The sequence below is a fragment of the Lipophrys pholis genome (assembly GCF_963383615.2).
Source record: "Lipophrys pholis genome assembly, chromosome: 8".
Taxonomy (NCBI): Eukaryota; Metazoa; Chordata; class Actinopteri; order Blenniiformes; family Blenniidae; genus Lipophrys; species Lipophrys pholis.
The window spans coordinates 26,386,683-26,509,780 of NC_137630.1; the positions used below are offsets into that span (position 1 = coordinate 26,386,683).

A 123,098-nucleotide genomic window follows, 5' to 3' on the forward strand; every position below is an offset into this window, starting at 1 on the left:
GATCATGCCTGGGCAAAGGTAATACAGATTGAAATGAAATACGATTTTATGCCAAACAATACTTGCATTTGACATGCGTGCATTGTATTGGTTTCCATGGGTTTCTAGTTTATCTACTGGAGGTGACAGTTAATTTGGGTTCAGCCTCAAAATGTGCATTGCGTCGCTCATTCTGCCAACTTTTATCTCAATTTTAAATGTAGGATTTATTCTGGAGCTGCCGGAGTCACACTGTGCTTTCTCTGAGCAGATACAGTGGAGGTTTTACAAGTAATGTGTTACTCAGGAGAATTGAAAGACAGTGTCACATGAAAATGTTTGATACGCATGTATAAATTGCTCCTATGTTACTAAAAAATAGGATTATTTAACATTAGAAATTATTTGATTACTTCCAGACATTTTTATTTTTATTTGGCCATCAACAAGGTTTAGTGAAGATTTACTGCCTATTGGCAATGAGGCTTCTTTTCATATGACTTTTGAAAGGATTCATTTTCAATGTATATTCTGTGACGTGACCCTCTCAGAAAAAAAGTCTTTATTATAGTAAACATTCGCATATTGAAAGAAGCTGAAGGAGTAAGCTGTTCCTACAAGTACTTGTTTGGCTGAGATCTCCTCCTCCTTCTAATCCTCCCTGTGAATTTTTCGGACATGAGTGGTGTGTGTTAATGTTGTTCCTGTCAATGTGTGATCAGACCCCCGGTCACTGCCAAGTCCCGGTCTGGCCCGCTTCGCCTTCTGGCCCCCCGACTACAGTCGGCCATCTTTGCTTCACAGTTTCACATTCGCAGTATCTCATCGTCCTCGGTGTTTTCCGCCACTTTACCGAAGGATGTAGCACCAAAACAGGAAGCTGAGTGTCCGCTCCGACCTCGGGTCGCCACAGTCATTTACGTAATGGCTTTATACAACACGTTTGTTTGTCAGTTTAAAACACAAGGCTCATGACATATATGAGTTTTTAAAGGGAAGTCTTTAATTGCAGGCTGCAGAGAGCAAACAATCCCACAATAGCCAAGCTTTATTTTGGCCTGTCATTGAGTTACACATGCAATTACTGACTTTTTTCTATTTTCGACATCTTAAGTCATCTACTACAAGTGACATTTTGTCATCATGACCTACAATGAAGGAAATAAAGTTACCAAATGGTTTGAACAGTGATCTATTTTCTAAAGAGCCATAATAGATTTGATATCGAGTTCAGAAATGTTTTTCTTTTCTCCCCTGTCTCATGCTGCAATTTTCACACTCATGTTCTTGAAAGAGTTTGTTCTGTTCAAGAAGAGCAGTGTTAGATTTACAAGCAGACTCTACCGAGGAGTGAAATACAATTAAAAATATAGGCTCGTTTTGTTTTCCGTTTTTTTGTTTTTAACCTATTAATATCACCCAGCTCAGGCATGATGACAACTCTGATTGCAAAGTATGTATTATTTCTCATAAATATCACTTGAAACTATCAAAACTTCATTAGAAACAAGAGAAAATGAAGCTTCAACAAGCGACGCCACAAAGGAAAAAGCCCAACAAAAGCTGCTGATGTTGATTTTCAATGATTTGGTTGTGTGATTGAAACTTTCTCTGCAGATTCACTAGAGAAAAGACTCACTCAGTGGACCAGCAACTTGCCTTTGAGCCTTGCCTTGCAAATTCCTAGTGTCTCTCTATTCTCTGCAGTCAAACATGACTGATTCTGCTTCTAATTATCCGTGAGGGGGTTTTGAAACAGCCCGAGTGGGCTCGTGTTTATTTCAGGGACCTGAGAGTTTCCTCTCTCTGCACTTTGCAGATGATGTGCTTGTCGTAGCCTCATCAGAGCTCAAACCTCAGCATGAGCTGGGGCTGTTTCCAACCGAGTACGCAGTGGCTACCAACAGTTTGGAGGTTTTCCAGGCAACTGCGATGAGACCCTTGTTGCAGGCCTGGAGATATTCTAAATCTCAGCTGGCGTGGGATTGCCTCTGGGGGCCGTAGCGCCCCCTGGAAAGAGCGACATCTGGGAAACCTCGCTCAGACTGTTGCAACGGTCACGGAAACTTGAAGAAACACAATACTGTGCAGAGTTAATGACATTTTCTGTTTTATGCACATATCTGATCACATCACAGTTCATCCTGCAGCTTTAAGTGATGCAAAACACATCCAGGGCTGTAAAACAAAACAAAAAAACCCAACAATCTCAAGATAATTTAGTGTGAAGATCAGCAGTTTCCCCACTAACAAAGATCAGCCTTGACAGCTGAGCACATTTAGAAATACTGCTCATTCGCAAGTTAACAAATTAATATTATTTCAAAGACAGAGAATCGTCCATTCATATGTTTACTCTTTGTAAAATGTCCCCCAAAATAACTGTTTCTACAAACTCACCCTAACAACATGACCGTGAGATTTCCTACGATATCTCAGCTCAGGTCTCAGTGTTGTGTTGTGTCCGCTTTTTTGTTAAAAGAGCAATGTTTTCTTTTGGTTTGGCCAAATTAGAGCCTCTTGCTGGCCTCCGGACCCCTGGTTCATAAGGGTGATTTGGAGTTTTCAGTCAATCAATACATAATGAAACCTCAAGGACATTTAAAAGTGCTCGACGAATAACATTTAGAATGACTGATAAACAGTGTTGCCACAGTTACCTTAAAAAAGTCATCTGATTACTGATTACTGATTCCTAGTTACTCCTTTAAAAAGTAATTTAGTTAATCTACTGATTACTTGTTTTTAAAAATAATTAAGTTAGAGTACAAGTAACGTTTTGGTTACTTTCAGCAGTTGCCAACAACACCACCCACATTTATATATGTGGTTATTTGCACTACCTGCTCTATGCAACCTTTTAATTGCCCGCCGGGGACAAATAAAGTCTTTTATTGATCGATTGACTGAAAAAAGAGGTGGCTGATTGCAATGTTAAGGTTTATTGATGACGTTAGTGTGTTCCCTTCCTTTTGTGTTACCCGAACGCACCGTTAGAGCGAGTTGGCCTGTGATTGGTTGAGAGTGGAGAAGGGGGCGGGCCAAGTGAGCGTACAGACTGCATGCACGCTCTGCGTGTGTCTGTGTCCATTTGGCGGAGCAGCCGGGTTCTGTTTAATAATAAAGCAGCTTTGCGGACAAGAAACTTGTCCTGCGGGACGCTGCATCAGTAACGCACAGTGACTTGGAGAAGTAACTTTAATCTGATTACTGGTTTGGAAATAGTAACGCGTTAGATTAAGATGGTCATAACAGAGTAAGGCGTTACTAAATAACGCATTACCGGCATCACTGCTGATGAACAAATGCCAGTGACTCAAGGAAAGAGACTCTTGAATGTAATTGTTCCACACTCTATATCTAGATTTAGGCAGAACTTGATTGTGGTTTTAATCAGTTATGTCAGACGATGTTTGTTCATTCTGTTTCCCCCTCAGTTCGAACCGCTTTTAGCCTGAGACACTTTTGAGCGGAATCCAACCCTGGAGATAATCCTAAAATGAACAGAGCTAAATATTTAATAACGTGACACATTCTTTGTTCACGTTGATTGATTTAAAACTGTGATCTTAATCTGACCAGCCAAAACATTTCAACCACTGACAAGCGGGTTCAAAAAGACTCATTGTCTCTGTATCAAAGCTCCTGTTTAGTGGAAGATCAGGCAGCAGATGAACACTTGTCTCCAGAATTGATGTGTTATGAAAAGGTAAAATGGACAAGCGTCTACACTGCAGCTCTTCTGGGATGAACTCAGTCTGCGGTGGTCCAAAGAAGAAAAAGCTGTGAACTGGCCACAGTGTCAGGGATAATTGATGCACGTGATTCCATAGAGACATCGGGAGGCTCTGAAGTGAACCGCTTTGTCTCATATCAATCAAACCTGTATGAACGAGTGCAGATCAAATCAAATCAGAGCAAATTACTACAGATTGTGGGTGAAAAGATGAAGAAAACAGCTCAAGGAAGCAGAAGGGGTTGATTTCTTCTTTCATGGTCTCACCCACACTGCTGCTATTTTCGACTGCCTATCTCCTGCTCCTTTCACTTGACATGCATCGGAGTTGACTTCTTCCATTTACATTCAAGAAAACATGGAAAGAGAGAACCTCGTCAACCCCATCAGAGGGAGAGAGGGAGAGACGGACGGACGGGAAGACAGTCGGAGCACAGGAAATGTTTGAAAGCACAGGAAACAGCGCTAAAAAGTATTTCCATCATTAGACCCCACACCACCATCATCCAACATCACTCACTGTCCTCCCCACGCACACACTAAAACATTTATACTGCCATGCCTGTCTGCTGATGGTTCTGCCTGTGAATTATTTACAAATGGAAATGCAGGAACAATCTAATTGAAGAGAAGGGAACTCCATTGGAGACGAAACTCTATTTTTCCTCATAAGATAAATGTTTTCCGGTTGATGCGGTCAGACTCTGCTCCCGATGCCGGTATCGTCTGGCTTTCTCAGGGATTGACATCTGCAGCTGACGGCAATTACCCCAACGTTAATGACTCCTGCTCCGTCAGTTACATATCAGAGAGCTATATTTAAACCTGTACTTTCCGTAGACTGTTTCTTTTATCCGCACCAAGCAGAGGATTACAGTAAACATCTGGATAATAAGCTGAAGTGCTCCATAAAGGAAAATACAGGAGACGTATTGATTTTAGTTTTTTACGCTTTTGTTGGTGACTTCTGCAATCTGAAGATGAGTGTGCAAGCTTTCTATCGTCCTTGTAAAAAGGCATTTCTCCAGTCAAGATGGCCGTCTGTTTATCGTCACATCTCTTCCTTGATTCATTCTCTTGACGTCAATAAGCGTTTTAAGTCACAAAGTCACAGAAAGTTGAATGAACAGTTTGAATACATGGCTGCCGTGCTTCCACTTCACCCATTGATTAGTAAATATTCATTGCGCGTAGCTTCTCGTCTAAAGTCGGATGCAGTCGCAGACCTGGTAGACATGTGGTTGGCAGTTTCTCCCAGTGGGTGTCACATTTACTCGTGCTGCAGGACTGACAGGCCCAGAGACCTCGGCTCACCCACGTCCCACCCGGAGTGAGGAAGCACATTTCATCAACTCGAGGAGCAGGAAGCACGAATGGTGGGGGAGTTATTTCTCTGCATGTAATCCGTCTTATTCATTGATAACACTTATTTTAGGGTGGATTACCCGGGAGTATGAATCAGAATAGAATTTACTGTCATTGTTTTGGGAAAAGCAGCTCCAACTGGCAGTGAAAAAAAACAAAACACGCACGCACGATGGTGTAGTGCAGCACTTACAGCTTAATATCATAATATAATAATCCTCATTTTTGCATTGTTGTGGCGTTGAGCGAAAGTTCTGAAAATGGTGGTGAAAAGTATTTCACAATTCGCATCAAAAATTACTACAATCTCAACAAAGGCAGATTTTATTGATACTGTCTCTTGGAAAACTCAGTAAAATGCCCAAAAAAAAAAAAAAGAAAAAGAAAACTCCTATGACTGCTGCATTTTGCATCCTTTTGCATTCATGCTTTTACAATCTCATCCTGACAAACTGTTAAAAAGTCCATGGTTTCTTTGCAATTTTTCAAATTTGCTTGGTGGTTTCCTGGGTTGGATTGGAGCCAGGTTTGGCCCACGGGCCTTATGCTTGTAGTGTTTCGTGCTTTTGCCTGACAGTGAAGATATCTCTGGTTCACATCTTGGCTTTTCTGTGTGGACTTTCCATGGTCTTCATGTGTGTTTGTGCTTTTTCTCACGGTACTCGGGTGCTGTCCAGGGTCTAGGGGTCTGTTTTCATGCATGGGCAAACTATTGGGATTGTAGCTTCCTGCAAAGACTTTTCTTCAAGTTTTGTTTGCATTATATGGGAAGTTTTGAATAAGGGAGCAACACGTCAGTTCATGGCTTTGCTTTTTATTTTATGTTGATTTTGGTTACTTGGTACTGTGGAAGTGCTTGAGGAAGCAGATCATCGGCCTCTTTTTCTTTCTCAATCATATTTGCTCATTCACCAATTTCTGTCTGATCATATTCTTGCAACAACAAAGAGTCAATCCGTCCAACTTTTCTCACTTTGACTCTTTGAGTGCCCGGCCACTATGTGAGCCATTCAAAGAAATAGTAGTAATGAAAGGAAAAAACAAAAAACATCCCCAGACTAAAGCATCATCATTTCTGTCATGGTGGAAAGAATTGACATAAATGCCACAGTGGGCCGGAGATAATTTCTAGCAGCAGTCTCTGGAAAATATTTGCTTTCATAGTTCACATGGCAAAGAAAATTGATTCACACTTTACAGTTTAAAATAAAATAAAATAAAAAAATAAATTAAAAAATCATGTGATAAAACATTTGGAGGCAGATATACAGACCGACTCGTGCAAACATCCTCGTTTTGAGCGAAACCAAAGTTGCTTACATCACAATCCAGATCAAGAGAGAGAGAGAGAGAAAAAAATGAAAAGCAATTTGCACACTCTGCAGGATAAATATTGGCTGGGGACATCACTGTTGTGTGTCTGATGATGAGATTCCCTGTACGAAGCAGAAAAATTCTCACACTTACAGTGTATGGCACGTGTGCACAGTCACACACGCGCACACACACACACACACACACACACACACACACACACACACACACACACACACACACACACACACACACACACACACACACATGGAGCTCTCCTTCCTTTGAAGTGCTGCATCACTGGGCTGTAATGGAATTCTATACCTGACTGCTGAGTGGAGGCTTTGGTGCAGGATGGATGGAGGAATGGGTGGATGGAGAGAGGAATAAGATGAGCGGTCGGTGGAAAGGTGGGAAAAAATTGATCGGAGGAAATTGGTGGACTGTTTTTTTGTTGAGTTCATATGTTTGAAAGATCGTGCCCTGAGCTTCGACAAGAGTTTTTTTTTTTTTTTTTTTTCTCATGTGTGTGTGTGTGACTGTGTCAGTGTGATTGTGCATGTGACTGTTTCTTGGGCGATGACATCGATATTATGTGAGACATGCAGACGTGCAAAGGTTCTGCCTTTTCTATTACCTGTTTTCAAAACCCCACCTTGCTTACGACTTCAGAAAGGCTCTCTTGACGGGGAGGATGTGACTCTTCGCCACAACTCCTTCCCTGCCTCCTCCTCAGCACACATTCTGGCAGGGGACAAGAGCGTACTGTAAATTACCTTTTTGATTCATCCCCTTTAATTATGTAAATAGACTTCATTATCTGCACCAACGCTAAAGTGTTGTGGAACATATTCATTAGGCTGCATGTGGAGCCACCAGGGTGTTCACTGAGGGGCGTTCAACTTTTCACTTATACAGTACATTCAACAAGGTGTGCATGTCTGAGCGGTGTGCAGGTATTCACAGGAAAACTCTCAGTGGATCCTCCCAGATTGTGACATATTTAGCAGCACCAAAGGTACACAGGTTATGTGGGTGGAGCATATTTATGATTCAAACTGTAGAGAGATGTGCGCTTGGAGAAGATTATTGATCTCCGCTTACACTTCTTTTAACAATGTTGTTGGATCAGGAGGAGAGACAGTCTCTCATCAACCATGTGTTGGAGGGAGATATTACGGACATGAATTTAAAGAATGTCCCTCTGGGATTGACCAAGTATTTTGTATTTCCATATGGGCTTTTTGTGTCGCTCACAGGCTCTAGAAAAACAATGGAATGCATGTCCATCATCTCACAAAGGACATTTAGTTTAATACCATTTGAAAAGATTCAAAAACTTTTCATTAACTTGTTTTAAAGAGCAATTTATAGTGTTTTTAGTTTTCAGTGATTATGGATCCATCATCCATCCATCCATCCATCCATCCATCCATCCATCCATGGATAGATAACTAAGAACTCGAGGTCTGAAGTAGTTGCTAAGTTGAAAATAAAAAAAACAATCCAATATTTAATCTGTTGCCTGTCAATGTTGGTCTTCGTTACTCCAAAGAGACAACATAAGATCCAAGAGAAATATTGTTTTCTGTCTACCAACATTGTTGTTTGTTTGTTTGTAGGTGAAGTTGGAATTACTTTGGTAATTGCTGCAATCCTTGGCATTCTCCCTTTTCTCAGTCTTTGTGTGCATGTTACTGTTGCATGTAACTGTTGCTTCTCAAACATATCAATGATATGTACATGATGAAGGAGACTGTGCTGGCACCGGCTAAAGACAAGTATCGAATAGGTGACAAAGTTCCTTCAAGTCCCGTTTATAGGTTTCTGTATGGATAATAATGCTCACTTCCCCATATATGGTTTCCATCAGCAGTAAGACCCCAATTCTCTAAGTAAGGCGCATCTTCATTCTTAACCCCCAGGTGTAGGGGTCTCACGACAATAGCAACTTCCTACTATCTTAGAACTAACATAAGACTCCAAAACCATCAATACTACAGCTGGGATTTCTTCTTTTTTTTTTTTGAAATAATTGTAGAGGTTATTTTATTCAACATCTTTGTCTCACTGTTTTAGACAATAAATAGTGTGTGACCTGAATGTATGAAACTTCTCCTTATGTTGTAACTCCTATAGGTTATGAAAAGGTCCATTCTTCCCTCCTTTCACAGCCCGCCTCAGGTAACACTGCTGAGCGCTGACCAAAGTCTCCCTCTGCGTCTGTTTGTGGCTCTAAATGCCTCACTCTTTGTCGACGATGATCATATTAGTGTTTGCTTTTGCCCTGAGCCAGTGTTTGTTGCTTTTGCTCAGCCGGAGGAATCCAGCCGACAGACTTAATACTCGATAAATCCTTTGCATTCAGCAGTTTCTCCTTCTGTAGCAGACGTGTATACATCCCCGTGCTGATCAGTCCTTAGAAGTTCCAAATCAACAGTTTGTGTAGCGGTGTGATCAGGATTCATTTGCTTGCTTGTGACACGACATAAACCAGCTGCTCTCCCGGGGACTGTGGAAGTAAACACTGTTATTCGCCAGGAAATCAGTTTATAAATAACATATTCTTCCTATATTTTTCATAATGGAGTAACGTGTTACTCGGTGGAAAGAGACTGAGTCATATTGCACAGAATGGCTCAGAATTACTCGGCTGATAAATGAAATAGTTTTCATGAACGTGAGTGTAAACACAACAAGGCTACGGCGGTCACAGCACACACCATGACCACATTGTCCTCCAGACTCTTTAGTCTTTTACAGTTCAGTTCAGTTTCTTGCTCAAGGTCTCTTCGATATGTGGGGAATAGAACCTGCCACCTTCCAATCGAGGGACGACCGCTCTACCATCCGAACCACAGCCGCCACGAATTTAAAGGAACAAAATTAGGCTTTGTATTAACAGACAATGTTTGTTTACATATAATTTAGTCTTTATGTGTTCATTCTCGTTGTTCACTCATTATCGGGCTCACTTTATCTAGGCAGGAGCTTCTGTGCTCTGTGCATTCAGACGGCCTTGTGGAGCCATGACATCCTATCACACGTACACTCAGCTCGCCCCGTGACAAACACAGGAGGCTTCTTTGCTTGTTTGGAGCAGAAAGTCTCCTGAGTCTCCGGCACAAACTGTATGTGACTGTAATTATGCAAAAGAGGTCATTAACTTAATACACAGCATCTGTAAACAACAGCACAAAGACACACTTTCCTTGCTGCTTCCCTTTCTTTCTCCTCTCTCGCTCGGTTTCTCTGCCTCCGATTCTCTATCCATTACTTCTCTCCCCCTCTCCTGTCTCTAAATTTAACACTGTGGTCCCTGAGTCTTGGTGATGAGCGTCTGAATTTTGAGAGGAGCGTCTGAAGTCGAGAGAGGAAAACATCCGCACCATCTCAACAGCCAAATAAACAGCTGATGGCGCAGTGAGGGAGCTGAATGGGTTTAATGAGTAGACTGTAGCAGCGTGACCCAGATCTGGTTTCTAGACTGTCACTAAGCTGCCTGCAAAAAAACCCAACTGACAATAACAATCATCAACAACAAGTTTCATTAATTGCAGTGGCGACACTCGTGGTCTCCATTCTGAGATCGACCCAAACAAACACACTCCCCTGTGTGTGCCGAGTGTGTGAGCGAGATATCTTTCTCAATCGTCGTCTCTGTTTCCCCCCTAATCCCCTCTACTTCTCCTCATCCCTCTATCTCCTCCATGTTCTGTAATGCTCTTACTCGAACTTGGCATCATCCCTCCCTCACATCCTCGGTGCTCCACGCTAAATGTCAACAACTGAATATTCATCACAATGCTGATCTCCCTCCCCTCTGTCTCCGCAAATCTCATCCCAGACGGGGAATTTTTTATTCTGTCTGCGCGTGTCTCTCCCTCCACAGACTGATTAGCAGCAGATTTGAATATTACCAATTACCAATATTAGAATAGTAATTTCCAGCGATATTCTGCTTCTCCACCCTCACAGCAATTCAAAGAGATGAGAGAGCAGGGAGCTTCCTCCCTGTTTACCAAATGCCAAACAGATTTTCTGTGAAAACGCATCCCATTTGAACAGTCTCAGTTTTGTGTGCCGTATTCTTTCTCTAGAAATATTGTAAAATGATCAGGAGGAAGGAAATGGTGGGTAAATGTTGAGATAAAGATCTTTAGTTCACGCTGGAATGAATAGGACTCAGACTACAGCCGGACGCCCACCTCTCCTGAGCCCATCATGGTTGTACAGTAACATCGTCATTTACTACTTAAGCTTACACGGCAAAACAACACCCAGCGGGGGAATCTGTGTAGTGCTGAGCTCCTGAAGACAAACTGTCTGCCAGAGCTAAACTGAGAATGCCGCTCCACAAATAGATTTGAAACGATGACCAGCCGGTTTTCTCTGAGTCAACCTGCTAACTGAGACCTCTGGTTTAAACTCCTGAAATATCCCAAAGGATCCTTCTGCTGGTCTTTACTGGGGGATTATTATCAATTCAAGTGAGGTTCTACCATTAAACTTCATTTTTTTTAAATCACTCAATGATAAAGCAGAGGTGGTGGTGGGTGTTAAGGTGTTGATAGTTTGTATGTTTGTTAATGTGCTGTATATGTTGATTCCAACCCCCTTTCGTATAAATGGACCCCCAAAACACAACAAACGTTTTCTGTTTTCACTTGAATACGTCATGTAAGTCTGTTCAACATGAATCTTAATGGTGTTAAATTTATATTAAAAAAAGTTTTGGGGAATAAATCTCATAAGAACCAGGATGGCTCAGATTACACTTTCCCTCGGTTCGAGTACAACCTTTGAAAAAAATCCTCACAAGTCACTGTTATGAGCCAATCCTGTATGTTTGATATATTTCAGAATATTTCTAACCTACTGCAACAAAAGCGCCTGAAAACGGAAAACATAAAGTGCACCCAGCCTTCACTGACATTCGCTAGCTGCAACTTTTCCCGCGATGATGTCCTTGAAATGTGAACGATATAAATTCTGATACACTAAGACAGTTTTCTTATTTGCAAACACTTGTGAAAGAGAATGTGAAAACAATTTGCCCCTATTCATGTGTTTTTCTTCGCGTAATTCACGTGAACACACACAGGTCAGCTCAGGTAAAGTGGAAACCTAGAAACAGCTGACACCATGACAGTCGCAGCAGCCTCTCTTTCCATTTTTTTTTTTTTTGGTTGTTTTGGTTCTGAGTCGGCAGCTAAATACATTTTGGTGTAAATGGATCCGGTTGCTGAGTTTATCAGACTGTTGCCCTTTCATATTGACACCAGCACTGCTGTGCAGACTGAGCTGCCACACTGAAAGAGGCTGCACACCTTTCCTTCACCTATGTTAACAGCTCTCATGACAAAATGATGGGAGAGAGGCTGCGGAACCTTCAACTGGAAAGATATCCATGCTGGACTAAAAATCTGAACTCTGGCCTTCACAGACTGGATGAATCATCGGTCCTAATGATGCACTTCAGATTTGTGGAGAGCAAAGTGGTTTGTTTGTTTGTTTGTTTGTTTGTTTGTGATGGTGGAGATAAACTCTGCGTGTCGTGTTTGTTGCTTTGTGCTGATCTCTGTCAGGGTGACGGGGTCCTGACTCCTCAACATGAGGCAAAACAGGCGAATATGTGCAAACTGTGGGAGAGTCTGCAGAGAGACGACTTTAATATTTTAGTTTTTTTCAGCCTTTCGTTTGTTTCCCTTCAAATCAATTGTGATTACATTTCTAAAGAGCCCTGTTACTTGTAGAAGATGATATCTCACTTCCACCCCACTTCCCCGGAGACTGAAATGTGATCTCGAAGTGACAAACGATTCTAATTCTGATTGATTGTGAATTGCTTGAACTCTGCAGGTGCTAGCGAGCCAATTTCAATGCCGTGCAATGCGGCAATTCTTTTCCAGCGAGAAGTTGATTCGCCAGCTGCACGCTGACTTCCTCTCCGAAAATTATCCCAAATTCACTTTTGGTGGATAATTTGTTGAGAAATTTCAGTCACAGTCACCATGTTGACTAATGGCTTCCAGAGAGAGGTGCTTCCTGCAGGTGGGGGAAGGCTCCAGTCTCAATAATCCAGATCCCTAGGCTGGCTGTGCGAAGCTGTGTTTCTATGTCTCCGCAGACAGAATGTGCCAACAGAGAGCTAGTTAGATGTCATGGGAATAAATAAAACAAGGCCACATTGGCATATAAGCACTTGCTCACACACACACACACTGAGACATATTTTGCGCAGCCAGTATAGATGAGAGGTCATCTTATCTGTGTGAGTCATCAGCGCAGCCTTAATCACTGTGACTCATATTCAACACTCATTCAGGAGGGACTCGTGAGGAATAGAAAGGAAGTACATAGCTCCTTTCACGGCTCCCGTGGCATGGATGACACAGTTGGGGTTGGGGTTATCTGTCTCGGTGTGTGTGTGTGAGTGTGTGTGTGTGTGTGTGTGTGTGTGAGTGTGCGTGTGCGTGTGAGTGTGAGTGTGGATATCAGCAAGTGTGGCTGAGAAAAGTGACAAGTTGAGGCCGCCATGTAAAGAACCCTTTGGGCTTAGGCCGCTTATCAGTCCCACACATGCACTCTTTCTTTCTTTCTTGCATGCCATCCACCTTGCTCACAATGAAACACACACACACACACACACACACACACACACACACACACACACACACACACACACACACACACACACACACACACACACACACACACACACACACACACACACACACACACACACACACATTCAGCTGAATCATATGACACGCTGATCTATTGAGTTCATCTGTAACCTGCTCCGATCGGCTCCGTTCTGCGAGTCTCACCACAGAAGCCATATTATTTTTAGGCCATCACTTCCCACGAGCGTCACAGGACTCTCCCTTCATTATTTCTGCCTTTCTATCCCCCTCGCTTCACTCACCATTCTGTCATGTCTTCATCTAAGACCCTGTTTACACGACAACGTTTTTAAGTCAAAACGCAAAACTTTGGTTTGTGTTTAGGTGGTCGGAGTCACTGAAAACGCCATTTTGAAAACGGCTCCCAAAGTGGAACTTTTAGATTATGATGTATATAATAAGTAATAAACAGTGATGCGTCTTCACTTGAAACGTTGTCATGGAAACGACAGAGACTGCATGCATGCACAGCACACCAACATGGCGTTGCATTGAATGGCGGTAAATACTGAAGATATCTGAGGAATTGTGCACAGCTCATTGAAAAACTGTAAGATAAGACGTAGCTGGTGTGCATCACCTTTTCACCTTTCGATGTGTGAAGGTAAAGTTTCAGTTGTGTGCGAGACTTATCCACCAGTGTCTGCTGTCCATAATCACACATTCCTCCTCGCGCTTTAAGCCCTTTTCACGTCGTGTCTTTGTCAGCTGTTAATATTAAATAGCCAATCAGAGACATAGTTTTTACTGTATTCACCTGAATATTCGTTTGAACATATAAATCAAGGTCTCTTCACCTTGTCTCTCCCACATGTATGAATTATCTTCAGAACCGTAAAGATTACTGGAACACTTTGTGACGGGGTCATTTACCAAAACATCTGCATTTAAGCCTGTAAATCACTCCTGTGAATACCTTCCTAATCCCTCTGCTGACGCCGCGTCACCACGGTGAGCTGTAATAGCACATCTCGAGCGAAACAAGCAGGAGCTTAAAGGTGTCATGTAGCAAAAATAAAGAAAGAAATCAGCTTCATTGTGTTTTGTGCTTATAAAGCGGGATTAGATGCTTTATAAAAACAGCAGGATCAGTCCACAGTAAAAGGTGCACAACTCAAACGCTCCAACCTTCAAACCAGCAGGTTTTTTTTTTTTTTTTTTAATGCTACAATGTGAGGTCACAAAATCATGCTTGTGTTTATTCGTTCACGCAGAATGAAACAAACATGCCGGCATGGGCGTGAGGTCTTCAATGAAGAGGCCCAGTTTGCATTATTAGTGCACATTTTAAAATGACACAAAAACAGCCACGAAAAACACAGAATGACAACAGGTGTAAATCACAGAATCCCTCAAATTTGTGTAAACTGTCACATGCTTAATTGTGTTCAGTGTAACAGGATCATCCTCACATTTAATATATGTAATATATATAGATATCTATATTACAAAGGCTGATTTATGTTTTTATGTTTCACAGCTGACGCTGTGCTGTAAACAGCAGACAGCAACACTGCTGGCACATGATGCATTGTAATTGAAATGAATCGCTGCTTCTTCATCTTTGTCATCTATGTCATGTTAGGCACGGACGTTTTATTCACTTAATGACACGTCTGTCTTTGTATCTTTTTTTTTTTTTTTTAAAAATCGGTTTTCAAAAATATGATAAATATGTGTTATACATTCTTGTAAATACAACAGAGTTTGCATTGTGAAGTTTATGAAGTTCATCTGAGGTTGCTAATCGGTATCAGTGCATCCTTAGAAAATGGTGAATATTAATACAACAGCTTCAGCGACTCGTGTCTCTTCTGTTGGTGAGTAAAGAAAGACAGATGCTCTGAGGATTCAGTGATTGTAATTGCATTTCTTATTTTCCAATAGTATCGGTTCGTATTTTATTGCGTAACACTTCACGCCCATCACTGATCCCCATCAGGATTTCTTGAAGGTTATTCCTCCATCGACCAACTTAAAAACCATTTGTTCAACTAATAGAAGTTTTTGTCTCAGCTGTGGCTGTTTTTTTCTAGTTTTTTTTTTTTTTTTAGAAATAGACACTTATAAATCAGGTCAGTCGTTCTGCACGCCGGCCCTGGAGCCCCACTTACCTGCACATTTTAGATATTGGAGCAGGGAAGCATCTACAACCTTCAGGTCAGTGGGTCTCCCAGGACCTCCGCTGAGAAACCACATGGGCGAAACAGTCCCGCTAAGCTTTTTTATGACCGTTATAAACATAGACACACAGTTCAGCATGTTTATGAATGCTATTCAGCCCGCGATGCGTCACCTTCTCGTAATCATCGTCCTTGCCGTGATGTATCAGCGCCGGGTAGCTTATATCATCGTTGGGCCGGCTGGAGCATCTGTTCTGGCATCTGTTGTTAGCAGCAAGCATTTCATCGCCACTGCTAACCAGTAAGCTCACTGACTAATCTCACTGTCATCTGGATATTCGGAGGATGGCTCACAGATGATGAGATTAATACTTTGCGGCGGATCGGAATTGTCCAACAGCTACGGGGAGAGTGGCGGAGCTGCACCTGATGCCTGGCCTCAGAAGTGAGGCGGTATTAGATGTGCCGGGGAGGAACTCCAACGAGCCTCACATGATTGGATTCACACGCAGAAACACCTTGCGAGCAGCTAACAGGAATACTCAAGAATTGAAGCTGTCATATTCTGATGTCAAAGCGCTTTTACACGTTTCCCTGTGTGTAATTATAGCCGTCTGTTCCCTGCTTCCTTCCTCGCCTCGTGTGTGTGTGTGTGTGTGTGTGTGTGTGTGTGTGTGTGTGTGTGTGTGTGTGTGTGTGTGTGTGTGTGTGTGTGTGTGTGTGTGTGTGTGTGTGTGTGTGTGTGTGTGTGTGTGTGTGTGTGTGTGTGTGTGTGTGTGCGTGTATGAGAATCTTCATGTGGGTTTATTCTCTGTAATCTTTTAATTACATGTACTAACAACGCGTTCAAGCTCACAGAGAGACCACCAGGCCACACACACACACACACACACACACACACACACACACACACACACACACACACACACACACAAGCATAGTGACCCTGAGAGAATCCACTGGGAGATTAGCCAAATCAGAAAAGAGTTTTAGAGAAAGGCAGCTTTAATGCAACACAACACAGATGTGTGTGTGTGTGTGTGTGTGTGTGTGTGTGTGTGTGTGTGTGTGTGTGTGTGTGTGTGTGTGTGTGTGTGTGTGTGCTGCAAACCTGATGATGGCGATGAAACAAGAAGGCTCAGCCTGTCCATTGCTTAATACACACATGAGCGCACACACACACACACACACACACACACACACACACACACACACACACACACACACACACACACACACACACACACACACACACACCCACCCACACACACACTATCCTTCCTTTGAACTGCTCAATTTAAACCTCCATCAACGTCGTGCTCTAATACTTATTATGACAGTACTTGACTCTTCTGAGTCGAGACTAAGTAGTTTCTCATCGACTTGTCAAACCTGATGATTTTAAACAGATAGAAGGGGAGAGGAATGGTGGTAAAAGTGGCAGGACTTAAGGTCTGACTGAGATCATGGATACGTGTGTGTGTTGAATTGCAGCCTCTGGTTACGCTGCCGTAATAGTTTGATGTTGATGAATTGTCGTCTGACTGAAGCTGTGTTCCTGCTTCATGTTTCACCCAATGCGAGGAAATTTGTTCAGACAAGGATCCGTATTTTTTGAACGTGTTGTGACCAATTTGAAAACTCATAGGAATGTCTGACTCCTTTTGTTCAAGCGACAGGAAGCGGATTATCCATCACATTTATTTGTAGATTCTTTTTTTTTTATTATTTCAACTCCAAACTTTGACGTTCATAGAATTCATCCTGCCCATGAAAGTATAGGAGCCAATTATCCTTAATCTTTCAATTTAACAGTTTTCTTCTCTCTCTTTTTTTCGAAATGCCTCAAGGACTCAGTCCTCATTTTTACCGATCCAAACGTCAGTTTTAGGAAAAGAAAAGAAAAAACAATAATTCATTTCTACACGAAATAGAATACTTCTTCAAGGAACCTTTTAATTCTGTCTAAGGTATGTTCTGACTTTTGGTTTTGTTATGACGTGTTGAGGTTTTGTGGTTTAATATATTTTTTTTTTTATATAGCTACTGCAAATTTGTTTCAGTTGTTGTTCTGATTATAAACACATTTAAGTTAAGGGGCCACAATTTCATCTTGAAATAGTGCTATAATAACCTTTAAATTACTTCAAAAAGTTATTTTTTTTGTTGTGGTGCAGAGTGATGAAAACTCTCTATATTTTTGCAAAACCAACAATCACTACCAAAAATGTCAAAAATTTAAATTTTAATGAATCCTTCTGGTGCAAAATACAGTGAAATGTCAGGAAATCTTCTCATATAACTGTTGTATTATGTATTATTTCTACAAACTGACCCTGACTGCATGGCTTTGAGGCTACTGCTAGTTTGCTTGACAAGGGGAAAAATATAATCATAACAATAATGGTCTCAGTTGTTGAGTTGTGAACGCTACTCTTTAGAAATCAGTAAAAAAAAAAAAATGTCAATAATTTGTATGAAATTTGCACATTTGCTTGGCAGTTCGTTGGGCCGGATTGGAGCCTCTTGCGGGCCAGTTTTGTCCCGAGGCCCTTATGTTTGACACCCCTGTTATATATCTTGAGATGAAGTCAGAACCAAATACAAAGGCTCCATCCTGTGTATCTTTGCCTAGTGAATACAACTGCAGTAACAGGCCCATATTGTATGATAATATAATTCATTCAAGTGTTACACACAACCTCAGATGATGGTTCGCTTTAACTTCCGTGCGGCGCTAAACACCCAGATTGAAGCACTGATTTTGTTGGATGCCGCCTGCATAACACTCTGCAGCCGCAACAGAACAACACATGTGGGTGCCTCCAGGTTGCCATGGCAATGCACGCACTTCGACTTTATAGATAACAGAGAAATCCCAGTCGTGAACTGAGTATTGGAGGCGAATGAGCCTTTGACAGCCCGAACTGGAACGACGGAGGTGAACGGCCCGGCTGGAAACAGTTTATCACTGTCCTCAGCCGCATCAGTAAAATGTGTGCAAGTAAGAAAACAAAGTGCCAGTTCCCAATCAGTGCAGAAAAATTGATTGAGGTTCATAAAACATCGCAAAATCCAACCATAATACATTGCATTAAATCTCATTTACTCACTCAGTTTTTATTCCTGAGTCCCGGAGCTTCACTTTGAATACAAATATGTTCTCTTTTCTCACCAGATTCACAAACAAACAGGATTTGTTGCAGGTCCATGAGGCTGAAATTACACTGCAAGTCTTGATGCTCAGATCTGATTTCTTGCCTAAATCGTATTTTTTATTTTAAATTTTTTTACCGTGCAATGACACTTATTTCATCAATTATACTTGCCTACAGCGTTAGAAACATTGCACATACATACTTGTAGTTTTTACAAACTTCAGACTAACTTTGAATCAAGAGCTGACACCAAAACCACAAAAAATGGACAATGACATTATGACATATGTTTCATTCTCAGTGCCTGAGAAGTTCACCAAACATCCTCAGGATTTTTTGGGCAGAGAAGGAGGAAAAGGGCCGTAATCGCAGTTTATGCACATGATAGTGCTGGCAGGACGTACCATGAATGAAATCCTGAGACTTCATGTTGGAACTTAGAATTTGGACTTTATTAATGTGAAGTCAAATGCATCATCATCACATCGTCACCGGCGTCCCACAGCTGCCGCTACAATTATTTCCTCCTCTCCCCAAAGACGGAGAAGTCACGTGACCTCCTCAACTGACCACCGCATTGGCACATATCCAATACATATTTGATTTATTCCCACATATGAACAAGGCCTGTGTCTGATCTCAAAATATCTGAATGCATGTGTCTTTCTCCTGCCTACATTGTCCCAAAAGCATTTGAAATTGAGTCACAATACACTGAGTGTGAATGCACCCTAAGAGACGTCACAAAGCTCAACATCACAGGTCATACTTCTCTTTACGATAACTTGCTGAGTGATGAGTTGTCAGTCACGTATCAGAGACGACGCCCGGAGGAGAGGAGGCCTTCCACGCGTTCCTGTCGTTGAGCGTTGAGAGTGACGTTTGCAGCAGGAAATAACCATGATTAAATTATTGTATAAAGTTAACAGCAAAGTAATTACCAGTTATTGATGGCGCCTCCTGGCGCCAACACAATTAACACCAGTAGTTACAAATTCATGATTTTGAGTTTCCTGTTACTTCGGGGTTTTTGGCAGAAAATTAATTCACTCTGCTGTTCTCAACGTTGCTAAGAGCCCCATGCATCCATTATGGAACAATGTGGTGCATCAGAATATCACACATTAGTATAGAGTATAATAAGCAGCAGGTCCTGACCTGGATAACATCCTCACGCTGAATTTACAGAAAAGACAGATTTCCACCCACTCGGAGGATGGGTACAGAAATAGGTGATGTGACGCTCGGTTCCACGTCATATATTTCTCTACCCTTCCTCTCTTGGATCAACATTCAGTGTTTCCCGTTAATTGAAGAGAGCACAGCAGCCAACAGGAGTGTCATTGTGATGTGGGGTGGAAAAAAAAAAAAACCCCACCAAAAATAAAACTGTGCCTTAAAAGTGAACAGATTAGAGAGACAGTGGAGCAGGTTGAAACATGTGCAAATGATGTTGGTGATTGAGCTGCAAGGCAGGGCGAGAAGAGCAAACTCCTTAGAGAAGACACACTGATGGGGCTGGAAACAGCAGGTGCAACAGTAGAAAGGGCAAAAGATCCATTGTGGCGATTCCTGAAAGGAGCAGGTGAAAGATGAAGACGATCCACACTGCGTCTTGCAATGGCGCTCGGACAAAGCATGGTTGGTTACCACTTATGTCGTCCTCCTGTCTTCCGTCCATGTGAGCATGCACGTATCCACTTCACTGGACTGTTTGCAGGCACATCATTAGTCTTGAAGGAAAAGTTTCACTGAGCTTATACACACGTTGAAGACAGCTAACAGAAAACGATGGAATAGTTATTGTACACGAACGGCAGTAATCCCACTCATATCTTCCAGTATTTCTCGTCTCTTTTTTGGGGGGAGGAAATGAACATTTCCAAGTCATGAAAACAGTTAATAATGCTGTTAATACAACACCTGTGCAAGACTGAATTTGTAGGGTTCAAACCCTGCTGTGGTCACATTCAAGGGGTCATATGAAGGTTTTCCAACAGTAATATTTGTCCCCATACCTGGGAAGAGAAGAAGTCTGTCCTCTCTTTCCCTGGCTTGTTTCAATTTTTAAAAAGTGTGTTGCTCCAATGAACGGATCAGAAATCAAACCCTATATAGTGTCATCAGGAGTTTAGCCAATCCCAATCAAGGTAGGCCCTCCCTTTGACTCCTCCCACAATTAGGCAGCTCTGCTCTGGCACACGGCACCACGAGAGGAAGTACTTCCTCCTTTTCCCAAGATGGGCATGTGTGAGCGGAGCCAGTCCAGCTCACACGGACACAGCAGATTCTGAATGCAGCTGATATGATCCAATATTTAAATGGAGGAAAATCAAGGAAAAGCTGGATTTGGGGCAATAAATTTTGAATACAATGTTGTTGGACCAACAAGACCCATGTGAAAGTGTTGGGAAGCTGGATAATATGACCCATTTAATCTCTAAATTGGGTCTTTTCATACATATGTTCAGGATATGACTTCAGCAAAAGGACAAGTAGATAGATTTGGACTTAAAAGGGGCTTTAAAAGAGGTTTATTACGTGTTCAGGCATTTTCCACAGTTTTGATTGTGCTTTCTCCGGTAGATGGAAATCCTGCCAGATACTTAGTAACATAGTTTATTCCACAGCTTTTTCCAGACTGGCTCAGCAAACCACGGTCGTAGTAAATAGTTGTGCGAGTATAGAGGGTAGAGTAGAGGGTCATGACTCCCAGTCCATATTCTCCTGGAACTTGGTTTTGTTGTTAAGAGTCACATGTAATTGTACTCCAACTTTGTTGTCCTCGTATTCGCCATTGTTATTCTTTATTGTTTTCTGTGTGCATGTGTGTGTGGCTTCTTCAAAAAAAATAAACCAACTTGTGGCCTCGCATGCTAACTACATAATTTCTGCCATTTCTAATTAAAATGACATTATTTTCAAAACGTAACTGTGGAAATAGAAAACTTTAACTTGAAATTTTAAAAAAATGTCTTCACATTTATTACTGGACACAAAGTCTTTATGATTTCTTAATGTGGGGTCTATCTGTTGTGGATGTGCTTATATTTATAGCTCTAAACAATCAACTTTCTTCTCGAGAGCCTGCAACACTTCAATATTCCCAATAGGATGGGGGCAAAAAAAACTTCAAAAGGCTAAATCACACCGAAGTTTTCAACTTTCTTTTCAAAGGTTTTATTCATTTCATATAATACTGACACATGTACTCAATAGCGGTTAACAGGCGTTTTAAAAACACAGATATTAAAACCATTAGAGCGTCAATTTATTTTTAACCCAGTTGATTTCATGGACCTTTTTTTCTTCTTTTTTTTTCCTGTTTTTTTTGTTTGTTTGTTTTTTACACATTTACATGTTTCAATATACCATAACAACTACTCAGTATTAGTCTAACTTTTTCCCGGAAGGATTTTTGTCCTTTGTCTAAAAAGAAAGAAAAATTAAATGAACAAAAAAACAAAAAAAAAATGGACAACTGTCTCTGCATTTAAAAAAAATGGCATGTGGTAAGCCACAAAATATTCAGGGTAAAATATTCTCATGAAGTTGAACTCTGAAGAATCAAAACATTTTGACAGCGTTGAGTGTGTCATATGTGGCACAATAAAATTTAAAGGAGTCGTCAGTCTACATCAGACAGCTCTGGATCCACTCTTTCTTTTAATACAGGATAACTCACTCCAGTCCAGATTCCACCCATTTCCCAGAATGCATATGGAACACAACTCAGCCATAGAAGAGAGATGAAGAATATAGATTGTTGTAAAGAAGATCGTTGTTTTTTTTTTCTTTTCTTTAACGGCATCTAATCATGTGCTGTTTACGTCGTAGTTCATTCTGTTATCGATCGTAGTAGCGTTAAAGGATAGAGGGAGATGCAGTCCTCTCATATAAAGGACCAAGGACACTCAGTTGTGTTTAAAGTGACGGCCAATGGTGTCAGAGTCCTCTCTCTTCAGCCGGCATCTCGGAGACACACGTCCTCGGAAAAATGAAACAAATACTGATTCCTCGTAGAAGTCCGTCTGAGTGTGTTTCCTCTCAACTCGATAGGTCCATTGTGCTGTGTGAGTATTTCCACTTCCATCCCTCGCTCTTCGCCTTGAGATGAGCGGGACTATCGGGTCACCTAAAAGAGAGAGAGAGAGCAAGACAGAGAGAGAGAGAGAAGAAGAAGAAGAAGAAGAAGTGGGTCAAAACTCACTTAACAACAGTTCACCCAAAAAGTTTGAAAATAGCCTGAAACAGTAAAGGTCACAGAGACGAGCCGGAGCCGGAGCTGGTACTCCATGTCAATGGAAAGGTTTTAAATAATGCAGGGCTTGTGCAGATGCCGGCTGCTTTTTTGGGGGGAAATAATGGGAAGGGATTCGTATTGGTGGAGCCCTGACAACATGGCTGGCGTGGTCTGCGTCCTCCTCTGGCAAGACTCTAAACAAGATGCAGCTCCAATCGTGGCAGCGAGCCCACAGTACCTCACTTTCAGCACCTGGCTCACGGCCATGTCATTTGCTCTATTTGTCGAGATGGCTGCTCTAATCACATGCTCTCTTTATCTCATCTATCCATCTATTCCATTTTCTTTGCTCGGGCACTCACTTTTGGTTTATTCCAAGCTATTAGGAGGCATTTTCGACCACCCGGCAACCAAACTGACACAAATTGCAGAATAACTGCGAGTGCTGGGGCGTGTAATAGAGGAGACCCTCACTGTTATTCTGCGTGCTTTTCTCTCTCTCAGTTAGCCCGGCGGTTTCCACCTCGGAGACCCAAAACACTCTGTCCCTCATGCATTTCCTCTTCGGGGAGTTCCTCTTTTGTCCGACACAGGTGCCCGCTAACAAAGTGTGAAGGCCGGCGGTCACCTGGAGAGCAGTGTTACCTCCAGCGCTGGCAGCTGGATCTGCTCTACTGTATCTGCTCTTGATGGCTCCAGGCCACCCTTCCTGGGCACATTCCCACCGCCTTCAGGCATTTACTCCTGCGCCTGATCAAAGAGTCTGCAGGCGTTTGTTGTCACGCCAGTTCACTGTGCGCGTGCACGGCTGCCTCTCCGGGCCTGCTTCGCTTTAAGGTGCAAAGTCCCTTTAGGTGTTCACGCCCCCCTCTGCCTATTCAAATATGCCTGTAGGTGCCCGTGTCTGTGCCCAATTAGAGAGCGGATTTAAGTACTTAGATCTCAATTTAAAAAGCACACAAGAAATGCTGGAGTGTCATTTCTATGGAGCTTTCTCACAAAGTGCCACATTTTCCACTTCTTTTTATTTCTAAAAAGTTGTCATGGTCTAAACTAGTGGCTATATGGCTTTAAAGCAGGTGTCCCTTCTAGATTTTAAGTTATGTAAAAGTCATCTTTGTTTTTTTTCCACTTACCCTTTAATAAACTTCTATAATGAATTAAACACACAGTGTTTGTTTTGATTCATTGTTTCCATCTAAAGGAGCAGTGTATAATATTTTGCCTATAGCCACTTTTAAGACTTGCAAATTGCCTCATCTGTTTGGTGTGATTTACATGAGCTGCACAGGCAGTGAAATAGAGCTGTTTGTTTGTTAATGCGTGTGTGTCAGACTTTGAGTGTATCTGAGCGAATGCCCATACAGTTGCCTTTGCAGTCTCCGACAGCTCAGTGGTTTGGCAGCCACGTTCATGTCTGTCTATTCATCCATATGATATTATTTGGCATTGATCGAGCTGTCTTCCTTCCCCTCCCTCTCTCCACCCTCTGCCCTCCTCCTCTCCTCTGCTTCCAGCCAAAGGATGGAGGGGAGGCTCGAGACTGCCAAATCCGTTCTGCGTGTGTGTGTGTGTGTGTGTGTGTGTGTGTGTGTGTGTGTGTGTGTGTGTGTGTGTGTGTGTGTGTGTGTGTGTGTGTGTGTGTGTGTGTGTGTGTGTGTGTGCGTGTGCGTGTGCGTGTGCGTGTGTGTGTGTGTGTTCTTCCTTGTCAGCTGACCGGTTCCAGAATGTTTGTTTCCAAGTGTTTTCCTTTATCTCCCTATCACCTCTGCTTTCAGCATTTCCCCTCTCCACTTTCTACTTATTTGTTCTTTCTCTCGCTCTCTCTCGCTCTCTCTCGCTCTCTCTCTCTCTCTTCACTCTTCCTTTCTGCTGCTCCACACGTCTCTCGCTCTCCCTCTCTCTCTTCCTCTCATCCCACTTCTCTCTCCCTCTCTCCATCGTCAATTTCAATTTACGAGCGGGTCTTAATGGGACTATAAGAGAACGTTCGATGATATTGATCTGGATGCCTGTGCATCTTGACCTCAGCGAACAACACCAGAGGAGACAAAAAAAAAAAAAAAAAAAATCGCTCTTTTCATCATCAGGCGAACACACCAGCTCACACTTTCATATTGCATAGGCACACAAACACACGCACCCACAAAGCACACACAGATCATTGATCAAAGACCTGAATGCAAGAGACAGCAAATATTTGCGCTCTTCTAAACTACGACACAGTTGATGTGATCGAGTCACGCCTGGTTAAAATCGGCCGGCTTTGATCACGTTCAGGAAATTATACATGCGCGCTTTGGAGCCGATAAATCTAAATTCATGAGATCAGATACAGGAAGCAACTTCCGAATGACATTTCCGAATGACATATCCAGAAACTACATCATCCTCATATCTGATCGACCCGTATGTGCCTCTTTCTGCAATTATGCCTGCTACACACTCCAAGAGCACTCATTTTCTTGTTGTCTCTTTGTGTCTCTTCATTTTCCTTTCATAGCTTATACGGCAAAATATCCATCCACCCCTCGTCCTTACAAACTTTCTCCAGCTTGGAGATGTGCAAGCCGGATTAAATCCCAGCTGCCATAACATTATGACCACCGACTGGAAAAATGACACTGGTTATCTCATCATCAGTGTCAAAGGAACAGCAGAGGATTGACAATACATTCATGGCTTTCCACGACTTATAGATGCACAGGCTGACCTGTCTTGGTCCGACGAGCTTCCATAGCTCAAACTGCTGCAGTTTTTGCCAGTTCTGATATAAAGGCGTCAGAATGAACAGCGCTGTTTGTTATGTTTGGGAGAAAAGAGAAGGCCCACAAAATATTGAGCAAATGGTCAGAATGTTATGGCTGATGGCATGGACTTGTCTATTAGTGCCTTCTAATTGTGTGGGTGGTTTTTTATCGTGCCGTCATTATCTTTCTGGCACGAGCGATACCATTTTGGAGAGTTTCTTTTTCAACCAATTTCAGTTTGAAGAGGTATCATTTCAAAGTAATACAGTGAGAAGAACATTGAAATGTTTCCTCCAAAACATTAGATAAAAAAGTACAATTTTCTGTCTTCACCAGCTGCCTGACAAAATTTCAAGCTTGAGCTGGCGGAGCACAGAAGTGTTTCAGGGTGAGAATAAGAGGAGGGGGTGTTGAAGAGAAAAGAAAGACTTGAGGGGATGCAGTCCACTTTGCGAGGTGAGAGGTGAGCGGAGGAAAAAGAAGGAAGGAATTCTTAATCGTGCCGGCGAGCAGGAGACGGGCTGCGAGTGTTTTAGAAAGAGGCAGGCTTGGAAACAAGAGAGCGTCTTAAGCTTTTCTTATCCCTCTCTTTCACCCAAGGAGACTCTCTCTCACTCTCTTTCACTCTCTCTCTCTCACTCTCTCTCTCTCTCTCGCTCTCTCTCTCCTATAACCACGCCCTCAATCAATTATTTAGGCAGAAAACAAAGGTCTGCACCCGGCCATGAATAATGGAAGGTGAGACGGCAGAGAGAAGGATGGAGGTTAGAAACAGAAGTGTACAGTGACGAGGAGACAATTTTCCTCCAATGACAGACAGCCAGGAAGCTGCTCAGGTTGAATCACTGAAGAAAAGCCAACAGGTGCAGGAAACAAAGTACATACTGTACATCCGCATCGCGCATCATACCCACGAAGACCCAGATAATCTGGCAGCGCATGAAATGCAATACAGGGAAATAGAGTACTAACCTTTGGCTACTTCCTGAGACCGACTACCTATACAAGTACTTATTAAATGCCGTTAAGCCTAATTTATACTCCATATGCAAATGATATGCGAAGCCTTAAAGGCTGCAGAATACAACTACGTACTGTAGACTGTTGAGCTTGCTGTGTGCCGCCACACGCTCTGGCTCGCTGTTAAAGAGTGTATCATTCATACTTCAATCATGCTTAGCATGAAGCATCGCTGGTGCGTGAGCCCCGAAACTCTTTGGCATGTAGCATGTAGCATGTAGCACGACTCGGAGTAAAATTCTGCTGGATCCACTGAGCAGTTAAACTGAAACTCTGCTATAAAAGTCTCTCGTGAATAAGTTAACTGGCTTTCTCCTCCTCTTGATATTTTGTCAGAACATAATTCACAGTCTGCCTCACTTTCGTCATTCTCATTAATATTAAAGAATCTCCAAACTCTCACATCGCTCATCCGCTTGTCTACCTGTGGGTGACGGATGGCGTCACGTAATACTCGCCGGGTTGTACCAAGGATCTTTAACGAGTGCGAGTAGCCGGTGCAGTATTGGACCCGGTACCCGATACTTACATTGGTATCGGTGCATCCCAACAGAGGAGTATTATGAGAATATTCTTTACTAAACACGGCCGGTTCTTTTTCAATCAGACGGCTCCCCCAGTGAAGCAGTGAGAGTGAGGGGAATTGTAAAGTGTGTATTTGTTTTCTTATTCTTGGTCCTATTTTTTCTTTCTTCAGAGCTTGTTTGATGTTACATCTAAAAAAGAAGCAAAGCGAGTGAAAAAAAAAATGGAAAAGCGATATTGGGTGAGGAGATTAAAAAAAAGAAGTAGGAGAGAGGACGAGCGGTGGTATGGAAAAGAAAGGAGTATACTCTGACATGATAGAGGTGGAAATAGGTCGCTCGGTGGTGGGTTGGATCGTGTGTGTGCATGCTCGTATGGTTTAAAGAGATAACTGTGTGTGTGTGTGTGTGTGTGTGTGTGTGTGTGTGTGTGTGTGTGTGTGTGTGTGTGTGTGTGTGTGTGTGTGTGTGTGTGTGTGTGTGTGTGTGTGTGTGTGTGTGTGTGTGTGTGTGTGTGTGTGTGTGTGTGTGTGTGTGTGTGTGTGTGTGAGAGAGAGAGAGAGAAACAGTGCGGGTAGAACGAGTGCACACCCACCTTGGTGGTCTTGACTTTGTTGCCTGTGCTGCAGCTCCATCCTGTGAGGTCTGGGAGAACCTTGCACTCCTCACCTTCCATACACGGCTGCATCTGACACCACCACTTCTGGGCTACGATGGAGGCTGGAACAGGAGGGAGCGAATGTTTAGTCTGCTGGAGATGTGACCCGGTGTGTGTTGTGGGTGTGTGCTTTCAAGTGTTTTTCCAGACTGCACATTTGTGAAAAGTGACACAGAGGCTTCCTTCAGACTTTCACACGGACAAAGAGTTTCCAGAAAAGTGCGTTTCCGTCCGGTATGTGAATAATAAAAGTGTGGTACATTAAGATGAACGAGGAGGAAATCGGTGCCATTAACCATCAAGTAGAGGCGGCTGCAGGAAGATTTTACATCTAAAATAACACCAGTCGAAGCCTCAAATGAACAGAAACACAGAGTCTGCCCCAGCGGAGAGCCCTAATCTCCCCAACAAAGGTTTGATGTTTTTCTCTCCCACAGTTTTTTGTCTCCACACTTGGCTGGGAGCATTAGTGGATGTTTAAGACACTTGCTTCGCGTAGGTCATGATTAATTCATTCGCAAAAGTCTGCTTCCACTGCACTTGGCTGCATTTCGCTTTTGTCAATACACTAGTTTGACTGCTTCAGCCGTAAGAAAGCTCAGGTTTTTTTTGTTTTGCATAATTAGAAAGTTCGCCTAAAAGCAGGTTGATGCAAATGCCCTGCCTAGATAGAGTTCTTGATATGGAGAATGTAAATTTGCCTGCAACATAATTGTGATGACCTCTTGGTAAAAAGAAAAACATGAATGATTTATCATTTTTGGAACACAAGCAAAGTGTGAAGCACTTTACAGCATCAACGTCTCTCACAGCTCTTCTCTTTTAGACCAGTGTTTCTTAAAAACATGTGTAAATGTACTTTAGACTTTCTCCAAACGTTTATCAAAGCATTTAAATTAATGATCAGTCATTCCCAATTTCTAAATGCGAGGTTAACAAATTATATTTTACAATGAACTTTGCTATTTTAAACCTTTAATAGGCGAGTTGACAATGAAAATGATAGAATACATCATTACATAGGTGTCGCTTGTGTAGAATTTCACAGAATTTGCCAGAAATTTCCAATCTCTCCTGGCTCTGCAGACGGTATGAAGACATGTGGACGTTGTGTTTTGGTCCCTATCTTTGCCAAACATCTCCTCCTCCCAGTCTGGGTACCAGTGCAACAGATTGATGCATTTAATTTGAAGTTATGACAAATGGTGACACCATATTTGATCATATGCACTGCGCAGATAAAACCACTGCTTATGACAGCAAGACAATTTCTCATAGATGCTCAAGGCTTCTCGTAAATCATCGCTCGGGCACTTTTCTGCAGATAAGACATAAAGTATAGGAAGTATTATTAGGGTTATATAACCTTTGGCAGAAATGTATGTCAGTTTGAGAAGAAAAAGAAATGGAGGCTTTAAATCTGGAGATGTGTAGGAGTAGCTTAAACCAGCACGAAGGTCCTGACATTTATCCTGAATATCGAGTATTTCAACAAAACTATCAGAAAGTTGAATTTCCGTCAGATCCTCAAAATAAAAATGCAACAACTCAAATCTGTAATGAATAAACTGTAAGTGAAAGAATAAAAACTTTCAGTTCACAGGGTCCCTGCATGTAATCATATCTCTGGTATTCCATAAATGTACTGACGCATTTTAAACAGTTCATTTTAAAAGCCAGTTTCGTTGTGTTATTGGTATCCGTTTACACGACAACAGTGCTTGGAGTGAATGAAAATGGAACTTTTCGAAAACGCGCCAACCGTGGAAACGAAGAAACGAAAATCCCAAAATTTTCACCCAAAACGTTGTCGTATAAAATCACAGGCGTTAATAAATGAGACTCTGGTGACTCTTGTTGACCTTGTTTCGACCAAATTACTGAGCGTATTCGGCTAAAAGATGCAAACAGCTGAGAGTCATGTGTCTGATCTTAAGCGACCCGAAGCATTTCTTTTTAAAGTGCAAAATTTGTTTTATTGTGTAACACTGTATAATCTGAATACTCGGCTCAATTTAATTACACTTGTATATTGACGTGTTTACTGATTACCTTTCAGCACACCGAAAAATAAAGTTAAGCTCTGTTAAGAGATTTTTTTTCCTTATTTTTTATTTTTTTTTTAAAGAAATGCAGATTTTTACTGTACGTGTAGGATTTGTGAGCACTGGAGTCGTGAGAATTTAATCAGCACGTAACAGATCGTTTATATTTTCAATTCAGAAAGGGCAAGATACGCTTGAGACGGCTGCGGATGTTGCAATCTCTCAGGATTTGTGGAACACATAAAATGAGATTAAAAGGAAAAAAAAAATAAAAAAAATGCAATGATGAAAAGTCTTTGGCAAACATCACAGAGGAAATAGACTTATGACGAACAAGACGGCGATTAAATATCAAAGAAAAAAGTTGGGAGGGGAAAAAAAAAAAGAAAGAAAAAAAAGGAACTGTTGCCACCGTGAAAGCTGAGTGGATTTGTGGACGTATGAAAAATGTCTTTCCTTCAATTGTTGCTGTGAAGACGGGGCGCTTGCAGCAGTCAGTTAGCAGGTAGTTAGAGGCTCAGCGTGTCAGTATTAAAGCAAGTGTCACTCCGGGTTCTTAACTCAACACAGTCATCATTGACATTATCCCTCTGGGATTAGTGATACTTTCTGAGAGGCAATCTTCTTAAACAGTCCAACTTTGCAACACTGAGAAAGCTGTCCTGTGCAGCTGGATAGTTTCCATCATTACAACTCGAACACAGATCATCAAGTCCACTTTCATCACGCTGCTGGTGGTGGTGGTGGTGGTGGTGGTGGTGGTGGGGGGGTGGGGGTCCTGACACTACCACTACAACTTCCACGGCATTCGTTCCTCGGCTGTTTGGATAGTTTAAGCTACAACAGGGGTACATTTTGTGGCATCAACTCAGAATGTTTTTGTCCCGATTTTTTAAAGTGCTTCTCTTTCAACAAGTAAAGCAGTTTAAGCTCGATCTAATAAGTGGTTGCACAATCAAAAACGAACATAAACGTTCCTTATCCGTAGGACAACGCAACTTTTCAAAAATGCTCCGTAGCAACGGGGAAATCTGAATTTCTCTGAAACGTTGCTGCTGGGGTTCAATTTGCTTTAATTTTCCTCCAAATCCACATTTTATTTGCTCGCGGAGGCTCAGTGCTCCGTTCAATCACTGCACATTGAACTCAAGCAGATCAATGCAGAAGCGATACTGTTTCAAGCAATTATTCTTGTGCAAACAGCCTAAAGCAGACAAAAAAAAACCTCATTTAAATGCTCCTGTTTGCACATTATGTCACTCATGGTTGTTTCCTCAGCAAATCACCCACCAGAAGAATCAATTGAAAGTGCATCTATTTGCAAAGATCTTTGCGAAATATTTTACATGTTTTAAGCGGAGCTGTGATTGTTCAGAGCTGTGATTGTGTGTGGCCGATTGTATTTATTTGTGTTGGTGATGGACTCGCGATATATCCAGGACGTGTCCTGCCCTTTGCCAGATGTCTGCTGGAGATAGACTCTGTCTGCTCTCCTGACCCCGAGCCTGCATGAAGCGGGCACAGAAGATGACCAGATGGATGGATGTTCTCACACAGAACAATCCGGACACAAACCAGACAGGAAACACAAACAAAGCCTTATAGATGGCAGATCTGTGATTTTATCATGCAAAGATTTGGCGCGCAGAGATTTTTGAAATGTTCGAGATGGAAAATTCATTCATGTTTTAAAGCTCGGAAACATTTGGTCCTAAAAGAAATCTACTCTTCATTTGGTGCCAACACAGAAGCTCCAGAAAGGCTTTCAGCAGATTATCATATTTACTATCCGGGATCTTTACGCACATCTTTTTTATTTCTGTTGCATTGACCAGTGGTTCATTCAGAAAGAAACAGAACCAAGTCCAACAGACAGGCACACACATTGACATCCACCTTCACAGGTATTGGTAATTTATGGTCAACAGTTAAGCTCATACGCGTGTTTTTGGACTGTGAGTCCCGGTAGAAACCCGGGAGAACATGCAAACTCCCCACAGAAAGGCCTGGCTGATAACTGAACCCAGACCTTCTCTCCATGAGACCAGAGTGCAAAATAATAATATAAAACCAAGTGAAGTACAGGACATGCTGAGGATCTTTGCTGGGAGTCTAAATACAGATTAGGAAAAGCATGAAGAGGCTTTACATTGTTTTATTGATTGAAATCATGTTTTAGTTCAGGAAGCTCTGGCCTTGGTAGACAGAGTTCAAACCAGTGAGTCATTATACTTGCTTGCATATTGTGAGTGAAGTTACTTGTATAAAAACCTTTCCTTTCCGTGTTCCTGAGCGCCGGATGCTCAGAGAACGGGCTGTTATCAAACCTTACTGCTGTTGACTCACTGAAACTGGAATTTTTAGCAACAGATGTTGGTTGTGATGTTTCCAATCTTTATATCGGTTTCCAGCCCGGCTGACCCCGTGCAGCTTCAGAAAATATCTTTAAAATAGAGGGGTTTCTTTGTAAAAAAAAAAAAAAAAAAGATCTTTTGTACCTGAGCCTCACAAACGTACACTGGGTTTTGCAATCCTAGTGAAAAGCTTTCTGTTGGTAAACGGCAGTACCAGAGCAGTCATCAAGGTTTGAGCGTAACGGAGATTCTTGCTCATTACCCGCCTTCTTCTATACGGTTCACTGCTTCCTTTTGTTACCAAACAGTCTCTGGGCTGCTGCTAATGCAGTGTAAATGTCAGGGAACAAGGTACACCTCGCGATGAATATTTCCTCCATAATCTGAAGAGTTGAACTTTGTTATCATATCAGGAAAACTGTAAAGAGAGCCAACCATAAAAAAACCATAAGAGCCTTTTATAGCACTGCGTCAGCCAGTGGGAACCTGCACATATGCAACGAGCGCACGTACCATCAACACAGGAGGGCATCGCTCGAGTGGTGCCGGCAACCTGTCCAGGGAAGCAGGAGCATTTGACGGTCTGAGATCTCTCCTCGATCTTGTTCTTATTGCAGCAGCGATGGGCAGCGATCACCTCACATGTTCCTGCCTTCACATGCACTGTGGAAACAAAGAGAGACACGGTCCATGTTGAGAACACAGAGGCTTGTCGTATTCATCAAAACGCGCGATCTCGAGCTGCGGTCACCTGTGTTTTTGAATAAACAGAAAATAATATTTTTTTTTTAAAAACAGTTTACCTTTTTTGAGTTTTAATTCCCAAAGTAAATTTTCTTGTGTGATTGTAAATTTAGTATCTTTTAGTTGACAAAACAATATACTTTAAGATGCATCTTGTATATTTGTCCTCATTTTCTGACGTTTTGAAAATCCTCAAACCGAAATGAATCACCAGATTCACAACAATTTGCTGTCAGAACTGGGGAGGAAAAAAGTTATACAATTAACGAAAAGTGTCCAAATTTAGGAAATGTTAAGTCTTTTTACTTTTGTTTCAGGCACTCACAAGCGTTCAAGAACGGCACTTACTTTTCAAACAAAAAAGAAAATTACTATTTTAATCATCAATAGTTAGACTATTTTCATTTTTGCCTTTGTTAATTTTTATATTCCTGGTTCTTAGATGGATTCATTTGCAGTACAGGCATCCTCTGTTATAATAGACTGAGTCTGTTTTGGTGGTGTACCATCGATTTTCCAATATAGAAAATTACGACAAAAAACATTTTGTATGAATGAATTTCTTCCTTTATTCAAACCAAACAAATGTAATTGTTAAGAAGGAAACAAAATATCTAAAAGGCAATAATAAAACATCATTTTTGAAGCCTTAATGTTAAAAAAAAATCGTTCAATACAAGGACAGATAAACCATTTTAATGTGATAAGTTCCATTTCAGGCTTAGAAATTGCGACTGATGTTGCAGATTTAAGTTAATTTTCCATCGAAACCATTCTGCAGTGGCGCTCACTGATAACTTCTACACAGAGCAAACACCTGACAATCACCTCCATGTGGAGCGACAATTATGAGGACGTCAGCTCACTGTGTGCCTGATCCAAAAACAAACACCGTTTTTTTTATTATACTCTAAATAACCAATCAAGGTTTCAACATTGACCGAATCAATGTGGGCAAAAAATGGCAACACGGACAAGAATCAACTGAATGAAGCTAACGGAGGATTTGGCTGTTATTGGACAACCGTGAGCAATAAACAGTTGTAGGATGCATTTAAATTGATCATATTAGTCAACAAAGCCACACAAGTAAAAAAAATAAATAAATAAACACACTGTCTTTGCTCTCAGGCACTCGCACAGATACCAAATATGTAACACGTCTTGAAATCCTAATTTTCTCTGCATATCTCATGAGCAGCGGCTTCTATTTCTGCTTGCAGGATATGTAGGGAAAATATACAGCAATGTACCCCATGTTCGGGAGGAAGCAGCTCCACAGATAGCGAGGAAGCGGCGGTATTTGACGAAGAGGGTTTTTTTGTTTGTTCTGGGTTGCACTTCTTTGGCTGCAGCACTAATGAATGGTAGACGTCGAAGGGCCCTTCACTCCCTCTATAGCTACCACTCTGTGTGCAAATATATACGTGCACTTTTCAATCAGGCAGCCGTGTGGTTAATTAACAGCAAGTCCACCCCGAGCACAGAAGTCTCTTGAGTCAGCCGATGGAAAGGGAACAAAGAAACCCCTTTACATTTGAAGATTTGTGATGTAGAGACATGGCTCCTTTCATACCAGCCTTTCATCAAGTACATGAAAATGTCAAGGACAAATAATAAGCTTTGTCAGTAACTCTGTATGTGTTTGTGTGTTCCTGTGTACATACAGTAAGCAGTGTATACTATCTCATGTACAGGTGTGCTCCACTTTGCATGCAGGTGTGCTTATGTGGACCAAATCATGTAGACTGCACATGCAGTCCTTTGTATGTGAAAGTCAGAGTCTGCCATGTGTGTCATTTGACTTTTCAAACATTTGTTGGAAGTTACTGTTATTTCCATTACAAAGCGTCCGCCCGCGACACAACAAAGGGCGCGCAGTGCATGGCAATGAAAACTAAAGCAGAAAACAATGACTCTGCTCTGTCTAAAGAGTAGTTAAAAGCGAGGCGAGCTGAACTGAAAGACCCAGTGTGAATACATTAAGCAGACTTACAAAGATTTTTCTTTTTTTTTTTAAGTTCCTAATTTGTGCTGTTAATGAGGAAAAAAAAAAAAAAGACAAAGCGGCAATCCGGTAAAGCCCAGTGCAATTAATATCTCTATGTAAAGCACACTGATAGCTCAACGAGCGTGTGTGTGTGTGTGTGTGTGTGTGTGTGTGTGTGTGTGTGTGTGTGTGTGTGTGTGTGTGTGTGTGTGTGTGTGTGTGTGTGTGTCACTCAATCCCTCTTTCTGACTCTCCCTCTTTGTCCCACTGCTCGTGAGGCCAGAGGACAGTGATACAGGCTGATTGATCTGTCCATCTGGCTGTCCATCAAACCAACACTTTGATCCGAGAAACGATGTCCCGGCGGCTCCAGAACAGATTGGGGAAAAAAAAAAAAAGAAACTTTCCACATGCAAGAAATTTTTTTCCAGCTATTTTCACCTGATCACTTGTAGATGCTCGGTTTTGACAGCCTCAGGTGAAAATGTTGAATTTCTTAGAGTACTGTGCTTACTGGCGACAGTGCTGACAAATTAATGGACGTTATTGTTCTACGGAGGACAAACCTTACAGACCGTGGCGATCCCTTCACCTTTCCCTCTGTTGATACTCTCAGATCACCACGGGGTTACAGTCCATTTTGGTCATGACACAATCTTCACTCAATCCCTGACCACAGATTGCATCACGTTTGGGCGACAAGACCTCGGTGTTCACGTCACTCAGTAATGACATAGTTTGTCCTGGTCCATTTACTCTCTCTATATATATGGGACATGAAAGATGACTTAAATTACAGCAGGTTCTGATAAACTACACTTAACACCACTGCTTGTTGTGTATGTTGATCAAAAAGGGGCATTGCAGTTTATTTTGAAGTGATTTTTTTTTTTACTTTATTTATACAAGTAATCTAGTTGAGATAAAAAAAATTGAAGTGATACACATAACAGCAGTAAACAGTACATACATTGCCAAACAGATTAGAATGAAGTACAAGGACATGTATAAGAAACTGCAGTGATATGATGTTTGAAGTATTCATTATTTAAAAAAAGAGACATTGATAACAATAATATGCACCTTCAGATGTTGTCGGGGACTTTTTCAGTCTCACATTGAAATCACCCGGGAATCAAATTGAACCAGTTCAGGTTGGTGGTTGAGTTTGTGACCCGTATTTTTTAAGTGATATGCATCCAAAAATATTCACATTGCTTCACTTTTTCTACATTTTGTTATTTGAAAATGAATTAAATAGATTTTTTGACAAAATTCGAGCCCAAGAGAACGTGTAAACGTTTCTTTTTTTTCTTAAATATTTGTTTGCAAATATATAAGTTGTTTTTTTAAAGAAATCACATGCACACAGGTATTCACAGCCTTTGCAATGAAGTCCTGAATTGATCTCAGGTGCTTCTCGTTTCCACTAATCATCCTCGAGGTGTTTCAACAGCTTCACTGGAGTCCACCAGTGGTGGATTCAGTTGATTGGTTGATTTCGAAAGACACACCGTCTATATAAAGCGCCACAGCCGACAGCGCATGTCAGAGCAAAGCATGAATTCGGTGAACTGGCTGTAAACGTCTAAGACAGGATTGTCTTCAGACAAAAATCTGGTGAAGGGTCCAAATAAAATTTCTGCTGCTGAGAAGGTCTCAATGACCACAGTGACCTTCATTATCTGTAAAGGGAAGAAGAGCTGGCCAAACTGAGTGACCAGGAGAGAAGGGATTTAGTCAAGGAGGTGACCATGAAGTCAATGGTCACTCTGTCAGAGGTCCTGTGTGGAGGAGAACCTTCAAGAATCCAATCGAACGTCTCTGAAGGGATCTGAAAATAAGTGCACTGACGTCTCCACCCGCTCCGGAGGGGCTACAAGGAGGAATGGGCCAAAATGTCTGAAGATGGGTCTTGTGGCATCACTTTCAAAAAGACAAAGTATTGAGCAAAGACTGAATTCTTATGTGATTTATTGGTTCTATTTTTCATAACATTTGCAACCATTACCCCCAAAAGTTCATGTCATCATTACAAGGTGTTCTACTGAAGAGTGAGGAAAAATAGAACAGAACAATGTATATCGGAGGTAAAGAAAAAAATATCCTCATACACTTGGAGAAAAGTGGAAAGGTCTCCTCTGGTCCATCCCTCATTTACCCGTTGATGCCGAAATAATCACATTAAATCTCATAATTGTGACTATATAGGGTTGCTTACTGCTTATGGACGTCTGGTTTTACACAGGATTTCCTTGTTTGATAATAATCCATTTTATAAGCACCCCGGTATCAGTGCCTATGTCGCTCGTACGCTGTAAGAAGTCAGTGAGGAGCGACTGGGAGCTGCAGGCTGCAGTGTCTCTTCAAAGTCCTGATACTGATGAAAACTGCACTGTTTATGAGCTGAAGCATCGTTTCACCAGTTCATCAAACTGCCTGCAATGCATTTTGTAGAAGCAGTGACATGCCCTGGATGTGGATGGACCAGAGGAGACGGATGTTTTTAGTCCATGAGGTTTTTTATTTATTTATTTTTCCTTTTCTTTTAACCTCTATATTTTTTTTTCTTTAGTGCCCTAATACTCTTCCATGGTATTCTGTGTAGAATCTTGAGGGGAGAAAAATGAATTGAATCCATATTGCAAAAGGGGAAAGTGAAGCACTGTGAACAGAGCTTGCTACTTGACCAATGTAAAACGCAATGCAGGGGAAACATGTTGAGCCCAGCCAGGGTCCGGCCAAGCGGAAGGACCCTGGCTGGGCTCAAAGACCATCATGACATGCTCATGAATCCCCCGCTTTAGAACCAAGGTCAAGGTATGCGGTCAGCTTTAGGCCCTGTCCGAGCCAAACTGATCTTTTTCTCTCTGACTTTCTCCCAAAAGATTCTTTCCACACGTCAGTTGGAACACAGCTCAACACGATGCCGAAGGGCATGTAGTACATATGCCAGGCCTTTAGGGGCACTGTGACTCATCAAATACCCCATCTAACATTGTCTAATGATTCTTTACATCCAGTTAAAGATTGATAATGGCCATATCTTTGGGTTTCACTTGGTTTTCCCCCACAGTCCAAGAACACTATTCGGGATAACGAGTGACTGAATTGCCAGTCGATGTAAATGTGAGTGTTGTGATCCTAAAGTTGGATCAAGCAGTATGAAAGGTCATAATGGTTGTTGAATTTTAATCCACTGCAGTCTTGTAACTGTCTGAGGTGGTTTCCATTACACTGCCAGCCTCACTTGGGCAGCTGCAATGCCAGTCTCCGAATGTCTTTTCATCCAATTTAGGTTTGAAAAAGAAGGATCATTTCAAAGTGACATAGTGAGACGGAATGGAATTGTTTCTTGGAAAACATTAGCTCAAACCACAATTTAATTTAATGAGCAGCCTGACAAAAACCCAAGCTGGGGCCGGAAAAGCAAAGACGTCTTTCAAGGTGGGGATAACCAGGGAGGCTGGAGGAGGAGATTCCTCCATTAGATCAGATTCTCTTTCACACTGAGTGGGTGTCAAGGATAATGTGTGTGTGTGTGTGTGTGTGTGGGGGGGGGGGGGGGGGGGTTGTTGTTTTTACCTGGGCATAGATTTTTCCCCAGAATTCACATCTGAGGAGGTTTGATGGTTTGGGCAATGTTCTGCTGGGGAACATTGGAATATGTGGATGTTACTATGACACGTGTCGCCTAACGAAGTATTGTTGTAGACCAGGGCTCCTGTAGCGGCTCCCTGGGGCTTTCACAAATTATTTCAATAAGCATTTTATGTTATTTTCATTCTATGTACAGAAGAATCATTTTTAAAAGGACTCTCAACTCTTGGCGAAAAAGGCAAAAGAATAAAAAGGTGCTAAAATCACAAGAATTGAGAAACTGCTAAAACTGTTGAAGAGAAAAACAATTAAAAAAAATTCTGAAAGGAAAAATAGCTTACAATTGCAAAAAAAGAAATGTAAATCTGCTTTTAAAAAAAGAGCCAAAATGGTTAAAACAACTAAAATGTAAAAATTGTCTCAAATGCTGGAAAAAAAATCGATTACAAAACAGCTGAAAATGTAATTAAACACTTGCCATCCTAAATCATTATAGAAGGCTCATAAATGTAACACAAGACAGTTTTTACGCATTTATCAAATCGCTCTCTCAAATGTTATAAATCGTGTTAACCTGATTTTAAAGGTTAGACATGCTCCAGTTAAATATGCTTTACCAATCAAACAGCTATTTTGACGATGAAGGTTGCAGGCCATGTCCACACGTTCATGAAACGGCATTTTCCGAAGAAAAATGGTGGACAAAAATGTTTTGAAGAACCATAAAACCAATTGTTCTCACAAACTGGGCAGAAAAGCAGCCATAGATGATTGGAATCTCCACTTCATTGGGACTCGTGCTTGTATCTTCCCTCCACAGACAAAACATATTCATGTGTTTTAATCAAATGTAAACATGCTATTTAATCATAACTGAACTTTTGTCTGCTCAGGGCTGTAAACCTAGAGAGAGAGTAAATACTTTAACCCCCCCCCCCACAGGCCCGCACGCAGCCTTCCTGGCTCATTTCTAGGCTCGGCACCTGCAGGAGTAATCGACTCAGCATTAGTGGAGTGGCTGCACACTGAGCCCAGCAGGGGAAGAAGAGTAACGAGGAGGCAGCGATGAGGTTTTTACAAGACGAATGTAAAAGTTCATTGAGGTTTGATTACAAGTATAAATGTTAATAGCTGACGGTTCTTTTCTTTCATTATGGGGACACACAATATATATATAAGTGCTTAAGTTCTCTGGCTAAGTGATCATTTCGGCACTACTTGATGCTCGGGTCGTCTTGCAGATTTTATCAGTCCTCTTATTTTCCGTTATATCTTTCTTACTTTAAAGTGCTACTTTACTTTAGTTGATTTGATCACTTTTAAACCATTATTGCCGCCAGGTGGCTGTGTCAGGTTTACAATCACTGTGTACTGTAGTTACCAAGACAACAAAACAAATTCAATGGCAGCAGAACAGTGGAGCCGCTCTGACCAGAACTGTTTGTTAAAATGTATTTGATTGCAGCTTTATTTATTTTACAAGCGGCAGACAATAGTTGTCATCCTGTCTAGAGTCTGGCTATGGCTCAAACTCGATGTGTCTGATCATGTTAAAAGTTACATTTCAAATCACTCTCATTTTGGATGAGAAAGCCACACGTTCGTGTGCAGAATATTTCATTGAAGCGCCTCAAGAGCTTTTGGTGTATACGCTTCACACGCCCTTTGCAGCAACATAGTGGAGTACTCCTTGACAAAACCTGCGTTTCTAATTGCCTTTTGTAGTCGCGCATGTACCAGCAGCAGGATGCGGTAATGTGAGGTCGGGAGGGATTTGGTTTGAGAGTCAAAAAGTAGATAGGACAAAGACGGGGAACACGGGGCATAATGTTTGCTTTTTTCCTCTGCTGACAGGGAGTCTGACTTTGAGAGGAAATAGACTGGGAGCAAGGGCGAGTTCTCATGTGCTTGAGCTTCATTCAGTAGCTGCAGCTGGATTGTGCAGCATTGCTGTAAATAGATTAATATACACCTGTTTCACAGTCAGCAGAGGCTGTTAGGTAGACCGCAACAAAATCCTTTATCATTCTGTATATGAATGAAGTGGAAGATTTTTAAGCTCCTTCAATCATAATTGTTGTTAATGAGCACAGGACAAAAGGTCCAGTCCACGCCTTTTACCACCCACATGCGTGCAGAGGACAATACCCAATAAACAACCAATGGGAGGACATGGACATTCGTGTGGACAGACGACCAAGTTGGGTTGTAATCAAATCTCGACTATAAAACAACCAAGTCCCAGGAAAATCTGGACTTGGAGGCCGACGTTGTTATTGTACATCTACTCGCGTGTGTGCAGAAGAACGATCCTCTACGGCCACGGTGTGCATGTCACAGTCTTTCCACCGTCTGCACTGTGATGGAGCCCGAACGTTTTCAGAAAGTTGTTGTTTCTTCCGATATCCAATCGCAGATGTTTTCCAACTGTGTTGGTCGAAGACATGCAGACATTTTTGTTAATTACAAACATAATGGTGTTTATTCAGTAGTGTGATTACCACTTTAATTAGGCCTACCACTGACAGATAAATCTAAAACATGAGGAAATAAACTGTTTTATTTAGCCAATCAATGAGCATGTACGCATATTCAAAGCTTGATCTTAAACATCTTTTATACTTGACAGTGATGCTTATTTAACACGTAGCAGATAGCAACTAAAACCAACAACTTGGCAAAACATTGTGCACCCACCCTTCATAAAGGGAACGCCCCTAAAAGCCCCCAGCTTTTATAGACGTTCTGACCCTGTCGTTCAGCCATCACCATTTGTTTCCAGTTTAAGTCACTCAAATCTTTTTATGTTTGCTGTTTTTCCTGCTTCTAAAGCATCTGACTGACTATTCAGTTGCTGCCTAATACATCCCATCCCCTGACAGGTGCCATTGTAACGAGATAACAGTGTTATTCACTGCACCTGTCAGTGGTTTTAACATTGTGTCTGATTGGTGTGCGCTCACTGTTCAGCGTCTGCTCTTCAGCCTCGGTAATACAGCCGACGGTGTCAACACTTTGAGGCTGTGTTGTGCCAAGATATTAATAATTACCAGTCTGGCAGATAGTCTGAGGCCCCCCTGCCTGACTCACTAATAAACTGTGATAAATACTCGGCTAAATTAGATATTATTCAGCACATGATGTGCACACACACTCACAAATATAGATGTGAAATACACCAGGAAGTTGTGCCTCTCGTCAAAAAAAAATAGAAGTAAACATTTAAAATTGTTGCTGTGTCGAGAGATATTAAAATTCAGGGTGGACTGCCACTGCATCTGTGTGTGTGTGTGTGTGTGTGTGTGTGTGTGTGTGTGTGTGTGTGTGTGTGTGTGTGTGTGTGTGTGTGTGTGTGTGTGTGTGTGTGTGTGTGTGTGTGTGTGTGTGTGTGTGTGTGTGTGTGTGTGTGTGTGTGTGTGTGTGTGTGTGTGTGTGTGTGTGTGTGTGTGTGTGTGTGTGTGTGTGTGTGTGTGTGTGTGTGTGTGTGTGTGTGTGTGTGTGCGTATTATGAAACCCACCCAGTTCCGTCTAACTGAGACTGGATCTCGTTCATAAATGGCACCCACCTTTCTTTTTCACACTTTCTCCATTTCTGTTCTCCTCCCTCCTCTTCCTTCTTCATGTATCTCACCTCATCCTGCTGCTCTTTCATAACCCCCCCACCCCCACCCCAGTCTCTCAGTCACTCCCAAACTCCATTCCTTCTCTTCTCTTCTCTTCTCCTCTTCTCTTCGCTCAGCACAGTGAACTCAGCATGGTGGCAAACTATTATCCTCAATCACAGGCCCTAAATCAGCAAATTATTTACACTCTCTATAATGTGTTCTCAATCTCCCGCCCGTTTCCCTCCCTGTTGATGTGTGTGTCTGCCCCTCTAAGCCTCCTCCCATCCTTCTCTCTCCCTCCCCGGCACGAGGACTTGTTATCCCTGCCTCTCTTAACACAGCAGTGGCTGTTAACCCCGTTCACGGAGGATGACGTGCAGCTGACAGACGAACAGATGGACAGATTGCTCCGACTGGAAGAACCGGGAGAAGCAGGATGTGGGTGCATGTGCATAGTTCTGCTCATATATAGAGCCCCGAGTATAGCTGTCCAGGTCCCAGCAGGGGGCTTCTTTTGAATGTCATTCCTACTGCTGGGGGTCTCGCTCTCTTTTTCTCTCTCTCTCTCTGTTACAAGACGTAAAAGCCATTAAAGCCATAAGGAAACAAATGTTGGGGCTGTAGTTGATTCTGTGTTCTGTATTTACATATTTCCCCGGGTTGTTGGTGCAGGAAAAAAAAAAAAAACTCCACTGAAGCTGCACACTGTGTCACTGTTGTGGGGAAAGAATGGCATAAAAAAAATGAGAGAAAATCTTTATTGAATGCAGGAATAAAAAAAAGTACAGCTGCGTGCAGGATGACTCATCAGACATTTATCCCCTTTTGCAGTCAGAGAAAATAATGGAAAAATACTCTTCATTGGAGATCAGGAGATAAATAATCAATTATCCCATAGATCTTATCTTAATATACTTCCACTTAAACGATGGCCCATGTCATAATGAACAACTGATCGCTGACAGCATGAAATGACAATAAAAGTGGTTCATTTACACTCACCAGCTACTTGATTTGGTACACTTCGCCTGCGTAAAGTGGGTTAGGACAACCGCTTCTTCGACCAACCAATTGACATACGAGAGAGGAGCAGTATATTAGTGATATCTCTGGATAAAAGGCAACACACGGGTGAACAACAGCCTTTAAAATGCACGGAAAGTCAATTTTAGGTGTTCTATAGATATAGAATGGAAGGAAATTGGAGAAAAGATCAATAAAAAGCTATAAGAAAAAAAAGAATAAATTCACTGAAACGCAAAGCCATCGACCCCCGGTTGTGCTGCACCACCTGCCACGTCCATACTTGAAAAGATCTTAGGCTCATTTTTTGTGTTCATTTTCCCAGTGCAGTCTGAATTAATATCATCGCCAGCGAAACTCTATTCTGCTAACTAACAGCAGCAGCCTTCAACTATGTAAATGTCCTCAAGAGTTAAGCCCTGCCTGTTTCTGAGAATGTGCATATGTGAATTCTTGCGATGTGATATTCTGCTCTGAACATGCATGGAGCCTATCGAGGACTCTCAGCTCCGACTTTAGCTTCTTCGCCATTGTGCTGAAATTGAAACAGACTGGAGAATATGGAAGCTGACACTTTCTGTGTGTCGAGGCCCCTGCAGCAGCAGGTCTGGCGCATCAGTTGGTCGTGGCGGAGTAGTTGGAGTCAAAATCGCAGCTCCTGTGACGCCGCGTCACAAATTTATCAGCCGTGACGAAGAAAACAGCTCCAACAGTAATCCATTGATGTACGAAGCACATTTATAAATGTGACTGGCAGTCCTCTAAGAAAGCGTTTCAAAGCGTTGTCGTGGAAGCCACGTCCACGTGTTCTGAAGGCCCCAAATCAGATCCAGGTCCATTTTCTTGTCGCGTGCTGTGCAGCGACTCTTAAAAGTGAATGTATTTTTTGGATTTCCGGTCATTGGAGCAGCACCTTAACCAGGGTTTGCGCAGAGCCTCCAGTTTCCAACTGTTTAAGTCACTAGCGATCATAGCTGCCAATTTGCAGTCATCCTGTGCACAAGTACAGCACCACGAGGGTTTGCTGGCAAAGCAGCTGCAGGAGCAGGCAATCCCTCACCTGGTGTAATTAATGTACCGTCATGATGAATGAACAAAGCGGCTCCACAAATGTCCCCCCGGTTTTGTTTTGTTTTGTAGGCAGTTACACGTTAAGGTTTGAGAATACAAATCGGATTCTTTTTTAAATTTGATTATAATTATTATTAGCATTTGGATCAGCCCGAAATGAGTGTCCATAGCTCATATGGATGCTCTATATATATATATCTTATATCTAATTTGCATAAATATTAAAAGATTTGTGTAAGGGCCACAGTGTTCTGTTCTGTTCTGTTCTGTTCACAAAGAACATATTTTGAAATGGGAAATGAGCTCAGAATGCGCGCCAACTTAATTAGATTACCATGTACATTTCTGGGTGCATGTGTGTGTGCCCATCAGAGCATGTACGTCCCTGCATTTGTGTTAATAATTAGATTACATTGGCCTCTGAGATGGCACCATTTGTTCTGAATCATAAACACAGAGCAAATTAAAATTCTGTTTAAGAGCCTGCCAAGAAAATTAGCATGGAGAGAAAGGAGGCACGCACACTCGACCACCACTGTCTTTCCTCTCCTCCACCCTGTTTTTTATTCTCCACCACGTCTGAAAGCCTCCTGCACGTCTCCAGCTCCAGCCCACGTCGCTTCTCATCTACTGACTCACCCTCACTTTGCGAACGGAGAAGATCATGAGTGATACATAACCAATGTATTAGCTAAATAGTTCCTCTGAGAATAAGGTGAAGGAATTACAGATTTTATTTTCTTTATCACTGTCTGTGCTGCTTCTCTCCGTGTTGATGATACGTGGACTGATATCAATGGCTAACACCAGGAGACTCTGACCCCTACCAGACACTCATGTTCCTTCTTTATTGTGATAACCCTGAATATCAGTCGGTGAAAAACCCGAGATGAGCGGGAATGAGAAGAAAAATGTTGTTTTTCTGCTTTTCTACAAACCACGACTGAATGCAACATGTGGATGCTTTAAATTCTTTTCTCAGGTGTGTCAGAAAACACTGTATGTCGGTCACGGTCAGAGCAAAATTAACAACTGAAGTGCAAATACAAAATGAATGTAGATCAAAATATGTGAATAGATTCTAGTTTACTTTGACACTTGACTTTTGAGCATTTTATTTGTCAATTCAATTTAATGTTATTGGGTTTTTGTTTTTTTGAAGTGGGTACATTTTCACTTGACTCTTTGAATGAAGGGTATTTCTGTTTACATTTTATTAATGGGATAGAAATGAAAATCATCAGGCATTTCATTCATTTTGCACAGTTAAAAATAAATCCTTATATCTCTGCAACATTATTTTGGTGATTTGAATCTAGAGTTTTTTGTTTTTGTTTTTTTTAAACTCTGCAAAAAAGCACCCCAAAATTTTGTTTCATTTAAAAAAATACATATTCTTAGTCTAATTTTGTACTGTTGAAACCTCATTGTTATTTAGCCCATTTTAGCACACAGTAATGTGTGAGAGATAAAGAAATATTTTCCCTTTGAGAATAGATGATCTCTTTTTCTGAAATAGTTTTAAAAATGTGGTTTCATCAATATGAAAGTAAATCAGCAGGGATCAGATCAGGTGGAGCCTGTGGATTTCTGCACAAATGACTCGTGTATCGTCACTATTGAAGGAACTCTTGCAGGATATCTTCTCCAACACGCGACTGCACAACTAACCGTTTACTCCAACTTCAACAAAGCAAGGTTTTCATTCTGCACCATTTTATTTGTAATACGTCCCACAACCGGCCACCATTCTTGTGAATGACTGGGATTTATGCAAAGCCAATGAAATAACCTTGCAGAGCATCGTTTTGTTGTTACAACAAGCCATGACTTAAATGAGAGCGAGCGATCGGAGGCAGCAAGCGAAATGAAAACGAGCAGACGAGCTTTAGGAGATATACATCTCATTATGTTTTTTTCCCTTGGCCTTACATGGAGCTCTTCTAAGTGGAAAATATTTCCTACTAACCAGACTTTAATTTAATCCTGCTTAAAAACATTTATTAAAATGCAAATTTACAAACAAAGTGAGTTAGGTCCATTTTCCACTCAGGCTGCCTGGAGAATAGGTTTGAACTAATTACTGAACAAATGTTACCAGTGACCAACGGTTCGAATCGTCATTTATTAAACCATAGAGCAAGAGCTGTTGATTAATTTTTTTATTTTTAATGTGTTAAAACGAGGCAAAAATTTCAATATTCTCAAATCAAGGCCGAATACAACAAATGAACAACAGCAGGGGTGCATGGGTCAAAGATGAGGCCTATGGCCCGAGCTGGGATATTGGTGATGCTGCCCTGAAAGATGGTTGCGACCAAATTCACCTCAAAGCCACCGTGTCAGGGTGTCAGCTTTAGGCGCATTTTGTTTTTGTGTGCATGTAACTGTATTTTGCACCAGATGGTTTCTTTAAAATTGGGTTTATATTGAGATTGTTGTCATTTTTGGTAGTAATTGTTTGGCTTTTGTGAAAATATAGACATTTTCATCATGTATACTCTCTGCAACAACAAAGAAAAACTTTAAAGTTTAAATTCAAAGGTTATTATGGCACTATTTACCAGTTTGCCCCTCTCAAGAGGAAATTGGGCTGTATGTGGGCCCCTGATATAAAGCTGTATAGCTAGAAGGCTCTGTCACTTCAACATGTGCCATTTGTTATAAAGACAGATACTAGAGATCAATCCCAACAGAATGTCAATAAATAACCTTAAAAAAGACGTTATGGAAGTCAATCCGATATAAAAGCATCACCCTGGAAAAATTATAGACAAATGGAGACTTTGCAGGCTGAGGTTTGAGAACACGCCGTCCTCGCGCACAGCATCCCTGAATGGGTGAGTGAGTGAGTGAGTGAGTGACCACAATTGGAAAGTGTTTGCTCACAGTGGCAGCTCCCGCTCGCGATGTGACAAAAATAAAAAAGTAGAGGAGAGAGGACAAAACGCTGAGCTCTGGCTCATAGATTTGAAAGGAGGAAAAACAAAAAACTGTGGGCGTCTGCGCAGAGGGGATCATCCCTGTCGGAAAATATGCCATAAATCATCCAACCGGTTTAGACACACTCAATCAGCCTGCACCGACAAGTGCACCGAAAAAAAAAAACGAGGCGGAAGGAAACTCTGCACATCATCGCCGGCTCGTCCTCTGATCACACATGCTCCTCCTCACAGTTTCCTCTCTTTTACCTTAACGAAGACCCGCCCCCACCCCCACCCCCAAACCTCTGCACTAATCATGCTCACTGATGTGTCCCCCGGACCGGGCCTCCCGTCCTCCATCACTGATTTCTATGCACTTTTAACGCAGCTGAGACGAGGGAATTATCTCTCCACACCAGCAGCATCACCACCGTCCTGCTAAATCACACAAGCTATTAGTTCATGGGATGCATGGCGTGTCCTGACATATTAGCCCCCGCCGGCCCCCCGGCTGCCACCACAAACACCACCAGCACTGCTGCCACTGCCGCTGCACCCGCCGCCACCCCACAGCACACGATTTGTACTAATTTGTGCTGCAGGCGAGATATTAGGGCGGTGACTTGGGTATAAATTGTTAATATGTTCAGATGTATTAACGCAGCATTACCACTCAGCCGTTAACCCGGGGCAGCGCGCGCATGCGTGTGTGTGTGTATGAGGCCGTCAGACCCGGTGTTAATTGTTCACTGCTCACTAATGTTGACTTATCACAGACCCTCTGGGATTTTCCAGGTTTCTTTACTCATCTATATCTCATCTATACATGGAGCTCACTCGTTCCCCTCCCTTCTCTTGTCTCTGAAAGCCACTGCAGCGTTTTGCATCATTTGTTTGTTGTTATTTGGAATCTTGGATCCATGTGAGATTATAATCCTATCTCTTCTTTCTTCTCTGTCGTTCACTCGTTCATATACAGTATATGTGTCAATCTGGAAGACGCAGACCAACAATGATTGTATTCAATCCAAATGCCTCCTCTTCCTCCTCCTCCTTGTTTTCTCGTTTGTCACTCAGTAAACGAAGGGCAGCGATCTATCGCACGGCCGCCATGTTGATGAGGATTTCATTCTGTCTGAATTCCCTCGCTGTCAGAGGAATAAGGACGGACACTCGTAAATGTCAAGCTCTGCGTATTTCACGTTAACGGGTCGCGGCGCGTTCGCGTGCACGTGCGTGAGTTATGATTGTTGTTTAGATGGCTCCGTTGTAGCCGCGTCGTTTTGCAGATCAAGATAAATTGCCAGGTTTCAGCCTGTTTACTTTCTGCGAGAGACTGGACAGGCCGATATGTTGCAGTGCACGCCGCCATTCAACTCGCTGTGCACAACGCAGCCGTCACCTGCACACGCAGTCGACCCAACATTGGATCACATCTGGATAGTTTTCAAGTAAAAAGTTTCAAATGAGTGGGGGGGGGGGGGGGGGGGATTTGTATTTATCAACGGCATTCATATGGAAGTGGATGTTAACTGATAACACAGTGGTCAAAATCCTGTTTATGTGATGTTAGTTTCTCATTAGTTGTTAAATGACACAAAATTCAAATGGCAAAAAAAAGCATTCTAAAAAACACCTTATGTGTCTCCATGTCAGTGAGTGCATTTTAAAGTTATTGAACAACGTTTTTTAGTTTTCCAACTATAAAACAAAATGCATCACTGTCCTCACCAGGTTCTCGGTAAACAAAAAGGAAAGCATGTCTCTCCTGCAACCCTGGAATAATGTCAATTTTTTCTGATTAATTCCACTGAAAACAAAACGAAACAAAAAAATGCACGACTAAGCAAACCGCAGTTCTTACTGATTCAGCACCGGATGAATCAATATGATCTTTGAGCAAATTTGATGATGCAACATTTAAGTTTATTTTGTATTGCTTAAAGTCATTCAAACAATTTAAAAAAAAAATCAAAATTATACATTTTAAAGCTTTTATACTTTATGACCTTCTTTGTGTTTTATTAGCTATGTTCACTGTGTTGCCAAGAAATCTATATATCGGTATACGTATTAATGTATTTTAAATATGCTGCAGTTGTGTGATGGTTTGCCTTCTATCTTCGAAGGAAGAAGGTTCGATTCTGGGAGTAGAGTCGGTTTGCATGTTCTCTCCGCGCACGCTCAAGCTTCCTGCAAAGACATGTATGTTTGGTTAATTGAACAGAAAAGTGTTGGCCATGTCCGACAGGTACACCAGACCCGGGCGTCATGAGGCCCTCAGAGTGTCACTGGGGAATCTTCAAACAAACCAAAACTTGGTTATGTCTACCAATTGTTACGTCCCAAAATTTTTGTTCCACAGTGCGGAAAAAAAAGAGATTAAAAAAATTAAGTATTTACTTACTTATTTTGGAAAAATCTAATCATGACTTCTGGACGAAGACGAGGAAAGAAAAAGTTAAGCAGAGCAACAGTGGCTCATAAGAATGGTGTAAAGAAAAATAGCTTTTTTTAATCAAGATATAATTGTTATACTTATTAATTCTTATACTTGTGTCTCGGCCCTCAACAGTAGTGTTAATTTCTCATGTGGTCCTTTGGGGAAAATTAGTTTCCCACTCCGAGGGTACACTGTCGGCATGTTAACGTTATTGAAACCTTCATCTTAAGGACTGTAAACTATATAACTATATATAACAGACTGATCTACCTTAATGGTGTTAAAATATATTTCCCAGGTGAAGATTTTTTTCCCTTCATATTATAAAGACCTCTATTGGTCATTGAACGCTGACAGGTGACCTGATGAGCTGTATGATTGGTGCACCAAGCTCATCTCTTCCTAAAGCCTCGTTCTTGTTGTGTCAGCACTTTTCTCTCTAACTGCATCATCAGGACAGATCATTACATCCTTCCACTCCTTCCCTCTCTCGCCCCTCTCCGTCTTTCATCCCATCCCTCACAAACAAATGAAAGGGAAACCCTGGTGTGTCGGAGGATGGCTGGCAGCAGAGCCAGAGGTGGAAAGATGAGTAGAGAGAGGGAGCGAGGAGGAGGAGGGGGGGTTGGAGGCAAAGAGGAGAAATGAGAAGAGAAGGTGGAGAGGAGTAAAAGAGTATCCTGCTCTGACTATAAATGGTGTGAAGGGGAGAGGAGAGTTTGTGTTGGAGGGGGTGATTAGTCTCTGTTAGGGCTCCATGAGAGGGAGAGTGAAAAACCACCAAAGTCGAACTATTAGTGCAATGAAAGTGAAGCTCCGAGTCGGTCCGCTGAAACTTTCACCCTCATACTGGAAACAATGAGTCTAGACGGGCGGCTACCACAAGCTCGGTGCCATTTCGTACAGTCTCCTGAACTGTGCAGCTGCGAGTGGAAGAATTGTGTTATTGACATTACACAATATGAGACTTTAATCATCAAATATCATTACAATTACACTGCATGGTTCATTTCATCATCAGCAGTTACAAAGAAAAAAAAATCAATTTCTTCTCTATGTCTTTGGATGATACACTGGGCCTGATTTTCATAAGATTATGTATAAAGTGCCAGTTGCACGCTCACGCTTACAGATTGCAGGTTTTTCCGTGTGATCAACTCAGAGTAATACTGACATCACATGGGAAGACGGATCGTCAAACGAGTGGTTAGCGTGCATTACTGCCTGCTCGCCATGAAGAGATTGGATGCAGCGCCGAACCTCCGCATGCACAAAATGAAATGTGATACCATGGTGATAAACGTGTAATGGAGGGAGTTATGTAGCATGTTAGAGCATTAATATAGAGTTGATCTGTCACAAAGTCAAAGCGGCAGGGAAAAAGAAAAGCAACAGAGGAGATTCAGAAATACCTTAAACAAGGAACGACCAGGAAATTCTGTCATGACGTCGGCAGACAAAAGTCATGGTGGGCCAGAAGGAAAAATGCCTCTTAACCACAGAAACAGCAGCGTCTATGCCGAGTGGTTTTCAGACAATGTGAATCATTGTATTTTATGAATGAAGGCACACCCTTTATCGATTGTGTATATCTGTGTAAACGCCTGCCGAAACTCTTTATCATGTAGCATGTAGCACGGCTCGGAGAAAAATCCTGCTGGATCCACTGAGCAGTTAAACTAATGACTTTAACTGGATAAAGTCATAAAGAAGGTGGATGGATTTATGGCTATATATGTTTTTGTATTCCTCCTCCCCAACACCAATATGTCAAGAGTTAGAACGTTCTCTTCTTTGCTAGTAAAGGTACAAATGCACGGGTACCAACATGGCAAAGAGCACTTAGCAAACAGGAGACCAACAGTGAAATAAGACACTGAAAGCCAAGGGTGGGGAAAAGAATGAAAGAAAAAAAAAAAACATGAACATACTTCATATGTTTAGTCTTTTGCTTTCAGATGTGGGAGGCTGTCCAGAAATGTTTCCATAAAAGGTACTTGAAATCATAAAGTCTTGCGTCATTGCTGCTAAAATCTCAACAATTCTTATCATCTGGCCATCATAAGAAAAACAGGTGTATCTTCCTTGTGATTAGCCAGCCCGGTGAACATCCACAGTCTGTTCACACTCGTGCTGTGTGATGGAGTCTCCCTTTTTTTTTTAAAAAAGTGTGCGGGGATTTATTAACACCCCCTCTATCTCTTTTGCAGTTGGTAGTATTGCTGTGAAATACCTTCGTCCCAGCAGACAGTTCTGGCTCGGCGTCTCGAGAATGACATTAACAGCTACTGTCTTCCATTTAGGTGAGGTAGTTTCAGCCTCCTGGTGCTGTGCCTGCTGGCGCGCTGTCACACTGTTATGGCTTACCGCCGCACTTGATGGAAGGCGGCCATCGTTAACTAAACTGGTTTCACCGCTGCTTTTCTTGCTATGACAAGTGGAAATACCCACCATGAGAACAACAGCAGCGCAAGTTGGGCCCCTCCTAAGAGTTTGGTGACGTGTAATTATCAGTAGCGGTCCAGTTAGCCGGAGTAATTGAAAACACATGTGCGTGTAAGCTGTAAACCTATTATAAGCTCTCCCTGGTGTTTTCACTTTTCACTTCCGCCTAATTGGACTGTTTTTTTGTTGTTGTTTAAGGGGATGCACACTTACTTTGCGCTCTTGCTTCACAGCGAGAGAATCTTGGTCCGAGTACGGGCTTTGGTTCACAGTATCAATGCTTAAAAGTTGCATGCATTGGTTTGCTCATGGTTTTTTCTCAAAATAAAGAAAAAAAGTAGGGATATACCGATACTAGTATCTGGTCCAATACTGCATGGAGTAAGTTGTACACTTTATAACGGCGAGCTGGAGCATGTGTGTGCATAGCACACAGCGAGCTCTGTTCCGCGGTCTACAGTATGGAATAGGCAGGGTGTAGATAGACGCTAGGCACTGCTCTCTTCATACCGTAGGCTGCAAGGCTGTTGGAGGTGAGCGTATTGTCGACACAGAGGCTGTGCATAGCCTTCGCCTATTGTTTGTGTATGGAGTATGACTTAATGATATTTAATGAGTACTTATATCAGTACTTGGTATCGTCATGTAGTTAAAGCTTAGTACTTGGTCTTGAAAAAGTGATATTGGTTCATCTCTAAAGGGGGGGGGGGGGGGTGTCATCAGTAACTGTGTTTGCATCCTGCTTTTGCCCCATTATAGGCTAAGGCCCCGTTTCCATGACAACGTTTTATGTCACAACACCAAATGTGTTAAAAAAAAAAAGTTGAGCATTTCCACTGCAGCAGCGGACACACTGACAACGATGCCGTTGATATGCCGGGCCACGGGGGGGCGCTGTTGCTTGTTTTTGTAATGAAACCACACATCCATGTGTGCAGAGAACAATACGCTATAAACATGGAACCAAATCGAGAGAACCCGATATTCGTATGGACAGATGATGAATTGGATGCCATCAGGGGTGAGTCTCAACTATAAAACTACCGATATTGACTAGAACACTAAAAAACAGATCACGAGTCATAACACTACAGGGGCCGCCATGTTTGTTTACTAGCACATGAGCAGAAGGAACTATTTACCATGGGGGTGGGGGGGGTTGTACATTCGTAGTAACAGGGCTTCGTCACCGCTGGCAGTCTCTGCAGGGGGGGAATCACGGCCGTGAAAGAAACGCTACAAAAACTTCATGAATGCAGTGGATCTGTACACTGGTGTGGTATAAAAGGACGGAATGGTGAAGAAAATTTTGCGAATACACTTCGCTGTCGTTTAGATTACCATGTAATGATGGTGTATACGGAGAGATATCTCCAGGACTGTCTGGACGGGATGAAATGTTAAGATTAAAAACAGAAGTCCAATTAGCAGAATAACTGCGCGTACCTTTAAAACAGTGACAGTTCTTTTTATTTGGCTGTCACAGCCCCACAAACGAAAGACATTTACCTTTTTTATTTGCTTATTTAATTTTTTTTTCCGTTAAAGGAAATAACTGCAAAGTTGTTGCAACACAGCAAATATTCTGTATTTGCTTCAGGCAGCTTGTATAATTCACTTCAAACCCACCGGGAGAGATATTAAAGAAGTGAGTTGTGGAGTTTTGTTTTGAAAAAAAGAAGAAGAAAAAAAAACACTTTAACATTGTTTGTTTGATGCACTTTTCACTGTTTTCTTCAGTTTTATTAACAACAGCGTTCGTGGATTTTTGGTCGGACTTCAAGGAAACTGTTGTGTATATATTTACATAAAGCATGTTTGTTCTCGGCTCCCTCGGCCAAGTCTTATTTACACTCATCACATCTCACAAGGTCAGTGTGGACGATGTGTAGCTATTAGTGGCGCTGTGTAATCATAGCACTGTTTTTTTTTTTTTTTTTTAAATGTTGTAATTAAATTGCCGTAAACACAATTGCTTAATTAACAAATTAGAATATTAATTATTCAAACAGCCATTTTTAGAATTAATTGGATTACCCTGACTTTTCCCTGCTAATATTCCTGTGTCGAATTTGTAACCTAACAATAGAGAGTCCTCCTCGTTCGGGAGAATCGTATCACATGCTGGAGATACAGGATGAGATCAAACTAAACTTAAGTGTTATTCACTTCAGATTGAACTGAGTAAATTATGTGAGCGGTGGTTAAATCGTAAAATGAGGTGAGGCTGTGAACAGCCGCCGGAGATCAAGCGAGCAAAAATATGACTTTCGACCCTCCTGGATGCCACCTCGTACAGTTTAAAGCAACCCAGCCAAGCTTAAAATGACTGAAACCTTTAGCATCATGACCCCGGTGTAATTTCTGATGTCTGTCTCAAGCACACACTGTCTGGTATTGATTCTCACAGTGAGCACCGTATGCACAAAAGTACTTTAAGAACACACACACAGAAGATGTCAGAAGTAAAAGGAGGCCTCGCTATTTCTGGGACATTCTCTCACAGATGAAAGATAGAAGAATTTATATTAATCTGACCCAAAATAAGCATAACGCACTCAGTGAGGGATTGAGTGATTTGTGCTTTAATGCAGCCCACGGAGTATTTACAGTGGTGTTCTGCAAGGATTAGTTGTGTGAGAGGATTTAGGAAGCTGCATTACTGCTGTTTTATTTAACTCACAACAGCAAAAGACTAAAAGAAAAAAAAGAAAAGCCTCTTAAACACATTTAGGCTACATGAGAGGCCAGCCCAGATAGTTAGACAAACCCCATGTTTGTGTGCTCTTTAAAGACCTTTGGCAGGGAAGGATGTGCTAGACTCTCTCACACACACACACAAACACACACGTTCAGACATACCCGACTTTCTGTGCTTAGTCTATAATCTTGTAATCTGATGAAAGTTGTCCTGCGCAGCATATGCTGTGCATGAAAACACTGTGTCATGTTGGTTAAGGCGATGATGATGGCGAGAGTGAAGCATATGCAGATACCGTCGGGATCATCAGAGTGGGAAACTCACCGAGAGAGCAGAGGATTAATGCAAAAAGACTGAGAGAGGGGCTGAGGGAGAGGGGGCGAGAGAGGGAGACCGTGAATGACAGAGAATGAGAAAGATGCAGAGAGATGCAGAGGCAGCACATAACCCAGCCCCCCCCCCCCACCACCACCCTCCTCTCTCTTCCTCTCTACCACACACTCTTTCCTTGCATCAGCATTGATCACAGGACATCAGTAAAGTAAAGAGCAGCCCATCCATCAGTGCGCGGCCGTGAAGACGCCGTTACGAATACTGAAGCCGCTCTCGCAGCAGCACAATCCCGCGCGTGGCGTTTACTACGTCATCATCTTAACAAGCAACGCGGAGCCACTCTTAATCCAGGAGAGTCCTCTGCACATGAGATTGTTACCGATTCTTTAGTATCCCTGTTGATTTGCAGAGGTTTGGAAAACATCACGGAGAGAATCTAAAACGGGATGCAATCATTGATTTGCAGTTCTCAGAAATCCATAACTTACTCACAATTAAACACCAGAAGGTGGAACATTTTGCAATTCCAATATCGTTTCAGGAAATTTGTTGGGCTCTTTCTTTTTAGGTACATTGTCGTCCTTTTCCGCGGTAGGATTTCAGCCCTGCTTTCTATTCGTGAAAGCACTGGACTGCAAGCACTTCAGTTTATCACCTGGAATCTTCTACTGTGGGGCTGTGCTGCTGTGATAAATAACAGCTTTGGCCCCCACATCGAGAAACTATGCAAGGCCTAAGAAGGAAACTTTCTGTGAATTCCAGCGTGTCTTGCTGTGAAGCCTCACACAGTTCTGCAGCCAGGGACTGTAGGTGTCCCTACATCATGAGACCACCAGGGGCGTTCTTTAGATCGTATCAAGTCGTGAGTTCGCTCAGATTATTAGGATTTTCTAGACAGATGTTTAAATGTGTCAAAATTGAAATGAATTTCTAGAATTCTAGAAGTTCTTCTGACCATAATATGAACTATCCTGCTATATTTTGAGTTCCAGCTACATGTGGCCAAATGTTGTATTTCCTTTTTAAAGATGTATATAGTTTATTAAATATCCACTGTGAGTTGCGAAGCACATGGTGAACTGAGGCATCATATTGTTGATATTGCACTTTTATTTAGATTTCAGGTTTGTGGTGTCGTAAAAGGATAGTTCGTTAAAATTAACTTCCTAATGAATCGTTTGTTTTTGTTTTAGTGCAACAGACAGTTAAAGTTCTAGTTATTTGTATATTATCTTATTATTTAAAGGACGGGCCCTCTTGATATCTAATTGCACTGTATGTGGATTCTGAAGTAACGCGAGTCCTACGTCCAGTGGTTTCCAGCACGATATCATATTGATAATAAAGTTGTGCCTGTCTACCCAAACATCCTTTGACCTTGTCTCTTTTAATCAGAGATTCCTCCAGATTATCTGAATTGTTTTAAATCATTTACTACAGATGGCAGGATTGTCTGTTTTCACCATTTTCATGTTGAAGGAATTTTTACAAGCAGATTTTTAGATCATTGAATCTTTACTTGAGAGATTTTGTGCCTCTTTTAAGATGATCCTCCAGCTGTTTTTACTCAATACAACTTACTTTTCCCATCTTTATTCGCACCTGTTCCATGTTCTTGTAATGTGTTACTGCAATTTTGTTCAAAATGAGATGATCATTTTCATAAAATTGTGAAAATGTCTTGCTCCCAATTTTTGGCATATGTTTGAATAAAAATGTTCTAACAATGTGAGAATCACACACACACACACACACACACACACACACACACACACACACACACACACACACACACACACACACACACACACACACACACACACACACACACACACATATATACTTGTCAATTTTGTCCATTTCAGCGCAAACAATCTTTGACCTGAATTAACCTTTCTATTTCATACATTTTTCCAGCATGGTTGGATTTTATTCCCAACAGTGATCATCCATTATCTCCGCATGAATCCGATTGAAGCTCTGCTGTCTGCTTTTAATGGATTGCTTTGGAAAATGTAAGTATAAACCTGTGTCTCTACATTTTGTCCCAACATATATGAAGCTCTTTCTTATAGAGGATAAGTATGTTACATCCATTATTCACATAGCTTCAAGCGTGCCAGCCCCACGGGGAAAACTCTAAAAAAGAGGTTATTCTCCTTTAGATCCAGCCAACAGGAGACAAGCAACAAGCAAGGAAAGTGTACACATGTACCGTAACTAAAGAGGCTCGAGATGAAAAAGGCTGCAGCTGGGTTATGATAGCCACTATAACAGCGTTAATCTGTCCAGCTCATTCTCTGAACATGTAGCAGAGGAAAAACAAAGGCTTTGGAAAGGAAGCAAAAGGCAGGATGTTACCTTTTGAACCATTCGGATATTTGATACTTTCAGGAAAGGCAGGAATTCATCCAAACACCTGGTCATTTACTGAATCTCCTGAGAGGGGAAAACAGAAACATGGAGACTGAAGGGGAGGGGAACCGGGAAAACAGACCCCAAGGAGGAAGGGCAAAATGCTTTGAAGTGCTCAGATCATGGCTGTTGCAAATTAAAGAGAAATAACACTTATTTTTCATGAGGACTATTTGAACAATCTCTCAACGGAATATCCAGGAGGGTGCCGTGTTAATCGAAGAATCTGAATAAATGAGTGGAGAAACTTACTGAATACAGATTCTGTTTCTTCACAGGTGCACAGCGTGACACAGCCGGGCAATTAATGTCCAGCGATGCCTTGTAGCACGTATGGAAATGCTGGCGCAGTTCATCCTGATTTTGTCTCAACTTGGAGTGAAGAGAAGATCTGAGTGACTTCCTAAGAGGGTTCATCGCCGGGGCAGCGATACCCGGAACTTCAGAAACAAAGACTGAGCCACTGGCTGTTACGAGACGAAACGATGTCTAAAGGGACGTCGGAAGGACGGCAGTAAACAGAGATGGAAGCTGCTGTTGGCTGCACGTTTGTTTTCTTATTGGAATATTGTATATTAATCTTCAGAGGCACTTTTGTTTGGGTGTAGCTCAGATGACTGGCCAAGCAGATTTCTCACTCGGAAGATGCAGTGCCTCTGTTCTGTACGTGTGGCATTTTGTGAACATGGATTGGGTCATTTTTGCCACATTATTTATCCTATGACTAATATCTAGACTTTCATTTGTAAGTCATGGAAGGTTCAGAAATGGTTTGATTGGTATAAAGATGGTGATAGTTATATGTTTTGCAGTTTTTTAAGGCTTCAGCACCAAGCTCTTGTTCTCTTTAACCATTATCACGACGCCAAATAAGACTAAATGTTTGGTCAGAATCCTGTTCACCCTACAAAGCACTTTTGTTATGCTTAACATTGATTTTCCCATTAAATATTGAACTTTTCATAGGAGTTCCCATTTGGTCGTTTTGAGGTGCCTCTTGTTTATCCATGGTGCCTTTTTCCCCAAAGTATCACTGAGAGGACTTGAAGTCAAGCACAAAAAGCTGATCCCTGTAAAAAAAAAGTTGCATATTCATGTCGGCTGGATATATATGTGTAGTGTCTCTTATAGGCTCTCTGTCTCTTATATTAAAATTTGAAGATATCATAATAAAGCATCAAAAACAATGGAAGTGGCATGTTGAGGCTGAAAATATACCTCTCTGTACTTCTATTATTCCAACAAAATGTGAAGGGATTAATTGGAGGTTAATGCTATGATACACAGAATTAATATACTGAGGATCAATAAGTCAATGGGCAAAATTACATTTTTCCAGCCAATCCCTGTTGCAATTATCAAAATCTGTTATAAATTCTGCCCTGTACCTCTAAATGTTCTCCATACTGTGATTTATGTAGAACATACTGAAATGGGATAATTCAAAGTTTTGTGTATGCAGCACTGGATGACTCAAGAACTTTCAGGCCCTAAAGTAAACTCCTCTGGCCACCCTTGACTCTAATAAAAGGAAGTAGTTTGTATTAGTTATACATATTTCAGTGCATCTCTCCTCTCTTGCCAGGAGCTCGGTTGAAACGGCGATACCCATCTCAATGTCACTTTCATGTAAAATGAAGCCAAAAAGAACTGCAGACACAGAATTGGAAATTCAAATGCATGTGTCTCCAAGACTGTGTTGCCTATGAATACCAAAGACGAGCATTGTACAAACACATAAGAACAAAAGCGCTGTGCCACCCACCAGGCAAATACCTCTGGAGGACAAATTGGAAATTGAATCATAAACTATAAAGAGCCAAGGTTGAGTTCAGCTGCGGAAGAAAAGAGAGACGAGATGGAGGTGGAGAGGAGAAAAGAAAGAACGGCTGCATTAAATAAAAGTTCACTTTTTCTCTCCTGCCCCTGCAGAAATTCACGCTGAGCTACCTGATTGAAATTTCCTGGTTTAATAGCTGTGAAATAAAGCAAAAGTTGGGAAGAGGAAGAAAGGGAGCATTTGAAACAGAGGGCAAAAGAGAGGAAAGGAGGATCCGCTGGGGAGAGGGAGACTTGGAAACTCAAAGACTAGCAGACACATCGGGCCTAATGGAAGGAGAATTACTTTATGACTTGTAAAAACTGCAATCAAGGCCACTCATTACTGTTTTAATAGTATCTCCTTGTTCTCTCGCCAAACTTTGTGTGTAATCTGCCCTCGGGTCTTTCTCGTAAAGGAGATTTGGATTTCAATGAGATTCCCTGAATGGAGGAAGCTTGAGTAACCGTGAATACAGCGGATTAACCAGATGTGGAGAGTCAATAGATTCTTTGCTTCTGCTTCAGTAATCGCACCGATGTACCAGACTAGTTCCATGTAAGGTGGCCAGCGAGCTAACGGGTAACGATTTGCACTAATGAACACATCGAGATGCCCCGATGAGCCAATCTCCCTTGTGCAGCCACAGAAAACTCTCCATTTACAACAATTAACACGAACACTCAGTTCCACAGCGAGCACAGCAACCAGACAAGTACTGTACATTTATTCTGGGTATTGCTTCTGTGGCCCAGCTCAACCTGATAGAACAAAAACAAGGAAACAGATCAGTTAGTAACTAAAGGAGAAACGCTCTGGGCCTGAGGGGCTTTCACACTGGTTTGGCAGCCTTAAAACATTCACACATATATTCACACACGTCAGCTGCTGCCATGCAAGGTGTTGGCCCACGTCTATGGAGCAACGTTAGCTTTAGCGTCTCCACTGAGGACATTTGGACATATGAACGGACGGAGCATGTAGTTGGAAATTGAGACACCTGAGCCATGGGACACGCTTTGAAATTCTCCAGATGCGTTTCAGGTACAATGTAGTATCATCACTTCTCTGTGGCTTATCCTCGGAGGTTAATACCGTCCTGTCGAAGACCATATCTGTTGGGTCACAATGTTTTCTGTGTGTGCAGAAAGCTTTCGAGAGCTCAGGGTCGGACAGTCTGGAAATCTGGTACTTCTTTTCTTTCATGAGCTGAATAGATCACCTGTACTTCCCTTTTAACAGGTTTTTGTTTTTGTTTCTTGCTCGTCCGAGTCCTGGAGGCTTGTTAATGCCAGTCTTAGGCCCTGTTTATTAGTGAAAATGGAAAATGTTTACAGCGTATCGTTCTCTGTGTCTGTGTGGTTTTATTATAAAGACAAACAGCACCCACTAGTGGCCCAACATGGAAACTACTTCATATTCAGCGTTTCTTCAGTTTCCATGTAAACTGACATAGTTTTCAACACATTACTGTGTAAATGTGAATTTTTTCTGAAACGAAAACACAAAAATTGTGCGTTTGCAATGAAATGTTGTGTAAACCGGGCCTAAGTTTCCCTTATCCGCACTAACACTTCAGTCTTCTCGTCAAGCCCAATCTTCAGCCCAGAGTGATCAGTGAACATTAATCTAAGGACCCACAGTGATGCAGCTTCCACACGTCCATCGAAAGCCCAAATTTCCATCCATTCTTCTTCTACAACACTTTAGCCAACTTAGGGTGGTGGCGCACTGGAGCCAACCCCACCTCACTATTGATGAAACCAGCAACCGGACTAAACACAAACGCGACTGGGACTCGAACCGTGGCCTTTGTCGCTGTGTGCTAATTTCGAAGTCCCTTGTACAGCTTTATTGTGCACTTTACTCTTTGAAGTGTGAACACAAAACAGAATTATTTTGAAATCGGTGTCAGAATTCTGTTTACTGCGGTCAAGTGTTCTGATCTATAATTTTACTTGGAGAAGAAATACGTGTGCATTTTCTTGGGTTAAATCGTATAACTACTAAATATTTAAATGAGTTCTGGTGTGAATAAGTGACCTCAGATTTAATACGGATTCATATTTTCATAATTGCTGATCCAAGCAAGTTGCACACATTTTCCGATAAATAGAATGACCGCCTTATAAAGTTCAAACATAACATATACACAACATATGGCTGCTGCTTGGCAACCCAATCACGGCCTCATGGTCCACTTGTGTTTATGTGTCTTCCAGCACAGGCCATGAATCATGCTGCCTCCTGGCAGAGTGCGTCTTGTCGTCCGCCATCACCTTTCTACTTTTGCAGATATTCATTTCCTGCACTTTATGGAAAACAACAGCTCCGAACAGGCTGCCCCCTTGGTTGAAAGCCCATTCGGCTTGTGATCTTCATGTTTAATATTTCAACAAACAGGCTGTTTGTATGACATTAGAAATGAATTTATCTTCCTCACGTGCCCTGGATGTGTGATGGAGTCGCGTCCGAGTCTGAATAAATGTGAGAGATTAACCTGTGATAGATGACAAAAGGCCAGAGTGCCTGTAGCCAGTTATCAGATACACCCCGGGCACATTAATAACATCATGGTTAAAACAACACATGAATTACCAAGGACAGACTGATTGGTGAAGGTGAATATATGCAAATTCAGTTACTTGGAATTTGTCAACAACACAAACTGAAGTACGACAAAGCAGGAAGAAAAAAGGAGCCAGAGGCTATATAACACGCATAATGATGAACAAATGGACAGATCATAAATAACACATTTTACACTGCTGTATGGAAATGTGAGCCAGTCTTCCGAGGGATTCAGGATGAGAAAATTTCATGTAACTGCAATTTAATAAGTGTGAAACTTCACAAAGGCTCATAAATGCTAATTTTAACACTATTCATTACCGAGATGGAGCCCGACCTGTAACTAAAATTGTTAGTCTATGATTAATACATTGGCCGTAAATAAACCAAAATGCAGGTTAATGTCAGCAGCTGCTCTGTGAGATATTGATATTCAAAATGAGTGATGACAGGAGGGAATTAAAGGTTCTCCCCGTCTGCCGCCTTCCACCGCTGGAAATTTCAGGTGAGGTGTGGAGCAGGATTCAAATAATATAACATTATTACATTCCCCACAAAAAAAAAATTCTCTTTGGCTGAATTTTGGTTCATTTTGTCAAAAAGAAGAGAAGCTCAAGATGCAAATAAAAAAGAAAACACGAGGAATACTCAATCAGCTTTACAGACGTGTAATACAAAATGTTAATTAACACATTACTGACAGGTATTTTATTATCGGTTGTTACAAGAAGACTTTATTATCTTCATTAAAATCAAATTAAAATGTGATTATTGAATATTGGAGAAGGGGGAGGATTAAATAACATTTACTTCTTCTTAACACTTTTCAGACATGTGGAACTGGATATTTGTTTTATTTTGTATATTTATGTATGTCTATATCGGTGTGTGTGCGTTGGATATAGATTTATTTATCGTATGTGTATATGTATATATGCATGAAATATATATTTACTCGGGATTTATATATCTATGTGTGTATATAGGTATAGCTGTACAGAGGAAAATGCATATGGGTGTAAATAGTTTCCTTTTGTAAGTATCTGTGTTTTGTGTATATTTTGACATGTCTAGAATGAATCAATAATTGAATATAATAAATATACTTGCTGTGATATGAGCGTGTTAATCACTATAAGGGTGAATCATCCTGCTGCCTTGTTGCAGTATGTAGGTGAGCAGTCCTCTGCAGATGTACAGTAGGTGGTACCTCGTGACAAACGAGACTCGCAAGAGACTCCACGCTGTCACAAGCCTTCTTCTGAGTGATCAAACCCAGCTCCCCGTGTGATGTGATCAGATCCCTCTCTGAACTGAGCCCCGCGCGCATGTTCCACTTTGTTCGGATACATATGTCACATTACCGATGCTCTCAATGCCATTTTACTAGAACTTTGCCGCTCGCGCTGAAGTTCTCATCTCCCATCGTGCCATTCACGCAGTGTGGAGTGTTCGCGCTGGTGTTGAGAAAGCACCTGGTCCACTTGTCTATGTGAGTAGCTTATTGTGAGTATAGGCAGGGATGATCGTCACGGTGTCAAAAGGCAACACCTACTCAGTTTTCGTCGAGCTCGGTTGTTTTGTTCATTGTTTAAAAACGCAGCAGTGATACTGTGTGTGTATTACAAAGAGGATAACAGCATGAAGAGTTTCTTATTCATGTCTGACACGAAACAACATACTGTATGAAAGTGTGTGTGTGTGTGTGTGTGTGTGTGTACGCGAGCGTGTGGCCCATTGTAAATGCACACGGATGCAGGCGCTCATTCACATGCCGCGCAAAGTGAACTTGTGTTGCTTTGAAATGTCAAAGTGCCGCGAACCGACGAAAAGTCGAGTAGCCAGGAGGGAGGAGATTTTTTATGTCTGCAGTAAAAGGAAGAAAACGCCTCCTCTGCAACACAAAAAGGAGCCATTACAGTACAAGCTGTAAAATTGCAACAAACTCAATGGCAATAAGTTATGACTTTAATAATCTGTCTCTGAAGCAGTTGTTAGTTTCATTATTTGTTCTGTCTGTGTTTGTGTTACACGGTGCAACGTAAACAATCTCCCCGTCTCTCCACCAGTGAATTAAAAGCGGAAGAAGATGCTGGGATTTTTGTGAGCATGAAAAAAAAAAAAAAAAAACAACATTCACATTTGTAATTTTCAGCTTGAATTTTTCACAAGCCATATGGAGCCATGTTGTAAGACCGAGCGTAGAGTGCAGCATTACTGTGGGGCAGCCACTAAGGAGGACAGACAGTCTGTCTCCGCACATCACATTAGAGAGCCACTTTGACCGTGCACGCATGTAGATGCGCGCTTCGCGTGTTTGTGTGGGACTCACTGCAAGCCTGCGTGTGCTTGCTTGCCTGACTGAATGCACACGTCCCGATGCTTGTGTAAGGGCGCTTCAGCATTCGCGTCTGAGCCCAATATCTCTTAGTCCTCACGTCTCTATTTCCCCCCATCTTGGCAGGTCCGATGCCTTTCAGAGTAACTTAAGTTCTTAGTAGCCTCTAATCAGTGGCGATGTATGGAGATTGCGGCCTATAGACTGAGAATCAATGACTCGACAGTGTGTGGTGAAGTGATCAGCATAATCGCTGTTCTGCTTTACTTCAAAATCCAAGCCAAGCTGTTTCTCCAAGACTGTTGGCAAAGCCGCTGAGACGTTTCACCGAGGCCTCGTACTTTGTCTGAAAATAAGATCTCATTGTAGGAGATGTGTGGAGTGTTACAGCGCTGCGGAGTAGGTTTAAGGCCTGTGATTTTCACACATTTCTGGAGTGATGTGTATAATAAAGCATGTGAATAAGCAAAGAAGACAGGCGGGATGGATGGTTTAGCAGATGGAGAGACACCAGTGGCAAAAGAGAAGCATCTTTTTCTATTCTGTCTTGAGAGATAAAAATCTGGAGGAGAAAAGAGGAACAGAAGCCATGAAGGCACACACATGCACACACACTTACACATGCATATGCTGAGACTTCTGTCACTTTCCATTCCCCGTAAATTCCCCGCGGTCGCCATTACTAGCTTCAGATCTTGTGGCAATAGTGATCGACATTCACACGCTGAGCGCAGAGTTTCTGCAGTCGATGGCACAACTTGGAGTTATCATTTCTGTCAAGGCTTCGGCTGCAAATCAATTGAAATGAATGAAGAGGATGTAAAGGAAGAGCTTAGTAATTCCTAACTTCACAATCAAATCAGTTTGGAACCGGTTCACTAATAAGACTGCAACAAATGTATTTTTATTTAATTGTCATTGCAATCGTGACTGATTACTCTTTGTTTAGAGCCAAAATTAGCCACCATGTCCCAGATGCAGGCACAGCATGCACCAAGGGATTATTTTCGGTCAGAGAAAATAAGTTGGAAGGCAGTTTCCAGAAATTTGTCGTTAGAGGTGTGGTCCTATTTTCTTTCTTTATTTGACGTGAGTGGAACTGGACTGCAGGAGGCTGTTATCAGTTTCCTGAAGAAACTGGAAGAAAATGACCAATACTTGTGTTTAAAAGTGATTAAAGGCTAAACAGTAGACGCATAACAGGGAGCCCGCTTCTTGAGTGAGTCATTTCTCAAAAATGAACTTGAATCAAATCATACATCTGAAGAAAGAGATAATATATTCAACAAAATGCCAGAACTATCACATGTATTAAATTAATACTAACACTACTGCCTGCTTGAATAAAAGTCAGTTAAGTCCGTGTACTTCTTGGTACTTTTTGAAATGTCACAGCTAAATTTAGCAGTACTGTTGTTGAACTCTAAACTCAAATTACTAATCATGGTAAATGTGATGAAGCTAAATACCAACAATCAAATTAAGCTGGCATATACAGTATGAGGGTGCCTCTGTGGATGTGTGTGTGTGAGACAGCGCGTGAGTTGAATGAGTAACAACATCAACCTTGAAGTGACCTAAGGGATTGTATTCAATAATGATCTGATTACTCGTCTTTTTTTTTTTCCATCTCAGACAACCTGCAAATGGATAATCCTGTACCTCCCTGATTACAAGTTACTCTACAATCAATCATCCATTAACAGGATGCATGCACATGCAATTATGCACATGCCAACACACACATGCACATAATTACTGCCTCTATTTCAGAGAAAATGCAATAAGGAGCCTGAAACCTAATTTGCAGTTCTAAGGAAGCCATACTTCATTTCTCGTGACTTTGATATTTATACCTCAGACTGGCTGTTTTCGGTTCTTTTATTGTTTTGTGCACACCTCAGCACTCTTATTGAAAGCCCGCTGAAGCACCGCGGTGAAAGTGCGTCTCCATCCGCTCCCCGTGCCTTTTTATCACCCCTCCATTTATGAAAATGTTTGCCCTTGCCTTGTCAAAAAATCTCTGTGTGAGAAGAGGAGATAATGTCTGGCAGCCAGACAACAACAGCCGAGTCAATCTTGCACACAAACACACAGTAAACACACACACACATACAAAGTTGCGGTTGTAGTTACTCACGTTGCACCAAGGACATACGTTTTCTGTGCATACACAAAGAACCTTGTTGTGTCCAAGAATAGATGAGGAAACTTTCAGTTTCTGCACAGAAGGTCAGAGGACTGGTAGATCTCTATCTGATGTTCTCAAGGAAATCCTCAAACTCGTCGATCACTTTCCATTTCAGTCATCCTCTAATGTAACATCTGTGCCGGACAGATGCTGAGATACACAATACACCGACTGCAGTATAAATATCTCCGGCGTCAGTGACGCTAGACGCGCGGTAACAAGACAACCGGTTCAGATGAAGGGCAGCTGGTGCACGCCACTTATCTCGACATGAAAGCCAAAGGCAGAGCTGAGCTTTTTCGAGCCATCACTGCATATCATATTTAGTTAAAACACAAAGTCCACTATCATCACTTCTTTCTTTAGTCTGCGGGCAGTTTTGTCATTGTCAATTACTCATTTAACTCAGATAAGTTTTGGGAGCACGTTAGTCACAAGTCCGAAAATAGGTTTTTCTGGATAAATTATTGTGGCTGTAATGCAGAGAAACCCTCCGTGGTGCATCTAAAGGGAGGGTGGGTCTTCTTCATACTTAATTGTAGGATCTTCTAATAGCTGGTGAAAAATGGTAGTAAATGGATCCTGTCAATATAACGTGTAAGTGAAGAAAGCACTTTCAGTCATCCATTACGATGTGAAATGACAAAAATCCATCTGCAAAGTTGAAATCGTCGAGTTTCTGTGGCACTAAACCATAAATATCCGGCAAATATACAAGTGTTTGCATGTAGCTGAGCAGCACGACTTCAGATGTGTGAAAATCTCTCGTTCACACGCTGTGCTGCTCATTAAAACCACCCAGAGGCGTCGCACGCAGGTGATCACTGCCAGCCGGAGATACCTTCACTCCAGAAACGAAGTGAAAAGAAGCGAGAGGCCTCTGGGCTCAGTCATTCTCCTGACTCAGCCACTTGGCCCACATGGGAAGGATATCACACGACGAGGGATTTCTAATCCACAAAGCTCACTGCTCACTGTCTGTGCTGTAACCCTCAGGCATCTTTGTGAGTCGCCCCACCCTGGTGGGACTGCAAAGTCACAAAAGCCCCTGAACTCAGAAGACCTTTCTTGTTGGATTACTCGTGTCCCCTTTTTCTTTTATTAAAGAACTTTTTTTCGTGTGTTCATCCTGGCAACCTGCCTCTGTGGTCTCATATTTCATTGTGAATCCGACCTCTGCATTCCCCCGGGTGGCACATGCTCTATTCACTTTGACTTTACAACATGTGAAACGAAATTGGCTGCAGAGGCAGCGGTCTGCGGCGGCGCTCCACAATGGCTGCAATGCCGTGCATGGTGTAAACAGACAACGAGCGGCTAATAGGAACGGGCACTCGTACGTCCACCTACCTGTGTGGCTGCGGTGTGCATGTGTGAGGGAGGCCAGGCAGAGGGACAGAAGTAGACTCCACACACCTACTCCACAAATGCATGGACCCCGTTCCCGCATTCTGTCAGTGAGAAACACATAGCTCATGTTAGACATCAGGAACAAAAGAAAATCAACTGATATATTATCAATGAAAGAGATTGACGTTCCTGGTTGAAGCAGAAACGTCATCAATACCCTAACTTGTTCTGCTCTATTCATTTAATTCAACATTACACACTTATTTACTGAAGTATTGACTCGAGCGACGTTGTGCTCTCATGTCCAGCTCCTCTGGGTTCTAATGGTGATGACGGTTCATGTCTGAAAGCTGCTTTAACAGCATGTCGGCCTTTGTGTTGCCAGTGCAGCACTTGAGGAGGGATTGCCATTGAATGGTTGTGGTCATTTGGTGGCAATTTGGCTTTTCTGTCGAGAATTTGTCACATTGAGAGAAATCAAACCGTCATTTTTCCTCAGTGGCTTAATTCTCAACTCACAAAAATAGTGTTTTCTTTCTTATTGGTCGAAACTGGTTATAAAACCGAATTATTGCATCAGTATAACTAATATATAATAAATGAAGGTCCGTGTTACTGGATCATACGTTCAACCACCAAGTGATCAGTGACAAAGTTTTCCTTTAAAGTCTGTAAAAAAAAACAAACATGCATCGGTTCACATAAAAAGCTAATATTAAAAAATAAAATAAAAACACGTCTTCCAAGAGGATTTCATGTTGATGTCATTCGGTGGATAATGCAAACAATGAGCGAGCATTTAAAAAGCAGAATGTGTCTCTGTCAACACACGGGCAAGTGTTTACACTGAAAGGAAGGGATGCATCTGATTAAAGCACTTTGTATTCAGGACACCAAGTGGGACGGAAACTTCCAGACAGACAAACTGTGTCTGTGTTTGTGCACTTGTGTGAATAAATAACTGCGAGTGAGCGGAGTAAGCTTTAATCAATGAGATCAACATTACAGCTGCGGTTTACTTTTTACATGAGCGGATTACATATAGCATTACATAAAGTAAAAAAAAAAACTCGACTTACAAGTTGTGTAGATGTAGATTTTATTGTGCTGTTGTTCATAGTGCAGCATCTAAACCATGCACATAGACAGAAATTGTTTTATTATTGCTTTACATGTTTCAATGAGGACGCTTTTGCAAAGTTCCGATGAACGTGCGTTTGTTTTGTACTCCGCAGCCTCCTTCTCATTTTATTGCTGCGGGAAAAGCAAGTGACAGTTTTAACAATGAATCTTGGAACTAACTGAAAGTGCTATGAAGCAGCTGTGCCGAACATTCACTCACTCCGAAAGGAAAAAGTTAATTTAGGTGAAGTCACTCTCTGAATGTTGTTTATGATGGTGTTTAGCCTTCATAGTCAACGGAGACAACGATGGGTGGAAAGGATTCCGGCGAACTTCTTTTGGACAGACCTGTGATGACGCAAGTAAAAACAAAACAAACTTTCCAGGTTTACGTGAGAGTCTGGGCAGATCAACTCAGTGCAGATGCGATTATGCACACACCTGGTTGGATCTGATCTGGTACGACCCGATGTGTGTGTGTGTGTGTGTGTGTGTGTGTGTATGCACGTGAATGGTTTTCCTATGAGGAAGTGTGTGTTAAGCCCTGGCTTGAGTTCTGAGCTTGGTGTGTGAGTCATCTGGTTATGCAGCCAGGCATTTCTAGAAGCTGGAAAAGAAAGCTGCAAAGCCAGACGGGCTGAGCCAAGGCATTCTGTGGTTAGAGGGCAACACACACACACGCACACACACACACACACACCTCTTGATTGTCACTTTCTCTCTCTTCTCCCCCCTCCTCTTCCCGCCCTCACCTTTTGCTCTGCTAGTAGTAAATAATTAGGAAACAAAGAAGAGATGCTGTCTGCTTCCTCTCCAGCTTATTTAGGCACACAGCAGTGTTTGTGATGATGCAGTGCCACTTCATTATGGCTGGTTGTTTGGTCTGTCTGCTGCAGAATGAGTGGGCGTGTGATATAGAAATGGATTCAGATAGGGGCGGTAAAAAGAGAGAGAGAGAGATCGAAAGAAAGACGAGTGGAGACTGTGTGTGGGTGTGTGTGTGTGTGTGTGTGTGTGTGTGTGTGTGTGTGTGTGTGTGTGTGTGTGTTGTGACTGCTCAGGAACAAGGGGTCCTGATCAATAGTATCTAAACAGCTTGACTCTCCATCAGTATCAAACTCAGCAGCCGATGGTGACTCACACAACATTTTACAAGCACGCACGCACATCTGCAATAAACATACCAAATACAGCCACTATTTTGCACTAACAAACCCGCAAAGTGTGCCTCCGCGTTTGAGAAATTTAGTGAAATTTTCCGAACCGGCTGCATGTGAACGGCTCCAGCATTTGCATTTTCACTTGTTTACATGTGGATTTCTGTGTCGCACACTCATGCGCACGTGTTTCCAGTCCATGCCACACTTCCTAAACTCCTCTGATCATACCCACCATTATGTCTGCCGCTACAAAAGCAGCGTCGGATCTCATAACCCTGGATGATGTAGCTTTCATTAACTGAACACAGAGGAGCTGAAGAGAAAGGAAGAGCAAGAGGAGAAAAAAAAAGAAAAGAAAAAAAGATAGAGTTGGAGAAAGAGTGGTGGTCTCCGATGAGTTGCGCAGTCTGTTCCATCCCTTTAATTAGTCCCATTGGAATGCCCTCCCGGCTGCACGCGGCTGATCAGTTTCCCCTCCATATCTCCACTCTCTTTGTGTGTGTGTGTGTGTGTGTGTGTGTGTGTGTGTGTGTGTGTGTGTGTGTGTGTGTGTGTGTGTGTGTGTGTGTGTGTGTGTGTGTGTGTGTGTGTGTGTGTGTGTGTGTGTGTGTGTGTGTGTGCATCTTAGCTAAAGCTGGACAGACATCTCACGGGCATATGAGCTCTGCTTGAGCTCCCCATGGTCGAGGAGAAAAATATAGTGGAAATGCATTAATATTCGAGGAGTTTTCATTCTGTGAGATACACACGGTTTGGAAAATAGAATGCCTGCACTCTCCTAATCAGTGACTGGAGCCTTTTAAAACACACTGCATAGTGTGTTTGTGTCTGGACTACAATTTTTGTGCACATACATACAAGTATTCTTTTTGTCCAGCTTTTGTCCCATCCGTTCATTTACAGTCACACAGCAATACTGACAGCTGCTATATCAGGTGCACCCACAGTACTGGAAGAAATTTTTGTGTTTTTTTAAAAGACGATTTGACAATTGTCCGACACATTATTATTTAATGCTTTCGCAGCTATTTTGGCTCTCTTTGAAAGCAGAGCAGAAATGTCTTCTGGAATATTTTCCACTGACTTCCTGTGCTGACCTGCAGGCTTAAAAGCCTGCAGAAATGGTGTTGAACTGGACGCTCACACAACTAGAATAGGCAAACGTATCGGCATTGGAGCAAATACATCTGAATTTGGCCAGAATAAATAAATAAATAAATGCATTACCAAAGAATATTTGTCACAAAGTCAAATCTGCAGGCAAACCCCCCCCCCCCCCCCCCCCCCCAAGAGCAATCATTAAGTTCCTACAAATAAAAGCTGTGGCGAGCCAGCCAAGATGAGCAGCTGATGTACGTTTCATAATCAGAAGGATTAAATACAGATGGAAACATAAACAATGCAAATGTTTGAGATGTAAAATACAGAGCTTGTTGTGAATGAATCTATCAGCATATTCTCCTGGAAACCTTTGTAGATCAGATCCTCACGGAGTAACATTTTAAATTATGGGAATTAAAGTTTTAATAAAAGGATGACAGATTTGTTTTTATAAATGCAAATCAAACACCGTTATCGAGCTCATAATGAGCTAGCATTTGTATTGTATTTATGCAACTGATAACAATGATACAAGCATGCAGCGATTCTTGAAGATCAATCAGACAACAAGAAAGAACGAAAAGCCTCTCAGCCTCATCCAATTGTAAAATAAATGAATAAATAAATAAATGTGTGTGACATATCAATTTTCACAGAAATCCCTCACTTCACTCTCCGACTCGCTTTTTATTCTGTCTCTCTTTGTTGTCAGTTTTCATGACAGAAAACACAAAATTAACTGTCCAATCAAATTATTTCCTGTTCGTCTGTGTGGCTTCATGTTTAGTTCACTGATTGTTAACCGAACTGAACCAGACTACAGTGTCACATCATGTCCTTGTGTTTTGAGGTGACATAGTGTTATGATCAGTGAAGAATCTGCACCAATTTGTGGTGACGTCTGTGATCCTGATCAGCTGCTCAGTGTTTTGTTCTTTCTTTCTGTGTTTGAACATGTGTTTGACTTCCCTGCTTTCCACAAAGTTAACCAGCTCTCTATGACGTTGGAACAATACGAGATACGGATCTGATTCATCCTGTGAACTCAGCAGCGAGATGACTGGCTCATTCTTGTGTGGAGCGACGCGGTGGCGAAGGTCGCCGGGATGCTCACTGCCACCCGCCGCACTATTCAAAGTTACAATATCAAAAGAAAATGAAAGATATTGTCTGATACTGTCAAGAGGAACGGAAAAGGACGCAGAGACGATAGAAAGGATGAACGGTAAGAAGAGGAGGTGCAGAGCAAAAGAAAGAAATGCAAGGGTGAAGAGGAGAAGAAAAGTGTAACAAGAGGGATGAGAGCAATAGAAGCTTTTTTTGATTGCATGAATATTGTTCACATGAATGCTCTGCAATTAATGGATTCTCAAGAAAACACCCATTCATCAGTTTGATCCAGGCAAGTTGGATTAGCTTGACTGCACAGTCAATCCATTACTGAGGGCATTTTTAAATTTTTTGTTTGGGTGCATGTAGTTATATTTTTGGGGGAATAGTTGTAATATTCATTGCTCACTCAACAACAACTCAAGTGAAAACACATTGTTTTTGTTTCACAAAGGCTTTGTGTTTACACGACATTGGGAAAATGACGTCCATTTACAAGGGAACGGCAGAAATGTTGTAGTTTCCATGTTGGACCACTAGTGGGTGCTGTTGTTTGCATGCAGCGAGCAAAATACTCTAAACAATAACAACAATGGTGAGTACACGGACGTTCGTATGGACAGACCACGAAGACTGCTGTTCCAAGTGACTCTCAACTATGAGAGTACCAAGGCCCAGGAGAACATAGAGTCATGACACTCTGGAGGCCGCCATTCTTGTTATTGTCCATCTACTGAGCATGTGCAGACAAAGACCGACCGTTTTCAGAAAGTTGTGTTTTCCCCCGTTTAAACTGAGACGGAGCCAGAGGATTTTCATAAAGTTCCACCTTGTGAGTCATTTTCAAAAAGTTGCAGTTTCAGGCTCTGAGCAGCGTTGTCGTGTAAACGGACACCCAAAACGCAACAAACAGTTTTGCATTTTTCATGAAAACGTTGCGTAGACGGGGACCTGAGTCAAGAATACCTTCACAAAGCTGACAATAAGTCAAATTTAAGGCCAATCAGCACAAATATTTCATACCGTGATGTTAGGAGCAGATGTTACAACGTGAGTTTAAAGTTGGATGTGTAGATTCGCTACATTTCTGCAACTCTATATCACCTCCAGAAACACTAAAATATGAAACATGGTAATTACGAAATAATATCTGAGCTTCAGCCCCCTCTCTTCCTCTGTCTGTTTTATACAATTAAATGTACCTAAAATCCCTCTCTGTTTCACAATGAGGACAGGATCATTACCACCGGGTAATATTGAATCAAATCCTTTATTTAACATTTATTACAAAATCACTTTCCCGCTGGTATGACTAGTTTTCATGCGAAATATTCACAGGCGAGTATTTTGCGGATTCGACTTTACTCCTCACATTCCCACTGTGCAAAGGTCCTAACGTATATACTTCTGTTTTTAAGTAGAGTTTAATCATCCATATCCATTCGTCTTGTGCAAGGTCACAGAGGGGGGGGACGAGGCTTACTGCAGCTCACACTGAGTGAGACAAACATACATAACGAGTTGTGCCGCACAGAAGAGACTGTGAAGGTCAAATCCTCTGGTAACTTGAATCACACGGAAGAAAAATAAGCCATGAAAAGCTGCAGGTGTGCGTCTGTCGCCTGTACTTTATTCCTCCACTGCTACCAAAAAACGTGCGGCGGTCGAGCTCGCGCGGAAGAAGAAGAGATTAAAGTGGATAGGACGATGATTTGTCAGAGGAAATTTGTGTATTCTTGTGAGTTAATGGAAGGGCTTGTTTTGTAGCCACAGTTAGGACTGCGAGGACTCTCCAAACCTAATTGCAACCTCCAGCGATTTCAGCTTGATTAGGCCTCCCCGATCCCGCCAGGAGCACGTGTGTGTGTGTGTGTGTGTGTGTGTGTGTGTGTGTGTGTGTGTGTGTGTGTGTGTGTGTGTGTGTGTGTGTGTGTGTGTGTGTGTGTGTGTGTGTGTGTGTGTGTGTGTGTGTGTGTGTGTGTGTGTGGGTGTGTGTACCCACACATTGTGTATCACATGTGTGTTTCATTAATCAAATCCACACTTTGGCCTTTGTGGATAAATTTACTCCATGTGACCTGCAGAGAAAGCCAGTAGCTCTAAATTAAGCCTCCAATTTAACCAGCATTGTGGAAACTTCACATTAACAATGTGAGTGCGTGAAACGAGGGAGGGAAGACGGGAGCGGGATGCTCTCGGATGATTTTTCTCCTACGTTCCTCAGCCTTCTCACTTCCTCTCGAGTTTAGCAGGCGCCATGCGACTCCGGCAGAGTGCACATCACAGTCTTGACATTCCCATCTCTCAGATCAGCTTTTGCCTGCTGCTGCTGCCGCTACATGTGTGTCCCCCAACACATCCCTGAAGCTTGATTTCACCTCGGGGTGTCACACTCCATCCGTCTCCCTGCTCTCCGGGTCCTTTGGCTCGTGTCTCCGTCTGCCGCTCGCTCGCCGTTGCTAACCTGGAGAGCTCGCTCCACCGCGAGGTACAGTCCTGATGTCGCTACTAATCCATCGTCCACGCACAACACGGCCACCCCTTAAAACATCCGCGGGTCAAGCAGGCGCAAACACGCATGGAAACAGCACCCAGCTGCAGTGTGTGTGTGTGTGTGTGTGTGTGTGTGTGCTGACAGTGCAGATCCAGGTAGTAAAGGCGGTTATGTTGTCTGAGCTTCTCTATCAGCCACTAGTCCAACAGCATCAGACAGTAAAAGAAGGGAATTGCCAGCCCCTCACCTACAGGCGTGAGCTCCTCCATCACTGTAAGCTGGCTTAAGACTGCAAAAATAACATCAAAGTCACCCCCTCTGTTGAAGACGCAGCGCACCACTTTCATATTTATCTATCACAATTTGACTACACTTCAATTTTCTGCAAGGTTCTTGGGCAATAACAGTTAAAAAAAACAAAAAAAAAACACTTTGAACTAAATAAACAAATGCAAAGCAGGGATCTCTTGAAGCTTTGGAATTGAGGAAATATATTAAAAGCAGAAATGCAAATGGTCTCCGCTGTGTGTTCCCTCAACGCGAGGAGAAAGTCGGCGTGGGGGAAACACTGTCGGAAGAAGTAATCCAGTGGGAGGAAATGGCTCCTTTAATTCAATTTCATACTTTTTTTGTCACCTCTTGGTTTTGGATTACGACTCCAGATGAGCAAAGCAGATATCAGTCCAACGCTTTATGCGGGAGTGTGGTCGGTTTCCCGCATCATATGAACAACATTTAGCATTTCACACACACACTTTCACTCCAAAATGAGGCAGCTCGGTAAGAGTCTGATCAAAGAGTAAAAACAATCAGGCAACACTGAGCCTCAGATACTTCAGGATAAGTATACCTGCAGGGCTGCAACAATACTGGAGGCTTAGAACGGATGCAGCTATTTACTTGTTTTTAGACTCACTGACAGCAGAAGAATGCAGCTTCTACTTTTCCACATCACTTTAATGGGAGTGTGATTTCATCCGTCTGTTTCCCAGACAGACAGGTAAGAGCAACCGGCAGTAAAAGCACTTGCTCTCTCTACCTTCCACGTCTTTTCCTCTCTCTATCTCTCCTCCAGCTCTCCTCTCTCTTCCTCCCAACTTAATTTTTCAACACACTGTGGTTTTCAGAAGGCCAGAGCCTTTTCTTTTCTTCACCGCCTTCAAGCTGTTAGATTTAGTCTTGGACTAAAAATTCCTGGTATATTCCTCACTCTCTCTTATTTCTACCCTATCTATCTATTTAGGCGCCGTTTACACAACATTTCAAGTAAACGCGCATCGCTTTTGCGTCTTCGTTTCAGTAAAGCTTCTTGTTTACACTGCAACATTTTGAAAACGATGTCGGTTTACATGGAAACGGCAGAAACGCTGAAAACGATGACGTTTTCATGTTGAGCCCGCCGTCGTTGTTGTTGTTGTCCATCTACTGAGCATGTGAAAAATAACTATTTACTATGGCCGTGGTGCGCATGTGCACTATCAGCATTTGAGAAAAGTTGCGTTTTGGACTGTCTACATGTGGACCGTTTAGAGAAAATGACATTTCCCCCATTTTCCATGGAGACTGACTTGGGCGGATTTTCAAAACATTCCAGCTGTTTCCAAAGAGTTATCTTTTCTGTGGCTCTGAGCACCATTGTCATGGAAATCGACACCCAAAATGCAACAAATGGTTTCCGTTTTCACAGGGATGGAAACTGTGAAACTGAAGTTAGTATTACCGAGGGTTTTTGTATTTACGAAACCATGACCATCATGACCTGAGGAGGAAATTTATCACTGCGGATTCAAATTTGAAGCATAAGGCTGTGAGTAGCACACACACACACACACACGCACGCGTGCATCTCTTTGTGCAGTGTTATTTTTGCAGCCCATTCATAGATACAATCCATTCCCTTGTCTATTAAAAAAATTCTTGATCTTATCCAAATTATAACTTTGGTCCTAAACCTGCATTTTAACCCTGAACTATGTAGATGCAAGTTTAGCCACATTCTGTGTGTAGCCAGTTTCTATACCCCACAAGAAAGTCATATACGTGCAGTCACATAATAGTGTTGCAATGACACGCAAACTCCAAATTCAAAACCTGCAATTAAGGAAAACACACATATGATAATATTTATGTAAATAATCAATGACAATGAATCTTTGTTTATGGTTTAAAAAAAAAAGAGCTTTGAGCAGTTTGGAACCTTAAAACTGTTCAATTTGGGACATAAAATGCTTATCGAATTGGTGTGTGTCAGGGGACGACAGTGTCGGAGATAAGGTGAGAACAAACCACCAGGTGAAAGTATCTATGACTTTATCCGTTTTATTGGAGTATCTATTAAATAGGCTGTGATGTGTTCTGATCAACACGGAAACTGCAATCACAAACTTTTGCCTCAGTTTAATCCCTGAAGTGGACAAATCACATGTTTTAATGGTCATTGTCACACCACCTCCTCCTCCTCCTTCTCCTCCTCCTCCTCCTCCTCCTCCTCGACTTCTCCGTGTATGACAACAGGACGTCTCACTGACTGGCTTCAGTCCTCTCTGGTCTCATTCTGTAACTCTCCTAAACTCCCTCAGTTCAGACCTATTTCTCTGCCCTAAATGCATAATTTTGTAAATGAAGCATCTGCTTGGGTGGTCCCCGAAGGCCCGTGTGCATCAGGCCGAGGCTGACACACACATGAATTCACACCATCACTCAAAAATACTTTGAGCAAGAGTCCCCTGGAAAACATGACGGCGACGTGTCAGAGGAGATCGAACGTCATGCTGAATGTTAATCTGGTAAATAAGCAGTTTGGTTGCACATTGGCAGAAGCATGAAGTGATAAAAAGTGATAACAGATGCTGCTAACAGTTTAGGCGATGAATCATGGTGAGGAAGAGGTGGGTTGCTGTGTCAACCGGAACAGATCTGTATTTAGGATTCTCTGATTTCGGACAGGGCCGTTATCAGGAGCACGTTTGTTCAGTTCAAGTCCGGTACCGGACAAATAAACTGGGAGCTTGCAGAATAAATAAGCTGCAAATGCTGCTGACAAAAAACAAAGACAAAGTTGTCAATATTTATCTGCACAAAGACACCCAGCAGGAAGTCACTGTTTCTATAGTAACAAGACTCTTGGAGGTCGGGGATAAAAGCTGGAAGTTTTATTCATTAAAATTAGGGTGAAAATATGGAGACAGAAAACTTGTTCTGAGGCAGGGGGCGCACGGCCATTATAGATCGGCTCATCATCATATGCTCCCCTCAATAATCCTCCTTGATAATGCACTACTGCAGTACATATCAAATATTAAAAAGAAACAAAAATAACTTAATAAATTGGCTCTATCATCAGTAATTCAGGATGATTAATGTCTGTTTGTGACTTGCAAGTTGTCTTATTGATCCCATTTTGTTTTTATTGGTGTCTCACGGTGAGCCTGCGCAGTCATCTACTGTATACGAGTCAATGCTAGTGATTAAAATGTATTCTCACACAGTCGAGGCAAACGAAGCAAACATAACGAGAGTCCTTCTCTCCTTTTGTCTCGCCTCCCCGGTGACTTCTTCAGGTTCTAATCACAGTCTAGTGCACATAACTTCTGCATAATGTTTTCATACAGGTTGCTGTGATTTGGTGTGTGGGTGTGTGTGTGTGTGTGTGTGTGTGTGTGTGTGTGTGTGTGTGTGTGTGTGTGTGTGTGTGTGTGTGTGTGTGTGTGTGTGTGTGTGTGTGTGTGTGTGTGTGTGTGTGTGTGTGTGTGTGTGTGATACCACCAGCAGCACAGTAGTAATGGTGTATAACCAGATAAGGTCAGCACGAGAGCCTTGTGGTGGAAGGGAAACTCTCTGGACACACACAGAGTCTCAAACTTATGAATGAATGAATGAATGAATGAATGAATGAATGAATGAATGAATGAATGAATGAATGAAACCCAGACATAAACATCTACCCCACCGATCTGAATCCCTCTCCCCATCCTCCTTCTCTCATATTCTCTTGAAGCCCATTATATTGTCTGTTTTCTTCCATCCAACCCTCTGTCCCTGCTCATCTGCTCCCTCCACTCTTCATCCCTCCTCTCCCTCCCTCTCGCCGTCTCTTTGTCTTATGCTGATATTGTTGGAGGTCAGTCGACACCCCGAGGAAGAGGGCTGATGAATGGATCCATGATCGCTGGCTGTAATTACAGTGTCGGATGAACTGTTAGCTGCCCAATGCGTGCAGGGGTGTATGTGTGTGTGTGTGTGTGTGTGTGTGTGTGTGTGTGTGTGTGTGTGTGTGTGTGTGTGTGTGTGTGTGTGTGTGTGTGTGTGTGTGTGTGTGTGTGTGTGTGTGTGTGTGTGTGTGTGTGTGTGTGTGTGTGTGTGCCTCTCTAATGTGCTAGTCAGCTCCCCACAGATGCAGTTGCCTTATCAGCATCCACAACAACAGATGGACTCCAGTTACACACACATGTACTCACATGCACGTCTCACGTGTCATTCCTCACAATCTGAACTGTAACCGAATAGGTATTTCTGTGCAAGAGTATGATGTTTTTTTTTTGTTTTTTTTTAAATGACGCCATTTCTGCATCGACTCTTATGAGAAACAAGCCGTTTATGTAACTAAACATTTAACCACAATCCTCGCTTTTTATAGCAAAATTCCACTCAGCAGGCGTCTCTTCATGCTGCCAGATGTGAGATGCACGCACACACACACACACACACACACGCACACACACTCACACACACAACTCTCATCACAGGTTGCTTTTTTTGCCAGCAGATCAGGGTGAGCTATTGACTCCTGCACACATCCCTCCATCAAACATGATAATGGAGACGGGGAGTCACTGGGGCCGGCGGATTGGCAGCTGGGCTGGCAGGAATCGGAGTCAGACAGACGCACAAACAAAGAGTGGAGGCCTTTCTGCCCGGTGAAATCATGTTTCTTTTTGTTGAGCCTTGCACGTGGAAACAGTCTAACAAGTCATTCAATCTACGCTGAGTGTTTATTATACAACAGCGGCCTTATAAGTGACCAACGGCTCGCTCATTCCTGCATCTTCTATCATACAGAAGGTTTTTGAAAGAAGAAGCCGACTTCTACGTCACACAGTTTCTTCCTAGTCTTCTGTTCCCTGCTGTTCCCTTCATGTTTCTTGTGCAGAGGCTTTTAAAGAGGGAGGCGGACCACGGTGGGGAGCTCAGACGCTTATCGTTGAAAAGACAGATCAGAGCTACAGTAGAAATGTTGAATATGACAGATTTTCTTTTTTTTTTTCATTCTACCTGATTCAGAATCTGATGTCGATATCAAAACAAGCTTTTTTTGTGCCTTTTAAACCCCTGAAGGTATGTTGACTGCATTTCTAGACTTGATTTGATTGTCTGCAGGTATGGAGGAGGAATGATTAGCTGTCCTACTTTACTATAACAATGTCTCAATAAGATGGGCTGACCTTGAGGAACTAACTGTAGACATTAGACTTTAGACTCAGCTTTATTTAACTTAAACAAAAGAAAGTCGTACCTATTTTCAAAGTTTGAAAAAATGTGAGTCAGAGATTTGTAATTTGAAACCCTTAGTGCGGGGGTGTCAAACATAAGGCCCGTGGGCCATAATCAGCCCGCAAAGAGCTCCATTCCAGCCAAACCAAGGGGATTTCAAAGAAAACATTGGACTTTTTTTGTTCAAACACATTTCGTGAACACAAAACAGTGAGACCCAAGCTGAGATATCGGTGATGCTGTTATCAAACTCGCCTCAAAGCCTGTCAGTGGGAATTTGCAAAAAAAAAAAAGAAATCATAATGTAAACATCATAAGAGAAGTTTTTGGGACATTTCAATGTATTTGGCAACATTAAGTATCCCTACAATTTGCTTTAAGTTGAGATTGTAGTAATCTTTAGTAGTAATTGTTTTGCATTTAAAAATGTTTATATATATATATATATATATATATATATATATATATATATATATATACACACGACAAAGAAAACATTTTAGGTTTAAATGTAAAGATTATTATTATTTTACCAGTCCGCTCAACATGGAATTGGGCTGCATGAGGCTCCTGAACTAAAATATGTTTGACACCCCTGCTTTAGTGTGCTTTCGGTCCTTTTTGCCATTTCCTTTTTAAAAAAAAAAAAAGGAAAAAAATCGTTTTTGTAATAAGAGCTAGGTCATAACATTTCTTTTTGGAAGTAATTTTCCTTTCAGTGAATGCCTCCTTGCTATAGTAAAGTGAATTTTAAACATGCCACATCACGCCACATCTCGCAGAAGGTTGTCACACTCCCAAACATCCATGCAGATACTGGAAACTTTCAAGGACACATGAGTTGCACGTTTAGTCTCATCAGAATTCCTGCAATACTTCTGCCACATACAAGGATGGAACAGTTTTAAAAATTCAGACACTATTTAAAACAACTCTGAACCAGTGAATGGACATCCACATTAATCTCAATTTAATCTGCAAACAAAGGAGACGACCAGGAATGATGAACATTTGTATCATGTCTCGACACAAAACTCGACTTTGCATCGACGAGGACCAACTACCAATGCCAGCTCGTTTTTTTTAATTAGAAAACTTCGAATGTGTACTTGGATTACTTCATAGGTTTGTCCTGCATGCTTCTCTAGTCATTTTTCCTGGCTGTACTTTCAAACCTCATTCGTCTATTTATGAGTTTGGTTTCCTCGTTCTTTATTTGTTAAACTGATCCGTATCAGTGAAGCACCCCACATGAGCACATTATCTGATTAATTCTATTTTCTTCGCTTAATTGTTAACCGTGCCTTTGTTGCTGAGTGCCATATTTGTCGGATGTGGGTGTTTGAAAAAACCAAACAAACAAACTGAACGGTAAACCAAAGAAATGCATGTCATCTACATGATGAGCTGCCTGAAAGGGAGCCACTGGGTGTTATTTGGGGGCAGATTTGTTGTGGGTTTATCAGTACAAGCAATCAACTTTGCACTGCTGCATTTTAAGAAAACAAAAACCCTGCCAATGCTTGATCAGAAGGAACAATACACAGAATAGTCGGCGTTAAATTGATTCTTCATTTGAGTTTTCAACACCCTGTTAACCAGGGCAGATGAGCCCGCGCAATCACTCTGAGCCGGGTAAATAATTCAGAATGCTTGGCCTAATGCACTTGTGAAGTTTTAACACACACACACACACACACACACACACACACACACACACACACACACACACACACACACACACACACACACACACACACACACACACACACACACACACACACACACACACACGTCAAACACGCAGTTTCCATGGATGCGATATATATGCGCCAGAAAACTTAGTCAAGGCTTAGCGGCTAATAATATTCAGAGCTACATGCAGAGGAAGAGAAGCACAGATACTCTTTCCTGTCACACGTGTGCATGTGCATCGAGTGCATGTCTGAACGAGTTTGTGTGTGTGTGTGTGTGTGTGTGGGGGGGGGGGGGGGGGGGGTATGTTTGTGCACGTCTAGTTGATATTCCAGGATGGCTTGTGAGTGTGGTTTCCCACAATTCTTATCAGAGTTGTGATCACAGGAATCCGGTCTTCTCAAATGAAACACCCCCCCCCCCCCCCACACACACACACACACAGGCGCACACATACGCAGTCGCCCCTCATGTTTCTCCATCAGTAATTCTCTTTCTTGAGTCTAATTCAATCTTCAAGCCATAGCACAACACCAAAAGACGCTCGGCCAAGAACATGAATGCAATTTGGTGCAATCGAAGGTGAGTGTGTCTGTCTTATGAATATATAAGACTTTTTCCCAGGAAGTCCTGCCCAGAACCAGCAGAGTGAAATTTGCCTGGGGATGGCTAAAACAATTGCTGGCTTCGAAAAATTGAAAACAAAGAAAGAGAGAGCAGCAGCAAATGCAAAGCACCAGGGAGGAAGAGACATGTAATATTCAGTGGGGAAAGAGGTCGACATTTTGAGGATTGGTGGTGGGCTAAGAGAAAGTTGGGGGGGAAAAAAAAAAAAAAAAAGGAAAATGGCTGCCAGGCCAGTCTTGAGTCAGTTTCATCATTGAGATGGAAAAAACGGACACACTCGCTTTTATCAAGAAACGATCTAATTGACAAGCCAGTGATGAAGTAAGTCAAAGTACATAAGCTGTGTACTCGCATTAAAGCAGTGCAGCTCGTCTCCAGCCGTGTGGCAGATCTGCATGCTGATATGCTGAGGAACTCATCGCACGGGGCGGTTCACGCAGAGGTAAGACAGTGGCAAGAAAAATAGTCGGATACAAGGAATTCTGTTCAAAACCTGGCTCCGCTTCATTCTGGGAAACATGTCCTAGTTTTACACACACACACACACACACACACACACACACACACACACACACACACACACACACACACACACACACACACACACACACACACACACACACACACACACACACACACACACACACACACACACGCACACACGCACAGACAAACATTGCTATGCTGCTAATGAACAGGCTGCTTTCCCACATGGGATTTCCTCTATATGGTTTTTTTTTTTTCAATACCTTTACCTCTCTCACTTCTTTCTTTCCTCCTGCATTCCCAAGACAGATTCTCTCCTCCAGGGTCTATACGCTTGACGTGTGTCACTCTTACATGCAAAGACGGGCTAACACACACACACACACACACACACACACACACACACACACACACACACACACACACCCCAAAGGAGCCTACCCAGTGACATGCCATATTTGCAATCCTGTCCTGACCCTTGTTGAAATTTCAGCACAAACCACATATTTAACCCTTAAAGACATGCAATGCTTTGGAATCCAGCATTTCAGCCGCCCCATGAGTAACGCCAGCTTTACACAACAACGTTTTCAAGTGAATTTTTCTTCAATTAAAAAGTCGTTTTTACTTGAAACGTTGTTGTGTAACCAGGGCCTAAGTAAAACCCCAAGTGAAGTGTGTTATCTGTTTTGATGCCCACTCATGGGTAGACACTAACACAGTTGATCTCATGCATTTACGGGTCAATACATTGGCTGGTATTACTTTACTTGTGAACTGAATCTAAATAAAACCAAAGAAAATTGACCAAAATGTGTTGCGTTTCTCTAATGGCCTAAGAAGATGATAATATTGTCAGTGTATAAACAGATTTTGAGGATACAGACCACACACACACACACACTAATGAAAACATTAGCAGGAGTCAACACAACACATGTTGTGAGTGACTGCCCCGTCACCTTTGCATCTGTAAATTAGACGAACAAATAAATCTATAATTCTCCAACATCACAGGCAATTTGCAATGCGTCAGCCCTGATCCGTAATATATTCATGTTATTCATCTTCACGCCTGCCATACACAACCCCTCTTATTCAAATACTTGCTTTCACATCCTTTTAATCAAATTTGCATGGATTAATTTTCAGAATGTTTAAGGCATTGAGACTCGCCTCGCCTATAGATAGCTCGGCAATCCTTTTGAAGACTGCAAGATTCAGTTGCATCATAGTTTCACATTGTATGGTGTGATATGTGTGGTAATTGAAGCAACTAGTTATTTCTCATCTTTTGTTGTAGGTCACAGTAAATGTTTCATCAAAGACTCATAGCTACAAGCCTTAATGTCAAACAGCTCCACATTTCTAAAGCAGACTTCAAACAGTTCATTTTTAGTCAATCACATAAGCTGTTTCACTCGGAGGCGGAAGATGGCGGTTTGTTCCAGCCAGGTCGTGCACCACAGAAAATTATCTGGAGCGCGCAGATGGGTTTTACTGAAATAGAGGAAATACAGAAAGAGAAATGGGACGAGGGAAGGAATCACTATCACTGATGCAAGCTAACAGAGAATACAAGGTGAAAACATGGCCGTACAAAACCCTCCGCTTATTGTAGAGACTCCCCAAAGAGGCGGATGTACAGAAGTAAGTTTGTTTAAAACTCGCTTGATGCTCCTAATATAACATGATCAATAACATGATCTATGTCTGGATCTGCAAATGATGGGGCGCTTTGGACAGGTTTCCGCGACAACGTTTTGAAGTGGTACACAAAACGTTTGCGGTGCTTGGAACCACTGAAAATGCAACTTTTTGAAAACAGTCGCTACGTTGTGTAAACCCGGGAAAACACAACTTTCTGGAAATGTCGGGCTCCATCTCAGTGAAGACGGCGGAAAACACTGCTACCGCTGCTGTGCACCACATTCCAGTAGATGGACAATAACAACAATGGCGACCTCCAGAGGGGAATGACTCCCAGTCCATGTTCTCCGGGGACTTGGTAGTTTTATAGTCAGTCACCACAATGACAATCCAACTTGGTCATCTGTTCATACTAATGTTTGTGTACTCCCGTTGTTAATTGTTCTCCGCATGTGTGTCTGTGTGGTTTTATCACCACAGCAAACAACAGCACCCACTAGAGGCCCTACATGAAAACTACATCGTTTCTGCTGTTGCTGCCGTCTTAACGCGAAACTTTGCTGAAACTTGAGTTTGTACTTGAAAGGTTGTCACATAAATGGGGCATTAAAGACTTGCATTATGAAACTTTCACGTCACTTCCTGTCTTATTTTAGACGAAGACACTGTGCACATGCTGTCATAACGTTCTGGAGAAAATATGTTTTAGCCAAGTGAAACAGCCAGAAAGAGGGTTAACATTCTGATCTTGTGATGTGTTTCAGACGCAGTGGTGTAGTGGTTGGCACTCTCATTGAGAGGGTCCACTGTTCAAGTCTCTGTTTGGAGGATTTATGTGTGGAGAGGTTGTGAATGTGTGGGTTTCCTCCAGTGGCGATTGGTGACTTGAAATTTTCTTCAGGTTGCACCCGGCCTTTGATTATAGTCAGCGGTGATTGGCTCCAGCATCCCGAGACAATACATTGGACAAAGTGGAGTAGAACACTGATGGACGGAGGTGTTTCTGAGGTCACTGTGTATTTGAACATGAAGTAGATTTAGATTAAATTGAAAAACAATGTGAGATTACAGCAATTTTGACCACTTGTCTTTTTTAACTCGACTTTCAATGTGAGAATGAGACCGACATATGGACAGATAAGCCTTTCACCAATGATGGTTGCCAGCAGGACGCCACGAGCACTCAATGGTCATGTTGAATTATTTAAAGCAAAAACAAAGGACAGGGAGTGGACCGGCTGTTTGTTCCACACATTCACATCTCATTCACATTGATTTGTGGCTGATGATTGGTCGACTGAATGTGCTGCTGTGTTCCCACCACTTGGCCAACCAAGGTCACTGGTTAGAGCCACATTTACATCAGCATGTGCTCACTCAGCAGCCAGAAAAAGCCCGACCCACGGCAAAGCAGCTACGGTAAACACAACGATCTTCAAAAATATCACGGAGAGTCTTGCATTTTCACATTTTACCACCGTCAATTTCAAATGTGTGTTGATCACAAGCAGTTTTCATTTGCTTTCAGTTTGATTGGTTCAACTCGATCGACACCATATGTGTTGTGTTTGTGCGACGTTGCCCAAGCAGTTGCATTAAACAACAAGCACCTAAAGCAATTCCCCGTGGTGCCAGTAAATGATAGTGTTGCATTTGCCCCCTCACTGGTTTTTACTATCGAGCAGCTGTAGTTGGCTGTAGGGTGCTATCTCAGAGACGAGGCTCCATCAAAAGCAACGGCGGACAAACAATTAAGTGATCACTGAGAAGAAGAATTGCGAGAACAGTCTGTTATTGAGCCATCAAAACAATGATTACAATAACACAGCATAGTGGATGCAGCTTGTACACAGCTCGAGGAAAAGTTTCACAGGCTTGCATATGTGGGCGGGTTCACATTTAAAGCTGAATCTAGATTTTCAGGAGTATATCACACATTCACAAGCATACGGATTAACAGCACACACATACAGTCATTGAAAACTTCAAATCACCTGATTTTCCCTGATTACAGACTTACAGAGTGATGTTTAATGTGTGGGTACACACACACACACACACACACACACACACACACACACACACACACACACACACACACACACACACACACACACACACACACACACACACACTCTCTAACAGGGCCAGTGTCCCACCACCCCTGGTAGCATATTTCCAAAATAAACAGCATCAGCCCTGTCAACACAGAAATCTCTTACTGTGCAAGCAAGAGGTGCGCACACACACACACACACACACACACACACACACACACACACACACACACACACACACACACACACACACACACACACACACACACACACACACACACACACACACACCTGGTTGTCACACCTACACAAAGATAAATTCACAGTCTCTATAAACACATCTGGCAATCAGAGATGTGTGGAGCCTCACAGCGGGGAGGAGAGGATCAGTGGGGTATTGATATTACGCCTCTCGTTTTTTTCTTCCGCTGTCTCACACATGCTCACTGCTCCTCCGACAGAGACGCAGACCGTTTCTGACGTGTGATTTCCTGGCAGCCATTGTCTTCCTGCCTCTTAATCCGAGCTGTAGGAGGTGTGCGGCTGACATGTGGGACCGGCGTACGGGATCCTCTCATAACTGACCTTTAACACGGCCAGACCAGAGCAGGCAAAGGTCTGCTGCTCCTCGGCAACGAGATCGAGACGGGAACGGAGAAAGAGACTTTTCCGAATAAAAAAAAGAAAAATCTATTAGCGACAAAGAGAACTAGGTTCCCTCCTCTTGCTTTTCAAGATCACTCATTCAGATTACTTTTCCTTTTCAAAGAAGCTTTGTGCCCATGAGACGACCACATCAGCAGAAGCTGAAAATGGCACGACACAGGCACATTCACGGAACTATTCTCCGCGTTGCACTCTTGAATCGACATTCATAAACACACAATGGGGTTCTCATTGGGCTAAATGGGTTGCTCTACTTTCACAATACATTACGTGCTTGCATCAGTGTGAAAGCACAGTATCTCTCTTATTCACCCTCGGAGTGGACAGCGCTGCGGCGTGTGTGAGTGTTGGAAGAAGAGGAATATAGAAGAAACTATAGCTTCCACAGTAAAAAAATAAAGTTTAATAGATGAAACAACACTGAAGTAGAAAGAAAGTCACTTTTTTTTACTTATTTGGTATGCACATGAATAATTTTTTTTTTTTTTTTAAGAAATTCTCCAGCCAATATGTTTGTACCAGTGTATGCAAATAAGTTAAAGAATGCAAAACAGCTTGAAACATGATTCCACAAACTTTCTGTTCATTTGCTGCTCGGTTGGTACCACATGTACAGTCACAGATGTTTTTGGTTGATTAGCCACCTTTTGTGATTTACAGTGATGTCGATCCTTGTGTACAGTCGCTACCCAAAGGAAATAAAATAACGTGTAGGATTACATTCAGCATGTCCTTGAATTCACATTGAACAGCTTAATAACTGCACTGAGGAACCAGATGTTGAAGAGAAAAAACGTAACCAAAGGGACAAATTCAACCTAATATTATAGTGAGATGTCGAAACAGAACAAGACAGAGCAATAACTGGAACCCCAGCAGAAGCAACATGAGAAAAATGAAAGCAATAACTGATCAATTAAAAAGTGAGAGAAAAGCGGAGTCCTATTAGCAAAAGCATTTGTATTGTGCATTCAAAGAAAATAATTCCAACATGTACATTATGTCCTACTTTAAACAACCAATTAACCCATGTTTTCTTTCTTGCTATTTTATATTTGTGCACCGATGAGCCAGTGGTATAATACAACTCTACATCCATTCAAGATATTGATGGACCTCTTGAGGAAAATCCCTTCAAATACATACACTCTTCCTCAATTTACTTATTTTTGGGGAGTTTTAAAGCTCAAAGGCGTTGTGTACTGTGTTCTCCAAGATCTTCACCACACCAGTACTCTTAGTGAAGATTGATTTCATTGGATTTTAATGACGAAAAGACGAAAGTAAACATGCGTTGTTGCGGGTCTTTGGAGAGTCTGCCGTACAGATAAAACAGGACAAAGTCATGAAGCTCTTGTAGTTTGGATTAAAAGAGCAAATCTTGTGGAAAAAGTAGTTTTGTACCTTTAACGGCGAGTGACGCTGCAGACATGTCGCACTTCAACCCAGGCAAAGAAAAAAAAAAAACCCAAACCCTAATGCACTCCTATTTTTGTACTTAAAAAAAAAAAACTGTGCAGTACTGTAACAGACGAATGACCCTATTATTATGGGATGTAATTAGTTTTGGTGATGTAGCTCTGGAGATGGTAATTGTGACACTTTTTATAGATAAATAGGTGCAATATATATAATAGGTTAATCTAATCACCCCCATGGACAAAAAAAAATAAAACAATCCTCTGTTTGTGCAGCTTGTCTATCAGTCACGCAGCGACTCTCCTGTCAGGCCATCGGAGGCAACAGAAATTATTTTCTCTGGCAGCTGTTTGCATTTTTCAGTCTATCATTTTTGTCTTTCTGAGCTCGTCATTGTCTGTGACAGCGATGATTCTGGGCCGCTTGACAGATGATTCATTCAGACTGTTTGTCTGCGGAATAGACAGCGAAATACATCACCTTCTTAAACTCTTGTATCTTAAACTGGTCTGAGGCAACACTTGAAGCTGAAATACACTCTGTAAACAGCCATGAAGCAACCAGGCTACAAACAACCCATTAATGCAAAGCTCAGCGCTGGAGACACATGAAATCAAATATTCATTTTAAATGTAAAATGTGTTACTATGCACAGACACTACATAACCATAACTCTTTCAAAAGATCTTCTTGAAATGTAGTAGAGCCTTATATTCTGGCATAAAATGCTTTTTCAATAAGCTAAAGAAGTAATTTTTTAATGAGGAGAGTTCTCGTCCACTTTTCATCCACCTCTATGCTTAAAGTTTTTATACTGACAATGAATGGGGTTTTTTTCAGTTTCAATGCTTCAAGTCTCAAATCTACAATAAACAGCGAAGGGAAATGAATGACTGGAGAGTAGAGGGTGGAAAAACAGGATTTCAAGATATTGAAAATCTCTTCTCCATTTCTGTGCAGATGGATTAAACATTTAGAGAAATGAAAGTGTTAGGCAACAGTGGGGCTGAAACGGGACAGATCTCAGTCAGTAAAGGTTGGATACTGGCACAACATCATGGTGAGAGTATATAATTGGACATCAATTCTAAACGACCTTCCACATCTCCAAAGTTCTCCCTGGCTGAAAGAAACGGAGGGCAGGGTGAGCCTGGACCCGCCGCCCATCCCTCTGACAACTGCCACATAGGTCATCCATCCAGCCATGGGCGCCACGTCTGTCAGGGCCAGGGTGAGCCGGGGAGCCGGTCACCAAGCAGTTTAATCTCCAACAGATCCCGACCACCTGGCTCCACTGGCGTCACACCAAGCCCCAGAGCGCTGCAATCTGCCAGCTCCCACTGTCACATGGCACAGGGTTCAACAGGAAGCTTGGATGGATGGATGGATGGATGGATGGGTGGACGGACTACACTTGTTCACATGCCTCTCAATTTTTTAAAGCTTCTTTCCAACACATCCTCTCCCGCTGATCATCTCTGCTGTGTGCCGAGTTCAGTTTGCATCTATGGGTGGCCCGCAGGCTATACTGCCGCATCGTAGTGTGTGAATACATGAATGTTTGCCTCAAGGGGAGGATTTGCTCTTGGGTCTTTGATTACAAACTCACAGTCAGGCTTGGTTTTTTTTTTGTGGTTTTTTTCAAATTACGCACTTTGTAGATTACCCCACAGCAATATAGCATGCAGCTTGAAGTCCAATCCCACATCTGTCGGATGAAGGTTCGGCGTTTCGACGCGGCCGCCCTCGTCTTTGTTGTTTAACTGTGTTCCACAGTCATTATATGCCTCTGAAATGGATAGAGTGGTAACTGTTATGATGCTCCAGATGCAGGCTGAAGATTTCTCTGTTTTATATAGGATGGTAAAGAAGAAAGTCCCTGCCCTCATGTAACTGGATGCATTGAATTATTAAATTGCAAAAATAAAAAACCGACCAGTGTTCAGTGACAAGTTCTGGAAGCGGCAGCTTTGCTTCCCTATCCTCCAAATCTTCCCTTCAGCACGTTATTGGCCTTTGTGCTATAGGAGTGTCACAGTTTTAAGCCTTGATATGATATTTGAATTATAAAAAGATACTTTTTGTGATTTCACAGCAGGAAAAGTAAGTCAAGTCAAAGACATAGAAAAATCGGACTTTTGAAAATTTAGTGAGAAATAAATAACCTGCACACGGCGCTGAAATGTTTCTGTGGGTTCATGAATAGAAAAGCCTGCAATACAGAACAGGTACATACACTCCAAGTTCTAAATGAAAGTAACCAACTTGAATTGATAAGTGTTCCGTCTGAACAGTCTTTCTGTTACATAAACCAATCAGGCATAACACTGTGACACTTTTCAGCCCAAATCAAACTTTAAATGAACATTGAACTGATTCATGAAGCCATGTTGCGTACAGAAAGTCATCTGCTGGATCGGACCACTCATGTCACCTTCTGCTCCATCTGTGAGTCTGTAAATCTTGTCCTCTCATGACCCGCTTTGCTTGTCTAGATACTGAAGACAGAGGACCAGAAATATCCCACATGAGTTTTGAAGATGCTCTGATCCAGTCATTATTCAATCAAAACTCTTGTCAAACTGTTCTAAACTCTCAAAAGTGCCACTACATTTGATTTGATTTTCATTCATTTGTTTATTTGGACGGGACAGTACATATAAATGACCAAGCAATCTCTTCAATTTCCATTCATTGTACCACATAAAACCATATAAAAGATGACAAACATTTAAAAACATGTACAAACAACCTGGTAAAACAAAGGCGAAGATGACAAAATAATTCTTCCTAAAAACCTAGCATAAAGTGTAAATATTAAACAACTCACCCAGTAGTGTGACATAGCTAAAGTGTCTGTTTGTTTTTGTTTTTTTATATTTTAAATTGCATGATTTTCCTAGTGATCACAAGTTTGGTGGTTAACCAGCGATGTCTTGTACTGTTTTGTTTTTTTTAAACCGACAAAGGTGGCGTTTTCTCGAAAAGCTGGAGATATAGTATTCCAGTTTGAGCAACCTTTAACTGATAAACTGTGAAATTAAACTCTTTTGCCTATTCATCCCTGGTGACCCGGTAAAAGGAGCAGGGCGGACTTACAGTGTGACATACATACCGTTGTTTCTTTTATGCTTTTCACGCTTTTTCGCTTCACCTGTGAGTGGTCATATTGTTCAGGCTCATCAGTGTACTGTGCAATATAAAAATGTGCCGCAGCTGCTCCTACTAAACAAAATTCAAGTAGTTCATTACCTCACAATTAATTTACGATTGCAGCACTGGAAAAAACTGATGGTGTGTTTGGTTTCTAAAAAAAAAAAATTCAAAAGAGTTTTCTATCATTTCATCATTCAAACAGAAAAAAATAGCCCTCAGGCCATTGATTGCAGAGCTTCGATAATATATCATAATAACTAGCATGAGTGTTAATTTTACTGCATAAAGTTTTAATATTTTTGACTGCTCTTCTCTCGGTTGCTTAAAAATTGAAAGCTCTTCTCGCTCTGTGCCCCATGACTCAGCATTCACACAGACTCAGTTGTGTGAATGCCTTGGCTGTAGGCACGGTCCGAGATAGTTCAAGAAGTAACACTGTACGCACTCAGGGAAAAACAGATAGCGTGAATTAATCAAACAGACTAACGTCTGCTGGTTTGCTGTGGGAGTCGCCGTCATACGTCACCTGATCGAGGCCCTCGTCACGCCACCTCGTCTGAGTAGCGATTAATCACCCCCGGGTTTTATGAATCACGCTTGCTAAAGCACAGAGAGTGAGAAGATTTTCTCTTAGGTCTTGGAGGGAACGTGAGCAGACGCTGGCACCCAGCGCTCATTCACAATGCCAACAAAACCGCATCTTCAGGAGGATGTATCACCTCGCAGCCAAGCGAATGGAGAGCGCGTGTTTGTGCAGGCTGCACTCATCCCACATTCGGAATAAACAGCAGGGCAGTCAAAGAAATGGAGACGCCAGATTAAAATAGATGAGTGTAAGACAAGAAAAGAAGACAAAAGGCGCAAAGTCATGTGGAGAGGAAAGACAGACGGAAAGAGACAGAGGAGTGGTTAGTAGGTGGGGACCTTGAAAAGATTTTGTTCTCTGAACACGGAGGGTTAGCGAGGCGGCACTTGGCAGTTGGTTCAAAGCAACCAACTCTAAATCAATCTTTTACAGCTTGTCCAAACACACACACACACACAGACGAGGAAGAGGACAAACGCACAAGCGCAAAACAATGCCGACAACAACAGAGACTCCGTACTGTTTCAGACCTGCATTGTTAACAAAAACAAAAAGGTTTTCACTTCTTATGCATGATCTGGCTTGATACAGAGAGTGAGTGTGTTTCTGAAAGTGTGTGTGGTCACTGCTGTGTTTCTTTAATGAGCTCGGTTTACACACTCCGTTAATTGGCTGGCACAGAAAGCAAAGGACTGTCGACGATCTACAGACTTGTCTACACACACACACACACACACACACACACACACACACACACACACACATCTCCATTTCACTGTGCTGATTTATTCATGTATTAGTTAGTTTGTTCCACTAGGTTCACTTGCAGGCTGCTGTAGTAATTGCCACTATATTCCCTGCATTGATTTGTACCGTTGCCTGCGATGCTGCATGTGAATGCACACATGCACAGTCACCGGTTCTGCCCGAAATCACATCTTCCTTGAGAAAAACACTGAGAGAAAGTTTTATCCTCAGGCAAAATGGATAAATGGAGGAATAAAATGACTATTTCTCCATAACATGCATTGTGTTCTGTAACAAAGAGACAGGTGAGAGGACAAGAAGTGCAAGCTTTGTAATTAAAGTGTCTCGGGAAGGAGGAGGGGAGGAGGCGAGCTTTCCTTCAGCTCATTCCTCATCACACCGGCTGTAAAAATAGTATCAACCTCACAGTCCCAGGCAGCGTTCTGTCTGCTTGCAGCTCAGGGCTTGTTTCTGGTGAGCAATATGAGGTACAGTGACGAGATTCTGCTGTTGCTGCACAACAAATGCAGGCAGCATCGGTCCGTAAAGGCATTCTGCTGGAGCCCAGTGTGATAGCGCTTTCAGACTGGACTGTGTGAGAGAGCCATGCTAAACATGATTACAGTGTGTGTGTGTGTGTGTGTGTGTGTGTGTGTGTGTGTGTGTGTGTGTGTGTGTGTGTGTGTGTGTGTGTGTGTGTGTGTGTGGGCAGGCAGGACAGGAGGTCTGCAGGGAGAGATAACTGCTCAAATCTGTCTTCTCCTTCTCACTCACGCCCTTCTGCTCAGACCTCTAAAAGCTTACCCCTAGGCCTACCCTGCGTGCACACACACACACACACTCACTCAGTCACACACACACACACACACACACACACACACTCACTCACTCAGTCACACACATACACACACAGGATAGCCCACATCAACCATGTCCCCAACTCCCATTTCAGTTGAAGTTAATTTGATAGAGACAAGAAAAAGGAGGGTTGGAGACAGAGCGCATTATAACACTGCTCCGTCCCATCAGGGTTAACATCTATAAATGAGGTGCGAGTTTGCACGTGCATGCTCGTGCAGCATATGCACAAATATGCTCGTCTGCACTTGCAAGCTTACACGGATTCAGAGAGTGGGAGAGAGAGAGAGAAAGAGAGACCAAGTTGGAGGGGAGTTGCTAAATATTTAAACAGGATTCGTAAATTGAATTAGGCCGAGCCCAGAAAGAGGCTAAACTTCCACAAAATACCAACAAAAGCCTCAAATCTCATGCACTCTGCAGGTAATCTAAACGCTATAAACACTTTCTTCTAAATCTCTATCTCTAATCTGTTGTTCGTGTTCTACCTTTCAGGAATCTTTTTTTTTTTTTTTTTTTTTTTTTTCCAGCAGTTGCTCTTCCTTTGCAGTGACCTCTTGCACTCGCCTCCTTTCTTTCTCCCCTGTGAACAAACAAGTCCTTGTCAGATGGACTTTCAGCGCACGGTGCCTCACCGCATTATCTCTTCTTCCTCACACACCTCGGGGAGGGAAGGGTGCGGGTGTAAGGATCATGCTATGCCAAGGAGAGTTTTAAGGCTTACGGCAGCTGAACCACACCACCGCCGCCTTCGTCAGGCAACCGGAGGGCAGCACTGTCACCGCCGTGTGGGTTCGCCGTGAGACTCCAGGAGTCATGCGCGCAGAGGAAGGTGACATGATTGCGATCTGATGAATTCATGTCACCCGTTCTAAATGGGTTACCGCGACCTCTCTGAGAAGCCTCCCGCAGCGTGGACGGCTTACAGCCTGATCAGCACCACGGACAGCTCCTCACTGTAAGCGGCGCGGTCCGATTACACGGGACAGCGGTTCTCAACGAGTGGTCCCAGGGTCTGCGCTGGGCCTCATTAGAGTCGTCACTGCACTGGTTACCTGTTGCTTTCAGAATCGATTCTACGACGTCGAGCCTTGCTTGCAAAGCTCCGGGAGGCTGAGTCCTTTGTTAAATAGCAGAGCTTTTAATTCCCTTTGTTCCTTCCTGTTCCCGGAGACCCTCTGATGTGTCATTGCTGGTTGGTATAAGGTCGAGATTTGTTCCACGAGGGTGATAAAGCTTTTACAATTACAATTGTTAGACTGTGAAGTAACCTGCTCGGGGATATCAAGGTACTATCGTTAAATAACCACCCACCTTTTTCACTCTGTAACTTTAATTACAAGTGCGTCATGTCTTCCTATTAATGTTATTTTATTGTACACAATGTGACTACCAGATATATATACTTTTTTTTTTAATTGTACCAGAATTGATCCATCGGTAGCAGCAGAGCAGTGCTCAGGGGGAAGCCCACACAGACATGGGGAGAACATGCAAACTCCACACAGAAAGGCCCCGGGTGATATTTGAACCTTCTTACTGTGAGCCAAGGGCAGTAACCACTCCTACACCATATGGTCAACTACCATATTTTCAAGACTACATGTGTTTATAGCCCACGATTAGCCTTCTTTCTTTTTACATTGTCTTAAGCAGCTTATCTGCTTTTCTCTCGTTACATTTTAAGTTTATGCGCTGCTGTGTTTTTTGGTGACATTGTTCTTGCACTGTCAGTTAAATACGACAGAAATGGTGGCTTCTATGACTGTTGTTTTACAGTGACATCTAGTGGTCTCAGATGGTATAAACCAATATTTTTTGACACGTAATTCCAACTTACAGTCTGTAAAATGTGCTAGTCAAATAAAAACCCAGTCCTATTTTTTCTGAATTATTGAAAACCGATCTAAACAAGTTGTGCGACACCTATCAGGAAAGACCATACAACCACTGTGACAGAGTAAGTGAATAACATCAATCCTCTATTTATCAATGCACCTGTTACTGGGTGCGACATATTAAATAGCAAGGGAACTTTTTGACTGCAAAGTTTATGAGTGAGAAGCAGGACAAACAGGCAAACATGAGAATTTAAGCAAGCGAGACAAGTCCAGTTCTTTCGTGTGTCGCTGATCTGAAGCCGTTCGCATCCAAATCATTTATGCATGCAGGTCCCTCAATGGGGCCTCAACAGGTATGCAATGCCTCATCATTATAACACACAATTTCTTTTATGAACAGTCGTTCATAATTCCATGTCTGATCAGTGTGTATTAGATCGTATCTGGCACTGTGGTGCACAATGTAGATGGTGAAACGTTACCTCACGACTGCAGTTTCGATTGAAGGAAATTCAAGACAGATGAGTGACATTCAATCTAACAGGAATGGAGAACATAACAAGTACTGCCTGGGTGTTACATTACACATCCATGATGATGAAGTGTCACTAATAAACACTTATGCTCCCAACTTTGACTCGCTGACTTAATCACTGCAGCAATCTTTTACTTTTTTTTTTTTGGTGAAAAACCAAACGGTTCGTGATCCGTGTCCGTACCTCCGAGCTGCAGGGATTTCCAACGCTACAATGCACTTGGGCTGTTAAAATTTGTAAAATTATACAAATTTAATAGATTTAATCAGCGGAACTCAACCATTTGCATTGTGCGTTCTTACAACTGTGTAGCCGAAGCGCTTTCACACATTCAGAAATTATTTACAGCTTCGGTAAAGAGAGAGTTCTCACCCTTCAATTAAAAGCCAGATTTACACGACCACGTTGTCGAGTGAAAATGCTAAACTTTTGTTGCGTTTTGGGGGTCTGTTTAGACGACAACCGTGGTCAAAGCCCCTGAAAACCAAACGCTCAGGCTCCGTCTGTGTGTAGACGGTGGAAATGCTGCAATTGGTCACCGTAGCTGTAGTAAATAGTTCTTCTGCCCAGGCCTGGGTCGATGGACATTAACAACATTGACGCCAGTCGTATCGTGACAACATTCCAACTTTGTCATCTGTCCAAACGAATATTAATTTCTCAATGTTTATAGCTCATTGTTGTCTGCATGTGTGTGTGGTTTCGTTATTAAAACAACCAACGGCACCTACTAGTGGCCCAACATGCACACCACATCTTTTTTAGTGGTTCTGCAGTTTCCATTGTTTTCAAAATGTTTAAACGGATCAAAAAGATCCAAAAAGATCAAACTATCTGATTGTAAAGAAAAACCTTGGAAAGGTCGCCAGACAATTTTACAGACAGTACAAACCATTTTAAAACTACCAAATCATTTTTTTTTCTAATCGTTTGAGGAAAGTGGATTACCTGGAAAACATGCAGACTCCACATAGAGTCCAACCTTGACTCGACTGACTAAACCGAGGAGGATCTGTGGTGATCCTTTTTGCGATGCCTTTGGTCAGTTAATTTCAACAGATTTTTTCTTCCACGTCCTTCTCTGGAGAACCTTAGAAATAATAACGCCGGCTTAATCGAAAGAGTGTCTTCTATGGATCAAACCCAAAGCATTTCAATTTAAGATAAGAGCAGGGAACATATTGACTAAAATAATTGACAATGTAACTCCTTGTGACTGAGAGCCCTGAAGCCATCGGCATCGCAAATTAAGCCCCTCTTTGTGCCCTTCGCTGCCACAGCTGCAGCCCTGGAGAGGACACAAGGCCCACTCAGCCTCATCGCATAAAGGCAAACGGAATGCTAATAAAGTTGGATTCAATCAAATTGAAAGCAGTCTTTTGGTAATTCATGGCTTTAAAATTAGAATTCTTGTTCTGCATTCAGAGCCTCTCTCTGTCTCTCCCACACAGCGCGACTCTTATCCTGGCTCGACCTGAAAGAAAGTTGTGTTCCACGCTGACAGATGGATGCGTGTCGCATAGTTTGACCAAATCTTAGGGAAGGGGGGGGGGGGACACTTAATAACACAAGGATTTAATATTTTCAAGTGGTCGTGAGTGAAATCTCATCTTCTTACAGTAACGTTATCTTGATGTTCCTTTTTTTTTTTGGAAGATAAAGTGTTCTTGAAGTCTTTTTTTTTTTTTTTTCCTCTTGCACCATTTGTCGATTAAGTCTTGTTCTCTGCTGGCGCTGACACGTATATCTGTCTGCTCGGCCTTGCGGGCTATCGCTAAGTCCTACAATGCAACAAGTCCCTGCGATGAACAACTGTGCTTCCTGGCAGCAGATAGAGGAGCATTGTTTAGATCTATCCACCAAATGTTCTTGTTTTTTTTTTTTTTCAGATTTGTTTGTCTGTTTGCTGAAAAATCCAGCTCCGTTTGTTTCAGATTCAATTCTCACATAAACACATTCTATCCATATATATCTTAGTTTAATTGAATTGATGCTTGAATACTTGCGCACAGGCCACGTGTTATTTCCCACATGTGTAGGGACATACAGTACATCCTCTCCTGGTTGTGCCCTCAGAGTGCTGTTGCTAATAGCAGTGTCACGATATTAGTCATATTAGGAGGGGATTAGTAAGAAAAACCATCTTAAGGATGTGATCCGTGGAAGGGTTGCCAGATCCTGCTTGTATTACTGTCAGCCGCGTCTCACGCACACATTGGGAGCCGAGCATCCCTGCCTGCTTTCCTCAATGGGGATCTGTGGGCGAAACATGACACACTGAAGCGCACCACCTACTGCAAGCCCATTCCCTTCTTCCACACAAGTCTTTTATCTCATCTATTGAAGTGCTGGGGTGAAACATGTCTGGTAGGAAAACAGAAAGGGTGCAGCCGGGCTGAAGGGAACAGATTAGAAGAAGCAATCCTACGCCGTCAAACTTCTTAACAAGGTGTTCGCTTTTACCAAGAGCTGGAAGTCACACACTTCTGTGCGACTTCAGTACGCGACTTCCAGTATAGGATGCATCTCGAAATACAACGTATTATAGATATCAACTTATTTACAGTTGTAAATGGAAAATGGTTTTTTTTACGCCAATGGTGACAAAACTCTGGGATCGATGTCTCGCCCAGGAACCCTTTGACACTTGGACTTGATGAGCTGGGGGCTCGAACCGTCATCCCTGGAATTGGAAAACCACTCGCTCTTCCAACTGAGCCACAAATGTTTGAGAAAGCCAACTGAGTGTGTCTCCCTGCAAGGCTGATTTCAACAAGATGCTTGAATGAACGCATTAAAAAAAAAACATTTTAAATCTGAAAACAATGCACGGACTCGATGAAGAAGGGAGACGTGCTCTCAAACCAGAAAACATACTGAATGTGAATGTGGTCTTTACCCAAAAGAACTAAAAATGTACAAGTGAAATGTTTTTAAATTAAAAAGGAATTAAATCAAATCCATATTACCATGCTTTACCTGTATTTGTACTTAAGGGAGGAACGGCTGCAGTTTGGCCGACTTTATTAACATTTGGTTGTTGTATTGTAGCAGGACACTGTCCTTCTGGAGAATCCTTCTCTGCAACTTATATACAGAATAAACAAGCCGATGGCTTGTAAATACAAAGACAACAGTCCTCGCCCTGAGCTTCACACACACACACTCTGTTATTTTGGAGCTCGGTTAATAATTGCCAACCACTGGTTTATCAGTGGGCATAAAAGTATAAAAGTGGGTTTGTTTGTGCATGCATCTTTCTCCGTCACCTCCGTCATCTCCTTCATCTCTTATCATTAGTGCGCCGCTCACACAGACCACCGCCACCCACAAACTGTGCTAATTACTGTAGTGTATGTGTCCCGGCCCAAACATACCAGTCCACACTATATAAAGCTTCATACTGAAGTCATAATTGCATAATTAGACATAATTGCATGTGCTGTGGGCTTGCCTGACAACCTAATGAGGCAGCTGTAAAATCGCTTGTGGTTCCACTTATAAGAACATAATCAAAGACTGCAAGATAAAAGTGCAAACACAGATACACGCGGGCAGCCGCTAGGACAGGCCCTAGCACAGGCAAAAACAATAAAGTTGAAACCATTAAAAGAAAGATTAGATGAGTGAGTGAGTTTAATGCTCTCATTATACTCCCGCAACAGTGGCTCACTTCATCAAGTGACAGAGCGTCAACGTGACTTCTGTGTCGCAGCCTGGAGGACAACATCTTCTGCCCACCTTCACTTTCCCCCGCTCAATCACCGCAGGACTGACCAAACACGCCTCAGGAGGGCGGAGACGGGACACACAAACAAAACACCGGCAACACAAGGTGAGGCCTAATTTGCAGGCCTTAATGACCGCCGTGATTGTTGATGAGGGAAGCTGCCGGAGGGCTGCAATGTGCGCTTTCGCTCTGACTCCTGGCTAACGTCTCCTCTTTGCCATCAGCCGTAATGAGTCAGCCCCCGACACTGCCAAAGCTGCACTGTCTGCGTTGGTCCGTTTATAATGGCCGCTGAAAGTAATACCACCTCCCAGCCCACACGCTGGCGGAGAGGCCTGTCACCGCAAACTCATTAGCGGGAGCTATCGCCGCGACAAAATCAACAAATCAAATTGCTTCTTTAATAACTTTGCAACGTGTCAACGGCTTGGGTACTTTTATTTTAACCGGAGTTCACCTGCAGGCCTTGAATTTGCCATAAAATGCTGCAGCACCATCCACCGCTACCTATTGTTTCTGAGAAATAGCTAATTATCTGTGAATGTGCACAACAATCAAAAGAAAACACATCTTTACACCATCGAACGGGGGGGAAAAACTGCCGGTTTCCTTTGTTGTGTAAAGCACATTCAACAGAATTATTAAAAACACATACAAGAGAATAATTGTGCTGCTTCTGTTTTGAGCAAAGACGTGCCATCAGAGGAGGCAGATTTAATGTTCATGGACAGTTTTATTATGTGCCTACCCTCCACATAAGTGGTAATGCACTTCATGCATGTCAGACTTATCAAATGATCTACAAACCACTCAGGATTGCAATGCGGCAGGCATGCAAAATAACACATTATTTGCAAAAATGTAAAATAGCACATTATTGAATTAGCATGTTGCCTTCATGAATACAGTGTACCAGACCCAGCATAACACTGGGAGGAGTTTATGCTGATAGATGCACGATGTGCAATGTGCTTTTCCACGTTTGTTAATGTTTGTTGGCGATTGTGTCTGTTTCTAATGCATTTTGAAGAGATGCAAGGTCCAGTTTGCACAACAATGTTTTCCAAAACCTCTATTGTGTTTTGGGTGTCAGTTTAAGTGCACTCGGAGTCACTGAACCGCAACTTTTTGAAAACGGCTCCAAAAGGTGGAATTTTAAAGTAAATAGTTCTTCTACTTATACACTGTTGTACTCCTTCTCAGACCATACAATCTTTCCTGAATCTTTTCTGTTGCTCTTCTTTTTCCTCACAGCTTTGACTGGTGACAGTACATCTCTGATATTGCTGAGGGTTTTTTTGGGGCCAAATTCTGATTTATTTTCTGCAACACTCTGATAACTTCCTGCACCAGCACATCCAACTTCATGAAATCACATTTTATTTTGAGCTCTTGAGGGCTCAGCGCTCCATCCAGTAATAAATGAACCCAAAAACAAAACGGTTTCCAGCGTATAAACTCGGGCGAAACAGCGATTTTCAAAACTCTTGTTTGCACCTGATGAAACGAATAGTGTTATTTTTAGTAGAGAGTGAAACGCATGCAAACTCAGAGCACAATCTATTTGCATGAGCCATGAATGTACATGCTTTCTGCAGGATCTTAGTAAATCAGGCCCTATTTTTTTGATGGGATTAAACATTAGACACAACACTGATCTGAAAAATGGATTGAACACGTGAATAAATCAACATGGGACATAATGACAACAAACTGAAAATGCACAAAGGACCTCAGATATGTGCAGTCTTTCTCTGAGCCATAGAGGTTCCTTGGCAAAGCATGAAGAACTCTGATACAAGATTTGAAAACCAGCCAACAGGTATTGTGCAAGCTGGATATCAAAAGGTAAATTTAAGCTGCTTTATTGGTTTCAGGTGATGCCGAAAAAGTCAGCAAACCTCAGCACAGTTGTGCGTTCTGTCCTCCTGGTTTGATATCTGAGCTGCGTCACTGAATCTATACATCAACACTGGGGGGTTTTTTTCTTCAGTTTTTCATCCCTCATACTCTGAGACGCTGAGCTCTTTTGGAATTTAATATCGACTGTGTTGCCTTATTTCTACGACTGAAAGACAAACAGTGAGTGCAGTTTCTGGCTCTCGTGGTTACTGTTATGGTTTATCCACAAAAAATGAATAAAATAAAAACCAGTGTGTAATCTGATCATCTTTGTACCAGTTGTACGGATTTGGAAAAAAAATTAAATTAACTGTTCGGCACATGTATGAATATATTTCTGTCCAACTGGTCCCAGAATAAACAAAGTCCTTAATAATAGACGTCACTACACGATGACATGCTCATAATAATAATCTTCTATGTTTTGTGCGCGCAGACTTAACTCACTGCCCTCCGACTCTCTGTGTCATAGTCTGAGACACAATCATGCACTGATGTACTCAAGTGGATTAAAACAGTCATGTGTCCCCTTTCGCTTAGAAAAAAAAAAAGAGAAAGCAATTGAAAGAGTGAGTGAGCCCAGAGATTGGTGGAGAGAGAGAGAGAGAGAGAGAGAGAGAGAGAGAGAGAGAGAGAGAGAGAGAGAGAGAGAGAGAGAGATGGCTATTAACAGTGTAAATGAAGGGAAACATGTAATGACAGGACCCCAGAGTCACTGATGAGGGTGATGGATGGTTTTCAGCTCAGATACATGGCAGTTCATCACTCACCTCAGACATAAACACCCACACTTTTCCTCACACACTTCCCCACACTTGCGTCTGTCCCTTATTAACCTTCTATCTTCTCTATTGTTTCGTAAGTGTAGCGCTGGCATCGAAACCATGTACACAGCAACAGAAGGCACCGCACAGCATTCCTCCTAGTCGACGCTCTGGTCAGTGAAATACGAACGTCACTGGCCCTCAGTAACATTATCTACTTTTTCCCATTTTCAGTAAAACTGAGAAAACATCTAACTGGCTCCAAATGACCCAATAAAAGGTTTTTGTTTTTGTGATCATATCTGCCTACTGATCGCTTTACATGTTAGTGTACAAAAGAAGCGTCTCCATAGGAATTGTATGGATGCAACCACCAAATGTTTCTTTGTTATGAATAACAACATTATTCAGGCAAATACCTGATACTGGTATGGGTTAGAGTGTACGAAGTGTACGCTGCCTTCACCCACAGTCAGGTGGGATCGGCTCCCAATAAAGTAATTGCAGTTTTTTTTGTTTTTTTTGTAATCTTGTCTTTATGACAGCTTGGAATGGCTTTTTTTTTTATCAAAATGCCAAAGAGACAAAGCACTAGTTTGGGATAATAAACTGTTTGCTTTAGACCCTGTTTACAGGACAACGTTTCAAGTGAAAATGCTTTGTTTTTGCATTTTTGTTTCAGAAAAGTTTCACGTCAAATTTTACAGGTGACTTTCAATTATAAAACTAGAGAGTCATGCCACTCTGCAGGCTGCCGTTGTTGTTAATGTCCATCTACTCAACTATTTACTACGATTGCGGTCAGCATGTTCATATCAGTGTTTCCGCCATTTACACAGACACAGCATTTTCATAAAGTTGCATTTCCCCCATTTAGACAAAGTAAGAGTGTTTTCGAAAAGTTCCACCTTGAAAGCTCTTTCCAAAAAGTTCCGTTTTCAGTGGCTCCGGACCCAAAAACTGCACGAGAAGACGAAGAGAAACAGCAGCTCGACTAATGTTTTTACTGTAATTTCATCAGAGCTATGAGTACACATGTATTACTGTTGAATGCAGTGGCAGCCGCCCCATGTTATTCCCGATACACTTGTTAATTAATTAGATTTTTTTTTTTTTCAAATTATGGATCAATTTCCTCGCAAATCCTTTAATTTGACATTTTGGTCTGATAACTGATCCTAATGACTCACTTAAGCTGGCATTCATTTCCCCCGCATTAATCAGACGAAAAATAATCAATTTACTTTCTTTCTTTTCTTTTTTTCCTTCCTGATTAATTGTTTTCTACGCTGCACGTTGACCCAAACAGCGGTGGAAAAATAAGCTCCATGTTTTCTCCCCTTGAAGCGCCGCTGCTCTTCCTCCAGCCTTCACCTGCCCTCGCTCTGCGGTGGAGGGAAGCGGCGTGGGGCCGAGAGGTGCTGGGTAAACACCGGTTCTGCAAAGTGCTTTTTCCCAGGCTGTGTATACCTGGGTAATAGAGGCAGTAATGGAGTTTGTTCAGGCTAAGGTAATCCTGGAGCTGTGCGCGCAGCATCCTGCCCCGCCGTGTTCTCCGTGACGCCGCTCCCCAGCAGCTACTGATGTTGTTCTAGCTGTCACCGTTACTGTCCCAACACAGGCCATTTGGGAGTAAAGCAATGTGTATTTATACGTGTGCGAGTGTGTATTTTCAGAAAATTGTGTGTATCTTGGAAAAAAAAGAAAAAAGAAATGAAAAACTGTGTGCATCCTGAGCAAAAAAAAAAAAACAAAAAACACTGCATGCAGATAAAGCCAAAGATATTTCTGTGGGTGAGAAAAAGATGTTTGGTGAAAACAGTGTGTGCAGATGTGTGCGTGCGTGGAGAGAGAGGGTATCTAAAAAATATATGTGTTTGGATGTTACAGCTCACCTTTGGGAGGTGGGAAGAGAACAGGGCTGGCGGCTAGGAATGAATTTACGGTGCCCGATCTCCCAGAAACAATTTCTTTATGTGGGTTACACACATTTAGAGTGGCTACTCGTCTCCCCTGGGCCTCGGCACACCACACACGGCTACTGGAGACGGCCAATGAAATACAGAACACCCTTTTATAGGACACATGCTTTTTATTTATTTTTATTTATCCCCTGTAGCTCTCTCTCTCTCGCTCTCTCTCTCTCTCTCTCTCTCTCTCTCTCTCTCTCTCTCTCTCTCTCTCTCTCTCTCTCTCTCGCCATCTCTCTCACTCTCAAAACTTTTTCCTTTATCTCCTCCCTCTTCTCATCACACAGCTTTGGAAGGTGGCAAATGGAAAAGGGAAGTCCTATAATAGGACACACACTTCTTATTTCTTCTCTCTTTGTCTCTCATGTTGTCGCTCTCTCTTTCTCTCTGGCCAGAAGCTTTGACAATATTCCCACTGCCCAGGGGCCTTATTGATAGAAAAGATGGATAAAAGAAGTGAGAGAGCCAAATACAGGAAAAGGGAATGTGTCTGTGTTAAAGGTGCTCCGGGAGATATGAAGTTGTGGGATGTGGAAACGTGAGAGATCGATTTTTGTCTTGGTTTTTTTTGTATGTGTGCAATTTTGTTCACATTTGGTCAGAGAAAATGGTCAAAAATGGTCTACCTTGGATACGTCATGCAGCTTTTATTCTAGATGATCATGTCCTACCAGGTTGCGGTATGTGAGGAGGCAGGAAGGCAGCTACAGAATGTGTCATATGACTGTTTCAGTAGTGAAAAATGTTGTTAGAATAAGTTAATAACTGATCATTAATGTTACAGGTGCACCTGTTATAGAGACTCATCATAGCTTCTACTTACTGTGAGCTGTGAGTTTGGAGTCAATAGCATAAAGTTTCACTCAATGCTTAAGAAGTGACGCTTCTGCTTTAATCACATTTAAGGTCTACTGTGGTGAATTAGATAAGCGGAGTATCCCACCCCATCCTGACACATTGCATTATGTGTCCAGAAAAGGAGGTTATTGCAGATAAATTGTAAAATGATTAGAAGCAAATCATTTGTGCACTCTGTTGGTTTGCAAAGCAGTTTATTATCCATACATTGCTGCTCATGTTGAGCAATTAATACACCCGTTTTTGATCCCGGCTATTATCTGTGCTTCATTTCTATCTTGCTTGTGTACTGTCATCGTACTCTGTCACAAATCCGTATTAGAAGACCCTTGCATTGAGGTCATTCGACAGATTTTCCGCCTTTCATCATTGAACAAAAGCAGCTCTGCCGTACAAACATGTCAACACATCTAAAAATAAGTGAAAATCTGACTGAGCACTTCAGTGGAATTCTGTTGGCGTCCATTTCTGCAGGAATAAATCCAATGTTGACTCATTGATTCAAGGAGAAGACTGTCATTGTGGAAGGAGTTCAAATGTTCTCCCCATGTGCAAGAACATGAGAAAACTGTGTTTTTGTGGTTGCAATGGAATCCTCCCTCTCAGCAGACATGTCAGTGTGGGAGTGTGTGGGTGTGCCTTGTGTTGTCTGACATTTGGCTCCCTGAGACTATAATTTTGATTAAGTATTTATACCAACTTAATGGAAGGAATTTGCAGAAGTCGGCCTCTGGTGGCTGTGGTGTTTATGACGTGAACAACGCAGAATGCGAGGCCGCAGAGTGAGAACGATAAACGCGTGACTGTGACTGTGACTCTGGAGGTCGAACCGGCTGGTCTGCTCGTCCCCGGGTGGGTGGTTTAATCCACACAGGTGTTGCATGTGCTTGGATGTGACTGAGACAGTAAAGCCATTGAGACTGCTGAAGTATTTTTAAAAAGTGCTATATAACTGAGTCCTTGTTTATTCATTTTTTAAATGTTTTATTTGTAGCACTGTATTAATAGAAGAACAGATAAGGGGCAGTTAATCTTACATTATCACAGACCACACTACTAAGTATAATACAAATAAGTAAAGTTAGATTGATAGAAGATAGATGTTGTTGTTGTTTTTTGACAAACATCCAGAAAACATTTAAAACATAAGTGAACAACTATTGTCATCACAGTAACTATGATTAATATGCTGGTTATATCATCGCAATGTCCTTGTTCCATTATTTGGTTCAAATTATTGGGGTTTCAATGTAAAGAATCCTACATGAAAATAATACCACCTGTTATGTCCACCCAGTCTCCTACTTGGTAAAACTCCAGGGTTTGTATAGTCTACTCCCTGCCTTTCTTCATTTTTACAGCTTGCATCATCTGTGTATTCGGACATCCATTGTATTCACATATGCAAGGAAAAAAGCAACAACAGATCCGTGTTCCCATATAAGTTGATGAATAAACTTTTGTCTTTAACTTATACTTTATGTAACCTCTACCCTCCAACCAACTGTTAATCTCATTTTTGAAAAAAAGAAAAAGGTGCTTCATCCTTAACTCTACTCAACATGTACATCCTTTTCCCAAGGCCACACATTGTATCCATTATGTGATTTTTTTTTTTCTTCTTTTATTCCGAACACTGAAAGAAAGTGGAGCATAATGTGATTCAGCAAATGGGGCAATTTGTATTGAAGTAATTGGAGGTGGTGTGCAGCCCTGGTGGGAGGAAAGCTGCAGTTACTAAATGCTAAATACTAAACTACAAATCTACTTGGTTTGTATGTACCGGTACATAGTTATGTAACATACATCCACATTGCATACTTGTAATGACGATCTAAACTCTGTTATCTCCCGCTCCCTTCAGCTACTTCAATCCAGTGTTTATTGATTAAACTGATGACATCAGCAATCGTTTTTTGACGTTCTTGGGCAGCAGTGACATGGTGATTCTTTTAGAGCAACCAGTCTGTGAGCACTCCGACTCTATTTCCCTTGCAGATCTTCTGGCCACCTCTGTGCCTTTTCCTCCTCCTGTCAGTCAGGTCTCTCTGTCAGTGTTCTTCCTCCTCATTTCAAAAGCTCCCTCTGTCCACTGCTCTGCCTCATCGCCTCTGGGTTTCTCACAAGAGGCTCGTGAAAGCAGAAGGAGAAGGTCTAGAATACATGCACAGTTGGAATGGCCATCTTTGTTTAAATAAAAGCAGCTTCTAATCAGAGGATGCTTTAAACACAGATTAACACATTACTTGTTGTTTGGCACATCTGCAATATTTCCACTAAATCAACAGTTGCTAATAAACCGCAGTTTTGCCCAAATATAAATCTTTACGCAAGGACCTGCGCGCATCTGTGTTTTTTTGTGGAGAGAGAGAGAGAGAGAGAGAGAGAGAGAGAGAGAGAGAGAGAGAGAGAGAGAGAGAGAGAGAGAGGTCCATCGGCTGTGCAACACCTGAAACAACCGCAATCATTTGTCTTTGCTCTCTAAATCCCCACCGTGTAAACAAAACTCCAATACCGACCCGGCTCAGACGGATGGATGTCCTCAAGATTTATTTTCTTGGCGTAATTGTCACGCCTTCATAAAAAAAAAAAACCAACAAAAGATATGAAATAAATACAAAAATCTGACAGATACACTGCGTTTCTTACATTTACTTTCCATGCATACCACAGTGGGAATTCACTTTTACCCACGCTCACTTTCCCCCTGCACATGATTTTTTGATTTTTTTTTTTTTTAAAGCGCAGTGAGACCGTGACATGCACCGGGGCCGCCGTGCTCAGGCATGACGGCTCTCAATGTGGTGATCCATACCTGTTGTTGCGGTGTGGTCTTGTTCCGTTAGCCCAGCAGGTGAACCTCTCTCCTCATAGCCGCTCCGCTATCCGAGCCGGAGGAGAGACACGCATCCCCGTCCACCGTCCACACTACACCGTGAAGCGGCTGCGCTCTGGCACCGGCCGCTCAGCTTCGACTCCAGAGGAAAAGTTATAGCAAACCATCCACCTCCGGGGCTGGGCAGCACAAAGAAAGGGAATTTACCTCCTGGGATTTGAAACAAAAAACAAAAAAATAAAAAAACACCGTGCTCTCCTGCAAGAAAAAAAGGTCCCTTGAAAGTTCCGGTCCTCTTTTGGCGCACAAAACTTAGTTATATAAAGCCATCTCGAGCGCAGAGAAACACCCAACCTCAAACAGCCTGGTTTTGCTTATTAACCGGGAATCAAGCCGTATATCCACAGTGAAGGAAGTGGAGAGAAAGTCTGCCGGTGACGGGACGGAGGTGTGATGCGGTCGGGGAGTCACGCAGACTGTTGGTGCGCTCCTGTGCGTCCGCCTGGAAGATGGAGAGAGCCGCCGGCGGCTCTGTCAGCTCTGAAGTGGAGCAGCGCCGCCTCGTGGTCAAACGAGAAGACAGCAGGCCGGGTAGGTGCATGTAATAAACGGAAATGATACTGTACAGTGCGTAGAGAAGGCCATATGGGCTGCGCCAAGGCTTGTTGGATATATGATATTGGTCATCTCTTGTCAGTAGAACGACAGTCAAAAGAGAACGGAGCACTCACAAACGTAAAAATCTACACAGTCACACAACTCTGGATGAGTCAGAAATGCTGGACAAGGGGCCAATGTGAAGAACTCACGAAGGACAAATTTCTCCCCCCCCCCCCCTCTCTCTCTGGCAGGGAAGTTCAAATTAACTTGAACTCACTTTAGCTGAACTATGAGTATTTTCCCAGTAGACTACCCCAAAAGAAGTGGAGCAGTTGATCGACACCATCAGCTTCCAAACTGTGTGTGTGTGTGTGTGTGTGTGTGTGTGTGTGTGTGTGTGTGTGTGTGTGTGTGTGTGTGTGTGTGTGTGTGTGTGTGTGTGTGTGTGTGTGTGTGTGTGTGTGTGTGTGTGTGTGTGCGTGTGTGCGTGCGTGTTGCATTGCCTGAAATAACCTGAGCTGCCCAAAGAAGTTTACTCACAACAAATGACTTTGTCCAGACTCTGACACTGACCTGTGTGCAGTTCATCCGAGGAAGTTTCCCCACTGGCTCTGTGCTGCTGCTGCTGCTGCTGTGTGTGTTGTTTGTGTGTGTGTGTGCACGTACGTGTGCATGAGGAACAGATAGACAGTAATGAGTATTAAGGCCACAGAAGTGAGGCAAACCTGGTCATAAAACACTTCACACACAGACAAAGACTACGTGAAACAAAGTACAGTTTAAGTTCCCCCACTTGTGTGTGTTTGTGTTTGTGTGTGCGTTTGTGTGTGTGAAGCATATACTGGAGTCAGCATACAAGTGTGTGTGAGATGTAATCGAGGCGATGATGTATGGCTGCACACACGGATGACAGAGTAATTGATCCATAGTGGGAGTGTGATTGTGCACGTGTGCGTGTGAGGAGGCCCCGCTGCCAGTCATATATCATTTCACCCAGCGAGATAATCTGTTACTCTGACAAAGAGTTCGGATTACCCAACTCTCCTCTCCTTTCTGTCCTCTTTCTTGGACGTTCAACACCCTCCTCTCCATTCCCTTTTCCCCAGCACCTTTTGTTCTTGTTTCTCATACACAGATCCCCTTCGTACCAAAACGTTCTCTTTCCTCCTCTGTCTCTTTCAGTTGTCTCTCGCTCAAGTATCTGGATCACGGATAACCTGGATAACCCAACCATGGGATTTGTCCTTCCGCTGCTCGCTGGCAGCACAGTTAAACTCTCCATGTGGACTGCAAGATAACAAATGGAAACACGCGTGTGAGATCCCAGGGTTGCTTGGAAGGCCTCAAAAATCAGCCTAATTCCTCTGGGATCCGTGGCATTTACACACATGCACATCCTTAACCACAAATTATACACACACACACACACACACACACACACACACACACACACACACACACACACACACACACACACACACACACACACACACACACACCATTTTGTGGCCTCCCAATGAGACAAAGAAGGATTTAACACATGCCAGTCAGAGACCTTGGTGTATTTCTGTCACAGAATAGATAGCCAGCCTCCTCAGAGAGAAGCTTTACAGATCACTTGGCAGCACACCGAAGCATGTTACATATACATGCAAAGCGCACACATAATGAAGACATAATAGCATATAGCGGCTCTGTGCTGCATAATTGCTTTCGTTTGTCGTACATGCCCTTCAATCAGATCACAGATAGAATGGAGGGAAATATTGCCAGAGTTTGTCATACTTCTCATAATCGCCGGAGCAATTGATTTAAACAATGAGCCGTTTGACAGCTGTCACTTACACAAAACACAAAGTGAACTTATTTTTTTTGTTTTTTTATTATTGAACTGAGTGATTATTTGTATTTCTGTGACAAGTCACTTGCAATGTGTGCAGCCTTAATTTCACCCGGTGTTGTTTGGATCGATTCCGGCCCCCTTCGGCTCTCTACAGATTCTCAAGCTTTCTTTTCAGTAATGTAACACCTGTGAAATATCTTTTTCCAGCCAAGTAACCCCGGACCAAAGCAATTTTTCTAGAATAAGACAATAAACCAAGAGAAAAGAAGGGAAAACAGTCAGTTGTGAGTTTGATTTACTGCTATCATAGAACTACGTCATAACCAACAAACTGTGGAAGCTTCATTTCTAACTTTATGGTGCATTCTTTTTTTATTTGTTACTGTAGTTGTGTTTCACTCCTGACTGAGCAGCTTTATGGGTGTTCAAGTTCGGAGGAATCCCTTTGAAGATGGTAGTATTGAAGACACTTATATAACTCACATTTACTCTCCTTTTTTTTTAGGTTCAGGATATCAATCTTTTAAATCATACAGACTTTCTTTTTTTATTCACGTACCCTCTGCAGCCCACCAAAGAATTCTTGCGTCTTCCAGGTTTGACTTGTGTGGAGTTTGCATCTCCTCCTGATGTTTTCTCCTTACCTTTGATACTGAAAACTCATCCGTCTTCTCAGCTTTTTGGTTCCTCTTGTAGATATTTAAAGCATCCTTGAAAATAAGGCCACAGAAAACCCACTTAAATGTTTTAGAGAGTTAGTTTGACAATTTTAGTTTGCTCTCAACACGAGCTTTAAAAAGCTGACTATACTGGCGCTGATTTATCAGTATGAGGAGAGGTTTGACCTTTGCAACCGGGAATACATTCTGATTTCTACCGTCAACATATATGGTAATTAATTATTTCTTTGTGAAGTGTTGATTGTATACTCTACAGTGAAACATTTTAAGCTGAATCTGAGGCTTTAGGAAATTAAATTGTGGAAATAGAAAAGCAAATCTTTCTTTTTTCCGGGGGACCGTAATGCTATCAAACTTACTGGAAGGGAATTCATACTGCAACACAAGAACAATTTGGAAGTTGCCTGAAAGCAAAATTCTATTTTTGTGACTGAAGCCCGAAAGATGGCCAAAGAGAGACAAGTATATGTTTAGTATCTAGTTAGTGGCAGGCAAAAAGGAGAGCCCAACTCTGAACATGTGGATGGACGTCACAATGGATATTTTTAGGATGGAGAAAAGAACAGAGGATGTTGATCTTTTCCACCATTTTTTCGGGATCATTATGAACAACGGAATAAACTGAAGGGTCAAGAAGTGCATCGAGTAACGGACGAAGGGAATAGCTGTTAGTTGCAGGTGTACTAAAGATCCGCTCTGCATTAACCGCTGAGCACCAATAACACACAGACAAAAAGTAGCTGGTAAACACAGGGAGGCATTTAGCTGCTAAAGAGGCAGATATTTCCCCCTGGAAATGGTTAAAGACCACAAACACAGAGTGAACATCGGACTTAAGGGAGGAAACAAACACGACTCCAAATGAATGATAATGTTGCTCCGTAACTGCTGGGCATGATGGCCATGTTGAGCATCACAAGTTAAAGTGTGTAGACATTTAAATTTTTTTAAAGGTAAGACATTTTGCAAGAATTTTTCACAATAAATCATCAATATGCAGGTCGATCTCCGATGACGTGCTGCTGGTTGACCCTGGTCAGCTTGGATGAGGCCCTGTGATACTAATTTGGATTAAATATTATAGAAGGTGGATGGATGATTGATGATTCTGTCTCGTGGTTTTTTAACCGAGTTGCCTCTGATCCATCTACATAGTCACGTTATCTAAGTTTTGTTTGCAAGGAAACTCTACCTGATTGTAACTTACTTAACTCTGTGATAGATAAGATGCACCCTGAAAAGGTCATCAGTCCATCACAGGGCCAATACACAATCACACATTCGTATTTCATTCACCAATTTAAAAACATGTCTGGAGAAAACATGCAAATATTATCAATCTTATTATTATTATCATGGAAGAAACCTGTAAGAATGCTGTTAATTGTTGTATAGGTTGATCAGTGTTTTCCTCGGGTTTCTATTTATTATAGAATTTATTATAGGAGCGTCACAATATGACATGTTACTACATTTCTGTGAAACATCTCATTTCGTGGAGCGGCAACAAAGTGAAAATGAAAGCTTTTCACACAGCGGTGTGTAAAAAAACCATGTGTGCAATGGGCCGATGTTTCAAATCCCTGCCAGACGACTCTTATTATCGATACCATGTGGCACCGGTTCCATTGTTTCATTGGGAATAAAATCACACGCGCACATATTGTGTTTTTGTGTTGCATTGGCAGGCAGTTATAGCAGCATTAGCATATGAAAGCCAGCAGCTGGAAGGTGTAGCTGTCGTTGCTGCTGTGTCTTGTTGCGGTGTCTGTTGTGATGGCGGTTTCTTTTTCCGTTCTTGGTATCTTTTTTGCTCATTAATGTTTGCTGCCGCTCGCCTTCAGTGTGTCTCCTTCTGTCAGTCTTCCTCTCCATGTGACTCATCACACTCCTGAGGGTTTGTATCCAGAATACACTTTCTATATAAGCTTCAGATGTGAGCAGTCATATGCAGCTCACTTTTACTTTCTTTGCAGGTGTATATGATTTTTGGTAAATCTTTCTGGATCAGGAAATGTGTGCATTCGTTTACTGAAACCAAAATACTGCTGAAGAAGCCTTTTTTTTCACCAGAGCAGCTCTTCTTCACACTCCAGATAATGTGTAGCGAGCGTAACAAAGTTACAGTAGATCACTTATCAGAGACTGTAAGTCGAGTTGAAAGACGGAGCTGCCCTCAGCAGAGAACACTTCATCTCGGATAGCAGCGGGGTGCCACCTACAACTCTCGACTCACTCCCCTTCTTGTCTGCTCCCCTTCTCTCACTCAGAGATGTAAATGTTCAAACAGACTAATTCCTTCAAAGCTGTTATGAGCATGAAGGACCAGTCTCCATTCCTAATTGATGACCTGGCATCGCGGCATGAAAGCCAGATGAGTCTTCCTCGAGACTCTCATTAGCTGTAACTACACTACAGTTAGCACCATTAAAATTACGTTGCAGACGTTCTAGACACACCTTATGCTGAACCCCTCTTAGACTGATTCTTAACGTCATCTACAGTACAAGAGAGTTTCTTTAAAGACAAGGAGCATGATGCCTATCATTCAGTTTGTCTATACATCAAGTTTGATATTTAACAAAAGAAGAAAAAAAAAAGCCTCTAATGTGAAATCACAGTGTGATACTCACTCTATATTATCACCTCCAGCGCTCCTCTGCTCTCCCTTGCCCTTCTCACAGCAGAGGTTGCCCCCTTACCTTGTAGTGGCCGGTCAAAGACGGCCCCATGCTGCCTGTCTTGGATTGCTCCTTGTCTCCTGGGAACGCCTCTGGATGCCCGCGTGCAACCGCAGGCGGCAGTTGAACCCGGACAGCAACATGGCGTCATGATTGACAACATTTCAGGGCCGTCGTGGCAGCACCTGGAGATCCCCCGGGGAGCGCTGCTTTAAAAAGAACACCAGCGACGCTTTGATCCCCCTGCAGAGTACTCCCAATACAAGCTGATGGAGGGCGGGAGCATATAAAGACTAGTAACAGACACATGGCAGCAATGGAGTAGACTGTAAGCAAACTTATTGACAATTCAAACTCATGTGGCTTCACATTTTTGGTCCTTTAGTACGAGGTTGGGGGTCAAACACATTTTAGTTCAGGGGCCACATTCAGTCCAAATTCACCTAGAGGGGGTCGGATCAGTGAAAAAAATGCCACAATACCCTTAATTCGAAATTTAACGTTTTTCTTTGTTGTGGCGCAGAGTATATATGAATAATATGTATGTATTTTCACAAAATGAAACACTTACTGCCAAATTTGACTACAACCTGGACATGAAGCCAATTTTCATGAAACCTTCTGGTGCAAAATACAGTGAAATGTCAAAAAAAAACTTAAAAACTCCAGCTGGGCCTTGAGGCTAGTTTGATAACAACGAAGTAACTGGATTCGATTGCAGCATCCCTGGTATCGCAGTTCGGGTCTCAGTGTTCGCTATTCTTGAGGAATTGAGTTAACAAAGCGAGAAATTGGAATTCTCGAATATGAAGATTACCGCATGCTCTGGTCTTTTCTACTTTTGGTGTATTTCTGTGGCAAAGTTACAGCACCCCCTATAGGCCTGTTGTATGTACTACGTCATTTTGAGTCATTTCCGTTGTGCCATGTGGATGAGGGAAAAATAGAATGACGGGGAGAAAAGAGATCGTTTTGGCTCATGTGGACAGGGCCTTAGAGACTTGATAATGGTTGCAGGCCAGGAGCCAAGGTTAGCCCTGTTTCTGTTTGTATTTTTTGCCAGAACAAAGGACGCTGAATCAGTAGAAACTCTCTGTTTCTAACTAGTTACACTTCATTAATCCCCTTAAGGAAATTCCTTTTTCCACATTTACCCAATCTAATTCTAGGATGCGGTGAGCAGTCACATTGGGGTGCTCCAGTAGGCTGATAGAGGTCAAAGGTCATGCTTAGGGACCCACAGTGGCTAACTCTCTGCAGTGGGAGTCGAACCTGCAAACTTCTAAGTCAGTTACTCTAGTCTCTAGGCCACTATTGCCTAAACCCTCCTCACATCAGCAGCCAGTTGCGGGATTATTGAGACCAACCAATGACTTGAAAAACGGTAATTAGAGTGTTATAACTCTGTCAAAATAGAAACTAAACTTAATGGTCAGAGAGTCTCATTGGGAGGTTACAAGATTACCGAGCCTGTGTTCATGCACAAAACACTTCCATCACTGGTCCAGATGTGCCTTCCTTTATTTGAAGGTCACTTTTTAAACTATGATGCAATTTGAATCTACCGTGAGATCAGTCCAATAGGTACCAATATCAAGTTCGACATAAAATCTCTGTGCACACACCCAAATCACTCCCACACTTTTCTTTCTAGTGACTCTGTATTCTTCCTGATTAAGGGTTTGATTGTTGGATTTTCCACTGAAGCCCAGAGGAGATCGACAGACTTGTCGTTTGTTCCCCCGAATGTAACAAGATGACTAACCACCTTACATCTCCATTAAAGATGGCGACTCGAACTGTCCACTTTTTGGTCACAAAGCCAGAAAACATCCCCGACAGCGACGTGCGTCTCGGCTCCGTGCCACTTGTTCCCCGTCAAAAGGCTCCAGTTTTTCCAGAACTGTGTCACCTCTGCCTGCGTTGCTTGAAGTCTCTCTTCGGGGGAGCTGGAAAAAGTCAAAGCTTCCCACTTCCCCGCTGTGAGACGCTCCACGGGGCAGGAGGGTGTGACCTGCTGGATGCAGTCCTTCTGGCTCAGTACAGAGGCGTCAACTGAGCGCTCATTTGTGCGATGGGGAGTGAGATGAAGAAGAGTTTGGAGCTCACTGTAGCTCTGCCTAATGTTTATGGGACTTTTTAGTACAGTGAGTCCTCTTTACTATCTCATGGAGCTCTTCTGTGCACGCTGCTGTTTATTTTTGTTGCAACTGACACACTTAGATAAATGAGAACAATTCATTTGTACCCCCAAAAAAACGGGGAAAAAAAACCAACTAGCAGAATAAAACCAACCGACAGATTCATTTTTTGTCCTTTTCTGATCTTCCTCGTACTTCAAGAAATATCATTCTGCAGTTCTACTGACTACTACTTCTTCCAATTCATACAATCATGATGGGAATTATTTTCGTTTCTGTTTTTTTTTTTTTTTCATTTCACAGGTCATCCTAATCGACTGACAATCCACATGACAAATTCTTTATTTTAGACAATAAACATAGGTATCGGCTCCAGGATAGTCTGGACAGCAGCTTCCTCACATCCAGCAGATAAACACAGCAAATGGGCCACACATTGTGTCTCTGAGGACGAAGAGAGAACTGCGCCACCGCTTGATGTTGTTCTATCCAGCGTTCACAAAATGACACTTCCTTATGCTCCCTTGTCAGGCTGCTCACTAATAACTGCTGCAACGGGCACACCTCTGGAACAGACTGTCCTCTGCAAAAATAAAGCAACACTACTATTTATGTCTTTATGCAGCCGGCGCTTCGGCTGGTGTTTTTACACCGAGGGCCAAACCTAGAAGTAGCGTGAAGCTCAGAAAGCTTCTTGTGAGCAGGCATTGGTTGAGCTCTGCGCCTGGAGTCACGTTTACCGACGCCTGATGAATTTGTCTTTCTTTTTTTAAGTTGCCATTCGTGTAAACAGTATGGCCGTGTCGCTGCTCCGCACACATTATATCTTTCTGCAGTTGCTTTACCTGCAGATCACATGCAGCTTGTTGGAGGAACCTTTAAACAATGGCTTCAGAGCGAAAATATCCAGCTTCCATTCTGAAACTGGTGTTTAAAGCAGCCAAACGTTGCGGTAGGTGACGGATAATAAAATCCCACCTATTGTCTTCTTAAAAACATCTTTAGAGTGCAGCTCTCTGTCTCTGTGCGACAATGGGGTTGAAATAAAGGTCTGTGGGCCAAAGCCAGCCCACAAGAGGCTCCATTCTTGCTCAGGATTTGACCAATCAAAGTAAAAAAAAAGACTTTTTAACACAGTTTGTCAATGTAAATTTGTAAAAACATGCATGCAAAACACTGCAAAATGCAACCGCTAGAGGAGAAGTTTTTTTGGGGGGTATTGCATTGAATTCTGCACCAGAAGGTTTGGCTTCGTGTTGAGATTGTTCAAAACTTCTTCTTGACGCCACGACAAAGACAAACTTTCAAGTTAATGTTTAAAGGTTATCGTGACATTATTTTACCAGTCCGGCCCATTCAAGATGAAACTGGGCCGTATGTGGGTCCTGAACGACAATGACTTTGACGCCCCTGATTTAAAACAAGGACGGCTGTGGATCAGCAGGTATAGCGGGTCATCTCTCAGTCGTCCATCTCCATATGTTGAAGTGTCCTTGAAAAGGACTCTGAACCCCAGATCGCATAGACGCCATCACTGTTGGTGTGTGAGTGTGTGAGTGTGTGCGCCATGAACATTGCACAATTAAAATGGGCTGCTAAATCAATAAAAAAAAGTGAAATCCGTTTACCATTAATAATGTGCGGTGTGTATGGAAACATGCAGATGCGTTTTTTGTGAAGCACTTTGACTAAACATTGTATTTAGAGGCTGTAATTTAGAGCACAGTCTCTTAAAAACCCTCGATTATGGCCCTCCGACTCCATTAAAGCCAACGAAGGTTACAAACAAGAAAATGTTCCATTTTTGGGGGGGGAATATGTGCAGTGACACCTATCGTGTCCTGCACGAGAGGCCCTCGCAGTGACGATCCTTCAACTGATCAGATGTCGACGTGTGGACAGGAGTCAGTTATCTCATACATGGAGGATGACATGCACACCAGCTGGAACGCTTTCGCCGTGCAACAAGAGCGGGCGTAACGGACCAGACTTGTTTCCATGGCGTTTTAAAATATTCAGCGGTGAAGGTGAAGATTATGGCCCAGGTTTGTGAGGCTCTTTCTCCAGGACAGTGCAAATAAATTCTTTTATAATGGCTGGGGACCAATAAAGAGAAAACATGGGGGGGATTTTCTGTTTCTTTTCTGTCATAGGGGGATTCTTGCCTTCATTTTTAGGCCAGATTTTCCAGGAAAACGCCTTCTTTTTTTTCTTCTTTTTTTCTCGCTCTCATCATCTCAAGTTTGCTTTCCTTGCATCTTGACCACTCATCTGAGCAGCCAGGCTGTGGGGTCATGTTTATAATCTGCACAGCACAACGAGATACAGGCATCACAATGCAACAGCCACTCATAATCCAAAAGCCTTTCAGGGAAAAACAACGTCCATAAAAATCTGGGATTATGTTGTTCCACGCTGCTGGTTCAGAAGAGGAATATCTCTCGCCTCTTCTCTCAATCTTCTTTTAATCCTCTCTCATTCTCAGCTTTTCTATCTTTCACTCCCACCGCCTTACAATTGCTCTCTCCCTCTCTCTCTCCCTCTCTCTCTCTCTCTCTCTCTCTCTCTCTCTCTCTCTCTCCTTCTCTAAATCTCATAAACAGCTTTAGTTCTTATCAAGATGGAATCAGACAGAACGGGCTTCATTTAGAGGCTGGAGAGAAAAAAGTTTTTCCTGAATGTATTTGTCTAGTTTTGTACTGGATGATAGTTCAGCTGGTAGAGAGTCAAGAGGGGGAAAGAGAAGCCTCAATGCAAGAGGCTGTTCCTTCCTACTTGCATTGAAATGTATTTGCAGATATTGTGCCCTTAACCCATCCCTGCTTCCTACACCGTGTCTCAGTGTACGTAAGCTGGATTAGAGTCTCACACAACACAGGCGCGGATGCTCGTCTTTAGCTTTACATATTTTAGCAGCACAGCTGGATATGGCAAAAGTGAAGACGGATGAAACTTTTACTCTCTCCTCAGTGCCTCGTTTTTTTTTTCTTATGTTTTTGTGGGCTCTCTCATCCCCGTAAAGCCGGTACAAGAGGGAGGCAATTGTTTTTAAAACTCCTCGTGAACATGGCCTGCTAAACAAAAGCCTGGATTCACTTTCATACAGGTTTAAATTGCCTGATAGTGGTGCAGCCTCCCATCCATACAGATGTGCGTCTATGGAGCGGCATCGCTGTGCAAAGCACGGCCCTCAAAAGCAATTCACTGTGTTTGTATACGCTGCCAGTGGGACCACACTGCATCCATTCATCCGCCGCGACCCACCCTCACACTTCCTCCCCCACCTGCTCACCCCTTGGCTCTCACGCCTCTCCTCCGACCCCCCCCCCCCCCTCGATGGCAACACCGACCAATGATTAATGATAATCCATGCTGGTCATTGGCTGTGATGTAGCACTGTTTTATATGAGGAGCACTGAGGGGATGTTTCTCTCACTCTTTCCCTGCTCCCACAAGCGTCTTTTACTCAACTGACTCCGGCTTACTGAGGAAAAGACACCAGAGGGAGCCAAGATGAAAGACACTTTGGAGAGGAGAGAACCAGTGAGCCCACATTCATTGCTACTAATAGCACTATTTTGAAGAAAGATCAGTTCCAAGCAGGAGTGGGAGGAGGCAGACGAGGTCGGCGGTTCTAAATGTCATCCTGCGGAGAAATAGGAATCTTTTTGTATGAATTTGGCCTAGTTTGAAAAATCCTAAACTTAACTTCTGGAGGGGTGAATGAGGGAGATCAGGAGACAGCTTGTGGTTCGAGGAATGTCATATGTTGTATGTTTTTTTTTTGTGGGACAACGGATGGAAATTGGCCTTGTGCTAATTCCGCCATATTTGCAGGGACCTCATGAAGACACTGGTTGTTCATTAATATGCACCATTAATACCAGTCATACTTCTGAACTGTCCCACCATCCAAATAAACAAATAAGTTTAATATCTCTATCTATCTATCTATCTATCTATCTATCTATCTATCTATCTATCTATCTATCTATCTATCTATCTATCTATCTATCTATCTATCTATCTATCTATCTATCTATCTATCTATCTATCATTTCAAAGAAAGGAAAGTTCAGAAGTACGACTGGTCTTAACGGTATTATAGTATGTGTGTGATTTGAGTGGCCTCTAGTGGTGAAACTTTAACATTGACTTTTACTGAAGGTCTGTGTTTTTAACATGAACTATATAAACATGCAGTATATGATTGTCATTTTCAAATACTTTTGAAAAAGTATATCTGGCAGGTCCAAATAAACATGAAATCGTCTCAAAATAAAAAAAACAATGGGTGAATAAAATGGGTTAATTCAAGATAAAATATTTCACTGATTGACTTTCAGGTATCGCATCCATGACTCCAAACCGCCATGGAATAAAGAAAAGAAAGTAAATCATCACACAATTCAAATGGAAAAATTCCATACTGGTCTTCTTTTGTTATTTTCTGTCACTTTTTAGCTCAGTTTACTTTAATATTGCACATTAGTTTGTATATTACAGATCCCTGATGTTATGCTGTGTGTCTTCTCCTCATTAGAGCGTCTGGAAATTTGCTGCATGTTGCGTCGTCCGAAATATCCATTTTAAATCATATTTACAATTTACAAAGTGCTTTCATTACGGATTACACTACGATAATAACTATGTCATGAGCAGATGAGTTTACGTCTAAATGGAAAAATAAAAGACACTTAAGTCTTCCTTGAACCCCAAACTGAATTGAAAGATTTTAGATCTAGTTTATCAAATCAACAATGATATATTTTTTTAACACATTCACTTCTTTAAATCTTCTATATTTTATTAAAGAAGGGTCAGATTAGCCCCAAAACGTGGGTTCAACGTGAAGTGAGAGTGCGACTGAGAGGCATATACTTGCTTAAACGGTGTTTGATGTTTTAAACTTTTGATCAAGAAAAATACAATAAAATTGAAAAAAATAAATTAAAAACAGAAATGTATTACTCACAACGTTTGTAATATCTGAAGGGTTTTACAGGGTTTTTTTTGTTATATTTCATTTACTTGATGGAACACTTTGATTGTTAAAAAGAAAATAATAAATCTGTGTTTGAGTTATTCTCTGACTATGATCCATAGGAGCCATAAGTGTTACAAAATGAAGTCTCTTCTCCCGACATGGAGACCATTTTAGATTATTTCCATATTTTATATGTGTGTGTTTTGTTCATAGTTCTAATGATTTAATTCAAAAACTAATTTGGTTTCTTTGTAAAGTACTTTTAGAATTTGCATTATTGTAATTGTTTATTCGCAGTTACTATTGTTTATTTTGCTTTAAAGTCTCTACCTCCAGCCAAACTTCATTGTGTGAATAAAACACAAAAAGGACATTTATTTCTTGAAATGTGTTATATTATTTCAAACATCGCGATATAATAAATGATCTTTGCAGATATTTTATCTCACTCATACATATCTAAATGAAACATTTCAATTACTATAAAATAAACAGATTAAGTGGTGACTCTAAATAACCCATACGTGTCAGTGTGTTTATTTGTTTCTCTGTTTGCCTCATGATGGTGACCCGTTCAGGTTGTACCTGAGTTGGATTCTTCTACCTACCCATACAACAGACACCAGATTCTGGCTTATTTCTGTGATCTGGGTCATGTCCGAAGATTGTTTTGTGGAATTCAGTGACAGCTTCAGGTTACTCTTCCTCATAAGCAGCATTCAGAGTTGTACTAAGTCCAAAACGCCACCGAGCGTCACTGTGTGCTCACATTTCAGCGGCTCCAGGCACCAGGGTGAGGTGAGGACATCTTGTCCACCTCGACTTCCCTTGAGTCAACCTCCTGGGGGACGTGCAGGGTGACTCAGTAGTTCACCGTGGCCCCCAGCTCGCTGTACACTTGTTTTCTTGTGTTCGCTGATCCATACCCGCCACCGTGGGAAAAAGATGAGAAATGCCAAGTTTGGGTTTCACACAGGTTTTATTGACATTTTTAGTCTGTGTCCTGAGGGCAAAGCTACTTTATGGTCACAGTCCTGGATTACCGTAGGTTTGCTAAATCGATGAGAGGTTTTAGGTCGTTGGTTGTGCAAACCTCTGATTCAGTCTTCTCAAAGTATTTTATTTTTCATAACAACAACACAAGAGGCCACGAAGGTTTATTTTTTCTCCTTTTCCCTTTTATTGATATTGTGTCTGTTTGTACAAATAGACATTAAACTATACTTTACTCTGAATCAAGAATTTATGCAACTACAATTTCCCTATGTAATTTGCACAGAAAATGTTAAAGGTTGACCTTTTTGTTCCAGTGCAGTTTGATTACAATCTCATGCTCATCAGTACAGAAACATTCCACTTTGTGTATTAAAAGACACACAACGTGTAAATAAGCCAAAGAGGGAAGCATTTTAAGTGATTTGCCCAGAGAGTCCCACAGTGTGGACAGATGAAATTTGACAGGAACTTGATGTTTGGAGGTTCGACAAAGTCGACACATTAAGCCTTTTAGTTCCTCGTTGGGTCGGAGTGAATGTCTGATGACGAGGGGAAAAAGCCGCCTTGTTCATTGTTAATGAATTTATACATATAGTGCATGTTTGGGGAGTATTAATAGATTATTGGTAAAAAAAAAAAAAAAAAACTTTCTAAACAGAGGTTTGGTTGGAATATGAGATCTTTCTTAACAAAAACCTCTTTTTTGTCAGAGAAGTATTTGATGAAGCACAGAAGAATGTGAGGACGCCCAGAGGTATTGATATATTAAGCCATGGCACACAAGACAT

At 42.1% G+C, this 123,098-nt stretch overlaps 1 protein-coding gene across 2 annotated transcripts; it reads right to left on the bottom strand.

Annotated features, from left to right (window-relative positions):
- Positions 1-21,524: 21,524 nt before the first annotated feature.
- LOC308113757 (chemokine-like protein TAFA-2) lies at positions 21,525-108,860 on the bottom strand. Of its 2 annotated transcripts, none has more exons than XM_080470216.1 (5): positions 108,362-108,860; positions 67,522-67,622; positions 32,472-32,621; positions 27,497-27,621; positions 21,525-22,499 (listed from the first exon to the last, which is right to left on the bottom strand). In XM_080470216.1, the coding sequence occupies exons 2-5, from the start codon at positions 67,619-67,621 to the stop codon at positions 22,488-22,490; spliced, it is 387 nt and encodes a 128-aa protein (XP_080326342.1). In that variant the 5' UTR covers position 67,622; positions 108,362-108,860; the 3' UTR covers positions 21,525-22,487. The 2 variants fall into 2 exon arrangements, with proteins under 2 accessions (XP_080326342.1, XP_080326343.1); XM_080470217.1 differs by lacking the exon at positions 108,362-108,860 and adding an exon at positions 108,066-108,106.
- Between the last annotated feature and the right edge of the window lie 14,238 nt (positions 108,861-123,098).

Bases quoted from the DNA above. Each gene is read 5' to 3' on its own strand.
- LOC308113757 (XM_080470216.1), bottom strand. From the start codon at position 67,621: ATGCGGGAACGGGGTCCATGCATTTGTGGAGTAGGTGTGTGGAGTCTA. The intron at 32,622-67,521 runs GTAGGTGGACGT...TTGTTTCCACAG, and splicing joins TGCACACCGCAGCCACACAG to TGCATGTGAAGGCAGGAACA. The intron at 27,622-32,471 runs GTACGTGCGCTC...CTCCTGTTCCAG, and splicing joins GATGCCCTCCTGTGTTGATG to CCTCCATCGTAGCCCAGAAG.